Source organism: Oryzias latipes, chromosome 8 (genome assembly GCF_002234675.1).
Source record: "Oryzias latipes chromosome 8, ASM223467v1".
Lineage (NCBI taxonomy): Eukaryota > Metazoa > Chordata > Actinopteri > Beloniformes > Adrianichthyidae > Oryzias > Oryzias latipes.
In genome coordinates, this window is record NC_019866.2 from 21,734,559 (window position 1) to 21,849,133 (window position 114,575).

General features: G+C 42.7%; 7 protein-coding genes across 11 annotated transcripts; 6 read left to right on the plus strand and 1 right to left on the minus strand.

Annotated features, from left to right (window-relative positions):
• Positions 1 to 1,340: 1,340 nt before the first annotated feature.
• On the plus strand, positions 1,341 to 21,373 carry hook2 (hook microtubule tethering protein 2). 2 transcript variants are annotated; one of them, XM_004071971.4, is made up of 23 exons: positions 1,341 to 1,553; positions 4,833 to 4,915; positions 5,225 to 5,297; positions 5,440 to 5,490; positions 5,573 to 5,705; positions 5,846 to 5,913; positions 6,458 to 6,523; positions 6,662 to 6,742; positions 11,019 to 11,185; positions 11,886 to 12,026; positions 13,349 to 13,550; positions 13,625 to 13,735; positions 14,098 to 14,185; positions 14,344 to 14,404; positions 14,639 to 14,776; positions 17,654 to 17,741; positions 18,023 to 18,028; positions 18,172 to 18,206; positions 18,285 to 18,367; positions 18,440 to 18,543; positions 19,780 to 19,881; positions 19,965 to 20,036; positions 20,112 to 21,373. In XM_004071971.4, the coding sequence occupies exons 1-23, from the start codon at positions 1,509 to 1,511 to the stop codon at positions 20,250 to 20,252; spliced, it is 2,139 nt and encodes a 712-aa protein (XP_004072019.1). In that variant the 5' UTR covers positions 1,341 to 1,508; the 3' UTR covers positions 20,253 to 21,373. The 2 variants fall into 2 exon arrangements, with proteins under 2 accessions (XP_004072019.1, XP_011476879.1); XM_011478577.3 differs by lacking the exon at positions 18,023 to 18,028.
• A 6,895-nt stretch (positions 21,374 to 28,268) lies between these two features.
• Positions 28,269 to 33,690, plus strand: LOC101168128 (ATP-dependent RNA helicase DDX39A). The gene is made up of 10 exons (XM_020706801.2): positions 28,269 to 28,458; positions 29,421 to 29,660; positions 30,021 to 30,148; positions 31,025 to 31,301; positions 31,388 to 31,506; positions 31,597 to 31,728; positions 31,834 to 31,943; positions 32,037 to 32,181; positions 32,256 to 32,403; positions 33,461 to 33,690. The coding sequence occupies exons 2-10, from the start codon at positions 29,453 to 29,455 to the stop codon at positions 33,475 to 33,477; spliced, it is 1,284 nt and encodes a 427-aa protein (XP_020562460.1). The 5' UTR covers positions 28,269 to 28,458; positions 29,421 to 29,452; the 3' UTR covers positions 33,478 to 33,690.
• A 1,644-nt stretch (positions 33,691 to 35,334) lies between these two features.
• Positions 35,335 to 48,126, minus strand: LOC111947818 (protein CYR61-like). Its single transcript, XM_023958034.1, has 5 exons — positions 47,932 to 48,126; positions 46,387 to 46,600; positions 41,099 to 41,539; positions 40,527 to 40,705; positions 35,335 to 37,198 (listed from the first exon to the last, which is right to left on the minus strand). The coding sequence occupies exons 1-5, from the start codon at positions 48,052 to 48,054 to the stop codon at positions 36,893 to 36,895; spliced, it is 1,263 nt and encodes a 420-aa protein (XP_023813802.1). The 5' UTR covers positions 48,055 to 48,126; the 3' UTR covers positions 35,335 to 36,892.
• Positions 48,127 to 58,302: 10,176 nt separating this feature from the next.
• txn2 (thioredoxin 2) lies at positions 58,303 to 62,679 on the plus strand. Of its 2 annotated transcripts, none has more exons than XM_004071834.3 (4): positions 58,303 to 58,410; positions 59,827 to 60,104; positions 61,722 to 61,845; positions 61,927 to 62,679. In XM_004071834.3, the coding sequence occupies exons 2-4, from the start codon at positions 59,827 to 59,829 to the stop codon at positions 62,041 to 62,043; spliced, it is 519 nt and encodes a 172-aa protein (XP_004071882.1). In that variant the 5' UTR covers positions 58,303 to 58,410; the 3' UTR covers positions 62,044 to 62,679. The 2 variants fall into 2 exon arrangements, with proteins under 2 accessions (XP_004071882.1, XP_011476881.1); XM_011478579.3 differs by lacking the exon at positions 58,303 to 58,410 and adding an exon at positions 58,626 to 58,742.
• Positions 62,680 to 72,068: 9,389 nt separating this feature from the next.
• myh9 (myosin heavy chain 9) lies at positions 72,069 to 105,757 on the plus strand. Of its 2 annotated transcripts, XM_004071835.4 has the most exons (41): positions 72,069 to 72,250; positions 83,616 to 83,947; positions 85,490 to 85,646; positions 86,337 to 86,364; positions 86,449 to 86,542; positions 86,915 to 86,935; positions 89,294 to 89,386; positions 89,481 to 89,544; positions 90,529 to 90,627; positions 90,706 to 90,849; positions 90,934 to 91,029; positions 91,109 to 91,380; positions 91,459 to 91,632; positions 91,716 to 91,889; positions 91,969 to 92,083; positions 93,048 to 93,235; positions 95,041 to 95,162; positions 95,240 to 95,309; positions 95,383 to 95,543; positions 95,632 to 95,740; positions 95,829 to 95,960; positions 96,044 to 96,250; positions 96,328 to 96,465; positions 96,554 to 96,677; positions 96,754 to 96,925; positions 97,038 to 97,250; positions 97,899 to 98,043; positions 98,124 to 98,330; positions 98,451 to 98,555; positions 99,629 to 99,781; positions 99,863 to 100,111; positions 100,188 to 100,400; positions 100,478 to 100,690; positions 100,769 to 100,930; positions 101,015 to 101,143; positions 101,220 to 101,308; positions 101,382 to 101,505; positions 101,589 to 101,797; positions 102,369 to 102,477; positions 104,181 to 104,353; positions 104,439 to 105,757. In XM_004071835.4, exons 2-41 carry the CDS (start codon positions 83,621 to 83,623, stop codon positions 104,551 to 104,553), a joined length of 5,889 nt encoding a protein of 1,962 aa, XP_004071883.1. In that variant the 5' UTR covers positions 72,069 to 72,250; positions 83,616 to 83,620; the 3' UTR covers positions 104,554 to 105,757. The 2 variants fall into 2 exon arrangements, with proteins under 2 accessions (XP_004071883.1, XP_011476882.1); XM_011478580.3 differs by lacking the exon at positions 86,915 to 86,935.
• A 1,209-nt stretch (positions 105,758 to 106,966) lies between these two features.
• On the plus strand, positions 106,967 to 110,120 carry LOC101164809 (solute carrier family 25 member 38-A). 2 transcript variants are annotated; one of them, XM_004071836.4, is made up of 8 exons: positions 106,967 to 107,184; positions 107,685 to 107,840; positions 108,024 to 108,148; positions 108,489 to 108,573; positions 108,662 to 108,841; positions 108,924 to 109,092; positions 109,177 to 109,337; positions 109,427 to 110,120. In XM_004071836.4, the coding sequence occupies exons 2-8, from the start codon at positions 107,826 to 107,828 to the stop codon at positions 109,547 to 109,549; spliced, it is 858 nt and encodes a 285-aa protein (XP_004071884.1). In that variant the 5' UTR covers positions 106,967 to 107,184; positions 107,685 to 107,825; the 3' UTR covers positions 109,550 to 110,120. The 2 variants fall into 2 exon arrangements, with proteins under 2 accessions (XP_004071884.1, XP_020561150.1); XM_020705491.2 differs by having other exon boundaries at positions 106,974 to 107,234; positions 109,427 to 109,549.
• Positions 110,121 to 111,147: 1,027 nt separating this feature from the next.
• On the plus strand, positions 111,148 to 113,798 carry rpsa (ribosomal protein SA). The gene is made up of 8 exons (XM_004071837.4): positions 111,148 to 111,231; positions 111,787 to 111,957; positions 112,228 to 112,346; positions 112,599 to 112,844; positions 113,073 to 113,201; positions 113,302 to 113,461; positions 113,549 to 113,569; positions 113,658 to 113,798. Exons 2-8 carry the CDS (start codon positions 111,825 to 111,827, stop codon positions 113,753 to 113,755), a joined length of 906 nt encoding a protein of 301 aa, XP_004071885.1. The 5' UTR covers positions 111,148 to 111,231; positions 111,787 to 111,824; the 3' UTR covers positions 113,756 to 113,798.
• Positions 113,799 to 114,575: the final 777 nt, after the last annotated feature.

The window sequence follows — 114,575 nt, forward strand, 5'->3', positions numbered from 1 at the left end:
CAAACAGAAAATCTTCTGGTGCAACTAGGTTGTTGGTGGTTTGAATTGTATTAGAAAGTGGGAAAGAGGCAATGGGTGATATGCAGATTACCAATGGAAAGGCGTACGTGTGAGACAGCATGTTGTTATTTCTGACTTCTGACAAAAACCTGGAAAATGATTTTGTAGCTAAGTGACAAACCAATGGAAAATCGCTGATAACCTCTGATGATGGTCCATGGTACTTTTACAAAACCTTTAAAAAAAAATTATTCGTATTGTGTCCTGGAAAATGTGATGTTCAAATCACCATAATGCTGTGGTTTTTGTGTTATGGCAGCCAGTTGTGCAATGCTCTGTCCCAAAGCTTTTTGTCAACTACAGCCATCCAGTGGTGCTTTCAGGTACTTTGAAGAAAGAACAACAAGACATCGAAACATCAAACAGCTTAATCTGACAAATAAAAATTAATGAAGTCAGCTTCTGAATTGTTTTCTGCTTATCCAACGACCTATTTGCAAGATTTTTAAATTGGCATTCAAGTGAATTATGGGACATGGCATGTAATGTTTATATACACTGAGACTTCCATTAAACAAAAAACTGGAGAAAAATTACTGTCATTTATGAGGAAGAAACCTTCAACACATGGAGACATTTGTTTAAAGAGAGAATCATGTACAGGCATGAACAATAAAGACTGAGAGAGACAGAGAATAAAGAGTGAGGAAAGGTTTCCAGGTGCAACATGGGGCAACTATCAGTATTGTGTGGTAATCACCATGACTCTTCTGGTGATTTACAAGAGGACTAGCTTCAACACTCATCCAAGAATTTTGACATTTATTATTTAAAACCCATTTAAAATCAGCAAAAAAAAAAAAAAACAGCACACACGCATTTCAAAAAACACATAATAATACATTTAAAAATATGTATGTATTTTTTTAATTAATAGTTTTTTGTAAAAAAATATACTTGAATGTTTTTATTTATACCATGTCAAAAAATTTAATAAAATCGTTATTCTAAAAAACTAAATTGACAACTGTAGGAAATTTATGCACAAATACTTTTTCTAAATCGTAGCTTAAACTTTTAAACACAATTTCACTTGAAGATAATTGCCATTATTCACAGAAACTGTTGAGCTAAAATCTATTTTAGAGCGTTTTAACGCGTTCAGTAACTTGTAAATAAACAACACTTTGAACTTGCCAGCATTTAATCAAGCGTTAAAAAAGAGCGTTAAAAGTAGTCCATAATTTCCATAATTGTTATTTTTCTCGTGACCAGACACGCTGACCCGTAACATTATCCGTTTCCATGGGGACCCGCGCTCCTACGGAGGCTCGCAAGGACAATAGGGCCCTGAAAAAGCGAAGCGGAGCCGGAGGACGCAGCAGGATCATGTCTGACGTGGAAAGGATCGCGGACTGAGTTATAAACTTCAGGGCGATACAAGTCTTAAGGGTAGAAAAGGGACATAAAGTCTTCGTCTGTCCGCTAGTGACGTCTTTGACAGCAGAATGAGTCTGGACAAAGCTAAACTGTGTGACTCACTGCTAACCTGGGTAAGTTTGAAACTAGCTGCTTAGAGACCAGTGGGGTTAGCTACCAATTGCTAACACAGGTGACAGCAGCAGGTGTTGGTCAATTATCCCAAATATGGAGGATGTTTGTTCGTGGACAACGACAACTTTGTTATTGTTAAGCTTTAAGCCCTCGTTAGCTATTAAAGCTAACTCTTTTTCATTTCTTGGAGTTTATTTCTGGTGGTTTACCCCCAGAGTGACTGATGTCACCACCGTTGTTGACTTATGCCATTATGCAACCAAACAATTCCAAAAAGACCCGAGAGACTCCAGGAACCGCGTAACTTAGACCAGCCCTACCGGTGACTTGTTTTTTTTTTTTTTAGGCTCAGTGGAAAATCCACTCGGGCTCACGTTTCCACGCAGCGTGAAGTCAAAATCTAAACGCCATCTGATCTAATAAGCGCGTTAAGAACTCCCACATAGAGATTTAGTGGATTTACATGCGCATGCGTGCAACTACTCGTGCAAATTGTCCCGACTCCATTCCAGACTGCAAAATTCAATAAATGTAGCAGCAACAAAAAAACCTCCCGCTTTGGCCAGTTTGCGGTGGTTTTAGCTACACATAGAGTGAGATCTAAACAAATGGAGTGAATGCTATCTTCACTTATAATATTTAGATCTGCTGACATCTTTTGGTGGCGGTAGTGTGATGGTAGGGGATCTCAGCATCTCCACAGTTTGTGATCAATCCCTCCAATATGACAGCCGCACATGGCGCCGAATACTTTCAGAATTTGGGAGTGGAGAGGATGGAACGACCTGACCTCAACCTTGAACATGTGTGGGATCAGCCTGGTCATAGCAGAGTGACCTGCGACAAATGCTTTCCAACAGTTACAGGCTTACAGCAGCACAAGATTTATTTCTCTAAACCGTCGTTTGATTCATCAAACATCCACAAAAACGGCCACGTCAGAGCTAACAAATCGACATCTATTTTGTCATCATAGAACTACAGGACAGCATTCATTTCATTCGTTTTGCATGACAGGAGTTAAATATGTCGTCGTTCACCTTTCAGCATATCCCTTCAGCGGTCGCCACAGCTTATCCGCTTTCATGGATTCACTTTGGTTGTTTGGCAGAGATTTTGACCCAACCCTGTATTTTATCCGGGCTGGGGGCCGCCATAGGGAGACTCCCCCCTGTTATTTATTATCTGTTCTTTTATTTTTTTATGTTATTTTATTTTAGCTATCTAACAAACCATTTTCCCTGTTGTGGGATCAAAAATAAGTTATATTCTTATTCTTGCATTTGTTAAAGTATAAAATTGGAAGAATACAATAAAACAACAAGTAAATGTGATTGGTGACTGAATTGTTTCTCTCAAAATGGAGAGATACTAGAGAGACAGTTAAAATGGAAAAAGTCAATGATTAAAGATTTTGACATTTAGGTCATCTTTCTGACAAAATTAGTAAGCGGTTATTTAAAAGAGAATAAAATTTGTGTCTTTCCAACATTGGAAAAGGGAATCTGTTTTAGAAAACTCTTTTTATTCAAAGGATTCCTTGGTCAGACACAATGAAAGCCATGTTCAATCATGAGGTATCCACATCCAGGTATCTCTGTCACACAAACTGCTGCTTTTTTGGTTTATTTGGTTCCTTTAGAGGCGAGAGTGTTTAAAGAAACTCCTCTGCCTTGTAACAGCTATGAAGTTTGGCGGCAGATGCATCATCATACGGGCTGGAGCCACTGCTGCAAAGGTTCTGTCACCTCTAGTTTTAACCGGGTTCTCTGAACAACCAGCAGACCCTGGTCACATGACCTCAGTGACCTGCTGGGAGTGTTTGACTGCACAAGGTATTTTATGTAGACCGGTGGTTGGGTATTAAGAGCTGTGTTTGTTAAAACCAGGATTTTAAAATGTACTCGGAAACAGATGGGGAGCCAGTGCAGCTGGATTAACAACAGGGTGACGTGTGAAAACTTGGATGAATTAGATGAAAGCCTTGCAGCAGCGTTCTGGACAACCTGGAGATGTTCTAAAGATGTTTTGCTTAAACATGTGAAGGTGGAGTTCCAGTAATCAAGGCGAGAAGATATAAAAGCGTGGATGAGCATCTCCATCTCAGAACGCGACACAATTAAAATCAGTTTTGCAATATTTTTAAGAAGATAAAAACAAGAACGAGCAAGTGACCCGACATGAGAGTCGAGGGATAAAACCGGGAGTCGAGAGTCACCCCAAGGATCCTGACAGAGGGCTTGATAAAAGAAGCAAGTGGACCAAGCAGCTGGACTATCTGGGGGAGGCAACTGTCAGGAGCACAGACTAGGACCTCAGTTTTGGCTTCATTAAGTTGGAGAAAGTTGTTGTTCATTCAACTCTTGACCGAATCCAGACAAAAAGCTGAAAGTCATCAGCATACAAATTATAGGAAATATCATTAAAATAGCTTAAAATATTCTTCAAAGGCAGCAGATACAAAATTAACAATAAAGGTCCCAAAATTGAGCCTTGTGGCACACCATAAGTGAGGGATTCAGAGGAGGATTTAAACTTGGAAAATAAAACAGAAAATGATCCACCAGTCAGACAAGTTCAAAGCAAATCCGGATACCCTAACCCAGTTTTTCCATGACACTTTGACAAGAATTACTTTTAATTGTTATTTCCTTTTTTATTAACTATTTTCGGTTGGTGCTGTGGTTTTTATCAAGGAGAAAGTGGACCCTGGCTAAAAAGAAAAAAAAAGGTTGAAAAACACGGACTTGGAGGAGGCTGATTTTATTTCCTGATGTCTTTTTAATGGAAAAAAAGGTTTTCTAATCCTCATCCTGGTTACACAAACCAGGTTTTAGATTTCCACAGAATTCGAGTTAAACTCACCGCTTTCTAAAACCTTTTTGTTGAAGGTTAAACTTAAAAATGTTTTTCCAGCACGTGAAGGTAAATATTTTTCACAAATCCTTATTATGCATTTATGCTTAGTAAAAATAAATAAATATAGACATTTATCTTTTATTTTTTGCCTCTGGGATTAGAAAAAATACATGTTAACGAAAAAAGTTAGAAGTTGAAATATTAATCCTAAATTTGGTATAAAAAAAAATCCAAATGGGTACAAAAACCTGAAATCTTTCTGTAAATTTAAGTCCGATCGTGTTTTTACACTTACGTCGTATTTGTGTTACATTATTTTTTCTGGATAAAAAACGAGGACTCTGTCACGTCTGCCTGTCAATAAGCCTCCGTGTGTTCTGTAAATGTGTGTCGTAATGAAATTCATTTGTTGTTCGCAGTTGCAGACGTTTCAGGTCCCATCATGCAGCAGTAAATCTGACCTGACAAGCGGAGTGGCCATCGCACATGTGCTGCACAGAATGTAAGAATGTGCTTTTCATGTCGAAAACCTGGTTGGAAAAAGGATTTCCTGAACATTTATTCTAATACAGTTAACTAGTAAAGTTTAAACATGAATTTTTTTGTACAAAGCTGCTAAAGCTGGATGAATAACTGCCTTCATTGGTTTGCATGTTTTTGCTTTATTTTCTGTAACTTAAAGAAACGACTTTAACCAAATGTGGTGTTAGAGTGCCGGCGTGGGCCGCTTTGCCCCCTGGCCTCTTTCTGAATCTCGTACATCCAAATATACATCGCCGCCGCTGCGGCTCTTCTCGTCTCTCATTAACAGAGACCCCTCTTGGTTTAATGAGACGTGGTTAGGCCGGATCAAGGAGGAGAGCGGGGCCAACTGGCGCCTGAAGGTAATTGGTGAAACAGCAGGACATGACAGGATAGCCTGTAGCTACCTGGAATGATAAGGATGTGAAGGATTTTTTTGACTTCCTTTTACTTTATTTTAAAATTAGTACAAAGCCTCTAACTCTATGGTTTTGTTTTTTTCAGGTCAGCAACTTGAAAAAGATTCTTAAAAGCATGATGGAATATTATCAAGATGTGAGGGGATTTATTTTATTTTTTATTTCATGGTCGCTGTTTTGTTGAAGAAAGAAGTCTCACCTTTCTCTCCTGTCGTCAGGTGCTCAGCCACCAGGTATCTGATGAGCATTTGCCCGACGTGAGCTTAATAGGAGAAATGGAAGACGTCACTGAGATGGGGAAGCTGGTGCAGCTTGTGTTGGGTTGTGCTGTCAGCTGTGAGAAGAAGCAAGGTAAGGAAAACAAACACACTCTCTCTAGCTGCAAAAACTAAGCTACTCTGCTCCTCAAACCCAGAACAAACATGGATCTTTTCAAGCCAGCCCGGAAACTTTGAGCAGGATTATTTGGACTTGACTGATTTTTTTTACAGAGCAAATCCAGCAGATTATGACACTTGAGGAGTCTGTGCAGCACGTGGTGATGACAGCCATCCAAGAGGTGAGCAAACATCATCACAGACAGACCAAGGTTGTGTCCGAATTCCCACCCTAACCCCTACTAGAGAACTATATAGTGCAGCATTATATAGCGCCCTGAATTTTAAAAGCAATTCGAACACCGTGCTCACTACTTTGTTTTTGTTTTTTTTTAAACGGCGGAGATGACGTCATGGATTTCACAGAGTTAAAATCTAGTTGATATGATTGTTTTGCAACGATTTATTTTTGAGTCCACTGTCTTCTGAAGATAAAAACGTTGAGGATTCATTAAAAATAATACATTTAAATAGATTTTTTGGCAAAAATTGTTCAGAAGCAACGCATCGTGGTCTACATTCGCCGAACTAGTGAGCATTGATGCACACTGGTTTTTCGCAGAGACTTCTGGGGAATTTCTAGGGCAGCACTACAAAATGGCGAACGCACTATAAAGTGCACTATGTAGGGGTTAGGGCGGGAACATAGCCCAAGTCTCAACAAAAATACCCAGAAAAAGTCCCAAGAGTTGAATTTCTTCATCCACCTTTGTGGTTTTGTCTCAGCTCTTAGCAAAGGAGCCTTCATCAGAACCAGGGAGCCCAGAGATGTACGGAGACTTTGACTTCCAGGTGAAACACGCAGCAATAATCCTCCTCTTTATTCCACCTTGTGAAGGCTCCGCCTGTCTTTTTTGCCCTCTTTTCTTCAAAAATATTCCCTCTCCATGGCATTAGACAATCAGATTCTCATGCAGCCTGTCTTTGCAGTCCAGGAAGTATTATTTCCTGAGCGAGGAACCAGAAGAGAAGGAGAATCTGAGCCAGCGCTGCAGAGATCTTCAACATCAGGTGTGTTGGTTAACATCCTGCCTGGAGCATATTTTCCAAGTTTTTGCCCTCTACTCCAAATCCAATGAAGTTAGGTTTATTTTTGGAAATTTATTAAATAACTGGAAACCTATAGATTTATATATTTTTTTATTGATATACTTATACATATTTTATATAAATAAAAGAACAACAGCCGCATGGATTCTGTCAGGCCGCTGATCCATCCTGTACCCCCTAATAATTAACAGTAGAAGCAACAACTATTTATAAATTGTCCGTTGTTTCATACTTTCATAAATCGGGTTTGTTATACCTTGTGCCAACTTATGGGATCCAGATGACTCTCCACCCCACAAGACAGTGCGCTGAACCTCTTTTCTTCAAGAATTTTTTAACTTCACTGGTTTCCATGGATTACATGAAATTCCCTCCACCTTTGTCATGGTAGGGATAACACGTCAATGTAAGGGTGGGGTCATCTGGAACCCACAAGATAGCACAAGGGGTAATTCTAAATTAGCCAAACAAGTCTTTTTTTCTTTTTTTTTTTTCTTTTTACTCAAAAAGCTGTCGTTGTTTTACGTAGAATATGTGGAAAACAATGCAAATGGGACGATAAACTCCCAAAAGCCGCAGAATAAAGTAGATCATAAACATTCATCTTTTTACCCTTTTTGAAGCAAAATATGAGCGCTACGAAACAAACCAACGACGTCAGACACAAATTCTGGCAGGGGACGCATGTCTTGGCACAACACCGGCGTTAGAGCGTGAGAGCGCTGCATCTTTTCTGTCAATGGCAAGAATCCAGAACATGATCAGGTTTTCAGGCTGTTTTTGTTATGATTTCATGGCAAAAAGAATCAACTGGAGGCAGAATTAGGAGAAAAGAGTGGAGTTTTTTTCTGTCAATCAGCTCCCCTTTAGTATATCTGTTCTTGTTTGCTCAGCAGGTTTGAATTTGACTTTCCAGTTGGTTCAGACCACAGGTGACTGACTGAAGCCCCTTTTCGCGTGGAGGGGGTTTTCAATAGGATAACACAAACGACTCCTGTAGCCTGGGGAAACTCGCAGCCCAAATCCAGAGCGCATTTCTTCAAAGGGTCGTTAATCCCCTTAGGATATCGACAGATTTCTGTCCCTTAAGTTTTGTGGATGGTGACGTTAGCCCCCCTGTCAGCACCTTTTAAACCCAAACAATCCAGAATGGGGGTCAGCTTTCTGTCACATAGTTATATCCCAACACAGGTTTGTGTTACAAGTACAAGTATGTGACAGGAAGCTGACCCCATTTTGGGTTATTTTGGATTTTTAAAATATGTCCCCTGGGCAGCCCCTGCCTCACTCACTCCTGGACCTTCTGTGGCCTGGGTGGGTGGCTGCCTGGAGCGTGGGGCGGGTCTCCCTTAGGGGACCCTGGCTCATGCATGGGGGTTGGGGAGGGGGGATGCTCGTCTGGGGCTGGACCTCTGGGCGCGACGGGGGGGCCATTCTTCTGGTCGGGCTGGAGCTTGCACTCTCTTTTTCCCCCATGCCTCTCTGGTCTCTCTGGCATTGGGGGCCCCTGTGGTGGTCCTGCTGGCTCTGGCCTGGGTGGCGGATATGATTGACAGGTGGGCGGTTTTCCTCTATCTGCTGTACTGTGCAGGTGTTGGGGGTCCTGGCCACCACTACTGCTTCGGAGGGGTCTTGGTGTGGGGATGACTGGGCACTCTCCCCCTTTTATTTATTTATTTATTTATTTTTACATTCTATCACCCACCCCAGAAGAACATAAACACTCACTCGAGCACAGGTGTTAGCTCACCTTTGCACAAATAGTTCGCTTGACTGAATGAAATGTCTCTGTATCTGTTGGTCTGAATGCATAAGTATGTGCGTGTGAACCGTAATTGCATAGTGTACATGTTGACATGTTTGTATGTGAACATTTTTGAAGCCAACAGGTATGTTTGTAACATTTGAGTCTGTGTGCAGACAGGCCCCGCCCCTTTTAGATTTATTATACATCTAAACCTGACCATAATGACTATAAACTTCCAGCAACTTGCTTTATGATTTTACCCCCCCCCCCCCCCTCACTATAATCATCCTCCTACACCCCCTCCTCACCAACAAAAAAAGGCTAAAAAATAAAATTACTATGAATAAAGTTTAGTATAAATTACAAAAGGGGGTTTATTCAAATATACACCCTGTGTGTCAGAAGATTCACCCCCCCGTTGTAACAGTAAAATATGTCCAACACAAGAGGCTTTCACTTCTTGCTCAGTTGTTGGATAGGACAAGTTAAAGCAAAAAAAAACACACATTTTTATGTTTTGTTTCTGCTTAAATCAAGGCTGTACATTGTAATAAAGTGCAGTTAGTCTGACTTGGTGTTGTTGGATTGTTGCTGCTGCGTGTTTGAACCTCCTCCTGTTTATCGATCTGCCTGCAGGAAGCCGCGTTTCACACCGCTGAGCAAGGAGGGACTGATTTAGTTAAGAGACATTCTGGTCGATGGTTGCATAACATCAAGATAAAACTGACATGTTGCCTTGGGACGCAGCAATAATTTGTGCTGCGCTGAGCCCACCTGTTTGTTTACTTGCTCAGCCCACACGTTGGAGATTAGTCACTGGTGTTGTTTTAGGAGCTATTTACTCTTGATGGTGCAAAGCAACAGCATGAAATCTGTACTCAAAGTTCAGCGATGGGTTTTTCTGGCTTCCAAGCCTCCTGATGAACCAAAAAGTCCAGTTTTTGTTTTTTAAACTGAACTGCAAGTTTGTGTAACTTTACTTGTAACTGTAACTTTTTTTGATGCATCTTTTAAGGATGGGTCTTTCTTTTCTCCGCAAAACCTAAAGCTACGTTCACACCAGTGCAGGTCTTTCAAGGTACTTTTAGCATATGGTGTTCACACAGGTCTGTCGCTACCCGATATTAGCGCATGTATTTAGGAGAAAATTAGGAAAGGATTGGTGCAAAATGTCTAAGCAGTGCTCCAGGTTTTTTCTTTCACAGCTCTATTCTGATACACCAAAGACTTGGTGTCATATCATTCTGGTGGCACAAACCCCTATTAATACTTTCTCCTTTGCGTCTAATTGTCAAACTGTTGACACTTCCGTGAATTATTATCTATACCTTACCAAGTTCAACTTTTAACCTTCAGCATGCATTTCATTGCAGCAGGTTTTGCATGTAGAGCCTACAAACGGCCTTCACAACCTGCATAGTGACCATTGACTGTAAATCAGAACTGGACTGAGCAACCCCTCCCCCTTCCAGTCCAATTGGGAGGACCCACTGGTCCCCGAAAGCCAAAATCCTATAGATTTCTATTGAGAAATGCACAGCTGTGACTCAGTCATTATGTCTTTCAGGATAACCATTCTTTCTCTTCTACCTTTTATTAATATGTTCTTGCTAATCCTAATTTTTTTTCATTATAATGTTGCTATAGCGCAAGTTATAAACTGACCAATCAGATGCCTCAATAACAGTAGGTGGCCTCGCATCAAACTTTCAAAGCGTTTGAGAGATTCTTCTGAGCCCGCTTTCAATAGAAGGGGTGTGGCCTTCTAACATGCTCACTCCTGATTGGACAGAGTGGTTGCCATATAAATGTGCACTCAGACCGTCACAAACCAATCACGGCTTACTCAGGACGTTTGGTTCCAACGTGGCAACGGACATATCACGGAAAAATGGCGACTGAATTGACTTCATTTGGTTTGAACTGGAAACGAGGCATTTTCTATTGGTGACATCACATGTAATCAGTCCGGTTATACATTATACAGTCAGTGACGTAAGAACACACAACAGAAGCCCAAAACATGTATATGTGCATTTAGAATAGACTTTTCATTGAAAGCGGTCCCTTGAACGTGCGTTTCTGAGTCTACTGTAAATGAAGCTCAACTTTTGAGGCTTATTTTTTCCTCACCTTTTGAAACTTTGAAGGATTTATTTAGCAGTTCGGTGATGACTTTTGACCTGTTTTAGGCCCAAAATAGACACTAAATAATCCAGTTTCTTTTTGTAAATCCTGTTGTGAGTTTATAGCTTCAAGGCTGCAGATAAACTCACACTGAGAAAAGTTCTGTTTAGTCAGAAAAGCTGCACATCAGCTGACCGCTGATAGCATGTGAATGAAGAACAAAGCATGTGTTGAAAGTCCTCTTTGCACTTCCAGTTGTTTGTTTTCTCCCACATTCTCCGGAGCCTCCTGCTTTTGAAACCACTGCTTTTTCTCCGTTGTCTTGTTTTGTGAGGGTTCTGTGTTTCTGCCCCCCTCCGGCAGCTGTCGCTGAGTTTGGAGGAGAAGGCGTCCATGCAGGCAGAGATCTGCTCCCTGAAGGAGAGGCTGAGCTGCTGCGACTCCCTGGACGCCTCCGCCTCCGCCATCACTGGCAAGAAGCTGCTGCTGCTGCAAAGCCAGATGGAGCAGCTTCAGGAGGAGAATTACAGGTATTTTTCGGACTATAAGTCGCTCCGGAGTACAAGTTGTAGCAGCAACAAAAAAAAAAATGCAACAAAAATCATATATTAGTCGCTCTTTTGGGAGAATTTTAACAAAATATGGAAACTAGAATGGATATTTCTTAGACCTATTTTAACTTTCAATACATGTTCTATGGCTGTACGTAGAGCCAGAAAAATGTCGTAGAAATGTGCATAGCTACGTGTGCACGGGAGAGTTTTGAACAAGGAAGTCCAAAATGCTCATTTACGCGTTTAAATAGACTTTTCATTGGAAGTGGCTGCTTGAAAGCGCGTCATTGATGGTGGTGAGACGGTAGCTTGAGCGGCTGTTTCTCTGCGCTGCCGTCAGTAGCAGATACATCTACACACACCTGCAGTGCCCTCGAGCGGTTGTTGCTACTTATTTTTAAAAAACACATAAAACTCGCATCCGAGTCAAAGACGCAACCCTGACCAAACTATGCAAAAGAAATGCGACTTATAGTCCTGACTGGAGGCTTCTCTCACCCCACATGTACAAGTTCCTCAGGGATCGAAGAGAGGCGGATTTTCAAAGGCATAAAATCAATTTTCTAATAACTCAGTGGGTGTATTTACACCAGAATCAGATGCTTTTGACTCATCTTGTTTCCTTCAGTGTCTCTGCAATGACTCTCCCACTAATGTAAACCCCTGTGCGCGTCAGGCTGGAGAGCAGCAGAGATGACATTCGAGTGCGAGCAGAGAGGCTGGAGCGGGAAGCGGCCGACCTGCAGCAGCGCAACGACGAGCTGACCAGCCTGGCTGAGGAGGCCCAAGCCCTCAAAGATGAGATGGACATTCTCAGGTGAGAGGGGCTCCGACTCCCTGATCCATCCGAGCTTCAGAGTTGATCATCCTAGTGAACAAAATGCAGATTTTCACTCAAATTTATGCTGTTCTTTTTTATTCAGTCAGCGGTTGTTTTTCTTTTTTTCTGTATCGGGCTTTAGCCCTGAGTCCAGAAATGACGTTTTGTTTTTTAAAAAAAGACTCAAATCCTAAAAAGCTTGAAATCAAAATTCATAAACAGTATGTTAAACTTATTGGAAAATGTAAAAAACTAAAAAAAAAATGTATTTGCTTTTTTATTTAAGTCCTGAAAGAGCGAAAACAAGTTGTATCTTTGAGCAGAATCCTGTGTTGTTTAAATTGTTTTAAGCCTTTAATTTCACCAAGTTTGACTCCAAACGACAAATTCACATCTGTGGAATGCCAGTAAATCCTGAAGGACAAATTGCAAACATCCAGATGATCAAGGAGACTCTTAGTTCCTGTTCAGGATGAGCCTCTAGATCAGTGGGTCTCCAACCTTTTGCAGACGGATTTAATGTCAGACAATTTTTGTTCACGGACCGAAGTTTGCGTTCCATAACTTTAGGCTTCAAGGTTCTGGGGAGGAAAAAAAATCCATTTAAAATGTAGTTTAAAATCTGTAGACATTAGTAGCTTTTTTTGTTTGTTTGTTGGTTTTTACAGATGATCATTAAATGAAACAAAGGTGTTATGTAAAAAAAATAAAAAATAAAAGCAGCATTAGAGTTTTTTCATAGAACATCTTTATAACACTGAGAACTCAACCCAGTCTTGGATCATCTTTCAGGGCAAAAAGGTTGATTATGTTTTTACATAAATCCTAATTGTATATTTTTTAACACAGGAATATTTTCTGTGCTAAAGTTTCCTAACAGATGCCTGACTAATGCCCCCTTGGTGTTAGAAAATGTACAAATGTCCTTATAATCTGAAGGGAGCTCTTGTTTAAATATTTTTCTCTGAATCTTATCTAAAAAAAGTCTTTGGAATAGGGAGTTTGAGATTTTTTCTCTATAAGCGATGTATAAACAGAGCGTTAGTTTTATTCAACTCTTCACAAGTAGCTGTTTATTTTTTAGTGTTATTATTTCTATTTTTAAACTTGTACTTAGAATCCATTCTTTGTTTTCCTCGTCTGAGCTGGATGGTTGTGCACCAGAAACTATGTCCTCAAAAACAACACAGGATTTTTGGCTAAAGACGGCATAATCATAATTAAAAGACCACTGGGAACACTTTGAAAATTGCTCAAAGGATGATTGGACCGAGTCTTTAAAGTGACCAAAATGTCTGCTGCTCACAATCTTCATTCAGGCATTCATCCGACCGGGTAAACCAGCTGGAAGCCACGGTGGAGACGTACAAGAGGAAGCTGGAAGATCTGGGTGACCTACGCAGGCAGGTGCGCCTCCTTGAGGAGCGCAACACCGTGTACATGCAGCGCACCTGCGAGCTGGAGGAGGAGCTCCGCAGGGCGAACGCCGTCCGTGGGCAGCTGGACACCTACAAGAGACAGGCGAGCAGCGGGCTGAAGGGAGATGTTTACCTGCTTCAATCTCTGCTGAGGTCGAAACGTTCTCTGATCTCCAGGCTCACGAGCTTCACACCAAGCACTCAGCGGAGGCCATGAAAGCTGAGAAGTGGCAGTTTGAGTACCAAAACCTTCACGACAAGTATAATGCTCTTCTGAAGGAGAAAGAGGTGATTTTTCCATGTCGTAGGTTTTTTTTCTTTTTAATTTTCCTGACAGCAGTTGTGTAGATCTGCAGGAGGGTTTGTTGCATCACAGATATCGTACCATTCTTCCACCAACTCCCACATCCTGCGTCAGTTCTCGCACCCACTGAAATGTGAAAGAAGTGATTGTCCTGGGTTACTGTGGGAGGACGTCAGTTACTAGCTTGCTCCCATCTTCTTTTAATTTAAACCAGACCTTAACATGGTGCAAGTCTAAACGTGGAAGCACCCTTACTTGAGTTTTAACGCCGTCTCTGCATGATTCCAACAAAACAAAAACAAAAACCGTAAGGTGTTTCATCTGAGTCCTGTGCTTTGCTCTGCAGCGCCTGATCTCTGAGAGGGACACGCTTCGGGAGACCAATGAGGAGCTCAGGTGTGCCCAGGTGCAGCAGAGGTTTCTGAGTGCAGCAGGTGAGTCAGGTGACCTCAGCGCAGAAGGAAAACTCTTCAACGCTGCTGCAAACCGATGTCAGCTCAGATGTTCTTGAATGTTACAAACTGTCATTTAAAAAAATCATTTAGGTAGTACTTGATTGTATAAAATGTGTCATCTGGTCTTTATATTACAGGAGGAGACCTGAGTGACGGCGTGGGGAACCTGGCTGCAGAGATCCTCCCCGCCGAGCTCAGGTATGTCCTCCATCGGGCCGTCTGGGTGCAATCGCAGCAGCTCTTCTGAACGCGCTGTAACCATCACTATGCCACTCCTGCTGTTGATGCATCTCACAGACGCGCGTTTATTTTTGGAGGCTGGAGGTGCAGCTGGCTTGGGAATGGCGACACATGGCATGTTTGGCTTTAAAGGTCTCCATCTTCTCCTGCCTATCCCCCTTTTTTTTTTGGTTTGTTTTGTTGTTTCTTCAGGGAGACTGTGGTCCGTCTTCAAAGTGAAAACAAGATGTTGTGCGTTCAAGAGGAGAACTACAGACAGAAACTTGTGGAAGTCCAGGCCCAGCTGGAGGGGGCTCAGCGGAGCAGGAACACCCTGGAGACCCAGGACAGGTAGGACAGTGGGAAGTCCACATGCAGAACCACTTCTCAGTCTCTGAGCACTCGGGCCACCATATTGTGTGTTCCTGGATGTGAAGCTGGTGGTTTGGCTGAGGAAAGGAGTGATATCTGCCTAAATGTCAACTCACCCTCTGGACTGTGTGCTCAGCGGAGCTGTGTGGGCGGGGCTGGAGGACAGACAGCAGAAAGCCAGATTGTCCCTCGACTGTGTGTGTGCGGTTGTGTGTTTACGTGCCTGTGGGCATGTGGACATGTGGGTGGACCGTGTTGTCTTTGTGTGTGTCCATTACCACACCAGGCCGAGGGTGTGGGAAGCCTCCTCGGTAACAGGAGGAGGAGAGGAGTGGAGGGAGCATGCTCAGTAGAGCAGAGCAGAGAATGACCAGGTGGCACCGTTGCTCTAGTGGATGAAGCTTCGAGAAGAACCCGGACCCATAAAGGTTTACTGGGAATCAGCAGATGGTAGCTGCAGGTGGTGTGACTCCTGGCTTCTCTTTGTAAATTGCTTCTCCTCCTGTGGAATAAATAGCTGAAAAACAACACGTCCTTTAAGTGGAAGGCATCACATATATTCCAGTTGGGACCGTTCAGGAGAGAACTGATGGGATCTATTCCGAATATTCCAGCATGAAGACACAGGAGCCTCTACTGTTCATTAAGGAGGATGTCTTCAGGCTGTGGAGGGATTGAGAGCAAATCAATAATCAACTGTATATGAGAACCGGACTGAGTGACCCCTGCCTCTAGCACTCCAAACAGGAAGTTCCCACTAGTTCAGGGGTCGGGAACCTTTTTGGCCAAGAGAGCCATAAATGCCACATATTTTGAAATGTAATTTCGAAAGAGCCATACAATAATGTAGTGTCCCTTTCCCACACTGAGGCACGGAGACTTAACCTCTTTTAAGGTTCTTTATTCGGGTTACTGCAGACCGCGACAAACGCCGAACAATTAATTCAGCAACTCCTGAATCTCTCCCGCCGAGACGAGAGCGCGTCTCCCAACTTTATATTCCCCTGCTCCCGCTGCAGCCCTCCCCTTTCCCTTATTCGGCCCATAGCTGAACCCCATTGGTCCAAACTACCTAACAACAGGCTGAGCGACAGAACTGAGAGCCAATCAGCTCTCTGCTTGATGCGGTCAATGAACTCCAGAACTTTTAACGCGGCCCAACAGCCATCCAACTCAGTCCGCGACAATATGTTTAAAACTAAAATACAAGTGAATGTGTGCATTTGATGTAATTTCAACCTTTTTAAAGTACAATAAGTCTGTGGATTCTTTTTAATAACATTGTTATTCTGTTGCTAATAAATGATGAGTATTTCTCGTGGTAGTTTTGCTGATGGTCTAGTCTGGTTTACGTGGTGAGTTTCTGCTTCATGCAGGCGTTGAGACTTTAAACGTGATCTTAGGTTGGTATGAATGTTTTGTAGATGTGAGACAGACTGCTCACATGCGGACCTGGAGCCAAACACACATTCACACGCTGCAGTGAGTGACAGGCAGTGGGTTTTACCTATTTACAATCCCTGCGCGATTCACCTGCTGCCTGTCCCCACAACACCTCAGCCCCACCCTCTGCTTTCTCCCTCACACATCCCGTCCCCGCAACTGCGCGCTCTTTCTCAGAGACGGGAGCGCGCAGTTTTAGGCACGGCAATTCACAGGTTTCCGGGTGGTACAAACTCTGTGAATTAATAGACAATTTTAAACTTATACTAGTGCTGGCGCAGATTTGTCTCTCTAAGCACCGCTACTACTGCGCGCCTCTGCCATCGCATCGCGCACGAGAAGGACTGGTCTAATGAAGAAAAAAAATTTGAATTAAAGATTTGTCTGCGAGCCACATGTGACCATCAAAAGAGCCATATATGGCTCGCGAGCCTTAGGTTCCCGACCCCTGCACTAGTTCCAAGAAGACTTCTATTGAGTAATAAACAGCTAAATAACCATTCCTGCTTCCTCAAATACCTTTTAACATGTTGATCATCTTAATTTTTTTCATGACATTTCTTATTCATTCCTAGTTAGTCGAGTCATAAACTGGCCAATGAGCAGAGAGGCGTGATGTTTCTTACCAAAACGTCCTATTTTGGTTTCATCAGAGGAAATTACCGGCCTCTCTCATATTGAAGTGGCAAATACCTTTTTGCTCCACTGTATATAAAGAAAATTAAGCTTATTATTGCATTTCTTAGAATTTTTTTATTTAAATTGCTGTGAATTAGTGATAGACGATAATTTGCAGTTTAAAATAGATTGTAGTTGTGACATAGAAGCTACGATGGGCGGGCTGTAAGCTCCCTACTCTGCTCCATTCTGATGCCGACAAACGGATCCATGAACGTCTGAGGTGGAATCTGGATCCAGCTGTACGGTTGGATAGCTCCAAAATCGCTCGCCATTATAGCTGCACCGGTAATGTTAAGTTGGGGATGTGAGAGGCTGTCAGCTAGTGGGGGAGAGTGTAAACAGAGAACTCTCAGAAATGGGGAGGGGTTGCTCCGCACCAAAAACTCAGGGATGAATTTCTGATGAACTTCTGCTGAATCTCTGTCTTCTAAAATGATGCAGGTTCTTTGATTTTATGAAAAGAAAATGCATATTTATTTTATAATAAATTAAAATATGATTGAAAGTGTACTTTAATTCAAAAAAACTATTTTCTGGGATGAAATGTTTTGGTGAAACGGTGAACTACTGAGAATTTGCCTGGAAGAAGCTGGCTGGATGAGAAAACTTTGCCAAGTACATGTAGAACAAACATGAGGTGAAGCCGGACCAGCTCCTGGAGAACACAGAGGTCGTGTTCTCCATGGGGGTCCATCACACCGGGGTTTTCATTTGGTCCATTTGTCTCTGCAGGCTGAACCAGCAGCAGATCTCAGATCTCCGCTGTCAGGTGGAGGAGCTGCAGAGAGCTCTGCATGAGCAGGACAGCAAGAACGAAGATGTGAGTTGAAGAGCTGCGTCTCCTCCTGAGGAGACGCAGGGGATGTGTTTTGCTGTGAAGTGTAGTGGGCAGAATGCTGTGCAGATGTCTGCGTGGCGCTCTTCCTTCCCTGAAAGGAGGAGGGCGGAGACACTTTGAGGACTGCCGTGTTGTTCCTCCTCCTCCTCCTCGGGTCCGGATGACTTTAACCCGTGTTTGTTGTGGTGACTCGCCGCTAACGCCTGCCCCTCTCTGTCTGCCTCTCTCCGCCTGCCCCCAACCGTCAACTCTGCCAAAATCAGGCCATCGTAAGTACCCCCCCTCCCCACCACCGTCCGACTGGCCCTTCATTTGACTCCCATAGCTTGATTCCACTGCTTCTCCTGTGTACACAATTGAATGTGTGGTGAAGTAAAAATTAACATTTTCCTTTTTTATTTATTCTATCAAGTCCTCTTTACTAAAGAAGAAGCTGGAGGAGCATCTGTAAGTGTTCTCTCCTGTTGTTACCTGTATCAGGAGGACGTCACCCAGGACTCACTTTTTGATGCTCTCCTGTTTCAGGGAGAAGCTCCACGAAGCCCACTCAGACCTCCAAAAGAAAAAAGAAGTCATCGATGACCTGGAGCCCAAAGCCGACGGCAGCAGTAAGCCGTTTCCGCCTCTCTCTGCAACACTTTGGGTTTCTGTTTATAACCGTGGATTTCTTCATGTCTCAGTGGCGAAGAAGATCGATGAACTCCAGGAGATCCTGCGGAAGAAGGATGAGGACATGAAGCAGATGGAGGAGAGATACAAACGCTACATGGAGAAAGCCAGAACAGTCAGTCCTCAGTGTTGCTCGTTCATGCTTGTATCATTTTAAGGTGTCACTCCCATCCTCTCTTAAACTATTCTAAAAGCATTCCCAGTGGTCTTTAAATTATGAGGATGACATTATTAATCACAATTTTATTAAAAAAAAAACCTGTTGTTTTCTTGGACACAGTTTCTGCAGAGCGGCAGGAGTTCAACCCCTACCCCACTTTCCCTCCCTGTTGCCGAGGAGGGAGCTTTTGGCCCGCCCTGGTTTTTTTTTACGTTGTTGGTCCCCAACCCGCAGACCGGTATCAGTCTGTGGGACAAAAAAAACAACCATAACCTTCATAATTTATTTCTGAAGGAAGTTTTATTTTTAAAAACAACTGGATTCTCTCCACAACATTCCACTCATTCTTGACACACGTGAAGTCACTCAGTCACGTGTCAAAAATACAACTGGTAGTTTCTTAAAGCAGCTGCACAGACAGCTAAATAGAATCCCCCAAGCTAACAAAATGAACAAAGAACAAACGTGTGGAAAGTTTCTTTTTACAGAAAAGAACCAATGAGGAAGCAGAAGAAACTTTAAAGTGAAATAAACCAAAGCTCCATTTAACAGACAAAAGACTTTACTCCAAATATGGATTTAATGCAACAATTATTCCCATCGACTATAATATTCAGGAACCAGCTGTTTAAAGTTGCAAGTATACCGCTAATAAAGTTATTATTATTTTGAGAAAATATCATCTTTAGTGACTTTTTTTTTTGTTGCACCTTAAAAGGCTGAGGTGATTTTCTTGGCAGTTATGGGTTAAAAGAAAGTGTAGATCGCATTTTAAAGGGTTAATAATGCACCAGGCCAATCCAATAAATCTACTCTAAAACGTCAAATCGGGTGATAACTGAACTTGAATTTTCTCCGCTTTACCCCCAGGAGCTTTTGGAGACCAAATTGAGATGAAAAATTTGAGATTTTAATTTGTTTCCTTTTAAAAATGACAAACCTGAATCTGAGGCCAAAAAACAAAAAGTCTTGGAAGTTCTCCTGATTTAATGTAGATGAAATTTGCTTAGCTGATCCCGCCCACATGCCTGACACAGAAAAAAAGGGTTAGTTGAGCCGGGTTACATCCCATCAACTCTGGGAGCAGCAGATCATACAAAGGACGAGACAACATGCTTTCTTCATGCGTGTCATTTCTCTCAAAACTCTTTTGGTCCAGTGTTATTGAAGGATTGTAACGTTTGTTTGCAGGTGATTAAAACTCTGGATCCCAAGCAGCAGCCGGTGACTCCTGACATCCAGGCTCTGAAAAATCAGCTGACGGAGAAGGAGAGGAAGATCCAGCATCTCGAGGTGTCGCACAATCGCTCAAAAACACGCAGATCCTCCAGCCGACACCAACCTCACTTTGATGCGTCTTCATGTTTTTGGCACAGCATGACCACGAGAAGTCCAGGACGAGGCACGAACAGGAGGAGAAGCTCATCATCTCCGCTTGGTACAACATGGTAGGTATATGGATAAAAACACGGTTGCTCAGCTCCTCCCCCAACAATTCAAAAGCGTCTCACCATCCACTTCAGGGCATGGCTTTGCATCAGAAAGTCACAGGCGAGCGCCAGGGTCCCTCCAACCAGGCCATGTCCTTCCTCGCCCAGCAGAGGCAGTACACCAACGCCCGGAAAGGCCTGACCCGACTCCAGCCAAGAGGAAACTTCAGCTAGGACGCGTCTTCCAAGGTGGAAGGATGAGAGCTCCCTGCCTCTATGCCTTCTCTGAACAGATGCACCTCACAAGTTAGATTTTCTCATGCTGCCCCCTGCTGGTGAATTTGTGTCGTCTCAGTGGAGGATCAGGGCTGGAAAAGGTGGAACTATGAAGGTGATTTTTATTTCCTATGTAGCCTTTTTTCTCCTCTGTCCTTAAGTCTGCTGTTTGTTGTTGCTTGTTTTTTATGTTTTAATTTTTTTAAAGTGACACTGTGGAAAAGTGAGGCCTTTTTCCAGCTTTTGCTATTCTGATGGTACATCACTGCACTACTGACTCTTGTTGTTGTCTAATTTTGCTTTTTTTGTTTTGAAAAATGTCAAACTGTATGAAGATCGTGATTCACTTGAACATTAGACACTAAACCCAGCGATTCTTATTAGACTTTTTCTAGACACACCAAAGCACTTTGTTGATGAAAGCTGTGTTTCCTCAGTGCCTCACAAATGGACTCTATTGTGCACTAAGCTGTTTTTAAATTATGATTGACTGTGGAATATCCCTACTGTTTCATCATTTGTCTTTCTGGTCTTCATCTGTATTTTTGTGTCTCCCCATCAAAGTTTGAACAGGGTTTTCTGACTGTGGGTGAAACGTTTTCTCCACTTCAGGCAGCTGGAAGACATGAATGCTTGTCTTTAAAAAGGTGACAAATGTCCTTCACAGACTGTAAAGTGTTTGCTGCTAAAGTTTAAAGGAAATGTCAAAACTGGATTATTATTATTTTTTTTTTTTTGCTGACAGAAAGTAAGGCAAAAATTGATCAAACACTTTTTTGTTTTAGTTTTTATCTTCCTCTTTTGGTGTATCCCATATCAGAACTGTACATCCCTGAAACTGTGCTGTAACCTGCGCAGACCAGAATCCTGCTGTATTTTATGAGCACGGTTTTCTACTGAGCTTTAATTCTTATTTATGGTGATGAGTTGTAATGACTGGCGTCTGCATGGTGTGAAGGTTTTCACGTTAGGAGATGAAGATGGTCGAGTAGATGATGGCACGCTGCTGTTAAACGCAGGGATGGGGCACGAGCTAGTTCTGATTTTCAACAACAAATAAATGGGATCTTAACCTAAAATCTGCTGTTTTGGCTTCACTTTCACTCTCTGTAGTTCAGTCAAATGTTTGGGAGGATCTCTGGGTGAGTTTCATCTAAATCCATCACAAACGAAAGGCCAAGACGATTAGTCAAACTTCCCACATCCTTTGTGCTTCTGTCAAAACAGCCGAGAGGAGTGAGGAAGGCATTGTTTATGTTTCACACCAGCCGACGTCAGCGGAACAAAGGAACATGAAACCACATCTGCACCAAAAGACCATGTGGGAGGCCGCTGCAGGTCATGACCTCTACTGTCAAGTCGGCGTGTGAAGCTGCCGAAAAAGCGACTTAGAATCTAATAACTGGATCAGATTGTTTTTTTGTTTTTTTATTAAACCGCACTTCAAAGAGGTCGGCACTTCATTTTTATTTAACTGTTTTATATTTACCAGGAAAATTCTCAATGAGATCCACCGATTTCTTTTTCGCAGGAGTCCCGGCCAAGAGGCAAACCACAACACAACCCAAGATATTTAAAATGTAAAAAATATATGTAAGTGTTAATGATTTAAATGGTTTCTGTACTAAAGACTAATGTAACTTATTTTAAAATTTAGGGCAAAGTTCAGGAATTCCAGATTACTTCTGGTTTCTGTTTCCCTTATTTCATAAAAGAATTTTAAGGATCCAATCCAATGAAAATCATGATTTTTTTTTTTTGTCTTTTTTAATAATTTGCTTTAAATTAAAATTTGATTTATATTGTTTTTTATAGAGAAAGAAAAAGAAAAACCACAGGAGAAAAAAGGTAAACTCTGATAGAATTTATGTCAAAAAATTTCATATTTACAACAAAAAGTGAAAAAGCCTTAAACTACTGAAGAAATACTGGAATAATAGAAAAAGAAAAACACATCTTAAAAAGCATTGTTCTTAACTGAAAAAAATGTAACTAAACTTTTGAAAGTATTTAGCAGAAACCAAGGGAATCTAGGGCTAATGTCTCTGGGGGATTCAAGTTCTTTCATTTGGTTCCCTTTTTTGTCTTCTTTTTTGAAGATTTTCTCAGACCCAGAAAGTGTCTAAGTCTTTTCCAGAAGGATGGATTCATTTTGGGTTTTTCTGAGAGATTTTCAGGGGCCTCCTCCATGTCCTGAAGAGCCTCCCGGGGTCCACAGGGGTCTCTGGTCTCTGTGATGGTCTCTGAAGCTCGAGTCTCCATCAGGGTGGGGTTGACAGAGATTACAGGCAAAAGCATCTGCTGCTGGTCTGGATCAACTTCTAGCACCAGATCAACCAGAGAAATGTTCTCCTGCAGTTGAGTTTCTAAACTCTCCATCTGAAAATCCAGGTCATTCTGAGATGTCGCTATTGTCATAGAGTCCATCTGCCTGCCTGACGTCTGGAAGAGAACGTCCTGCTCAACTTTGAGGCTGGTAGCAAGTTCCACAGTTTTCAAATCTTCTCCTGAGGGAACTTTTGTTTCCTGATCCAGCTCTTTTCTGGGCGTCTCTTCTTCTCTGGCAGCAGAAATGTCGGCTTCATATTTGCAGCTGAGCTCTTCATAAGACACCTTAAGGTCCTCCAGCTCTTTCTGAAGCAGTGTCTCGTTTTCTGTGAGGTGCTGAACTGAAGCTCTCAAACTTTCTGCTTCTTCTCTGGCAGCAGAAATGTCGGCTTCATATTTGCAGCTGAGCTCTTCATAAGACACCTTTAGGTCCTCCAGCTCTTTCTGAAGAAGTGCCTCATTATTGCTGCTGTGCTGCAGAGTGGCCATCTGCAGGCGGAGAACATCCAGTTCTTCTGCTAAAAGATGGCTCTTTTCTCTCTCTGCCTGGAGATCTTTGGAAAGTTTTTCCTCGCTGACAGCAAAAGCCACCTTCAGCTCTTCGTAATCCCTGTGCAGATCTTTTTTCTTCTTCTGCTTCAGAGTACTCTGCATCATGGAAGCTATTTTAGCTTTGTCCAGAGTCTCAGGTTCAGCATATCTTTGGATCCTCTCCAGTTCTCGTTTTGTTTCTTTGGCTTCATTGATAAATCTCTCCTTCAGCTTCTTCTGATACTCCAGAGTCTCTCTGGTTTGCTGTAATTCCACATGAAGGTGAGCTGCTCTGGCGTTTTCATGCATGAATCTGGATTTCTCCATTGTCAGCAGATTCTGCAAACGGTCAATTTCCTGCAGAAGGTGGGCGGGGTGGGGAAGCATGTTCCCTCTGTGGTTCTGCCCCCTGTGGTCCTGCCTTCTGGAAAAAGAACCTGGACCTTGATACGCCATGGTAGAGAGGAGGATTTATTTCTGGTAAAAGGTTGATCTCCAAAATGTGTTAGGAGCACAGTCTGAGCGTCTCAACACATGCAGGTCAAGCAGAGATTTGAACCGGCAGTTAGGAATTGTTTTGAACCGTTCTCATGGTTACGCACATGGGTAAGTTCTTTGAGCTTTGTGACGTCACTTTAGGACGACTTTGACTTGATGCTCCCTAAACTCCGCTTCCTTTGTTTGTACGTGTTGTTTACATTTTTCTATACTTGTCATAATTGTATACAACTGTCACAAATTGTAAACCTCAAGTGCCTTTTCAGTAAAAAAAAGAAAAACTCCGTTTCCTCATGTTTAGTCACTGCGTCCTTAATGTTCATCCTGACTCAAACTTTACTCAATAAATTAATATGATGGAAAAAAAAGTATACGCTATCAACGTGTCTCATTCTCATTCATATGTAAAATGAATGTATGTCAGACCCCCCCCCCCCTCCCCCGCCCAAAAACATAAAAAACAAAAACTGTTTCTTGGAGCGCGCAGCGTCTCACACGTGACCGCGCACGCGCCGCTCAATCGGAAAATCTCTAAAGTTCAAATAACATTTAGGACCAGTATTTAAACAAAAATCACAGCTGAACAGAGACTTTTCTAAGTAAAGGCTTCAGTTCATATACAAAAGAATCGGAGTTATGAGTCCCCCCCACCACCACCACCACCACTACCACCACCAGCAACTACCCCCAACTACCCCTGGCTGCAGCCTGGGGGTAACCCACCCAGCGCCCCCCACCCGCCTCACACACAATGTGACTACACTTTTTTTGTTTCCTGTATTTATTTGCCCATTTTACACAAAAAAGCATGAATTTTGTAAACTGGTTTTACAGGGGGGTCAAACTCAGTCGCACAGGGGGCCTAAATCCAAAACACGCTTTGGGTTTTGGGCCAAAAAAAGATAAACATTTACTGAAGACACTAACGCTAAACTTTTAAACTTTTTAAACCTTTAAAACTTTTTGAACATGAATATGAATAAAAACAGAAATATGAATCCAGAATGAATCAAGTTAAACCTAAAATAACGTAAAATATTTTGCTCTCCATAAAAATATATTCTGTCAATATTATACAATTATGAACATGCTGCAGAGCAAAAACAAATAATACCTGGAAATATTACTAAGAAGAAATAACAAATCATATCATTCTGTTTTCTTTGCTCTTTTGTTTTGTTTTTTTAGAGCTGGACTCCTGACATCATTTCAAGCAATAAGCTCATTTCTTGGTGTGTGACATCCTGTGTGTGTCTTTGTGAAACGTATCAGAGGGATTTGATTTTTTAAAAACCTGTTATTGTGAATATCATTTTTAGGTATTATATAACATCAAAAACTAAATCATAAAAATCATGGGTTACCCCAACATATTTGGCATTTTCCTAATTTTGTGCAACACCAACAGTAGAAATCCTCCAAAAAAGAAAAAGCAGTCCGCCAAACCTCTTTTTCTTCTTCAACACCCCTCATTCTGTCACTTAATTAATATGATAAAGAAAATGGTATTTGACATTTCATTTTCAAAAAGAATTCTGGTAAATGTGTAGCAATTATCAATTAGAAATATCGAATTTGACAATTACTATGGATTAACAGAAATGCTTTTTCATTTCACAATGTAACTGCATTAAATGACTCAAAAGTGATTCACGCAGAGCAGCCGGACGGACTTCGGTCTGAAGCGCACGCCGTAACAAAGCCCCCTTTCCCTGACTGCAAACACAAAGCTATGAGTCCGGCTGCTCTGCGCAGAGACCTCTACCGCTCGTTGTTGTCCAGATAATGAAGCAAAGTTTGTGTAGAAACAAAATACAGTAGTTTTCAAGATTTTATTGCAATAAATCTCCACCAATAAATCTGAACATTAACAAGAAAAAACTATTTTTATTAATTAATAAGAAAAGTATTTAACATCTAGCCTATTACCTTTGTATCGAGCAAAAAAGTCAGCTTCAGAGAGACAGAAATATTTATTTAAAATTCAATTCAACATTACAATTAATTGTAAAATTTGAAAGAGATGCGGACATGTTCAGAGATTTAGCTTTTGTGGATCCTGACCACTGCTGGTTGCGACGTTGCAGGACGACAAAACTTTTTCATCTTTCCTGGAGTGATGGAGCTCAGTGAGCCTGCAGGCTGCTTTCACAGCGGCGCCCCGTCACACGTTTGGGTTAAAGGAAATATTTGTTTCAGAAACTAGCTTAATGTTTAACTGAAATTTCACCAAAGAAAAAACATTTAAAATCAGTGAGAGCAAACATGCTTTAAGAACTAATAAATACAATATTATCAGAATAAATCTACATTTAATTAAAAGAAATGTGACCAAAAACATTAAACAAACTTGCTTTAAAAAAACAGTGAGACCTTACCTGATGGGAAAGAATAGTTTTATTGCATTTCTGTTTTTCACTTTCTATTTAAATGCATGAAAGATTCCCTTTTACTCAAAACATTTCCAGGACATTTCACTGAAAAACATCACATTTTCTATGATGAACACACATGTGGAATGCTAGAACCACATCTTTCCTCTGCAACTGATCCCTATTGTTTTTTTTTTTCTTCTAATACTCGTCTCCTTCATCATCTTCCTCATCCTCAACGGAGTCGACTTCAACCTCCTCAGTCCTTTTCCAGAGCTGCCATGTCCTCTCTCCCTCCTCCATCCCCCCGCCCACATACCAGTGAACAAATGCATGAGGTCAAAAGCGGAAATCACAAATAAACTAAAGTCTCAAAAAGTATTTCAATCATAAATAAATCTAAACATATTAGAATACGACAATTAATATTTATTGTACTGCTCCTTAATATTACCATATAGTGACCTATAGAAATTTGGGGGAATAATTATAAGGGTTCACTAAATCCCCTCTTTTTACTTCAAAAATGAGCCATAAGAATTGTACACAAAGCCGGATATCTTGATCATTCAATTTATTTTATCAATTCTGACTTTTAAAACTGTACCTTGTGGGTTTTACACCAACAACTTTTATACAGAGCCAGTGGGAAATCGTTACCATTCAACATCCAAAAACAGTTCTTAGAAAATGAAGGAGGCTACAGACTGAGAGGATGTAGGAACTTCACGATCAAACTGATAAGAACCAAAAAGAAAAGTTTCTGTGTCGGTGTTTGGCTCTTAACTTTGGAACGGGTTAAGTAATGAGCTCAAAAAAGTTCCAAATGTCCAAATATTCAAGAAAATGTAGAAAGAAACTCTGATTTCAGGATGTGAAGATACGAGGAGTCGAGTATCAACTGGTGCTTTAATAATTCCAAATACATGTATGAATTTGATTGTGGTGAAATAATCAAAGCTCTTTTAATGACAACCAATGAGTATTACATTGTAATGTGCAACAATGATTACTGAAAGGTTTGAATAACAATTAATAAGCTATGGATTTTCTTTGCTTGGCCTGTAATGTATAGCAACAATCACTGGTTTAATATGATCATGTGTTCTAATAATGATCAATGAATATTACATGTCGGTTACCGTTACTGTTTACTGAAATCATGAATGAATGTTTTCTGAAGATAATCAATCATCAATAAGCACTTGATGTTGTAACTTGAAAAGAATCTACCTGATCAGAACTGGATTACAAAAACTGTAAAACTATCAAAAAATGAACTCAGTCTCGCTTCTTCCCACTCCTTTTCAAGCAATAAATCAACCTCTTTAGTTAACGATCACTATCACAACCCAAAACGTCTATCAGTTTTCTCTGTCATGGACTTTGTCTAAATCAGGGGGTTTCAAACTCCAGGCCTCGAGGACCCTCTGGTTTTAAAGTCCTGCCTTATCTGCTGTTGATTACCTGGATCAGGTGTGTTTAGCCTGTAAGGGGCTTCTGTGGCAGGTCCTCACTGTTCTTCTCCAGGAGCGTCTTCAAAGCTAGTGTTTCATCTGTGGTTCTCTTTCTCTGCATGAAACTGTATGTATGTTTGACTCTGTAAGTCAACCAAGCAACTGTTGTCATTTACCTGTACAACCGAATCAACATGAAGGTTGTGTTTGTGCTCCACAACATAGAAAAAATAAATTCCAGTGTTTTTTTTCTCCAAGTTAACTCGGACTTGGGACTGGCACATTTTAAATTATTCCCCCTTGTGGTTGCATGAAAATGATTATTATTTATCCTCAATACATACCTAAACTAAACGTTGTGATTTGTATGCAGTGAGATGTTTACTTCCACCTTAAAAAATTGTTCTTTAGGAGGGTTTATTTTACCCTTCAGTTAAATTTCTGCAAAAAGCCAAACATCTGTTAAGTGTAAATGGAACACAACGCAGACATTTATTTTTAAACAAAATTATATGTAAAAAGGTGCTGCTAGTACCTAAATGACATTATTTTCAATTTACTTTAAAAGAACTGCAAGACAACTGGTGTTTCTAAGAAACTTCTCACAGTTACTATTTTGTTTTGTTTTTAATACACGTAAATTTTGTTTTATTGTATTTCTTATTAAAGTAAGTAAATAAGATTCCAAAACGTAAATTCATTTAATTTTCCGCAATAAATTGTTTTTTCCTTGTCCCTCGTGGGTTTCCATACTTCATGGCAGTTCTATTCTCTCAAGTCCCGCTTCTGTCTGTCACAAGCAACTGCGGCAACATTTCTAGCCAATCGCCAATCGCTGTTCTCATCAGGTGACAAAGATTCACCAATCACAGGAAGGTTTTTGAGAATGCGACGCAGCATTTCCGGTTAATCCTGGAAAACAACTGAGGCCTCTCCATGCGGTACTGATCCGGTGGACCTGCAGCTAAATTCACAAAGGTAGAAGTGTAATACTATTTTTAAACGGATAAACTTTTGTTGTTGTAAATCACTAATGTGATTATGAGTGAATTACAAATTTTAGTTACCCATATAAATGTACTTAAGCAGTAATTTTTGCTTAAATGCATTGTTAGCTTTAGCATTTATCTTTAGCCTAGCATTTCATAGAACCGACGATCATCATTTTAACCCATTTTTATATGAAAAGGCGAAGGTTATCTCTGACTTTAAAGTTCTATCAATAAAAGCAATGTATTCCATAAATCTAGTTACTATAGTTTTGTGATAGCCGTGATTTGAGCGTGCTCTTTCGCCACGCTAGCATCGGTGATGCAGTACAATGGGTATAATTAGCATCATGGCTAACAACAGGTAATCGGTATTCGGTTTGACCAAAAAATGACCATTTCGGTCCATATCTTGACTTGTTTATGTTTGTGCGCGACTCACCAAGCCAGAATTTAATTATTTAAATTTATTTGAAATGTTTGAGTACTTTGGTGCCTCTAATGAAGGTCGATCATGGAAACTATAGAAAAATCACTAACTAAGCTAACATGGTTATTCGATAACCAAAACTATTAAAACAAAACGCTGCATTTATAACTTAAAAAAAAACTCTCATGCCCAGTTTAAATCCATTGTGTGTTAATATTTGCCGTGTTCCTTGTTGTATTTTTAATTACAAATTTGCCAGTGAAATTTCTTCTCTTGAGGGTTTATTTTATCCTTCAGCCTCTTCAATTGTTTTTATTAATCCTAATAAATGTTAAGCATAAATGGTACACGACGTACACGGTTGTTTTCAAACTAAATTATGTGTAAAAAGGTGCTGCTAGTACCTAAATGACTGCAGGACAACTGGTGTTAAATAACAATGTTCTTTTCTGGCTTAAAGTCAGTCACAAATCTCTCGGACTTTAACAACAAAACTCTAAAATAATTTGTTTGTTTTGCAGAAGAGAAACAAAAAGAAAAAACCTCACACAAAATGGCTGAGAATGACGTTGATAACGAGCTGCTTGATTATGAAGATGACGATGAGCCTCAGGGAGCCCCAGAGAGCGCAGCCCCCACGGGAAAGAAGGAGGTGAAAGGCTCCTACGTCTCCATCCACAGCTCGGGCTTCAGAGATTTCCTCCTGAAGCCCGAGCTGCTCCGTGCCATCATCGACTGCGGTTTTGAACATCCATCTGAAGGTAAGGCCGCATGTGACTACCTGATGGAAGGTCCCATAATGCAATTCATTAACGTTTCACTGTTTCTGTTCTATTTCATTACTTGGTATTAAAAAAGAGTTGTCCATCGGCTTTTATTTGAACACACAAAAAATTGTAGTTTATCTTTATTTGAATCCTTTGCCCCAGTATTAAAGTGATAACTGGACTCTGCTGATGGTTTGTAAGCTTTGATATAAGCTGTAAAAGAGCAAACTTAAATGAAAGATAACATAAAAAGATAACATTTGTAAATCTGCCCCCACCACCCAAAAAAAAAAGGTTGGTGCTGGTGTTTTATTGTGAAGTGACAGTGATGTCTTCTTCCTGTCCTGTCTTCAGTCCAGCATGAGTGCATTCCACAGGCCATTCTGGGCATGGACATTCTGTGCCAGGCCAAGTCCGGTATGGGCAAGACTGCTGTGTTCGTACTGGCCACCCTGCAACAGATTGAGCCCGTCGATGGGCAGGTATGTTGGTTTCTTTCAGAAGATGCAGAACCCGCGTTGAGTCACAGTTAGGAATGTCTTGTACTTAACAAGCCAGTGTTGAATATTTAAAGAAGAATTCACCGTAATGCTGCTAAACATCAATTGCGCTTCGTACTGCAAATTCCCACTCGCCGTCTTTGTTTTCACGCATGCTCGTCAAGAATGTGTCACGCCTTCCACCATGCAGAGGAGCTATTGTCAAAAGTTTTAGGCTCGTCGCTACATGAAAATGCCCTGTAATCTGTATATCTCATATAAAGTCAATGCAGGAAATAAGAAAAATATAAAGTTCAGGAGGAGGTTGATCTGATTCTCCTCCATGCTTGTTTTGGACTCCACCCACTGACATGTCAGCCAAAGGAGAGCTCTTGATTGGTTGACGCAGTGCAACTTCTTTGTCAGAGTCTAGGTATTTGAGCTCTGGAAACATTACGTGACGTACTGCGCGATCTGCTCACCACGCATGAATGAGCCATATATCACTTCCGCTAAAACAGATCGATACCTATGATTGTGTCTGTTACGTATTAGTGACAGCAAAGTTTAAAATAATAAATATCTTTTGAAATTTGTTTTGTGCATGTTCAAATGTTTTCTTCTTCTTTTGTTGCGTTTAACTGCGGTTTACTCCCCGTCGTACTAAGATCCCACCGTCTGCCGATTGAACGAAATGGCTCTGTTGTAAAATGTTCATAAATCATTACAGTATAGTTTGCTTTGATTTATTCAAAAGTTAAAGTCTGGATGTGTTTGGAAGCTTTTTCTTCTATTTCGACTAACCCAGCGGCACCTGCCTATCCTCATCTCACATTTGGACGGATCAGCTGTTTATTTTTCGGGTGTGTTCCTCCCCAGGTGACTGTGTTAGTCATGTGCCACACCAGAGAGCTGGCCTTCCAGATCAGTAAAGAGTACGAGCGTTTCTCCAAGTACATGCCCACCGTGAAAGCGGCGGTGTTCTTCGGCGGCATGGCCATCAAGAACGACGAAGATGTGCTGAAGAAGAACTGCCCCCACATCGTGGTGGGAACGCCCGGCCGGATCCTCGCCCTTATCCGTAACAAGACCCTGAACCTGAAAAACATCAAGCATTTTGTCCTAGACGAGTGTGATAAAATGCTGGAGCAGCTCGGTGAGTTTCTGCCTCCTGAACCCAAACGGGCTTCTGAGAAGGAAGGGCTTCACGAGACAACGGTTTGTGTTTTTCTTGTGTTGCAGACATGAGGCGTGACGTTCAGGACATCTTCAGGATCACGCCTCACGAGAAGCAGGTCATGATGTTCAGCGCAACGCTGAGCAAGGAGATCCGACCCGTCTGCCGCAAGTTCATGCAGGATGTGAGTGACCCGGGTGACTGCTGTGTGAAAGAAAATTCCAGCTGAGCTTTTCTTTCTTTTTTAAATAAACATTTGTGGTCTCACCTGCAGCCTATGGAGGTGTTTGTCGACGATGAGACCAAACTCACCCTCCATGGTTTGCAACAGTACTACTGCAAGCTGAAGGACAGCGAGAAAAACCGCAAGCTCTTTGATCTTCTTGATGTCTTGGAGTTTAACCAGGTGAGTGGGTTGGTGTGGAACTAACTACCACACGTCTAGAACTTAGAGCTTATCCAGGATGTCCATTGGAGGATGTTGATGTGCAGTGTCTTGTTTTGCCTCTAGGTGGTGATCTTTGTCAAGTCTGTCCAGCGCTGTATTGCTCTGTCACAGCTTCTGGTGGAGCAGAACTTCCCTGCCATCGCCATCCACAGAGGGATGGCTCAGGAGGAGCGGTGGGACTTTGGTTTCCAGAGATCTAAACAAATGTAACATGCTGGGGGGAAAAGCGGCCTCGTGGTTGAGCACAGCTCTCTTTCTTCTCTCAGGCTGTCTCGCTATCAGCAGTTCAAGGACTTCCAGAGGCGGATCCTGGTGGCCACCAACCTGTTTGGGCGAGGGATGGACATCGAGAGGGTGAACATCGTTTTCAACTACGACATGCCGGAAGATTCCGACACATATTTGCACAGGGTGAGCGCTCGAAGCTCCATTTAGGCTTTGCTTTTGGCGTCTTTGGAATTAACCGCACCTCCTGCGCTCATCAGGTTGCCCGTGCCGGTAGATTTGGAACCAAAGGACTGGCTGTAACCTTTGTGTCCGATGAGACCGACGCCAAGACTCTGAACGATGTGCAGGACCGCTTTGAGGTCAACGTGGCCGAGCTGCCGGAGGAGATTGACATATCCTCTTACAGTGAGTCCTCGCCGACACCGAATGCATCTCTGGGAAGTTGCACTGATAATGTGCAACATTCAAAATGTTTCTACGAGTAACCACTGACTGGGACAGAGTGACCCCCTCCTACCAGGCATTTACAAACAGAAAGTACTAATTCAAGCTCTGCTGCCTTTTTTTATTTAATTTTTTATTTTTTCATATTTCTTTCTTTAATCCAAGTTATTCGAGTTATAAACTGACCAACCAATAAAAGTAGATGGTCTTCCTGATGAGCGTTCAAAATGCTTGACAGATTATCCTGAGCCCACCTTCAGGCGGCGGGGGTGTGGCCTTCCAACAAGCTCACTCCTGATTGGTGAGAGTGGTTGCCATAGAAACATTGACTCAGACCAATTTGTACCAATCACTGCTAACTAAAGTTGTCTGGCTCCAAACATTGACAGCAAATAGAGATGGACAAAGGCCTTTCAAAAATGTCATTCTGTCCACATCAACGTCCATAAGCAGTGATCGGTCTGAGTCAGCGTTTCCATGGCAACCACTTTCACCAATCAGGAGTGAGCCTGTTGGAAAACCGCACCCCTTCCACTAAAAGGGGATACTGTTAAATGTCTTGAACGTTTGAGGTGGGGGCCAGCAGGCACCACATCGAGGCATCTGATTGGTAAGTTTAGAACTTGAAGTTGCAATAAAGTAAAAAATCTGGAAGAAAAAATTAGGATTAGCAAAAACATGTTTAAAAAAAGGTATCAGAGGAGGGTTGAGTAGAAGCTGTTAATTTCTCTATAGAAGTCTATGGGGTTTCGGCTTTCTGGGACCAGCGGGTACTTCCTGTTTGGACGGCCAATAGCTCCAACTTGTGTCGTAGTGCAAAAACACGGCGGCTGAATTGACTTCATTTCATTTTAGCCGGAGGTTAAGTGTTTTCCGTGGTCTGTCTGGGTCTCTTGTACAGTCAGTGGATGTGTGGCAGCTGGAGCTTTGGTCAAACGTTTAACCGGCTGCTGAAAAGCTTCTGTGTTCGGCCGTTGCTCATGGAGCGAAGGCTAACTGCTCTCCTCTTCCTCCACAGTCGAGCAGTCCAGATGAGTCCTCCAGCCAAACAAGTGTCCTCGACGCCCTTCCTGACCTGTACCCGGAAGTTCATTTACTTCACCGTTGATTTAAAAGCGCGGCACGTTTGTTCACCAAACTTTTTTTTATTGTCAGGTTTTTTGTGGAAAGAAGGGTTTTAATGAGTCTTTTATGGTTTGTTTGGTTGTTTTTTTGTGCTTGATTAAAATTTTCTATAAGTGGTCTCAACTGTTTTCATTTATTTCAATGTCGGGGGAGACTTTAAAAGAACCGTTTGGGATGTTTTTTTTTATTTAAAAGTGGATTTGTTTTCTGTTGGGGAACTTTGAAAAATTGGCAGCTTTTTTTTATTATTCAAATAAAGCAACTGTACCACACAAAGTTGGAGTTCACGTCACAAAAACATACATTTTTACCGCGGCAAGTCCCTCAAAATGACTTTTTTTTTTAATTCAGATTTTGTCGTAAGCGGAAAATGACATTTCTTTTACAGAGTTGCCTCAGATGGCAGCACGGTGGTGCAGTTGTTAGCAGTCTCGGCTCATCGCTCAAAGGATGTGGTTCGATTCTCAGCTGAGACCTTCCTGTATGGAGTTTGCATGTTCACCTCGTGCATCCAGAGGTTTCCTCCAGCTGCCTCCCACAGTCATACAGCATCCCTCATGTTAATTGGTGCGTCTAAGTTGCCCCAAGGTGTGCAATTCACACCGGGCACGTGACTGGTGCTTAAAGAGCTATTTATGCAAAATCAGCTTTTTTCAAACACCCAAAGGTGGCGTTTTAATCCGCTCGCGAATTCCTCTTTGAGCAGCTGCCCACGAAAACAAGCGGGTTCTAGGTTGGCACACACAAGGCGGAGCCTCGGAGATCAAGCTGTCTTAGAAAATGAACTGCAAAAATAACTATTCCATTTTAAAAAATGGCCTTAAGTGTGCCAAATGTAATGTATGGTGTTCACACTGGTCAAGCAGGGAGGGGCTTCTTCTTTGTCTACTGTGTACTAGCATATGTCCATCACCTACAGTTGGAAGAGGCTTGGTGCAGATCTGGTAAATCTTGCTCCAGGCTGTTTCTTTCACAGCTTTATTCTGATATGACTTTCTGTTGTATAATTCCATCTGGGCACAAACTACAATATCTCCTTAGAAATTAATTTCGGTGATCTATAAGGGACGCCATCCATACATTACCAAATCCAAGACCCTGATTGGTCAGTTTGACCTGCTTTAACTTGCACTTGTCTTTTGGGTGTGCGTTCTTTGCGTAAAGCCCAAAACGGGCATAAAATCCTATTGCAACGCGTGACAGAGTTTTAAATGCATGAAACAGTCATATGTGCGTTTACATGAACTTTCCATTGAAAGTGGTCACTTGAACGCAACATAGCCTGAAAATGTCTGATCCTGCAACAAACTAGCAACCTGTTCAGTGTTGTCCGCCCAACAGTAGCTGGGTTGGCTCTAGAATCCCATCCCGAAATGGATCCAACGGGTTCTGAAGATGAAAGGCCGGACTTACCTCTGACGCCTGAAATCCTGAAAGGTGAGACGGCCAAACAGGCTGACGTTGGCTCCACTCAATTCAGCAATGTCCTTAGAATGTGGAACTGGCGTGCCTTAAGGGAGTTTTGTTGGGTCTACTGTTGAGTTCTAATCACTAAAAGTGCTCATAAGTGGTCATAGTCAGGAAACACCTCTAAATGGTTTTGTTTTCTGGCTGTAAAAAGGACAATATTTGCTGCAAACTAACTTTTTTATTATTGAAGTTGATGTATAACTAGTTCCTTTTGACGCCAGCCTCAAGTGGTCATTTGAGGAACTGCAACACACCAAGAATTTGATCGTTTTTATGGCGAAAAAGGCATTTTTAAGGTAAATTTAAAAAAAAATCTTTATTCAGAAATATAAAACCAGTTTCAGGTTAACCAGCGTCTTAGAGAAACGACAGGAGAAAATGACAATTTAATCAACCTCACAAGTTTTTACAGGACAACTTCTCGTCTTGACTAACATGCTGTCAACACAGGTGGGATTGACATAAACCACCAGTCTTACAATCATCATGTTCTCAACAATTAACGCTTAGATCTGAACCCTGATTTGTTCCTCGCTAATCTAACACTACAGCTTAAGAAACGGCCTTTAAACAGCAGGTAGAACTACAACAAACTGAAACTGCATCTGTACATAGCTGCTCTATCATGTCCCTGTTTAACAAAACAAAAATACAGTAACTAAACCAATTCCTCTACATAGACAAACATGCTTCATTTAAAATCTACAAGATCTTCTTTTTTTTTCACAAAGCTGCGAAAACAAAGGATAAATCAGTCAAAATAAATGGACTTTGTATATTAGAACCACCAATGCAAGGTAGTTTACTCAAACTCACACAATCAGGTCGTTACTCATATCCGTCTTAAGGTGCACAAAGTAATCCAAGCACCCATTCAGAAAGATGCTCGGCGTCCTCTCATAACACTAGACCTCAGCCGCAGAATCTACTTTTTATAGTATTTGGGCTTCTGGTTGCGTTTAGGATAAAGCTCTTTGGCTTTACAGGGAAGCCAGGCCTGAGTTTGAGTTTTGCGTCAGTGACATGTCATGCTGCTTAATTACAGGCACCCGAGCGGTTCCACCCGCAGGTTACAAATTACATGTTTACCTTTTTTCTTTTTAGATTTTACTTTTACAGCAAACCCAACAAAGGGGCTGATTTTTCTCTCTCCTGCTTGCCCCTTCGTGGAGTGTAATTTGTGCAGAATTAGGTGGTCGACTTGTCGACGCTGGCGTGTTACTCTGGAGCCTGCTGAATGTCTCAGTTTGCTGAGAAAACCAGGCAGCAGACGGGTCCATCTGTGTAAACAGGTCCATCTGTCTTTCCGCTTCTACTCATCCATCACTGGAAATGGTTTTCTGGGGGTCAGGTCACCCCCACCTCCTCTCCAAGTGACTGACAGCTCTCAGCTGTTTTGTCCCCGTCACACCGATGCTCCAAACATAGCGGCGTCACCTCCCCTGATGACAGGCCGCTGCGTCACCACGTCAATAAATACCGTGAAGAAATACCTCGGAAAGACAAAACCCCGCTCCCCTCAGAAGTTGTGAGGCGTTCCTCCCTTCTTCTGTCCTCCCAACGACTCCTCATGTGTTCCTTCAGCCACTTTTAAACTCTGTCTTTGTCAGGAAAAGTCTTTAAGAGTTCAGGACACATTTGGAGCCTCGTGGCCATATTTCTTTCTCAAATGTTCGCATTTTGAAGGACCGCTCCTCAAATAATCCACAAGAGATGTTCTAACAACAACATGGCTTGTTTCAGACAGATACACTACAGACAGCTACTCTATGACAGGTGGAGATGTGTGTGGGGGGGTTAAATGTCTGCCTTTACAGAGGAATGTAGGAGGAGGGGCGGGTGGGGGCGAGCACCACTAGTCCTTGAACTTGTGGGTGTCCCCGTAGAGCCACTGTTGTGGGGGCAGCGCGGCCTCGTTCAGCTGGTTGCACTCGTCGCTGCACTTGCAGGACTGGATGAACATCATGGATCTGTTGAAGCGCCGGCCGTCGGGGCAGGCGAAGGTCACGGTGGCCGTGCGGGTGCGGCGGGGGGAGCAGCAGCGGCCGTCCCGGCACACGCCGCAGTAGTTGGGCCGGTACAGGCGGGGGCTCCTGCAGCCAGCGTAGGACAGGCGGTGCGGCTCCGGGGCCTTGTGGGTACGGGAACACTTCCGTCCTTTCTGTGGACACAGGAGGAGAGAAGGTAGAGAGCGGCCGATCGGATGCCATCAGGAACGTTCTCCTGCTGTCGGAAAGTTTTCTTTAAATTATGATTATGACGTTTTCTAAGACATAGTTTCTGCAGAGCGGCAGAAAGTATGGAAGCATATGGGTTTCTAAGGAAGGGGTTTATTAGAAATTTAACTCTAAGTTGTGGGATATAAATTTAGATTTTCAAGAAAATAATTGTTCTTTCTTTTATATAAATATGGAAACACTTGATCATCTGTTTTTTGAATGTATGCTGTATATGTTAACAGCTTTTTTTTCTTGGTGCTGTTCAAAGTTTCCTTTTCCTATTCCCATTCAGTTACAAAAACACAAAGTATTATTTGGAGTTGTTTCTGGTGATAATTTATATGATTTGGCATTTAATATTCTATAAATATCTGGAACTTTTTTCATTCATAACAGGAGATATTTAAAAACCAAACCATTATTTAATACATTTCAGAAAGAGATCTGTTTATATTTTAAATCACTGAAATTTATGAAAAACAAAAATGCCAAAAAACTGTCCATTTTCATTGAAGATCACATGTTATATGACAATCCCTAGTATTATAGACTACAATTCTATTTTTTTTTATCGTATTTTATTATTTTATTAATTTCTTATTTCTTTCTGTTCTATTTATGTGAATATGTATGTTATTTTTTGAAGTTGTAATAAAATAAAAAATAAAAAACAATTTTAAGCTTTTTTATTTTCAATATAAGTCCTCTGTCATCAGAAAAATCACCTTAGCAACACCAAAAACACACATTTTTTCGTCCGAATTTGTCTTTAACTGTTCTAAAGTTCACTCATAAAATGTACTGTTGTCTGCTTTGAACTTCTTTTTTTAAACTATGTCTCCAAAAATATGTTAAAAATAACTCACAGCTGTTGCCACTTTGCCACAGAGATGAAACCTAATAAATATTTCCGTCAATGTTACTCTAAGTAAAAAAAAATTTTGAATGTAATTGTTATTATTGTATATACTGTATTAAAACGTACCTATTCATGCTGTAGTATATTCTATATCAAAAAGTAATGTGTACAGGGCAACGTTTTATTATTTTAGATATTTAAAAAATATCCGATAATTGTTTTAATTTTTTTCATTTTATTTTTTTTATCTTGCATTTGTCTATTTAATGTTTACCTTGTAAAGGCATCATCATTCTGTGTGGAATTTCATTTAAATTTAAAACACTATACTCCCAAATTATTTACTTTTTAAGATTAGTTTAGAAAATAATCTTTAAAAAAAACAATATTTATTTTATTGGGAAAACACTATTTACTTGTGTACAATTTTAAGTATTTATTGTTTCTTTGAGTTTTTTGATTATACAGATCTTTTATAATTTTGTTTTGTTTTTTCTCCATATCCAGTGTATGACATTTAATTTTTATATATCAATTTTACTTCTATCAACTGCGGCTTAATTATAAATTATTCTTTGCCTAAAAATAAAGGACCTTAATGGGAAACAGCCTATTATAAAAGTCATATATTTTCCCCTTATAACTGTTATTTTAGGTAATTAGTGATGATCTGAAGCCAGTCAGGATTAAGAAAGTGTAAAATATGATGTGAAAAAAGCTTTTTTTAATCTAAACCTAATGAATCTGAGAGCCAAAAGATGAAAAAACAGGGAGTTTTTCTGTGTAAAGTCAGCAGCACCACATCTGAAATTAAAAAATATACATTTTTATGCTGCTATAATTAAAAAGAAGCCAAATCTTGATTGAAAAACATTTTTACTTCAAATGTAAAGAGAACATCCGGCAAAAAGGAAACAGGCTAAAAGCTGGAAACTCACAAAATGAGCTAAATCCAATAGACGTTAGGATGTCTTACATCCCCACAGCCGTGACTCATGTGGAAAACAGAGTTCACTACAGAGACACCCCACAACCAAACAAAGGTCAGGACAACAGACGAGCACCAAAGCCAGACGCCTGCCAGCGTAGGATTGACACGTGTTTCGGTTTTAAAACCCGAGGCAGCTCTGCAAACGCTCAAAGGATCCCTGTGAAGACAGGTGCGTGGAAACCCATCAGGCTCACGCCAGGAGGAGGAAATACGAGAACCCAGCAGAGCGGGTCGATCAAGCAGCTGCCACCCACGGTGTGGGAGTCTGGACAGATCCTAATGCAGCTAAGAAGAAGGAAACTTGGAAATGATCCGGAATTGCGAGTTTCTCCTAAAGACAACTGCTGCGATGATTCATTTTAGAACATTGGTAAATACGCCCCGAGCATTAAAAATCTTAAACTCTTCCAAATACAGACAAACATCAAAAATCGTCTTTTGATCTGTTGTGAAAGCATTCCTAGTGGACTTTTAGGTATGATTATGATGTCCTTAACCAAAATCCAAAATACAGTGTCGTTTTCGATGATATAATTTCTGCAGAGCGGCAGGAGTTTGCTGGAAATTCATCTGAGTTGTGGATGTTCCCCCTACCCATTATCCATCTGTTTATGTGCTCTCCCACTAGCTTACTGCCCCTCACACTCCAAACCTGTGCAACAAAAAGGACTAGCAAAATCAGAGCTATCTGAGCCAGATTCCAGCTCAGACGAGGAAAACAAGGACTTTCATGGATCTATTTGTCTGCAGGTGGCTGCATCAGAAAGGAGCGGAGCAGGGAGTTTGTGGCTTGCTGTAGTAACTTGGACATCACACCTACACGCTTTTTTGTCTGCTCACAAGGTCACAACGATTTGAATAAAGAAATACTCAGAAAGGCAAATTAAATTGTTTTCCTTTCTATGACATGTTAAAAACCTCAAAAACACAACTTTCATCAGAGCCACTGGCTGAACTTCAGCTCATCTTTGCTTTTCTAAATCCCAGTGGAGAAAATTCTTGATTCTCTTCATGTGGCTCCAGAGAAGCTCTCCCTTCCTTCACTTTGGGTAATGACTGTGTGTTTAAATATGTCCGGGATGGGAAAAGGTTCAACTATGATGTCGACTCAGACCAAGTGGTGCAGTCATGAACAGGGTGAAACCAGCTTGAATACGGCCCCACATTCACCCTGTGGGGGACATTTCCCACACAGCAACAGGACTGTGAATAGACAGGCTGGAGCACAAAGGGGCTCCAGCTACAGGGAGATGGAGCGAGTGGACCATACACATGCCGTGATATTAATACCAACGACCCCATGAGAGCAATTCTTTCCTGAATATATTTTGCGCCGTGCCAGGACTCCGTGGTTGTTGGCAGAGAGGTCTATAAAATGTCCCTTCGTAAGAATGTTAAAAGCATGAAAGGCATTCCTCACCTTGACTGGAATGGACATGGAGCTGCAGGGCCGGATGTTGCACAGGCGCGTTTCCTTGATCAGCTTGCACCGAGCGTTGTCATTGGTAACCCTAGAGGAAACGCCCATCCCACAGCTGCGGGAGCACTGGGACCAGGACGTAGTCTGGACCACACAGTGGTCTCCCATCTGACTCCAGGCTGGGAAGATTTAAAAAAAAGAGAGGATGAGCTGCAAAGATACAGAATGAGTGGATCGGGAGAAGTTGAAGTGGGAGAGAAGTGGGCGTCAGGAGCAGGAGGTACGGGATGCAAAGCACAGTGGCCTTATTCACGGAGCAGTCAACACTGACACATAGAGAGGGTGATTACAGAGAGGGGAGAGCTGGGTGACGGAGGTGTGTGCTCAGAGGGGGCAGAGCACCTCTGGTGTGCAAGGAGGCAGTGGAAAACAAGCGTAAAGCTAACACGGCTCTTGGAAAAAGCTCACATTGAGGCTGTTTGTGCGTCGAGAGGCTAAAATAGCTAAAACATAAACATGATGCTTTGCTGTGTGGAGGAAACAGAAGGCGCTCTGAGGCTCAGCTCCCTTACCCTTCGGTTGCTTGATTCCACGTGGCTTCTCCCACCTTTGCTCCACCTCCAGAAGCTCGTTCCCCAAGGTGGCCTTCTCCTTTCTGGGTTTGTGAGGGTACAGCTTCTGGTAGGGTTTCGGGTAAGGCTTGGAGTAGGGGTATGCTGGGTAAGGGACAAACGGGTACGGAGGCAAAGGTGGAAGGGAGGGTTTTTGGTGGCTTGGCGACACAATGGTGGCTCCCTTGTGGCAGCCGATGCTGAAGCAGCACTGGCCGGGAACCTTCACCAAGTGTGGAGCAGGGCAGGAAGGGGAGGGCATGGGTATGCTGCTGGGGCAGAGGGGCACGCACCCTACCGCCCCATCTATGCACGTGCACTGGTACTTGCAACCAGCTGGGAAATTCTCCCCGTTTTGGTAAATTCGTCCGTTGTATTCGCAGGAACGACCCTCTGCTTTTGCTGCAGTGATGAGAAAAGAGAAGTTTGTCACAAAGGAAACAGAAAAGACACCAAAACTGTCTTAATGATCCCCCTTTTCAATCATATCTCAATCTTTTTAGGGAAAAACTTTTGTCTCAAGTCTCCAGACTGGCCGGATGTTGTCCTATGTGAGGAACTTGACTTGTTGGGACTTAAAGGGGGAGGTGGAGCTTTAAGTGAACATGTAACTACATCTGCTGTCAGTCTGTCGGTATCGTCTTGCAACACAACTGTTGACTTACTGGTACGAAATGATAATTTTTTTTGACTTAATCCATTTGAAGGTTAAATATATTATAGTTTTATGGGCATAAAACTACAGAGTGTAGCAGTCATATCTGCAAGTTGGCCTCTTTTCTACAATTCAGAAAGGATTTTGCTTCTCAGTTAACCCTTGTGCTAAGTTAGATGACCCCACCCTTACATTGACGTGTTCTCCCTACCATGACAAAGGTGGATAAACGTGGAAAGATTTCATGTAATCCATGGACACCAGTGAAGATCACAAATCATTGAAGAAAAAAGGTTGAACGCACTGTCTAGACTCTAGTGGGTCTAGATCAGTGTTTTTCAACCAGTGTGCCGCGGCACACTAGTGTGCCGTGGGAGGTGGTCAAGTGTGCCGTGGGAAATTGTCCTCATTACCTGATTTAACAACATTTTCCATCTCCAGGATTTCAGCTCTGTGTTCATCCAAACAGGTCCTGATAAAACACTGAGTAGTTAGGAAAATGAAAGATCATAAAATATTTTTTCTTTGCGTTTATTTGATTCTATTAAAAACATTTTGATAAGAATGACGGTACCGCGATTTAGCAGCAACTAAAGCCGTTTTCTGAAAAGTCCCGCCCCTTTAACTGTCTCCACCAATCATTCTTGGAGTCTTAATCACATGTCATCAGTCTGACCAATCAGAAGTGGTTAAAGTCTTCACTTCCTTGCTCTGAATTCTGCTGATAAAGTCGCTCAGTTCTAACAAAAATACCAGCTAAAGCTCGTCTTTAGCGGTGTAGCTTTCCACAGAATCCGGTATCAGACCGTGGAACAAGTGAACAAAACAATGAAGCTCAGAGACGCTAGTCTTTCTGCGTTCAGCGGATTATAGAACTACATCTCCCATGATGCATTGGGTTAAAAGTGACAGCGTGAGCGTCTCGGCGCACAACGAGTCTTTCCTCTTAACGTCTTGAAACAACAGCGAACACAAATCAAAAAGTTTTTAAATCTTCTAACTTAGCTTTTATTACATCTATTAGAAAAAACAGCTGCAACTTCCAGCTTTTACTGCCACAATTATCACAAAAATGCATGTGAGATCAGATCTTTATTTTTTTTTTGGAATGCTGGTGTGCCGCAGGATTTTTGTCAAGGTTAGAGTGTGCCGTGGCTCAAAAAAGGTTGAAAAACACTGGTCTAGATGACCCAACTCCCAATGTTAAAGTGCCTAGGATAGCACAAGGGTTACACCGTTGCCTAACCAGGGGCGTCCAAAGGTTTTGCAAAGAGTGTGGTGAAAGTATTGAGGGCCAACCAATTGGCTTTAAACTTTTATAAACCCATTCAATGCAAATTAACTGTTTAATGAAAATTTTATTGCAATGGCATACATTTTATTCCTTCACATAGAACCGAAATGCATCACAATATATATATATTTTATCAAATTTTCTGAGAATTTCCTACTTTAAAGACCAGAAATAAAATAAAGAAAAAGTCACAGAAGGGTCCTGCAACAGGTTCACAATGGCTCATAACGTAATTTAACCAATCACAATCAACAAATTCAAAGTGCTGAGTGCTGCAAATTACTGATTACTTATGACAGGACTCTGCAGACTGGCAGAAGTTTGAATGCATTTGGCCCACGGGCCACACTTTGGACATGCCTGCTGTAAACTGCTGAATGTACTTTTGCCATTTTCTGCTATAGTTATTTGTGGAATGGAAGCAACAAAACTGAAAATAAGTGGTAAGGCAGAGAAAACGACCTGCGTTTGGAGATCTCACAACCCCCAAACCAAACGTTCCTATATTTGGTTTTAAATCCAAATCGACCAGTGACCACGTTAGCATATGAGCATTTCTGCAGGAACACTGCAAAAACGGAAAATTGGGAAAGTAAAAAGTCACCTTTTTCAAGAAAAAATGTCTTATTTTTTGTGTTGCAAGAAAAATAATCGTATCAAGAAAGTTTTTCAATAGCAAAATAATCTTCGTTTCAGAAAACATGTTTTATTTAAGAATTCTGGGTAAGACCACTTTTCTTACCCTATTGTTAGATTTATTAATTTTTTTCATTAAAAGAAAATTTTCTAGTGGGGTAAGAATTTTCTACTTCGTTTGAAAAAAATCTACAAATACAATGTAATGTCAATCCAGTTTTGGACGAGAGAGTGCAACATATGCAAAAAGATGCATGCAGGCCCTTTCCTCCCAGCATGCCGTACTGACACAACCCTCTGCAGAAGTTGATTGCCACTGCGGGCGACATGATAAAAGGCGTTTACTTATATATAGCCTTAATACCTTCTTAAAAGGCCCACAACACTTTACAGTCACAGTTCCATTCACTCTGCTGGCGCCACCCTATAACCACCAGGAGCAATGTCAGGTTTAATGTCTTGCCCAAGGACACTTCGACACATGGGCGGGCAGGACGGGGACCAAACCTTTGAACCATTGATCATTCTACCTCTGCACCAGCTGTCTCAATGAAGCACACATGTTATAAGTGGTGGTGCTGCCATGTTAGTGGTGCATTCACATTTGCAGATTAGACTCTGATTTTTTGCTTTGTGTGGCACATTTGAAAGCCCACCTGAACTCTGGTGTGGATCAGGTTGTTTGGTCCACTGATTAACCTTTGTCCACTTGAGAGTGAACCAGAAATGAACCCAAAAGGAGTTCATTTCTGAACTAATAGAATAATTATCTGGACTGGACAGCTTTTGGTCCTCATCTTTTTCAGGCCAAACTGCTCCCAAGTGAGGAACTGTTGAAACAGCAAGTCTGAGTTAAAGCTTCAGTGTTTGGTTTAACTCTATCAGTCCAGCGTCTGAAAGCAAACCGAACCAAAGTGAGGAATTTATTTACACACTCCACCCATCTGAAGTGACAATCCCTGCATGGACACAGCTCTGTTGACAGTTTCCATATGAAAAAAAATCAACAGAATCCCATACTGACATGTTGGTATGAAAGGGGAGTTGCAGCTAAATTAATTTTCCTCAATTTGATGCACAGCGTTTATTGCGGGCGGTGGTGCTATTATGATAGGGGCTTTATGTAGTGGTAAAATGAATTTATAAAAACACCTCCAAGTGTACAAAATCATGTGCAATATTTGGTAGCCCAAAATTGCAGAACTGCAATAATGTTTATGGGCAATACATGTATAATTTTTACTTTACATGCCATTTTCATCCTTAGGTTTTGTTTCTAACGATCTTTTAATTTGACTCTATTTTATCTTGACACAATAATAAGTGTTTAAACAGCTGGACAGCACCAGGGTTTTTGTTACAAGATTCTTGTTCAACAATGACAATTAAAGGATTTCTTATTCTTATTTACTTTAGAAAAATGTACATTTTAGCAAAAAATGTACAAACATCTCAAAATTTAGTCTCTGATTATTTCTTTATTCAAATTGTGGTGAAAAAAATCCGTTTGAAAAAGAGTTTATTTGCAACATAGAAAAAAGATTCTCACCATTTTTTGTTGCACTGCTAATGTTAGGTTGGAGTTGTGAGGGGATGTAAGCTAGCGGGAGAGCATGTAAACAGAGAGCTCTCAGTAATGGGGAGGGGGGCAGGTTGGCTAACAGTCCCACCCACAACTCAGAGGGAAATTTCTAATGAACTCCTATTGGTCTGCAGAAATTAAGTCCTAGAAAAGGATACAGTAGATGATGGAATAAATTAGGTATAAAGCAGATGCGACATGATGCGTATTTGCATAAATCGGCTTGAAAGGACTAAAAAACATTTAAAAACAGCCAAAAAGCGATGTAACTACTGTTAGTTATGTAACTTAGATTAGTAATGCATTGATAGTTAACCAGTAGCGATCAATATTATTGATCTAAGGATGTTTTTTGTATATTTAGCCAATAATGGTGTTTGGTAATAAACTTTTTTTATATATATTTCTGAACCTATTTCTGTTCTTTATATTTCTATATTCCTAGAGGGGTTTTTTTGGCTAGAAACTGCATAATCATAACTAAAGGACCACTGGTAGCTTTGACAATAGTTTAAAAGACCAAATGTATTCTTGTAAACCATCATTAAATGAAAGTGACACCAACAGAAGTGGTGGGAGGTGAGAGGAGCAGCAGCAGAGACACAGTATCTTCCCAGAAATAAGCCAAGCGCTATTCTTGTATTTGAGAGGGAGTTTTGACTTGTTTACACTGTGTTGCCCCTTTTAACCTTTCAGCGGGGCAACTACAACACCCCTGATACCCCCTCCCTCTCCTTTATATAGAAACGGCCCTTAATGAACACACATAAAAATTCCACTGTGTGTGCATGTGCTTGTTTGTGTGTGTTGTGTGGGGCTGTTTGTGTACACAGTGAAGCACTTGTGTAAAACCTCCGTCGGCCTGCTCCCCCCACAGTGAAGGTGCTGGCTTTTTGAAGTGTGGCGCGGACTTCAAACCGCAAGCCCCTATCAAAGAGAAATCCAGCCGCTTGGCTCAGAAGTCAGATTCCCCCACCCTGAAGTTACACACTCAACCCCAACTCGAGCTGAGCGGGGGCCAAAGCGGCCTTTCCCCCCACTGCTTTGGTCTGAGGCGCCCCCGCCACCTCTGATCCACGTACCCCTGCAGATGCCGTGGGTGCGGCCCACGTCGTTGCCGTAGTTGCACTCCAGCCCTTTATGGTGGTCACAGGGACGCCCTTCGTGGCAGTCCTGGTTCAGCTGGGCGGCGCACACCTTGCAGCAGCCGCAGCCGTCCGGGATGGAGCTCACGCCTGGGGGGCAGGCCGGGGGCACCGCCGGGCACTCACACACCACGGGGCAGTCGGCGGTCACCTGCGACCCCCAAACAGAGGACACGCTTGATCAAAACAAAAAACTGGCCTTGGCAAAAGCAGGCGAGGCGAAGTCACACTGGAAGCAAGCGGGACAAAAGCTTGACTCATGTTGCTCAGATCACAGGAATTCCTGAAGGTGTGGGTGTGTGTGCACAGCTTAAACACCGCCTGAATACGCAGCACTGTCGCAAGCCCCACAAGGGTAACTGTAACCCTCAGTCGCCTTCCGCTTGGCATTCGCCTGGCATTTAGGGATGAAAGGGATGTTCTGGGACCCCCCCCCAGCCTCACGGCTCCCACATCTTTAGTTTCTCATCTGTATCAACAGACACAAACCCCCCAACAGAACCTCCCAAAGGGGATGGAGATCACAGGGAGACGTTAGTCTGTCTGACCACGGACACCTCAGGGCTCTGACTCTGATGCAGCTGATGCAAGCAGAGAGCTCCAACAGCTCCAGACAAACGCTCACGACGTCATTCATGAGGTCCAGAGAGGCAAATTTGGCCTATTCCGTTTTTATTTCATACAATACAGGACAAAGGGGCAAGTTGGTTTGCAGACCAAACTCTGCAGAAAGTTGGGTTCCTTTTGGGAGCATTTCAAAGTTCCTTTTTGGTCTTTTAACCTGAATTTTTTCAAATTATGAAAATACGCTCACGCATGGCTTTGCTTTAGTTGATGGAGTAAATTAGGTTTAAAGCAGATGCGACATGATCCGTATTTGCATAAATCGGCTGGAAAGGGATAAAAAATCTTTAAAAATAGCCAAAAAGTAATGGAACTACTGTTAGTGATGTAACTTAGATTAGTGATGCATTGATAGTGAACCAGCAGTAATCAATATTATTGATCTAAAGATGTTTATTGTATATGTAGTCTATTTATGGTGTTTGGTAATAAACTTATTACATTTAAACCTTTATTTTAAAACGTCTCACTTACCAAACTTTCAATTGATCAAAACTTGAAAGTCTATTTCTCAATTTTTTTATGTATTTCTGAACGTATATTAGTTTTTTATATATTTTATATTCTTTTACGTTTTATATTGTTTCTATATTTCTATAGCAGGAAATATTCACAACTTCATCCAGAAATAACTCAGGAAATTGAGTTTGAGCAAAACAAAAGTGACTTTTATTAAGTTTAAGAGAACCTCATTAATTGTAGCTCAACTAAATTCTCAATTATAGAATAAACACAAAGAATAATATGGTTTAGAATGCACTTCAGCAATAGTTTAATGTATTTATTTTGATTAAAAATAGAACAGGGGAGTCTCCTTCAGGGTTCGCACAGAGCAGTAAATGACACCCACTGACTCACCAAACCGACTGTCGCCAGGACCGAGACAGCAAATATGATCTTCACCCTCATGCTGTCAGAGGACTCACATGGAAGAGGAAGGTTTAGGATTAAAAAAGAAAAGTAATCATCCAGAAAGCTCATAAAGATATTTTCTCTTCCAACTTTTAATCCAGTTTCGTGTATTATCCTGCCGCTTCCTCCATCACTTGTACGCTTTCATCGATTAACGTTCGGCTCTCCTTTTTATAATGCGCTCCCAGCTCTCCCACCCCATCCCGGCGTCGTCCAATCAGCACGCAGGGCGCGCCGGTAGGGAGGCCGAAAAGGAAACAGGGGGCGGGGCTTCGTAGCAAGGAGCTGGGATGAAAGCGGGGGTGGGGGCGTGGCCAAGCATGAATGCAGTCATTCATAAAAATTCAGAATTACTACATTCCGAAGCGGCCCGGCGTTTCTCTGGAGTGTTTATTTATTTAAGTATGAGCGAAAATAATATTTTTGATGCTTTAATGTTGTCTTGACACGCAGGCCTTTCTGTCAATCTGCTGCTTTGTCAAAATGAAACACATGGACTGTTGGCATGAGGTGTATTCATTCTGGGGGGGGGGGCGGAAAACAGACAGGAATTTCTCCAACTCCACTTTATGAAAACAAAAACTGGACAGACGAAATATCAACACCAAACCGAAGCACACAACTCAATAATACTTACAATCATTTTCAGTGGAATTTTTGTTGTTATTGTTGTTTTTTTGTGGACTCAGCATTGCCCGATGTGCAGTTTTAATCACAAATATTTCAAATTCATCATCTCACAAACATGCACACAGGAAACTGGCTATTTACTGTACCCGAGCTGCTGTTTGACGGACGTTTATGATGTGGCAGGAAGTAAAAAACCCTTCTGTGACATGTTACAGTAGGTGAAACTGGAGTTTCTTTTACTTTTATCCTTATTTTCCATATGTATCATAAACTGAAACCCCTGGCTGGATATACAGAACCTGGAAAAACAACAAGCAACTGCAACGAAAAAGGGGAACGTTTAAACAGACAAAAATATCAAGTTAAAATACTAAATCTAATTGAATTAAATAAATATTTACATCTCATGCAAAATTAAAAACTAAAATAAAAAAAGTATTAATGTGAGATTAGTTTAAGAATGAGCCTAAACAGACCAGAAAGATAATAATTGTTTTGTACATTTTTATTATATAATAGTTTCATTCTTTAAAACAAGATTTTGAAACACAAAGTTAGAGATAATGCTTTTTTCTTTTAAAAGCGTGTTTCAGTTTACATTTGTCCAGCCTTTGTTGTGGAGAATATTGCTATACTGATAAATATTGAATATGTAAAAACTATATTATCCACCTAATACAATCTAATACTTTTTAACATTCACTGCAAAACCATAGGAATAATTAAAAAATTCTGCAGCCAAACGATTATTTTTAATTCAGAATGACAATAATGCATAAAAAGATATGTTCATTTAGCAAAGCTAATACAGCTGTAGCAAGTGGTAAAAACGTAAATAGAACTTTTCTACAGTCATTAAGCCCTGTGAGTTTATGTTGTCGTATGAGACATCTTATTTGATCTAAAAGTACTACTTCCTAAACCAAGGAAGTCATAAAAAAATAAATATCATAGATTTATACTGACAAGAATTCAGCAGCAGCCTCCAGAGTTCTCTTTCCCTCCTTTGGTTGAGCTTCAAAGCTGCAAAAACAAACAGCCTCTTTTAGCTTTACGCTGATTGCCTTTGCTTGCTTACCCTAAATCAACAGTCGCTGTTCCAACAAGTGATGATGGCCATTTTAATATGCTGAGCGGAAAGCTAACCTTTCAAAACTGGTTATGTTTAGTGTTTACTGTACAGTCATTGATGCTTCACAAGTGTGGCTTTAAAAAAAATAAGTGATACTTCACAGAATGCAACAAACAAATATTTTATTTACTCATTTTTTCATTCCCCGTTTTAAATAAAAGAACAATGCTCGACTAAAATTGTTTCAAGGAGTCTTGTTGATCAATCAATTCAGATTTCTTTTAAAAAATTCTACCCGCTTTGCAAATTCGTAGCCAAAGTTTGACATTTTTTAAGAAGCTTCTTGTTTTGAAGATACTCTGTTGTGTAGAGCAGACTGGATTGATCAAAAACAACACACAACAGACTGGTTAATGACAAATTGGGACCAGGGCTGAGCATTTGGAACCAGGGCTGAGAGCTCGGACCTGGCACTCTCCTGCTAACTTACAACCCCCCACGCCCCTGCCTATCACTGATGCAATAAAAATGGCGAGCAATATTGGAGTTAAACAGCCGTGCAGATTTGAGCCAGATACCAGCTGAGACGTGGAAAACCAAGACATACGTGTATCTCTATCAATGCAAGTGAATGCATCAGAATTGAGTGGAGCAGGGATCTTGTGACTCGCCCAGCGAGTTTTCCATGTCACAAATACAATCTTTTTCAATCGGCGTTTTCTCGTCTGCTTTGTCCGATAGTAAAGAAATATGCAGAAATGCAATTTTAAGTTTTATCACTTCACACAGTATGTGTCTTTCCTCATCAGAAAAAGTTTCCCAAGAACATGTTAAGAACACAATTTCAATTAGAGGGTAAATAAAATGAAATCTTTTTTGGAATATGACGAGATGAAACAGCATCAAACTGAATATTATTTCAAAAGGGATTAGATAAACCGCAAACACCCTCCTGTGCAAGCCCACTGGCAGCACCTCACTCTACATGGCAGGTTTCCACAGAACGTCCCACACAGCAGGGCCTGCACAGAACCATATATTATGCATTCACCAAACCACATCCTATTGCCCCACAATCCATCTTTCTCTGTCAGATGTATGGAAGTGATGTAACAGTGGCGAGTAAAAAAAACCCAACATGAGGCGTGCGCGCCAACAGGGCCAGAAATCCTCAGTTTTTTTGTTTGCTGAAGAACATAACTTCCATCAAATCATCAAAAAAGGTTTGTCCAGCCGAGCTGTCAAACACACGCGCCAAAGAGGAGCTTTTCATTAGCTGCTGGTGACACAAATGACTGTGCCGGGAAGCTGCCCTGTGCTCTGACCTTTTTATTCCATCTGACAATAAATACCTATGAAGGCAACACCAAGAGTTCACTGCAAAACCAACTTCTGCTAAAATGGTTTGGAGGCTCAAAAGGGTGGTAAATGGCAAACCATGGTGAGCAAGAATAAGCAAATGGCAAAACAGGCAGACGTTAAGAGAAAATGTATCTAAATAAAACTTTAACGAGCTAAATTGTGCTGGAAACATGCCAGTGTCAAGAGGAGTTGATGCTGGTTGTTGATTCTCTGTGTATCTGTGAGAAAAAGCGTGTTTGTGCTGAGAGCGGGGAGGAAGGCAGGCGTGGACTGTTTGTGCAGCTCCTGTCACACCTGTTGCTACACTGCGGCTCCTCACAGCGACACAAAAACAAGAGCGACCACCAGGATAATAACACTGTACAATCATGGCGGCTTAAAGGTGAAGCTGATCCAGAATCCGTCTCAAACAAACGCCGCTGGGACAGGCTTACATCTGTAGAGAGAAAAGATTTATGCCGCTTGAGGAAATCCTCGCGCCTCAGAAAGATTTGACTTTAGATTTGTGAAATAAAGGTCTACCTTACTGTTTAAGGCAAGCAGTTTTTAACTGAGGATAATAGTTCACTCAGCAAGGACAAGCTGTCACTACAAAGACACAAAATTGTGAGAATGAAACAAATTTCACTTGATTAATGCTGTAAGACTTTTTTAGTTGAACTGAGAAAAATAAATGATGTATTTTAAGATTCACTTTTACTAAAATTGTGTTTTTGGTGTTCTTAATGTCCTTGTGGTATTTTTCTCATGATGGAGGACATATACATATATTTAAAAAAAAGAAGTTTAAGAGTATTTATTCTTTTAAATAGTTGTGAAGACAAAAAAATTGCCCTTGGAAAAGGGGATTTTTTGTGACCTAGAAGCACGTCTGTGTGAGGGGCTGTAAGCTAGTGGGAAATAAAAACATAGTTACCCGCCAACAGTACCACCCACAACTCAGAGGTAAATTTCTAATAAACTTCTGTCGCTCTGCAGGAACTCTTTCCAAGAAAACTAAAGTTTTCCAGGAAATAATTATCATTAAATGGCTACTGGGAGCACTTTTATAATAGATCAAAAGACGATCACACTTTAAAACTCAAAAAACACAGGTTTAGCAAATTATTCCGAAAATTCTTGAACAAAATTAGGTGTGGATTGCCTAACTGATAAAAAAAAGTCATGTCAACATTTTTCATTTCATTTTTTAACCAAAGTTAGACATTGACAACTGAACATAATAAATAGTTCTGTTGAAGGTGAATATTATTTTTGACATTTGTTTTCCATACTTGCAGGATGTTTCTTCTGGGGCTGAAAGTCTGTTGTCTGGTGACCACATTGACTGAGAACTAGTCTGAGTGACCCCTCCCTCCTGGTGTTCTAAACAGGAAGTATCTGCTGGCTCCAAGAAGCCAAAATCCCTTAGATGTCTGTAGAGAAATAAGCAGCTGTTGCTCTGTGATTCTATTTGTCAGCACAGTCCTTCATGCACTGATACCTTTAATAACTTCTTCTTGCTAAACTTTTTTTTTTCATATATTTTATTTACGTTTTTTACGTTACTCAACTGACCAATCAGGTGCCTCAATTCATGCGGCCTCACGTCGAACGTTCAAAACGCTTGATTGACAGGTTTTGTGTAGCCTGTTTTCAAGTGGTAGGATTGTGGACTTCCAGCAAGCTCATTCCAGAGTGGTAGCCACGGAAAAGTCGACTCAAACCGACTCCAACCAATCACTGCTTACTGACGTCATCTGGTTCCAACATGGCAGCGTCTGTATAGCGAAGAACATGGCTATTGAATTTATTTCATTTGGCTGGAGCTGGAAGTAAACCATTTTCAATGGGTGACGTCACACTTCATCAGTCCAGTTCTCATATGCAGACATTGGGCGTCCATCAGGGTCCTGTGTTAGGTCCGATTTTCTTCTCCTACTGGTTTGAACCTGTCTGAGATAAATTGGTAACATAATAGATGTATTCATGTAAAGAAAGACAAAGACCAAGTCTGTACAAGAGACAATTATTTAAGCTTTATATTTAGGTATTAGTTTTCATAAAAACACCTGTAAACATGCTGATGGGGGCTAAAAACTGCAGTTGACGCGCTTTCTACCATTCCTTTAGCTCAAACAGGATTTCTTACCGAGACTTTGGTTTGTTGCTGTTGTTTTATTCATAAATGTATTTATTTTATTTTTCTTGTGATGTGTTTTGTGATTTTTAAAGGTGGATTCTGATAAACTTTTATATTTTGGTGTTTAGGGTCACTGGAAGAAGCTGTAGCTGTCATCAGGTGAGAGTTTAAAAGACTTACGCTCAAATGTTTTTAGACTAAAGCAGGAAGGTGAAGACGACGAAGACAACTCATTCAAGGTTTGAGCAAAACATGAACCGAATTTGAACCAGAACTTTTCTTGTTGAACCTGAAATACGTGTGGAGACTGAGGGCACAGACTGTTGAAAAACAAAAAGAAAGAGGAAGAAGTAGATGGGTTAGAAAAGCACCAAATAGAAAAGGGTGGTGGACAGAGAGGGGGGAATGGGGGGATGAGGAATTTAAGTCCCAAAGTTATTTTTAAACCAAGAACAGGAACTCTACTGTTGACTTCCCAAACACTGAAACACAGACTGGTAGAAGAAGTTTGGGAAAAGGAGAGCTGGAACGGGAGGTTGCACGCATGCTGCCTCATTTCCGTTGTCAGGTGTCTGATCCCCAACACGTGCGGCTTTTCCTCCAAAAACAACATTTGCTGCGTTTCCCAGCCTCCTAGGCGCATTCTCATCAGGATGTGTGGTCGCTCAGCTCGTAAACACGCCGTCGCTGGGTTTGCAGACATGCATGTCCTCCAGCTTTCCATGAAAAATGAAAACACCAGAGTGCAAAACCCTCATTGGTATGAATCTGATTTTTCCCATCCACTATGGGACTGCAGGGTTTTCCCAAACTGTCTGTAATCAAGTGGCGGCATACTGAAGGGACAGCATGAGTAATTACAACCTAACGGTGAGCAGATTTAAAGACCCACTCCAATGAAAATTGTGTTTTTGGTGTCTTTAACATGTTCTTGTAGCATTTTGCCCCATTGTAGCATTGCATTTCTGAGTATTTCTTTATTTAAATTTTGTGAATAAGTAGCAGATGAAAAAATGCTGCTGTAAGAGGCTGTAATCGCTCCTCTCTGATGCATGCGCTTGTAAACGACCAGACCCATGTACGCCTTTGTTTTCCTCATCTGATCTGGCATCTGGCTCAAACTTGAATAGCTCAGACTTTGCTGCACCAGTAGTGTTTGGTTGGGGTTGTGAGGTGCTGTAAGTTAGCTGGAGAGTATTAACAAAGGGATCATGGGAAATGAGGGTGCGATCCCGGTCCCACCCAAAACAACACAGGTTTCTTGATTTTGGCTAAAAATGTCATCACCATAGTTAAAAGACCATTGGGAACGCTTTTGAACAGATCAAAAGATGATTGGTGTGGGTCTTTAATGTGTAACAGATCATTAGTGGGGATGGGGTCGCACAGACAGAACAGGCCCCGTGCTTTGCCACCAGACTGTTGTTATCATGGAAAGACGGTGGCTTCGTGAGCAGGGATAAAACAAACATAAAAACGTGGGAGTGCTCCAAAACACCTTAGCAAATGCAAAGCAGATTAGCGATGAAACCAAAGACTTAGTTCCTCTTTCTTCGAAGGACATCCACCATCCTGTGCGATCCAGGACTGATGGGGGTCAGCGGAAACTGGGTCAGCCATACTAGTACATCGTGGAGATGCATCCTGGCGACGGTGCCCCCCCCCCCCCCCCCCCAACCATCACCACCACCCTTCTTGCTCGTATGCCTCCCCTCACCTCCAAGGTGTGACAGAGAGACTCCTTGTTCTCGCCCTCTCTTCCTTTCCAGCAGGAGCCCTCAAAAATCCCAGAAATCCCTGCAATTTCCGGTGCAATGTTTATTTGGCAGAGAGAAGACTTGCTGGGGGAAAGAGAGGACGCAAATGAAAAAAAGAAAAAAAGCTGAAGGGGAGGAGCGCTCTTTCAGAAACAGTTTGGACGTTTGCGCTCAAGAGTAAATATGTGCCTGGAGCCATGAGAAGGACTGAGACCCGTGTGTTCTGGTCCAGGGACAGAGCAGGCCACTGTTCGACCTCAACTGCCACAACCTGAAAAACACCCTCAGTCCTTACCTATGCTGTGCAGCGCCCTCTGCTGGAGAAAGGGCTATGAGGGTTAGAAAAATAGCCAAATGGAGTAGTTAAGATTAATCTTCTATCAATTTTCTATCCATAACTCTTCGCTGCACAGGTATGGTTGTCACAGGTACCGCCCTCACAGAACCATCTGAAAATGAACGGGACGAAGGAGGGGGGAGGTCTCAGGACTCAGAAGGAGCGCGTGCCAGAGGGAGTCCCCTTGATTGATGGGAGGTAGGAAATGAGGCCTCCTGTTTCTCTGGTGACCTGCCAATCTGCCTGGATTTCAGTGAAGTGGCTGTTTCTGGTTGTCATCAACGCCCAGACTTAGCATTGCTGCGTACTGCTGCTTGACTGCACAGCCCACCCTGTGGCTCCTCTTCCCTTTCTGAGTCTGTTGCTTGTCTTGGATGACAGCATCCTCTGACGTCAATAGTAGAGTTTGCAGTCTTCTCCGCCTTCCTTTGTGTTTCCCTGCAGATGCACTGAGAGGAGAAAGCACCTCTGAGTCCTCCTGTTTCATGAGAGTCTGGGGGGATTACAAGGGCAAAGAGCATGCATGTGCACCAGCCTTCTGATGTGGATCAAAGTCTCTTTCAGGGTTCACTAAAATCCACTCATCGCTGTCCACTCCTGGCGTCTCTGTATGAGCGTGAGCTTCAACAGCGAATGCATCTGCTGTTTTTGTTGGGTGTGCGTTTGCAGGAAGAACAGCTCTGGATTTGTAAATCTGAAAGGAGAGTCGTCGGTAAGGAGACAAACTGGCCAAATCCCCAGGCAGTCCAATTTTACGAGACAAGGGTGAAGGTCCGAGAGTGGAAGAGGGTCTCTGAAATCCAACTTTGTTTTGTTCTCTAAATTCCTCTTGGAGACCAAAAGCATGCAGCAAAGGTTAACTAGTTCCTCTAAAGTGTGCCTCTGTGGGTGTGTGTAAAATATTGTGTGCCTTGCGATAGAGTGTCCACCTGACAGGATGTCCACCTGATGACTACACTCTGATTGTCTAATTTCCTGAAATCTATCAGTCAGGGTGCATCCACGGAACGCACACTTACCACATGAACAGCCCTACCATGACCTTTGAGCACAGAATTAGGGGATTGAACAAAATCAAAAAATCAAAATCCTTACGGGGGTGGGTAAGGTCCGCTCTGAGTACCTGTAGTCTCTGGAAGCTGTGTGGCTGTCTGAGGGGACACACCTTTCAGACATTACGTGGTGGTCGACGATGGTGCCTTTGGCATGACAGACTGGGGTGGAGGGTCACTCTTTGCAAAAACGGGTACTGAAGATTGTGTTTGAACTACAGAAGGATCCCTCTTTCCAGAGTCCCTGGGAAAGTTTTCTCCAGGAAAAGGAGAGGAGAAATTGGTCGAGTTAAACCTCTGATTCAGGAGGAACAGGGGAGTATTCAGCCCGGTTGTGGAACAGCAAATCAGCTTTGATTAATGGTTCAGGGTTCATGAGTTGTTCCTCATGGTGTTCTATGGGAGACACTGCAGGAATATACGGTCCTGGACCTTCTACTAATGGCCGTCTCTGTACAACCAGAGCAGGAGTTTGGTTCCCAGCTGGCATTGAGTCAATCTTGTTTCCGGTGCATGTTGGAGTCCAGCAAGGATGCCCTGCCTTTGTCAGGGGTCCAGTTTACAGACCCCGAGATTTCATCTCAGCGTTTTGCTGAATTAGACCCTTCAAAATCGAGACCATGGTTCTCACTCATTGACTGTATATTGAAATTATACCCGGGGTGGGCAAAGTACAGCCATGTACGGCCTGTCAAGCTATTTAATATGGCGCTGGAATAAATTATATTGATAGTTATCAATGTTTTATTTCCCATGTATTGGTAATTACAGGGAATTGGTAATTGGTGTCTACCAATGGTGTACAGGAAAAACTAATTGACCTTTGTGTGGGTGCAGAAAGATATTCACCATTCATGTGGTGTTGGAAGATTTGTTGTTTTCGATGTTCATGTGCATATTCCGAGTTGGACAATAATTTTTTTAGCCACACGACCGCTGCATTTCTAAGTTTGCATTATTTCCAGATGGACATAGACCTATTGGTGCAATTGGCAATAAAATGGAACAAAAGCCGAGGTTTTGAAATGAAAACTCCAAAATGCGTGGTTCGGACCTTGTCGCAAATTTTAGCACCCTTTGTGGGCCACGAGTCGAAAAGTTTGCCCACCCCTGCTCCATACAGTCAATATTCTCTCTAGAAAAAGGGGGGGGGGGGGGCTCTCTGGGTGGGTGGAGAGCTCCTGCCCCAATGGGAGGAGTTCAAGTATCTTGGGGTATTTTAAGTTTGGGTCACATAAATTATGTTGGGACTATGTGTCTCAGCTGGCCTGAGAGCACCTCCAGGTTCCTTCGGCAGAAATCCAAAAGTAGAAAAGAAGGTTTGCTTAGACTGACCCAGGTAAACGGAGGAGGATGGATGGATGGATGGATGGATGGATGGATGGATGGATGGATGGATGGATGGATGGATGGATGGATGGATGGATGGATGGATGGATGGACTTATTCTTGCTGAAGAAGGAAACAGACCTTTCACTATAATTTCCTGGCAGTTTACAAACCCCATCTTATGATATATCCAAACAGAAGGGTCGTTTCTGGTTAAACTAACTTAAATATTTACCTCTACTTACACTTGTAGAGATTTTTTGGGGCCTCTGTTACAGAGAATGAGAAGCATAACTTTACTGTCATCAGTTTGAGAGAATGTTTTGCTGTATTATGATTTTTTAATAACAAATGGGGCAAAATTAAATATCCAAGGAGTAATATCTTATGGGTATTTTTTAAAGCCACACACCACGTTTTGCTTCTAGCTTTGAATTTGTGCATGATTCATGTTGTTTTATGAATATTGGGTAAACAAAAATGTTCCTGTTTGGAATTCTGTAAAAGACTTTATACTTCCCTAATTTTAAACGGTGTTGTTTAGAGATTTTGAGTGAATGTTTGGACGCTGTAAAGATCAATTAATGGACTGAGCTAACGTTGTTGCACCACAGCCCTAAAATAAAATAAAAAATGTTTGAAGTTTTCACAATGACCAGGCGGGGGCGCCACTTGAAAAGCTGAAATGTTTATCTGAGAGAAAAAAAACGGAAGCACTTCATTGGTCGGGGAGGCCAAGTTCACGCGAACTACAGCACGAAAAGGTAAGAACAAGAAAATGTGCGGAGATGCTTTAAAACTGCGTGCGACACTTCCAAGACGAAGCCAAGCTCCACGTTTAGAGACCGGCTCGCGACAGATAGGAGACACAGCAGCGCGCGAGCTCAGGGGAGGAGGACGTAGAGGGCAAAGTCATACGTAACGAAGATTATGGAGGCAGAGAGCAGGAGGAAGGGGGAGCGTGAGAAAACCTTCACGATAAAAGTTGTGAAAAGAGATTAGCGACGTTGTACTGGATTTGTCCTGATTTTAAATGTTTGAGCGCGCTAAAATCGCACGAGACAGGAAAAATCCTGAAAATCGAACTGACTTGTGGGTAATTACACATGTACTTCCTAAACATTCCATTGATTGAAGTCACAAAATATTTTGGGTCTTCATACAATACTCCTAGTTAAAGGCAGGATCTCGGAAGCATTTTTGAAAATAATCTGTAAAGAAAAACGTAAATGAAAAGAGCTAATTATTTTCTACCAATAAATCAAGCATTTTTTATGATTGAAATAGTTCCTAATAAGACTGATGGCAGCCCTTGTAGTTGTACACATGTTCAGAAATTCAAATTTCAATTCTTTTTTTTTCCCCGTAAGTACAAATGAATTTCATGTAACTTTATTAAAACAGTTCAACTTTTTGTTTTTTTTTATCTCTGTTTTGTATTACTTTTTTTAAATTAAAAACATAGATGTCATACAGTAAATAATAAAAAACATTAGCTGTACATCAATTGTTCAAAGTACATACACAAAAATAAAATGATATTAAATTATAAAGCTGAACAAAACGACGTGTTTTAATTGCTTTTTTGTTTGTACTGGGAGAATGGAACGTGAGTAACACCTTAGTTGGGCCAATAATTTAAAAAAAATCCACAGCTCTTCAAGGATTAGCTTTACCATGTCGGCCTAATTTTGAAGCTAAGATGTTAAAACCACAAAGAAATCTGATTTACGACCTGGACAATTCAAAGTTCTATTAATGCAGTTTTCATTTGATTAGAAAAGAACTTCACATTAAAAGCGTATCTCTCTGTTATGATGATGAAACAAAAGGAAAGCATAAAGTGTCATTATATATTCTTTTATATAGGTTTATATATGTATTCAAATGTTTTTAATCGTCTAAAAGTTCTTTTCCTTTCTGCTCCTTTTATTTATTTATTTTTTTGTGAACATCCATACACACAGCACATTTACCACTGTTTGCATCAGCTTTTAGTCCTCCAGTCGAACATCTGCTACAGGGAATAAACAGTTCAAAGTCATACTTGTGCTTGCACAGTTCCAAAACATGCCTGCTCTGCATGGGAGCCCCGGTCTGTTCCTCCGTTTGCCTGAAATAACCTGAACTTGACAGTGAATTGTCTTTATTATTGTCCGTGTTTTTTGTGTGTCGCACAGATGGCTCACAGGCTCCTGGTACGTAGGGTCTGGACGTTGTCTGTCCAAGATATCCGCCGCCTCCCGTCGTCCGCCGCCGCCATTTCCACATCCTCCTTCTCAACCTCTCTGCAATCCCCGCCAAGCCGGGTGTCCCTCCTCTCCCCGTCACGCACTCTTCCCCGCACCCTCCATCAGATCTCTCGCAGGGACGTCTCCTTCAATGTCCAGGACACCGAGGATTTCACAGAAAGGGTCGTCAACAGCCAATTGCCCGTGTTGGTGGACTTCCACGCTCAGTGAGTACTTAAGGATAGCTGCTGCTGACCTCCTAAATTACTCGCCCCCCGGTCGGGCATCACAAAAAAAGAAAATAAATGGAGACTTGTCTTCATATCTGTTGCTTTGTTTAAGATGTTGGCTTCATCAGGATCCAACCCACAGGCTCTTCACTAAGCTGACATGTTGATGTGTCACAATGGGCCGCTCTAAATTTACTATCGGGCAAAGCTCCCACAGCAATTATACAACACACACATTTCAGCTTTAAAAGCCTCCCTCCCCAGGGCTAAAGCGGGGTATTTTTGCCGCCCTACTTTTGCGTTTTCCTCTCATACGTCATGTGACGGTTCAGTCCACTTGAATGCGGTCAGAGGAACTTGAGCTGATTTTTCTTTGAAATACGGCTAAAATACTAAAACAAGCTGTGATCAAAGATGGAATATTGGCAGACTTGTAGATTATCTGTTTCAGGATCAAATCACATTTAAATTAAGGAGCTTTGAATCCAAAAAATGATTTTAGACTATTATCACTTTCATACGTATGAATGTGAGAACCCGCTCGTTTTTGTGGGAGGGGCTTGTGCTCAGAGTTCAGGTTTTTAGACGAATACTCAGAAATGTGTGACTGAAGCAAAATATCGCTTTGGGGTTGTTGTTTTTGTGAGGAATGACCATTATAATGCATAATATAGGCCCTTTAACAGAGTTGTAACCAACTAACGTGTCTGTTGCTGTAAAAACCACAGTTTGAGCTTATTTATTTTTTTTCCTGTTGATTAAGCAAACATCTACCAAAACGTCCAAAGTGATTGGATTTTGATTCCCAAAAGTGGAACTTTCATCAAAGTCCCACTCCGATCATCTTTTGATGTATTTTCAAAGCCTCCCAGTGATCTTTTAATTATGATTATGCCATTTTATTTTGGCCAAAATGAATAAACCTGTGTCGTTTCCTAGGATATCATTTTCACAGAGCGGCAGGAGTTCATCAGAAATGTTGGCGCAGAGTAAGCCTGTCCCCTCTTTCTCTGAGAGCTCTTTGTTTACACTCTCTCCCGCTGGCTTACAGCCCCGTAAACCCCCAACGTAACATTACTGACTCAACATAGAGGTGAGCAATGTTGGAGCGATCCAGCCGTACAGTTTGGATCCAGATTCCAGCTCAGACGAGGAAAACAAAGACAAACATGGATCACATGCATCGGAATGGAGCAGTGAGACTGTGGCCCAGCCAGCATTCTCTCCATAACACGGATACAAACTTTTTCAAACATGTTTTGACTACGATTTGAATAAAAAAAGCAACAACTCAGAAATGCAAATTTAAGCTGTATTTTCTTTATGCATGTCCTCCATCATCAGAAAAATGCCACAAGAACATTTTCTTTGGAGTGAGTCTTTAAAGAAATGATGCATTTGAAGATTTTAGCTTTACCAACATGGTGTGGGTTTGATGAATCTATGTAGTATTTTCTAAATTAAAGATGGATTTCGTTTTATTTTATTTGTGAAGTCCAGCCTGAACTACAGCGGGCCTGTGAATGTGTAAAATGCCCCAGGGGGAACTCCGTCAAGCGTGTGCGGGCGCCGTGTCTGCGGGGCCGAGTGCACTGACTGCTGGTGTGGTTTCAGGTGGTGTGGCCCCTGTAAAATCCTTGGACCCAGGTTGGAAAAGGCCGTTGCCAAACAGAAAGGCCGCGTTGCCATGGCGAAAGTCGACATCGACGAGCACACAGACTTGGCCATCGAATATGGAGTGAGATTGAACTTTCTTGTCTGTCTTGTCTAAATAAGGAATTGCAGGAGGGAAAGCTGTGATGTGATGATGTGTCTGCAGGTTTCCGCTGTTCCAACCGTCATCGCCATGCGAGGAGGCGACGTCGTCGATCATTTTGTTGGGATCAAAGATGACGATGAACTGGACTCTTTTGTCAGCAAAGTCATTGGACAATAAACTGTGCAGCTGGCTTCATTATTTGTTCTTCTGGTCCCCCCCCTCCCCATCTACATTTAAGTCTGTTTAGCCACTGCCAGTGAAGGAAGTGTTGCTTCAGCCCCAGCGGGTTCACACCCATCCCTGGACCAGCTGCTTCAGTCCAGGTTGTGTCTCTCCTCTCCTTTGTCCGGTGATGGGTGTGAGCCTCCGGCTGCGTTTTACTTTAGGCTTTTGCTGCATTCAGCAGCCGTTTGTTTTCTCAAACAACGTTGACAGCTCTGTGAATCAGTAACAAATGTGAACGTGAGAAATGTGTGCTAAAGCCTGCAGACAGGAAAACAAAAGCTGCTGTGTGTACCGGGAGGAAAAACCCCCTTTATAGTTTCAGCAGAGGAGCTTGTGGGAAACGTTACTGAATGACGCTTTTGTCCACACGATGGCGTGGCGTCTGTCAAACACGGCCGGGCCACACGGGGTCACTTTTACACCATTTATGCCTAACAATGTGAGGAGGATGTGTGTGTGTGTGAGCGTGTTTTTCTGGGAAACTGAGGTCTGTTGGGAATTATGTGAGTTTGATTTCAGTTTATTACTTAAGAGATCTGTGTACCGGAATCATGACCAGATGAAGTAATAAAGACGTCAAAATGTTCACCCTTTGAGTTTTTGTGCTTCACAAATCATCTTTTTCTAAACTCTGAACAGCCCTTAACTGCTGTATTTTCTCTCAGTTTCACATAACTTGGTAACAATTCAAATATCTTTATCCCTAAAAATACTAAAAATTAGAGTTTTGAAGGTTTGGGAGCAGTTACCTGTTTTTTAGTGGATGCCACAGACATTTTAGGAATATAGATATTTAGAAAACAGGAGGTTCAGTCTTTTCTAAATATTTATTCAAATTATTTGTGTGGTTTGTAAACTCAACTGGTGTAAAACCCATTTTTAATTAAATACAATGTAACAAAGCAACAGGATCCTTTTTAGTTTGAGAAGTGGTGATTGTGAAGATTGTTTATTATTTAGAAGTAATTACATTTTACTAGAGTTGAACAGAAAACCTTACTCAGTTTTATCTTAATCTTAACTTAATGGCATATTGGAAAATTTGTTTTTTCTTTTCTTATTTTTTTTTGGAAATTTTCTTTATTTAAATTTTGTTTTACTTTTTTCAATGTTTCCTGATGTTAAACTTATGGCATACTGGTGTGAACCTGTAATAACCTTATCCAAACTATCAATTATGAATAGGAATTTGTGCTATATTTTTATTAGGGATTAGCATATATACCTGCATGAACTTCCCAGCACATGGGTTCTGCAGGCCAAATATGGGAACATTCATGTTGTGCAAATGATTAATTTTAGAGGTGCTTGAAAATCTCTTTTTGAAAGCTTATGGAGAAAATGACCAATGTTTGTCACAAAACTGACCACTGTCCCCTGAGCGGGAGCGTCGGCCTCTGAGGGGAAATCAGGTGGAGGTTAAACCCCTCGGTCGAACCTTATTCCACTTAAAAAGCTGAGTTTTACATTTTTGTGAGAGACAGAATGTAAGGAAAGAATGCAGCAGATCATATAGTTTGATCTTTCAAAAAATTTATTTATATAATGGTGCAAAAAAAGTATTTGATCAATAGCAAAAGTTTACCTCAATACTTCGTAATGTAACCCTGGTTGTGAAACAAAGGCGAAAGGTTTCTTGTAGGTCTTCAGACACTGTAGCTGTTATTTTGGTCCATCCCTCCATGCAGATCTCCTCAATAGCTGTGATGTTTCGAGGCTGTTGCTTGGAAACACTGACTTTCTCTATTGGGTTAAGATCCAGAAACTGACTCGAGCACTCCAGAACCTTAGAATGCTTTTTCTGTAGCCAGTCTTTTGTTATCAGGCGATGTGTTTGGGATCATTGTCATGCTGGAAGATCCAGCCACATTTCATCCTCAATGCTTTCACTGATGGCAAGAGAGATTTTTGCCCCAAATCTCACCATTCATGCCCCACGTTCATCCTTTCCTTCATACAGATCAGTCGTCATGTTCCCTTTACAGAAAAGCAACACCAAAGCATGATGCTTCCACCACCGTGCTTCCACCACCATGCTTCACTGTGGTGCTCTTAGGATGCTACTCAGCATTCTTCCCCCTTCAAAGAAGTCAAGTGACATTCAAACCTAAAAGAGTTTGGTCTTGGGCATCTGGTCTGGACGCCTCCTCGGGGAGGTGTTCCCGGCATGTCAGCGTGGGGGGAAGACCCAGGACACGCTGGAGAGACTACGTCTCTTGGCTGGCCTGGAAACATCTCGGGGGTCTCCCAAGAGGAGCTGGAGGATGTGGGCGGGGAGAAGGAAGTCTGGACATCTTTGTTTAGACTGATGCCTCCACCCGGTCTCGGATGAGTGGAAGATGGATGGATGGATGGAGTTTGGTCTCATATTCACTGAAAAACTTTGGACTGACCTTTGACCTTTGGAGGACCATTACGATGTTGTGTGTTACTATAGTAACCATTGTTACCCAGCTCTCTTCAGGCCGTTGGCCAGTTCCTCTGTGTAGTTGTTGGCTGTTTCCTCTTCGTTCTCATTTTTAGTTCACCAGATGAGATCTGGGGCGACGTGTTTGGGATTATTGTCATTTTGTCCTCAATGTCTATTGTCAGTGATTTTGTATTTCCTCCATTCTCTAGTAATCACTCCAACAGTTGATCTCTTCTCATTAACCTGCTTGTTTATTGGATATTGGTTCATCCCATTCTTGTTCGGGTCTACAATCTTGTCCCTGGTGTCCTTTGACAGCTCTTTGGTCTCTGCCATGATGGAGAGGTTGCAGTCTGACTGTTTCAGGGTGTGGACAGGTGTCTTTATACAGATATTCAGTTCAAACAAGTGACAATGATACAGCAGAGGTTAGAAGAGCTTTTCAAAGAAGAAGCAACAGTCTGTTAGGAACAGAACTCGTGCTCCTTTGTAGGAAATTAACACTTTTCCTGCACAGAGTATATAAATTATAAGTATATAAAACTCAAACAGTGTGATTTCCTGGATTTTCTTTTACATTCTGTATGTCACAGTTGGAATTGTTGCTATGATGAACATTTTAGACCTCTGATCTTTTTAAGTGGAACAACTTAAGGAAACTGGGACTGTCAAATGCTGTTTTGCTCCAATCCATGACAAGTCTGACTCTATGTCTTTATTTCCACAATAGTAGGAACCCAGGGAATTTCAAACAAAATTTACCATGCACTCCAGTTCTTTTAATTTCAAACTCTAAATTTCAGCTGCTGGATATTTCAGATTGATACAACTAACTAAGCAAGCACACGGTTGATCATTCTGAGCGCTCCAAAACAAGTTTCATAACTCCTCAGCATTGACTGGTGGTTCCTTGTCTTTGTTTACAAGAGTCATCACTAACGTCTAAAGACACAGGAGCAATTATCTGCTGGCTCCTCCATGAAAGCTCGTGTTTGTGCAGGTGCTCCATCATCTCTCTTTCAGTGTGGCAGTGAATCATCTGCGGTCAAAGTGGGGATTAAATGTTCCTTTACTTTTGGAAAAGCTCCTCTGATTTGCAGAGTTACTTGTGACTTCTTTATTTCAAATTTGATAAATTACTAAGACTGGGACTTTTCATATACTACATTTAAAAGAAAATACAATCTTATGGTGTCTTTAGATCAAAAGTGTTAAAATCTCTCATAACATTCTGCTTCTGAATTATAGAATCATGATACAGTTATGAAGGACAACAGGAGGGGGACAATCCAGGAGGCATCTCCCACAATCCAGGCCCAGGCATTCTAAGATGTGTGCATGTGTGTGTGTGTGTGGGTGTGGGTCCATTCTTTGGTTTGTTTGTTTGTCTTCGTTCACTGTCTTTGTCTCTGCATTTGTGTTCTTGCTGTTCTAACAACGTTGGACCTACAGTACATTCATCCACCCATCCATCCATCTTCTGAATCCCCTGTATCACTTTTGGGGTCACAGGGTTGTTGGAGCCTATCCTAGCTACTGTTGAGCAAAGCCACACAAAGTGTGTGAGCAAGGCCACACACACCTAGGAACAAATTAGCCACACCAATTATCCCATAAAGCGTGTTTTTGGACTGTTGGAGGAAACTGGAGAAAACCCACACACACACTAGGAGAACATGCAAACTCCCCATGGAAAGGTCCCAGCTGGGATTCAAACCAGGGCCTTCTTGCTGTGAGGCAAGAGCGCTAACCACTGCTCTCCTGTGCAGCACCTATAATAGATCAAAAAAGGGAAAATCATTAGCACAGTTTTCTGGATTTTTGACAAAGCAAAGTTTTTGGACCAAAATTGATGCACGTTTGTCGTAAAATTGGGTGGTGGTGGTTGTGGTGGGGTCATAGGTATGTTGTACTTGTATCACAAGCTACTTAGTGGTTACTTCCTGAACTGATCATTTGATTGTCAGACAAGCCATGAAAAGTATAAAAGACAAAAATCGTGATCCCCTTCCTGCCCATTCAAACACCCAGGAGTGATTGAAGGAGGACGTAGACTGCCGCAGCACACTACTAATGCTGTTGCCCTGCCAGAAGATGCACAGATTGGAAGGAGAGCTCCTAAGGGCTCGTCCACTGCTCCACTTCCATCCAACTGAGTGGCCTCTTCCCCAAATGAGTGCAAGTGGAAATGGAGGATTGAGCTATTCCAAGTCTCTTAAATGAGAAAACAGTGAAGATGAAAAACAAAAATCCCTTTCCATTCTAATTTGCTTTTGGGCTGAAACTGTCACAAACCTCACGCCTGACTGATCCGCCCCACTCGAACAGTATCTTTACTTTCTAAATGATCCTTTGTCTGTCCTGCTGTGTTACAAAGGCCAGTCCCACTATCTTCTCGTGAAGATGAAGCTGCCGGACCACTTTTCTGCAGAGATCTGGTATGAAAACATGCAGCGGTCTCTCCTCTTCAACCTTTTATCTTTAGCCAATCGCTCACCTCTTGTCCCTCCAGGCTGCTTTTGTCAAATACTGCATGAGTGAAGACATGTAAAGATTGTTAAAAATCTAGAAAACTGCCTGGAAGGAATGTGGAACCAAGAAAACTCTTTTTTAAAACCAGATGAGTCTGAAGTGGACAACAGGATATTCCCTCACTTTTTTTTTTACTCTAAAACATTCCCTCCTCTCCTGTGATTTCTATCCAGACATCCCATTCCAGACGCTGCGGCTGATACTCATGACAAAGCCCTGAGCACCAACCCTGTCATCTGAACTTTTTGGTGGTGTAAATGAGATCATCTGGTGAGGGAAATTCCAGCCGCATTACAACAGCAGGTGTGTCGTAATCTGAAGGCACAGATTAACAGGAGAGCTCTTTTGAGTCGGATCAAAGGTTTCCCTGCACAGTTTATGATCCATCACCTAGACTGCTTTCACTTGACCTCATTCCATGCTTCACAAGGCCGTAACATTCCTTCTCGGGAATCGACCCACCCTCCTGCACACTCTGAACCCCCCCCCCTTCGTTGTCCTCTTCTTTTACAGAGGTGACAGAAGAGATGACGACAAGCACTAAAGGTTCTAAAGCAACCCTACCCTCCTTCCGCCAAAAACAATAGACCACACCTCCACCCTAACTCCTGCTCTCTCGCGCTCTCTTCCTCTCTTGCACAACCTCTCTTGTGACCATATAAGGCAACAAAAAAAGGACAGGGGAAGCCAGCGGCAGCTGCTGCTGAGCAAACGGCAAGAGGCAGAGCTGCCAGGACTCCTCCAGTCTGCCCGAAGCTCCAAATGTTTGATGGGACATTCTTCGAGTCAAACCGTCAGATGATGCGGCAGCGATGAGGGGAGGTCCTGAGAGGCAGCCTGTGTTGATAGTAAATATGTAGTGGTATTTGTAGTTGAAACACACACCGCCCTCCACCTCTTTAGGTCTCCTCTCTGTTCCAGACGACTGCCACGGACAAAGCAGCCACTGTTGCTGCTCCCGTGTAACACACACATGTTTTACAATATCATAGAGATGTGTGTTTTTCCCCTTTATGCCACATTCCTCTCTGTTGTGAGTCAACATGCTTCTTATCGCCACTTCCTGTCTACTGATTGCAAAGGAAGCGGGTGAGGATGGAGAGGCTGGGAGAAGAATTAGAGGCGTCTTACTAACGTGACATGTCCTTGAAGCAGTGAAGTTCACAATTACAGTTTTGAACTTTTAGATGGACTTTTGACGGGGAAAAAAAAGGAAATGAAGGTAGGTTGTAGGGTAAACAGCAACACCTATCTGGGTCGACCCACTTCTTCTCAGATTAGGCTCACATCCCTTCGCATGCATGCATTCTCACTGAAATGCTCATGCGTGAATGTTCACACACATGAATTCACTCCAGTAATTGCTGGAGTGGCTGGTGATTTGGTGTGCCACCGGTTAACAGACTGTCACTGAATGGGTTTCTGTCTTGCGGAGCGGATGATATAATGGTTTTACACACCCATGGTTGGAGACACACCCTGAAGGAGGACGGCAGACGGGAGGGACGTGGTGAGGGCTCCATATTTGGTCGTCCATGCCCACAGTTTTGGGTCCGGCATCTCACATAATTTTTCACCACAAAAACTGCTTATTTTGCCCCAAATTCTCCTTTTGTTCCCCACCGCTTCTCTCTTTCGGCATCTGGACTCACTCGAGCAATGCCTGACCTTTGACCCCAGTTGATATTTCGGCTATTTCCCATCCATCCCGGGGAGCAGGAGACTGTGAGAGTTATTGATTTTTCCAGGCGCTGAACTGCCAAGGCTCTGCTCTTCATAAAAATGAAGACAAACACTGAAGCATTCCTCTCAGAACGACATGCAGAGGACATCAATCACACATTGCACTGAAGTTTTCCATGGCACGCTTTGAGGTGAACACTCCGACGTTTGCCTTTTGTGGGGATTGGGCCGCATTCAGCAAGCCCACCTCTGCTGTTTGTGTGATGTCCTGCTGAAAGCCCGCTGTCCCTCGGCCCCCATCGGCTGCTTTGAATTCCTTTCTCTTATCAGGCATCTGTCGCTAAGTACGGGGCAAAGACCAAACAAAATAAAAGCGGTCAAGCTTCTGCATGCCTGAATTGACAAACCGGTTTCAAAAAAAGAAATGACTCAAACACTTCAATCTGCAGCTCAATCAGATTATCTCAAGTGTCTGCAGATTTACGCAAAGACAAGTGAGATTGATTCACTGATAGCAGTTTTGGAAGCAGAGTTCTTCAAAAGAGCTTGTTTTTTTTCAACATCACCTTTTGGAGGGGGGGACCCATCCCACCCAGTTACTTTAGAAAATCCAACATGACTGAAATTGTGTTTTGGGTATTTTTAGCAAGTTCTTGTAGCATTTTTCACATAATGGAGAACGCAGTTAAAAAAAATTAAGATTGAAACTGTGTTTCTGAGTATTAAATTAGATTTATATTAAATCTATGTAAAAGTTGTTTTGAATCAGGAGCAGACAAAAATTGCTGTTGGGAAAAACCCGTAGCGATGACACTACTGCTACAACAGGCAGGCCACAAGCTCCCTGCTCCGCTCCATTCCAATGCATCCACTTGTAGAGAAATAGATTCGTCCACATCTTTGTTTTCCTTGTCTGAGCTGGCATTTGGCTCCAAACTTTTTGTCTGACAGCGCAGAGTCCTCTGATTAGAACAAGTCATACCTGGACACCCAAACTAACTCCTTTAGTTAATCACTAATAAACCAGGCAAGCGTTTTTCAGGAGGAGAAATACAGGAGACAGAGAAAAACACTTACATTTGAAAAAGAAACTACAAGAATCAGTTAAGAAACCTACCAATGTTAAAGGTTGACAGCTAGCTGCCACACCCTGATGCTACCTGATGTTGAAACCCCGGGAATGAGGTTTTATTTACATTGCATGTAGTTCGTCCCCCTATGATTTCAGAGATTAGCTTGAACAAATAGTTACAGATTTGAATCTGTTCAGTTGCTCTTCTGCTTTTGTGCTCTTTCAGCTTTGCAAAGGGGTTGATGATGGTAAAAAAAAAAAAAACACACTATAATTTTTGGCAGAAATAAAAAAGCACAAGTTCATTATTTTCCTCTCTGCACTGCTGCAAATTTTGAAACAGATGTTATTAATCTTATGCATGACTTTACAGGTTTTATAAAGCGACTTTAGTATTGAAATGAATCCAAAAAATGATGTTCCCTAACCAGCATGTTCTGGCTGGTGTTAGTTGGCTCTGTGCCTTCACTTCTACTTCACAAATGAGGCTAAGACTACCAACGCAGAATCTCAGTTAAGTATTTAGGCTAAAAATAATATTTTCCTTGTGTTGCACTGTTCTGAGTACACAGTGGCTGTCATGCATTTTTCTGTTGTGGCTTTGATTCTGATTTTGCATACTTGTATTTGCTCATAGTACCTTCCCTTTGCAAATTCCAAGAGCACATTCACTGTGAAGAAAGTTGCAGAATTATTTGCTGGCTGCTTTCTTCTTTCTCATGAATCTGTTTTGCACCTGCGGCGATTCCCATGCTCCGCTGACATGTCTGATCGTGAATGCCGACTCACCGGTTTGGGTGACAAGGGTAAATCACGTAACTGTTTTGCTCTTTTTGCTCCAGGGGCAACCGTTTGAAAATGTAGGGAAAAGTTGTTTAAGAGGTAAATTATACCCTGTTCAGAGGAGGGAAACACAGGTGACAAGCTTAAATAACAAAAAGTGGCGTTGTTTAATCTCAAATTCCATTGCATTTGGCAATAACATGTTCAGCTTAAACATTAAATTAACTTTTAAATATGTGTGGAGTTGCTTTTGTGCCAAAAATATTACAATTTTATCAGTTATAATAATCCTTTTAGCAGTCCCACTCCAATTGAGTTATTGTAAAAGTGTTCCCAAGGCTCTTTTAGGATTATGCAGTTTTCAGCTAAAATCAAAACACCTGTGTCGTTTTTTATGACGTAGTTTCTGCAGAGCAACAGTTCATTAGAAAATTGGACTCCGAGGTTATGGGTGGGACTTTGCTGCAAAGTGAGTCGTCCCCACTTCCTATCATCCCTCTACTTACACTCTCTCCCCCTCACATCCCCAACACAACATTAGTGGTGCAACAAAAATGGCGAGCCACACTGGTCAAGCCTTACAATTCCGATCCAGATGTCAGCTCGGACGAGGAAAATAAAGACGTGCATAGATCTATTCAGCAGAAAAGAGCGGAGCAGGGAGCTTTTCTGCATCTCAACTACAAAATTTTCTAACAACATTTCATCGTCTGCCTCTGATTCACATTGTTTCATACATATAACTACTCAGAAACGTAATTTTGAACTTAATTGTCTCTATAAATGTCATCCATCAGGAGAAAAATGCTACAAGAACATGTTAAAAACACCAACAAACTCAAGTTTTAGTGGTTCCTTAAGTTAAAAACTATATTTTAAATCTGCTTTGGCCCTCTGGCCTTCTTTTCCCTTATATTTTTTTTGCTTTTTTAGACATGTGGTCCAAGTTAAAGTTATGATAAACACTGTTCTAACCCTTGTAAAATTGCTACCCCCTGCAAAACAGATTAGGGAAACGAGGAGGCATTGTGTGTGGAATTAAGTGTATCTTCTTGGCAGCCTTACAGCAGAAACAGGATCGAACAGCTGCTTGTTTTCAAAGCTCACAAAGGTCAGGCAAAACCATGCTGATGACACATGAAGGGAGACCCTGGAAAGTGCAGCCCATCCTGAGAGCGTCTGGTACTTATATGGTCATAAAAATCCCCAGCATGCACATACCACGCTCATTAAACACGGCTTTATCGGTATCCCTCCTCCACCCTCTCTCAGCGCTTTCTAGTTCGGTTTTTCTATTTGACCAATCACCGACGCGCTCACAAATCTGCAATTTGTAAACCCACACATGATTGGTTCAAAGTGAGTGGATAGATCTAGGGGCGATTCCTATTGGTGAGAATCGTGTGTGCGTGAAGGGCCGAACCCGCCTCGTTCAGGACCGCACCCGGGATCCTGCCTCCGGCTGAACGCGGACCAGTGAACAGTCAGCGGCAGAGGGAGGGCAAAAGGCACGGGGGGGAGAAAAAAAGAGAGGCTGACTGAAGCAGAGGGAGAGGAAGCGAGACCTGTACTTTAGCCTGAACACTGTGCAAAGCTGCTGTCGACAGAAGAAGTTTGACGAACGGCGCCGTTGACTTTTTAGCCTCCTTCCGAAAGGCCTTCTGCAACTAAAAAAGCAGGTAAGTCGAGCACTTTTTGAGCCACCCACGCTCAGCCCAACTCCCCTCCCGAGGGGGTCACGAAGAAGTCCGGTTGCCGCTTCGCTGCAGCAGAACCAGGAAGCGAAGCGGGGCTGCTAGTTACTCTGCTGCAACTTCAAGACCCGAGGGGGGAGGAGTGGGACCCAAACTGGTTTTACTCTGAATTCATTTCCATACTAACTACGTCAAAAATAAAGTGAGATGTTTTAAACACGGTGAGGAAACGTAAAACGTCGGCTTCTGTCGCGGCCGCTTAGCAGCTGGCGAGAAGCTAGAAAAGTGTCGTAGAGAGGCAGGAAGTGATTTGCCTGAATGAGCTGAAGGGAGGCCCGGGAAGAGTTTTCAGGGCAAATGCGCACGCGGAAGATTGAACCCGGACGGTCTGCGTCGACGGCGTGGTGTGTTTTAGCTCGCGGCTGAACTTTTTTCTGGCGTTTCGGCCGGAGACGGTCGCCGTGTGTGGCCGCTAAACATGTCTGACTGGCGGCAGCATGACGTCAGTGGTTTACCGGTGGACTTAGTGGTGGAGGGAGACAGCCGCCATCGGTGTTTTTCCACCTGTTCGTGATCACCACAACGTGTCATCTGCATATTTGCGCACCCTGACCAACATTAGAACCCGATCCACCAATCCTGAAGTCAAAGCAAAACATTGTATTACAAGTACAAGTCTTGACAGTGGATAAACTGTGATTTCTAAAATTTTAAGACACCCTTGAATCATTATTTTCCCCAAAAGAGGGTTACTTTTACACCTCTAAAAGTCTCTTCTAATTGATTGGGATCACCTGACAAAGGTAAAGCAGCAGTAAAATGACTGAAATAGTTACTTGAAAACAATCAAAGTACAAGTTAGATATCCAGTTTATTATTAAAGTATAAGTTTAAAAAATCAGTGGCCAATTGTAAGACTCTAAAACATCTCAATGATCTGAAATGATCATAAATCTTTTGTATGGTGGGCTGGGTAAGCACACAAAAGCTTAAACCACTCAAAAAGAAAAAAGCCTAATCCAATAAATACAAATAACTTAAAAAAACTTCATGCTAAGAAAAGTACCAAGTACTGTATTTTTATTTATTAGAAATTTACGTTAAAGCTATGATGCATTAAATGTACTTTTATGAGTAAACTTAATACAAATCAGTAACAAAAATAAAACTAAATGAATTTGACTCATCACTCACCTCATACATGCTGGACCTGAGGCCATGATAACGAAGCATCTATAATAGAAGCTGGCAGGAGCTCCAGCTGATAATTACAAGAATTTTTTCCCCTCCTAATTATAGTGCAGTTCACTGTTTCCACATGATCAAGACAACAGAAGCTGTCTGAGGCTTTTGATCCTTTCCAGGATCAACATCCAGCTAACTCCATTTAATAATGGGAGCCTAATCACACACCTTTTGATTTATAAGGGGTTTTATAGCCAGTCATGCTGATCCTGACCTATATTTTTGCAGAGCCGAAAATATTGGTTTTTGAGTTTAATTGCATTTCATTTTCTTTCTTTTTGTCAGTTAAGTTTTGCCTGGACAGGAAAAGCTAAATCGTTGCAGTTTCACCTTCTCATCATCGCTAATTGCTTCGTTTTAAGTGCAATTCTTTATCTGTTCAATTAGAGGATGGAATGTTACTTCTTTTACTTTGGAGTTTTATCTAGATCTTCCCGTGGGCCAAATGATTAAGACAATTTCAGGTAAGAAAAAGAAGAAACAAAAAAAGCCATAGTTCAGCTTTTAAAGAGCCCCAAAGCTGGCGTTCTGTCAGTTAAACCTGTTGACTTTGTCCAGCTTGTAAGGCGCCTCCACTGGAATGGGGTGCACTCTAAAAAGCCATACAGTTAAATGTCTGTGTGCTGCCAAGAAGCAATAAAAACACAGCATGAGCTGAATAATTTAAGCTATAGTACAATTTTAAAATAAATTCCTCTTCTTCTCCAAGTTGCCTGTAAATCCCTAAAGTTGCGCTGGATGAGATGCAGGCGGCGACATCCTGTTATTGCTTTTGAGTCACGTTGGTGAAATGAAATCTTGACGATGTGTTGTGAAATCTCAGTCTCAACAGCCTTAGTTGTTTGTTTTTTTTGCCAGTTTTGGTGCTGTTGTGGAGCCCCCCTGCCGAGATCACTGCATTCCCCTTTCCCTGCGTCAGCAATGTCCATATATGAAAACCCGCCCTCTGGGAGTTGAATGTACCGAAGCCTCGACAAAATGAAATGCAGACACCTTAAAACACAAACGGGGCGATTGGCCTGTGGCCGGTCAATTGTCTGGGAGGCTAGTTGCCCAAAAGAGTTACTCTGTAGATGTTTGGATTTCATTGGGGAGTTTTCAGGGCAGCGTGACACGGCTTGGTACATCACAATCCAAAGCAAGTCTTCTTGTTCTTTAAACAGATGTAGGATTTTTATTTTTTTGTCTTAGTTACTGTTTCATTGCTTCTGAACTTGGAATATAAGTGGGGGGGGGTCGAGTCAAATAATAAATCTAGCCGGAAAATCCTAAAACTTCTAGAGTTCAGAGCTGAAATGATTGATTATAAGGAAAATGTTTCTTCTGTCTAAATATAATCTAAAAATCTACAGACTACAGGGATTTAGTCACTTGAAAAGCAAGTCTATAAAACATCCAATTCTAAATGGAGGAACTTTGTGTAAACTTTAAAAATAAATAAATTTTAAATACAGTTTTATTTTGTAACATAATAGCAGGAACATGGACAATCCTTTAAAGCATACTGATTGTGAATTACCCTCAGGTTTCCCTCAACACTGCAGGCCATTAACACCCATTAGTTTCTTTTTAACTGATAATCCAGAAACCAGGCACTTTAGGTTACTTGTCATTGGGCAGCATTAGTGTTGGTGCTAAATAGTCATATTCAAAATACATTTTGGGTGTGAACATTTTGTCTCAGGTTGTAGAAACGCGCCAGATAGGAGTACAAACACCCTTTTCACAAACCGTTGGCACAAAGGGCCGATATGCTATTCCTAAGCCGTTCAGAGTAAACTATTTCCAAATATATAATATATTACCTTTGGAAAACTAAAGAACAATAATTTTGTATCAAATGAGTGTTTTATGCAGCTTACTTTCCAACCCAGTAGTAAGACGAGTTGATCTCCGAGGCTCCGCCTCTCGCTCCTTGTTGCAGCCCATTTCATGAGATCAACCTAGAGCCGGCCTCGGGAGCAAGTCTGCGTTTTGCCCACAAAAACAACATTCAATATGTTGTGCACATAAAAAGGAAAGTATTTTGCTGTTCACCGCTAGCTCCGTGGAGAAAGTGTGTTGCCCTGGGGGCGGTGCTGGCAGTGCAGACTCTTCCTGGAAGGGGCTGTGCCCCACTTTGTGACATCACAATGTGAGAACCAGCTCGTTTTCGTGGGTTGAGAGGGGCTGGTTCTCAGAGCTCAGGTTTTTAGATGAATACCCAGAAATGTGTGAATGGAGCAAAATACCACTTTGGGGTTGTTTTATTGTGAGGAATGAACAATTATAATACATTTAAAAGCTCAATGTTGATTTAGCATGATCTAGGGCCTTTAAAATAAACTCTGTTTGTTTGCATCAGTCAACTCAGGACGGCCATGATGGATGTTGTGGTTTGTCATATTAATGCTGGCCAGGAAAAAGTCTAGTTCTGTCAGTATGACCCAAATCTTTAACGCTATATTTATGTCAGTGAGTGCAAGATAGACAAATGTAAATAAGTGTGTTTGTCTAAAAAGGTCATGCAGTTTTTGTGAAGTCGTAGGGGGTTTTGTCATCGATTGGGACCAAATGACTGAGCTGTGAGCCAAATCGCTGCATCCTTTTACTGCTTATACATTACTCTCAAAACTGTTTAGTTGTGTAGTCTTATGTTCAAAGTTTAGACTGAAAACCATTCAGGTGGAGTCCTAAATGGAGCAGAAAAGTACTATGCCGTACGCATCAGTGCATCACAGCTGGTTGTCCATTTCCGGTTAGCAGCTGAGCACTGGTGCATAATCGGTATCAGACTTTATTTTGAACTTCTATTATGACGGGATTAATAAATTCAAGCCAGACTGGATTTATTCCCTTCAAAACAGGGCTGTGGGGGCAGAGCCCCTCTGCTACTTGTCCGTTACCCCAGGAAGTGTGAGATTAAGGGGTTGAACCCATCTTTTCTTTTTCCTGTGTGACTTTCATTTCTACTTCATGTTTCATAATTACCTGCATCGAGTCCAACGCTGTTGATTTCCATCTACCTTTTCTCCATGCAACTGCAGCTTTAAAAGAAAAGTTGTTGGAAAATTGACCATTTCTTTTTATTTCAGAATCTATGGCGAAAATTAGGGCACGGTATGAGGAAAACCTGCGAAATGCGATATTAGAGATTAATATTGCGATAACGTTATAATTTGCGGTATATAAACAAATAGCAATATAACCAAAAACATCATTTCATTGCAACAGTTTAAAAATTATACTTCAAATGACCCTCGTCGACATAGATGACAAACATCTAACATAATAGGCCTCCACCTGATTGGTCAACAACGTGAAGGCGTCCATCCGATTGGTCAAATGCATAAAGGGATTTATTTGATTCGTTAAATGCCTCAAGCTTGCCATTAAATTGTTTGAACACATTTAAGGTTTACGATTTATTGCGATTTTTGCCATCCTTTGCGATATGGATATTGCAGAGCTGGATATTGCGATAACGATAAATTTGCGGTATATTGTGCAGGCCTAGCGAAAATGTTTGTTTCAATGAGGAGTTTATTTAGCTTGGTTATAGTATGTGGCAACTACTCTCAGCAGTAAGCTAATTGGAAGTCCACACCCTTTTTACCACTTGAAAGGGTGCTACACAAAATCTGTCAAACGTTCAACATCGGGGACAACAGGCACCACATACTTTTATTGACACATCTGATTGGTCAGTTTATAACTTGACTAACTTGCATAAAGAGAAAATATAATGGAAAAATGTTGGATTAGCAAGAGCATGTTAAAAAAAAAAAGGTAACAGAGCAAGATTCTGACAATCATTTCATCATGTGTGTCTTTTGTCTCTGATTGCTCTTGGGCTTTCATAGTTCCCTTAGCTATTGTCCTTACAGGTTTTTAGTCTACAGCCTTTCTTTATTTTTTTCTTTTGGGAGCACATGTAAGGTTTCATTAAAGTCCAACAATTCCAGGAAATGATTCCTCTTTGGAGAAGACCACACAAAGAAAGTCCTCGTTGAGATTTCTAATCTCAGTAGAGACTTTGACCAAATCTGTTTGATTGCATTGTTCCAGTTGAATTGCACCCCTATCTGTTTTTGAGGCAAGGAAGCTACTGATTCCAGAAAACGATCACAGAAGTCTCGGCTTATCTTGTCTGTCAGCAACTCTGAGCTAAGAAAAAGACCAATCAGCTGCAGGTTAGGAGATCACCAGTAATGCTGAACACATCAGGCATTAGACTTTGTCCATGATGGGGTGTGTATGATCCACCACGTGTGAATCACTGAGGTTAGCGTGTATTTTAGAGATGGCAAAGGTCTTTAGCCGCAAACTAAATTTCCACAAAGAACCGTGAAGAAAGAAAGCCATTTTGTCTGTGGAGCTTCTGACAGCTTTTGCACCGCGACTCCGGACTAATCTGAATCATACTGCATACCACAAACCCTGGTCTTCAGGCTGACGTGTAGCTCTCACTAAATAAAGTTTGATTAGATGGTTGTTAAGGTAGAGAAACATTGCTAGCTATGAGGGAGTGGCTCAAGTGGAGATGATAACTTGTCACCTTTTTTTTTTTTTTTTAAAACGTGGGGGAAACCTACAAAGTAAACTTAAATTATTAGGAGTCTGGAGGCAAACAAGAGAAGACTAGAACATTTTTGTCGAATAAATTCTTTTTCTTGCAGAAGCGTTTTGCAGTTTTTTTCCTCTTGCGCTAAAAAAGATCCTGCTGACAAACAAAAATGTTTATCCTAACTCCTCTCAGCATTCTTTCGTTATGACTTGTGTAGCTATGGACTATCTCATTGTCACAATTGTTTATGCAAAGGCCAAATGTGTCCAGTTACTGTTCATCATAAAGCTCACTAGATTGTTTGGACAATTTTTTTTTCCTTTTTTTTTAATAATTGACATGAAATTGATCTCATTGGCCTCTAAGATGTTGATCTGTCTCTGACCTGGAAACTTATCTGAAAGTCATCAAAGTTGCAAATACAAGGAAATGCTGTCATAGTTGTGCTTGAAATGGAGTTCAACATGAAGAAGACATGGACTGCTGAGCGTGTGACCGAGGGTGGTGTTTAGTTGGAAAACTTGTTGGGAAAAACCAATACTTTTAGACGGGGTAGGGTTGGTTTTATTACAGATATTTTTGATATAAACTTCTGGTGTGCATGCATTTTTATAGGGACAAGCGGAACATATTTTCGGTGCTCTCTCCTAATGGTGCAGTTGCTGTCAAGCACAAAATTATAGGAAGCACTAGTAGTGCGTGTTTATATAAAAAAGGAAGCCGTTTAAAATCCCAGAAGTTAATGCAGCTCAGCATAGGTCACAGAGAAAAAACGCCACCTTTTCTCTTCCTTGGGATTCAGTAAGTTCCTCAAATGGTAAAATAGTTTCCTCACTTTGTAATTTCCTGTTTCCTTTTTGCTCCTTTCTTCGCCCCACCCTCCCACATTGGGAGTGAAGGGTGGAGGAGGAGTTGTGCGAGCCTGATGCCACCACAGCCCGTCTCTTCAGTCGGAGGGTGAGGGTGAAGAAAGAGGCAGTGAACCCAGAGTTTGTTGGGAGTTGAGAAGCTAAAGGTGTCAGCAGAAGACGATCAGATGTGGGTCATGTGATGGAGTGTCTTGTTGGTGTTACCAATGAAACAGCGCAACACAGCAGCTGTCTGCGTTTCTGCAGCCAGAGCAGGGCCTGAGTGCTTGTGGTTAAACTGTTTGGTCACCGTTTCTGGTTGTGAATGTATTGCTGAGAGAGTCTGAGGTGGAAAAGGTTTGGGTGCCCGAGTACAGGAGAACCTTCAGAGGTTGACCCATAATTTTAAAAGACCTATACCACGCAAAATCCTTTTTTTTTTTTTTAAACTTTCACGAGTATTACATTAGTTCATTCCGTATAAAATGAAACGCCAAAGCTGTATTTTCATCCGTGTACGCATCTCTGAATATTCCTTAAAAAACCTGCACTCTGAGCATTAGCTCCTCCCAACCCACGAAAATGACGTAGATAAGAACAGCCCCTTCCAGGAAGAGACTGCGCTGCCAGCTCCACTCCCGGGCTAACACGCACAACCACTTTCTCCACTGAGCTAGCAGTGTTTTGCAAAACCTCTTTCCTTTTATATGCACAAAATGCACATACATCTTTACAACAGTTTGGATGTTGTATGTTTTCGTGGGCGAAACGCAGACACTCTGCAGAGGATGGCGCTAGGTTGGCGTCATGAAATGGGCGGCACAAACGAGAAGTGAAAGGTGGTACCTCCGGGTTGGGAAAAAAACTCAGGAAAATTACTTATATTTAATTTTTAAAAATCTTTTGCGTGCCAAGTGTAATATATTATTACTTACATATTGATAGTGTTTTCTCTAAAAGGCTTAAGGCATGGTAAAGGCCCTTTGAACCACATTTCTAAGGGTGTGAGACGCCGTTCCTAAACGTATTTTAAAGTCTCACCTCAATACCTCCGTTTGTATCCAAATTATGGACTGTGGGATCTTGGTTTACAAAACCAGCCTCTGTACTATTTCTTGTTACCCGTTTTCTTTTGATTTTCATTTTTGACTTTTGATTTTTTTTTTTCTGTTGGCACAATTTTAACAATGCATTTTAATTAACACATAAATGTATAGTTTTTGTGACAATTTGCCTGAGGAAAGTCAGTGTTTTCCGGATTACAGCGGAATTAGGACAGATTTGGCCAGCAAGAGCTGTAAGGTGTGTTCCGCGGAAGAAAATGTTTTTCCACTTCTATATTGGATTTGATTTTAAATCAGCTTAGTGCCGTACTTTTAATTTGGTCTCGCCCCACATTCAGGTTGTATGAGCTGTATTTCTTCTCCTTCATGTTGCACCCTGAACACAAGTTGAATATTTACCCTGCAAGTCTACATGGATACATTTGATGTTGGCCTCAATTTGAACCATCCCCATTTTACAGTATCGCAGAAAAACACCAATGGGGGCTGTGTTATGTCAGACTCTCTCTGGGGAAGATCCTTGTTTAAGCAGTAGTCACATGTACCTGTATGGGGGGTTGACCCATTCGGTTGCTACTGATTTTTGGGTTGTTTGGGCCCATGGATGGTCATAGACAGAAGTGTCTTGTGGTTCCCTTTGGGTTCGTACGTCCACCTTTAAGGAACGTCATGAAAATGGGGCGTACCATTGTTGTGCATGTTGTAAGTGTATCGTGAAGTATTTGTAAGGATAATGGTGTATTGAGACTGGAAAAATCCTTTGTTTATGACGTACTGGTGTTGTACAGTGTCCTTGCGCTGCACTCTGGTGATTAGCTAGGAGCACGTTTTGGCAACAAATGGCACATGGAATTGGGTGTACAGGTGGGTAAGTGCCCGTAGGTTGCCTGTGGGATCTCCAAACGAACTACGCTCTAAATGTCTATTTTCCAAATCTCTATTAGCTACACAAAAGGAGTTTGTACTCTTAGAACTTCAACAGCACTAACGGCCTTACACAGTCCGCATGATTTGAGGGGGTTGGACTTAATAAAAAATCCTACGACACGCCTTCATCTCACCCAATTACATACCCTTGTAGGTTGTTCAAGTGTTCCCTATGATCTGTCGCCCACCCCCTGTAGAAAAAAATACACATGAACATTTTTGCCTTCCGTACTCCGAGCGGTCTACAACCTTTATTTTGTGCAGGTCACCTGTGTGCCCTTTACAGGTTTTTCCATTTTTCTGCTTTAAACCATGCTTTAAACCAGGTTTGCGTACATGTGTGAGTCACATCTGCACATGCAGCTATATAGTGGGAGGTTGGACTGTTTTTGGTGGTAAAACAACCACTGGACTGGCACAGCAGCTGTTCATGGGTGGCCTGTCCAAGTGTGAACATCTTGTGGGAAGCCAGTGTTGTTGCAGAAGGTTTTATCTTAAAGTCAACATCCACGCTGCGCTTTCACTGTGCAGCTTGAAACAAAAAAGGGCTGGGTTCTAAATCTGGCAGTCCATGATGACTCCCTTGTCCCTTCTCTGCTTTCTATATAGAACAGGGCTCGACGACCCAAAATATCTGGATTATTTTAGTCCTCATCCTGCTCTGGAGACTAGCTTGAAGTGTGCCACTGGATCATCTGTGTCAAGTGACGTTTTTGCCTTCTCCTGCTTGGTTTAATGGTTTGTTTTCATTTGCAGACTTTCGCTGCAGTTTTTATACTGATATCTCCACAGTCGGATGTTTTTTAAGCTGCAGAAACATCTGCCTCCTCGGTTTTACTTTGTCTAAGTCTGGCTGGCATGAAGGCCTTCCTGCTGAAAAGTTACAAGCATGATGTCAAGCAATGCAGGTGAATGTCAGCCACTGCGAGAAGAGGCTGAAGCCGTCTGTAAGACCAGCATGCTGAAGGATGGAAGCGGGGGGGGGGGGGGGGGTAGGATGAGCAAAAAGTAGGTCTGAGAGAGGCTGGTGGACAGAAATGTGTGGAATGTGTTTGGTGGCTTTCTCCTCCTGATAAAGGGTGAGCAGGGGAGGAATGTGGCCCTGAATGTGCTGGATAAACATAAGGAGGAAGAGGCCCGTCAGGACGGCCAGCAGAGCACCCTGGGAGGATAAAGAGGAAGCTTGAGCCGACTCCATTCGCCCTCGGCGTACTGCGGGGCGGGGTCGGAGGTCAAGCGATGAGTTTGGCGTCGAGGTTGTCGGGCGTCAGCTGGAGTGCAGCCTATTAGTCATGAAGAAAGTGCTTTTCTTTCTGATTCTCTTATCAAGTCGTTTAGCACTGGCTGATCAATACTACAAACCGTTTGCTCTCATAATGATTTACGGTCCGTATTTTCCTGCTTCGCATTCAGTCAGTTTTTCATGACTTTCTCCAGCTGGACCACATTCCAAAGTGAGCTTTCTTCCAAATCATTTTTAAATAAACACCAGCTCATCCCAAAACTCACTGCTGCTTTTTTATTGTTTTTTTTTCCAAATGTCTGTCTATGGAGAGCTGCTTTCCACCAGAGGTACAAAGGGTGTCCGTTTGTGAATCCATGAAGCCTGCAGCTCTGAAGTTTCTTTTAGGTTGATGGACACATTCATTTCACTGAAGCTCACTTTTTGTTTTGTTTTTTACAGCTGGTTTTACTGGTCGAGTCACTTCCTCCCTGAGCAGAAATTGCCTTACCCTCTAATGTTTATCAGCATATGGGTGTTTTGGATCTGCCTGTTTCTCCTGCCGTTGGCACTATTTCTGCAAACCTTAGCTGTGATCCTCCAAACTTCCTCAAACTAAAAGATTTTACTATGTATGACTTTGTGTGAAATGTCACCAGCAGCTTTTAGCTGTGCTAATTGGGTTTTCCTCTCATTTTATTGCTTTTTATGAAATGTGAGCAGATTTTGACCTGAAGAGATTCACGTCTTCTTCCAGCTTTTTAATTTGACACATATTTTTATTCTTTTCAAACCAACGCTTTATGAATATCAGATTTTGTCAGAATCAGAGGTGCTCTGAAATTCTGGCCATTCCTGTTTTTCTTATCGTGTGTCGATTTGAAAACAAAAGAAGGGAAAGTGCTGATGGGAAGTTTAACCTGCTGGGGAACCACAATAAATCTGGATCTGTTGGCTTTTTCTAATAGCTTCCTGCTCCACTGGCACTTAATGATTGACAACACGATGATTATAGATCCAATATTACCATTAAGGCACCACATCAAAGCCATGTTCTTACGACACTTTTGTCTACATCTCAACAAAACCAGACTTTATTAGAGATGATGTGGAGTTGGGGAATAAAAGCTGAATGTCCATCATCTGTGGTCAGATGTAGTTTCACATTAGATGTGCCGTCACAAAAGGCACGTCTGTGTCCAAAGCTTGTTTAAAAGTAAACTCTAAAAGAATGTATTTCCTGGTTTTTGGGGACTTTTCTCAGAGGAACCCCGAAGAAGAAGTCCATCAAACCTGCACTTCCTGTAAAGGTGTCTGACCTTCAGGTAGACGACGTTTGGAGTTTGACACGGCTCTGTTTGCAGAAGCTTTAGTTTAACTGAATCTTTGAAGAAATGTATGGAGTTCAGTTGGAAAACAAAAGGAAACGTTACTTTCTCTGACGTGTCATGTCTGATCCCCCCCCACTAACCACAATCCCTCTCTCTGGTTCAAACAGCAACCATGTCAGACGTGGACAAGTTTCTCTACGTGGACCGGAACATGGTCAACAACCCTCTGGCACAGGCGGACTGGGCCACCAAGAAGCTGGTATGGGTGCCCTCGGAGCGCCTGGGCTTCGAGCCCGGCTCCGTGAAAGAGGAGCACGGCGACGAGTGCGTGGTGGAGCTGGCGGACTCCGGCAAGAAGGTCAAGGTGAACAAGGACGACATCCAGAAGATGAACCCGCCCAAGTTCAGCAAGGTGGAGGACATGGCCGAGCTCACCTGCCTGAACGAGGCGTCCGTCCTGCACAACCTGAAGGAGAGATACTACTCAGGCCTCATCTACGTGAGTGTCGACGCAAACCACATGTTCACGCTGAAGTATGACCCACTGATGCATTAACGTCTCCAACCTGATTACTCTGTTAGGCCCCATTGTTTTAGAACAAACCACAGCCACCAAACGTGGAGTTTATTAAACCACTCATGGCATAAAAATGTCCCCCCCACACACACACATTGACCACATGCTGCTGTACTTTTTTGTTTGTCTTCTGTCTTTCTGTTTGGAATTTTAAGGTAAACAGGAAGCTGCAGGGAACAATGCGGCCCAGATTCAGGGAGAAGCAGCAGAATGAGCTGCAGAAAGAGGCACCAGGGTCCGGTTTTTGCAGAAATAGGCATGGAATGTAAATGATGCTGTAACCTTCATTAGAGCCGCTATAATGAGTCGTATCTATCTCCATTTTGGGCCCTGGGAGTGATTCAGGCTCTTTGATTCTGGGGCTGTGACCTGGTCATGTCAACAAAAGCCTGCTTCCCTCCGGAGAACCGGGCTGTGGATCGTTTTAAGACCTCTATGTTCTGTAATCTCCAAATTGACCATCTCTGGAGGGGGGGGTTAGAGGGAGAGGCTGCCACAGATTTTAGGAGGGGAAAAAAAGTGCTTGAAGCCTGAATAAAGGGTTAAGTTTGCTTTACGCAAAGGCAGAACGTAAGAATTTGGATGTTGGTTTTAGAGGAGAGATAATTCATTGGGAGTCTGAGGCGTGACTCGATCAGCCCGGAGAGCATTTGTGCTTTTGTAATGTCAGTCAGTAATCAGTTTAAAGTAGAATTATGGGTGGGGCTGAATTGCATAACGCTAAGGAGAGGAGGCATTGGAAAAGTTACTTTACTGACTCCTAACAGGATCTTTATTTTATTATTATTATTTTTTATAAAAGCGCCACTCCGATCATCTGTAGGTCTATTTTCCAGTGGTCTTTTAATTATAATTTTGCTGTTTTTTAGCCTAAATAAAAAAAAACGTGTTGTTTTCTAGGATATAGTTTCTGCAGAGCAGCAGGAGTTCATTGGAATTTCACCTTTGAGTTTTGGGTGGGACAGTTGGCGCGGAGTAATCCTGCCCCCGCTTCCCGTTATCCACCTGTTAAAGTGCCTTCCCGTTATCTTACAGCCCCTCACACCCACAACCTAACGTTACTGGTGCAACAAAAATGGCGAGCAATAGTGGCGCTATCCTGCCGTACAGTTTAGATCCAGATTGCAGCTCTGACCTAGAAGACCTGGCTGCAGACATCAACGTTCAGAACCGGAAGTCCTTGACCGGTTCTGAACTTGGGAAGGTGGATTTGATCCGTTTTAAGCTTTAATAGAAGTTTTTCTAGAATTCTGAATGCTTTTGGGTTTGTTTAGGTTAAGTTGTATCATTTCCGCTTCTGGCCAGTGATGTCAGGCGCCATCTTGTCTGTAGCCAGGTCCCTCTCTGTCCCTCTCAAAAAATGCCACAAGAACATCTTAAAAACCTCATTCTCTTTGAACAGTTCTTTAGATAAATCCACTAAGGGAGTAAAGTGAACCTTTCAAACCGTCTCTTGCGTTGCAGACGTACTCTGGCCTCTTCTGTGTGGTCATCAACCCCTACAAGAACCTCCCCATCTACTCGGAGGAGATCGTTGAAATGTACAAGGGCAAGAAGAGACATGAAATGCCGCCTCACATCTACGCGATCACAGACACGGCCTACAGGAGCATGATGCAGGGTGAGTCCACCGCCGCTTGGAACGCCGGGGATCCTGCAGGAGCCACGTGAAAATATGAATTTAGTTCATTTTCGCATGCACGCCGAAGGAATTTAGGCCCCCCCTTACAGGGTAAAATACGAGTCCCTAGGAAGTTCTTTTATTAAAAGAAGAAGCAGCACAGAGATGTAAATATTACGGTTCTCAAGAGAAGAGCTGGAAGTTTCCATCATAGCTTTCTCAGAGGTGGATTCAATCTCACAAATTGGATGCATTTACCCTCAAGAGGCCTCTGAATTGTTGGTTTTTGTGTGGCTTTACATCGATAAATAAAAACACATCTAGACTAAAGTAAAGTTTTTGTGTTTTTAATTCCTTTTTATTTTGCTCTCTAATCACTTGATGAATTTGTTTTCTGAAAGTCTGTTGTAAATCTAAAAAAAGACACGAGGCATTAGCGGGAATTGTGCAGCCGCAGCTGCTTCCCTCATTGCTTTTCTTGCTGCTAAAAGGTTGAAGGAGGCAATGGGGTAATTAGCCATTTACTTAGCTGTAACTTTGTTACAGTCACAGGAAGGCGGGTGCTGATTTCCTGTCTGTGGCTGCTGTATTTCCTGCCTTAAAGGCGGCGGCTGCTTGATAACACACTTAACCTGCAGAAGAGTTTTAAGAAGTTTTATCATTTATGTTTTATTTATTTTTCTCTTTCAGATCGTGAAGACCAGTCCATTCTTTGCACGTGAGTTGCACAGAAGCGTCTTCCCTCCGCTGACCCCGTTTCCCCTCTTGTGGATTCATTCCTCACATGTGCTTTTTCACGCAGAGGTGAGTCTGGGGCTGGAAAGACCGAGAACACCAAGAAGGTCATCCAGTATCTGGCTCATGTGGCCTCTTCTCACAAGACCAAGAAAGATCAGGTCAGTCCTGCTTCTTATCTGCATTACTTTCACTTTTTATCATTCAAGCCCTGGATCACACTCCACTGTGCAACTTTTAAAAGTCTATTTTACTCCTTTCCTTAAAAGTGTAATTGTGAAAATGTATCCATGGACAAGGAAGGAACTTGATTTCCCTTAAGCAGCATGTTTTATTAATGTAAAAAAAGACTCTAGTAAAGAACTAGAGGAAAACGGAGCAGCCGTCAGGTGCTGAGAAGCGGCAGATTCCAGGTTGGAAGGCTTTTGTGCTGGTGTTCGCTGGTGCATCATGTCAGACGGTGCCGCAGAAACCCAAAGAACAACCCGCATCCCGTTTTTAAGGTTGTTGTATTCTCTCTTTCCCATCAACAGAGCAGCTCGATCCTGTCACATGTGAGTGCACCCTTCCCCTTCATCCCCTCCTCATCCCTCAGCTCTCTTGGCTTCCTTTCCCTCTTCTCCTCCTTCGCTCTAAAGCTCTGCTGTCGGAGGCGCTTTGTTTTCAGGGAGCAGAGGACTCGCCTTTGGGGAGCAGGGCGGATGTTTGCAGTCCAGCAGGGGCAGCCAGTTGTATTCCTGTTAAACATTTTTAAAAAAAATTCAGCCAGACAATAGTAGGAAAAGAGGGGCCAGCATTAAAGGTTGGGTTGGATGGGGGTTTCATTTTCATGAAAGTGGTTCTGTCTGGCTTAATTTTTCTTTCTGTTTACTGCGACTGTTGTGCGATCATTTCGGTCCAAACCTGCTTTTGGCTTGTTTATCGTGTAGCTTTCATGTCTAAGAACACGCCCCCCCCTGCTGCAGCTTTACACGCGTTTTTACTTTGGAAGAGGTCACGCAAGTTCAGACATGTATAGAGGGGGAAGTGGGGATGTCGTAACCTTGGGTTTCCGTGGAGCTTTTTCTCCTCCGGGTGACAGGCAGAAGGTTTTTGAGGGTTTCTGGGTATTTGTGGTCACTGTTTGGGCACTAACTTGAGGTTTCCGTTGGGTGTGTTGTGTGCGTTGCTTGTGTTTGTAAATGTGAGTGTTCTCTGTTTGTATCATCAACTGAAAATGCACCATGAGAAGATAAAACATAGATGCGTGTTTATGTCTTTTAAAGGTACCTTTAGCCACGTTCACACTGAACCCGATTCGCGCATCAGGGGCGTCCAATATTAAATTAATGTACAGACGCAACTGGAGGTCTTGCTGTTTTTAGCGTCGGGCGCGGCGTTCTAGCTGGGTGTCAAATATCAGAACTTTACTGCTGTCATGCAATTCAATTTTTTGTGCTGTTGTTTAATCATGACCAGCAATTAATTCATCTGTTTTTAATGAAACCTAATAATTGCTGCCTCATTTTGAGGTATTTTCATTTAAATTTGTGTCCTTGTGGCATAGTAAAAGATCACATTACAACTGAAAAAGTGGCTTTATTAATTTTTTTTTTTTACTAAAACAGACTTCCGATCTTTTCCTTTACACGAGCAAGGGGGATTTTTAGGGGAATTAAGGGAAAAACACAAGAACAGAACATCCAGAGGTCCAGAGTCTTTCATTTAACACATGAAAACAGTCGCTAATCCTTTCTGAGCGATCCTAAAAGTATTTACCAAAAACTACTTATTATACCATAATACATATTTGGACATACCACATTCCACAGTTTACCGCCCCCCCATTAATTTATGAAAACGAACAGCACGCCGGGCTTTATCCCTTACATAACAGTGAGTTGTGGCGTTGTTTTGTGTTGGTTCTACAAAGTCGCACATTGGCGACGTCACGGCAGTGATGCGCCGCGTGCCGCGTACATCGAGAGCTGCAGAGAGAGCGATGTAAGACGCTTTCAGCAGAGTTCAAATCAAACCCCTGTGCAGGTAAACGGTCGGACCTTTGTTTTTTAAATTTGACAATAGTCATGGATTAAAAATTAGATTAACGCGAATAAATACAAATAAGCTAAATTGTCTGTAAGTAATTAATTGTGATTAACTCGATTAGCTTGACACTCCCGCTGAACTTTGGCGAAGAATTCGTGTTACGTCCACCAATCATGAACGGGCAGTGGGTGTTGATGTTGCCGTCGGCGTAGGGAGTCTAAAACCAACACGGAAGAGAATCTGATCAAAGTCCTCCTGGACTTTGATATTTATATTTCTGATGAATAGAGACGATGGAACAAAGTTCCTCTAATTTGATTCTTATTCTTGTTTTTTCTTCTCCGGACTAATGCGGGACAGCAAGTCATCAAAGTGGCTCACAGAGATGGAAGTTCAGCTGAAAGCGTCCATTTTCAAATGCAGCTTCTGCAGTAGTTGGTGAAGCTCGCCGTACTTTGATAGTCTCTGATGTCATGAACCCAAACATGGAGACGGGAGAACAGATGTTGTTATAGAGCTCTTCTAAATAAATAATAAACCGGATCTCTCAACATCACCCGTGTCTTCCAGGCTTTGTAAATGAGATATACAGTCAATGCTTTAATAGAGCGATGAGGCTGAAAACCTTTAACATTAGCTCCGCCCACGTGCCTCTGGAGCGTCAGGTTTATGGACATTTTCGGACAAGCATCCAGCAATGTGACGCACGTCAAAAGAGAGGGGGGGGACCCGAGTTTGATGCGCTAATCGCGTTGGGTGTGATCGCAGCATTCAAGCTTTTATCTTTACACGGAACGAATCAGTAGAATGTAAACGTTTTTGCAGAGTTTCCTCTTCCTGTGGGCGCTTGACCTGCAAATGAAAATGTTTGTGGTTTTCAACAGGGGGAGTTGGAGAAGCAGCTGCTGCAGGCTAACCCCATCCTGGAAGCCTTCGGAAACGCCAAGACCATCAAGAACGACAACTCCTCCAGATTTGTACGAGTCGCTGCGACCGTCACACCCGCAGCCTTCTCTTTGTTTGATCAGAGCCTCCCTTTAAAGGCTCTCTTTGTTTTTCTTCTCTGTTTAGGGAAAGTTCATCAGAATCAACTTTGATGTCAACGGCTACATCGTTGGTGCCAACATTGAAACTTGTATCCTCACCACTGAGGGCTTCGTCATGTCCTGCAGTAGTCCAGATGGTTTTTTGCAATTCCTCTGTCCTGCTGCCAAACATTTCACCCTCGCCACAAACTCAAACCCGCCAAAATGTGCCCACGCCTCGTACCCGGCAAGAAGGACTTTTTGACATGGCGAACAAATCAACCCCCCTCCCCAAAAAAATAGATGACATCATAGCGAGAGAAACCGTCTAAAGAATCAAATCTCTCATGGGGTTCCACAGAAAACATTTCAAAACCCACTAATGAAACCTAGACTCATGGTCAGTGATATCCAAAGCAAGTTTTAAATTATTATGGGATGGCCACAGGATCTACGGCTTGGCGGCCATCCGGTTGCAAAGTAAGAATTTCCACAATTTTTATTTTTTTCCTGCAATAAAGAAAACTTTCGTTTGAGCGATCGTAACAAGAATTTCCCCCTTTAGGCCACCAGTTTAAGTCTGCAAAGTTTAGTTGACCTTTGACCTCGAGAAGAGGCAGCCATCTTAAACTTTTACAAAAATGTCACCTTTGAATTCCAACCCCTAACCACTAAAAAACGATATAGTGCAGCATTATAAAATATGATGACATCGATTTCACGTTTAGTGAAAGTTAAAATCTAATTGTTTTGTTGTTTGGGACGATTATTTATGAGTCCACTGTCTTCTGAAAATAAGAATGTTAATGATGTAATAAAAAATGCATTTAAAAACATATTTTTGGCAAAAATTGCTCTAACGCAATGCATTGTGGTCTATATTCACTGTCCTAGTGAGCATCGATGCACACTGGATTTTTACTGAGACTTCTAGGAAATTTCTAGGGCTCTGGTCAGGAGGGGTCAGCAGGGGCGGGGCAAGTAGTGCCGGCAGGCCTCAGAATGCCGCCTGTGGCTTTGATTGGGCTCCTTCCGAGGACGACTTCTTTCTGCTGCTCACAGAAAACCGTTTCCCTGACAGTCTTGACCTCCAGACTTGTTGGAGAAGTCTCGTGCCATCCGTCAGGCCAAAGAGGAGAGGACCTTCCACATTTTCTACTACCTGCTGACGGGAGCAGGAGACAAGCTGCGGAGTAAGCGGCCTGCTGACTGATCCACAGAGTTCCCCTGCGTCTTCCCTCTTAACATTTGACCTTTTCCACTCATTTTAGAGGAACTCCTCCTTGAGAACTACAACAACTACAGATTCCTCTCCAATGGGAACGTCACGATTCCAGGCCAGCAGGACAAGGATCTGTTCAATGAGACCATGGATGCCTTCAAGATCATGAGTATTCCAGAGGAGGAGCAGATCGGTGAGGGAACCCATGATCCGGCTTTCTGTGGCTGTGGTTTCTGTGGCGTAGCCTCAGAATGAGACTGGTGCTGTTCTTCCGCAGGCATGCTGAAGGTGGTGGCCTCCGTTCTGCAGCTGGGGAACATGAGCTTCAAAAAGGAGCGCCACACTGACCAGGCCTCCATGCCCGACAACACAGGTGCTCCGGGACGCCGCAGACATCTTTGCTTTTTGGTTATTGTTCTGCGAGGTTTTAACGTCTGGGTGTTTTTACACAGCTGCACAGAAGGTGTCCCACCTGATGGGCATGAACGTGACGGACTTCACCAGGGCCATCCTCTCCCCCAGGATCAAAGTGGGCAGAGACTACGTCCAGAAGGCTCAGACTCAGGAGCAGGCCGAGTTTGCAGTGGAAGCTCTGGCTAAAGCCACGTACGAGAGGATGTTCCGCTGGCTCGTCATGCGGATCAACAAAGCTCTCGACAAGACCAAAAGACAAGGAGCCTCCTTCATCGGCATCCTGGACATTGCTGGCTTTGAGATCTTTGAGGTAAACCTGGAACAAGCTCACAAACTATCAATCAGAACCTGCAGAAGTCTTGACTGCTTTCTTCTCTTCTCTCCTCAGCTGAACTCGTTCGAGCAGCTGTGCATCAACTACACCAACGAGAAGCTGCAGCAGCTCTTCAACCACACCATGTTCATCCTGGAGCAGGAGGAGTACCAGAGGGAGGGCATCGAGTGGAGCTTCATCGACTTCGGCCTGGACCTGCAGCCCTGCATCGAGCTCATCGAGAAGCCGGTGAGCTGGATCTCCTCCGCAAACTTCACCTGTTGCACTTGCTGACGGTTAATTGGTCAACCTCCAAAAACTGTCTTGTCCAGGCCAGTCCACCGGGTATCCTGGCTCTGCTGGATGAGGAGTGCTGGTTCCCAAAAGCAACAGACAAGAGCTTTGTGGAGAAAGTGTTCCAGGAGCAGGGCACACACCCCAAGTTCTTCAAACCCAAAAAGCTGAAGGATGACGCCGATTTCTCCATCTTTCATTATGCTGGGAAGGTAAACGCGGTCCGATCTGTCTCAAACGGTTCTGTCGTGAAGAAGTGGTGAACAGCCGTCTTAATGGCTCCTGCTTCAGGTGGACTACAAAGCCGACGAGTGGTTGATGAAGAACATGGACCCTCTGAACGACAACGTGACAACGCTGCTCAACCAGTCCACCGACAAGTTTGTGTCCGAGCTCTGGAAGGACGGTGAGTCCGGCAGTGGAGGCACGAGTCCCTGCCCCAATGTGTGTTTCTCGTTGACTCTTTGTTTCACGTTTCCTTCTCTTCTCTTTTACCGTCTGGTGTATTGCTCCTCCGTTTTTACCTTCTTTCAAACCCCAACTGCGGTCTGTCCCTGTCACGCCCCGTTTCTGTCTCCATGTTTGTCTCGCCGGCTCCCAGAGATACAGAGTTGTCAGAGAGCGTATTTTTATCAGCGTTTTCCTATTCTGCATTCAGATTCAGGTGAAAAGGTTTCTTTTTCTTTCTCCCGGTGACTTCCATCCACTTATTTCCATCTGTTATGTCTCCAACCCCAGATGTCTTGGATTTCTCTGAAACAAAAATGTAAACGTGCTTTAACCAGTCTTTAACCAGCCTTTTGAACCGTGAAAGCCTTCAGTCCTCCTTTCAGTTCTTTCATTAAACTCTCCTTTTCTCCCTCTGTGCGATAGTGTTGTTTGGGGCCCCCTGGTGTTGGTCATGGGTACTGCAACAATGCAGAAATGGGTATATACTGCATGGGTTTGGTTTGTTGTTGTCACTGCAAGCACCGAACTGTCACCTTGCTGGCACACATACATACCTGAGCCCATCATTGCACTTACGTTTCACTCCCAGCGACAGCTAAGGATGACAGGTGGCTCTCTTCACTGCATTGAAGACATACTTGTGTGTGTGTTTGGTTCTGGTGTGTTCTCTCTCCACATTTCACTAGCTTCTTGTGTTGCCCTTCACATTGGCTTAGTGATTTCTGTGGTGTTTCACTCAACCCCTTCCTCTGGCCTGGTGTGTCTTGATTTTGTATTTATTTATTTTTTTAACTAGGAGGTCTGGAGATGATCCTTCATCCTTACTTTTCTTGTGCATTGTGATCTGTGCTCGGCCAAATTCTCCTCGCTGTCAGATGAACCTCCTCTGACTTTGTTCCCCCCTCTCTCCTGCCGTCCAGTCGATCGCATCGTGGGCCTGGATAAGGTGTCCGGCATGTCCGAGATGCCCGGCGCCTTTAAGACCCGGAAGGGTATGTTCCGGACGGTGGGTCAGCTCTACAAGGAGCAGCTGTCCAAGCTGATGGCCACGCTGAGGAACACCAACCCCAACTTTGTCCGCTGCATCATCCCCAACCATGAAAAGAAGGTACATGCGAATTCTCTCCAGTCTGCAGGATTTGAAGATCGTTTTTAAACACTTTTCACCCTCTGCGACCCCCTCCAGCAGGGTGTCTACAGATCAGTCTTAAATTTAATTAAACTAAAACAAGGCCTTAAAAAGATTAGATTGTCTTAAATTCTGGTGAATTCATTTGATGTTCAACACATTCCTGTCACTGAAAAGAAAATGTTTCCAGGATGCACAGTGTCACAACGTTAGCCTCATTTAGCTAAAGATCGTGGGTGTGGGGTGTGCAAATTCATGGAGAAATGACTTTTAGTGGCTAAAACAGTCATTAGAAATCCTCTTGGAACAATCTAAACTTGTAACCATGTGGATCCCTGTGATCAAATTACTTTTGTAGAGAAAAAAGCGTCAGACTTTGTTTTGTTTCTGGTTTTTTTCTTTGTACAACCTTAAATTAGATGTTAAATGCTCTTAAAAATCCCCAAATAAACATCTGTAGGTCCGTAGAACCCTGTCTAGGCTTACATTTACTAAAACATTTATTTATGTCTCTCTATTTGCACAGATTTTGAGTAAAAATCCCATCTGAATTATAATCCAAACTGTGTGACCTCTGTGGATCTAATCTGGTGTTGCAGATTGAAAATAACCACGACTTGCTTCCCGAATGAGAAAACGTCGGTTGTAGTTTAGCCATTCCAACTATCTGGCAACCTTAGATTTGATTTTCCGAAAGTAAATGTTCATTTCTGTTGTATCAGTTCTGAAGATATTTTCTTAAGTTAGAGAAGATTTAAACTTTAAAAATGTATTAATTTCATGTCTTAGAAAAAAAAAAGATTTTTCAATCAATAGACTAATTTAGCAAATCCTAATGAGGTAAATTTTGCATTATATATTAGATAGTTCATATTTTCTTAAGGAGAAAACAGTGATTCACTACACAAACACACTCTCTACCCGGAAGTCACTTTTCAAATTCCACTATAAGCCGCTGAAAAACAGGGATTTCAGGATTGTTCAGTGTTGTTCTGCAAGTCGGTACAGCGACTGTCAACGCTATGAAGTCATTATAGTTACTTTTTCTCGATCAAAACCGTCTTTGACTTCATCAAAGTCTTTGAGGATCTATTTTGATCAAATGTAAATAAAAAATGTAAATGGATGTAAAATGTGTCCAAATGAACTGGAAATTACAAACGGAGGTTCTCATTCATGTGTCGTCGTCTTGAAGTTTAGTCATTTCAGCTGGACTTAAAATCTTCTTTGAAACTTTTTGCCGCTCAGCCGGTTACTCAACTTCTGGAAATTACCTGTTCAAATTTCTTTATGTAAAAAATAGAATTTCTTTCATTTTCGATTCATCCAAATGTTTAACCTGGAAAGACGTGACTACATTTCTGTAGAAGCAGATACATTTAGGATAGTTGTGTTTTTAAAAACTATTTCAATGCTAATATCGCTTGAAGTCTTTGCAGTCTTGCTAAATTTTTTCCACAGTGCAATTTGCGTGTTTTTTAAGCAGCGTTTGGCGTTCTGCCTCCTGATTGGCTAGAAACCTTGTCAATCAGTCTCCTCTGTACAGATTTGTGCATCTCTCCAGATCGACATAAATCTTCCATCTTTGAGCAGATTTTTTCTTTCTATATCAATGGACTAAGAAAAGGGCTCTAGATACTGGAGAGAGAAAAAACGTTTCCTTTTCTGTGAAGGTCACATGAGGTTAAATGGTTTAAGTAGTTCTCCGGATAAATTGGGCTTTTCTAATAACCTCTCATTGCTCCTGTTTAAGCTTCATATCTATGCGTTTTATGACTTTTCAGGCCGGCAAACTGGAACCACATCTGGTTCTGGACCAGCTGAGGTGTAACGGTGTTCTGGAGGGCATCCGTATCTGCAGACAGGGATTCCCCAACCGCATCGTCTTCCAGGAGTTCAGGCAGAGGTAACAGATGGGACAGAGTGGCTCTGCTCTCTGTTCCCCGTGCTGGATCTGACCCACCTTCCTGCCTTTCATCTTAGGTATGAAATCCTCACCCCCAACGCCATCCCCAAGGGATTCATGGACGGAAAGCAGGCCTGTGTGCTCATGGTGGGTCTGCTGCAGACGTTCTCTCCTGCATCTGCACTGACCGTCCGACTGAACTTCCCGTTTATCCTGCTAGATCAAAAGTCTGGAGCTGGATCCGAACCTGTACCGCATCGGGCAGAGCAAAGTCTTCTTCAGAGCTGGAGTTCTGGCTCATCTGGAAGAAGAGCGGGACATGAAGATCACAGACATCATCATCAGCTTCCAGGCTTGGTGCCGAGGCCACGTGGCCCGCAAGTAAGACCTTCATTCCATGTTGGGCACCATGTTTGTTTTTGTTTTTTTAGCAGAATGAAAAAAACAATCATCTGTCTTTGCTTGACAGGGCGTTTGCAAAGAGACAGCAGCAGCTGACTGCGATGAAGGTGATCCAGAGGAACTGTGCTGCTTACCTTAAACTCAGGAACTGGCAGTGGTGGAGGCTCTTCACTAAGGTGAGCATCTGCTGATCATCTTAACCTGCTGAGCTCTCGTTTCAAACCTGCCTTTCTAACTAAACCCTTGTACCGTCTCGGCTTTCAGGTGAAGCCTCTGCTGCAGGTCAGCAGACAGGAAGAGGAGATGCAGGCCAAGGATGAAGAGCTCAACAAGATTAAGGAGAAGCAGTTGTATGCTGAGGAGCAGCTGCTGGAAATGGAGCAAAAACACCAGCAGGTACAGATGTTCGGGGAGGGGATTCCAGGTGGGGTGCGGTCGATCGTGAGCACGCGCTCACCGCCAGGTGTGTTTGTTTCTAGCTGAATGCCGAGAAGATGGCTCTTCAGGAGCAGCTGCAGGCCGAGACGGAGCTCTGCGCTGAGGCGGAGGAGATGAGGGCTCGTTTGGCTGCCAAGAAGCAGGAGCTGGAGGAGATCCTTCACGACCTGGAGGCCCGCGTGGAGGAGGAAGAGGAGCGCGCTTCCCAACTGGCAACGGAAAGGAAGAAAATGCAGCAGAACATCACCGTAAGCAGAAAACCAGACGCCGTCCGCATGTCAAACATTTCTGCGCGTCTGAGCCCTGCACATCTGTCTCCACACAGGACCTGGAGCAGCAGCTGGACGAGGAAGAGGCGGCCAGGCAGAAGCTCCAGCTGGAGAAGGTCACTCTGGAAGCCAAGATGAAGAAGATTGAAGAGGAGGTCATGGTTTTAGATGACCAGAACAACAAACTCCTCAAGGTTAGGATCAATGGCCTCTAAGCTTCTGAAGAATTTGGATGTAAGTTAATTATTTATCAAAATCTTTTTATTTTTCTTGTAAATGCAGGAGAAGAAGTTGATGGAGGAGAGGATCTCTGAGTTCACCACCAACCTGGCAGAGGAGGAGGAGAAATCCAAGAGCTTGCAGAAACTCAAGACGAAGCACGAGGCCATGATCACAGACCTGGAAGGTCGGGAAGAAAAGCAAATCCAGAAGGTTCTGTCCTGTGGATTCCACTTCCTTCTTCATCGTTTTTCTCTTTTTAGACCGACTGCGCCGGGAGGAGAAGCAGAGGCAGGAGCTGGAGAAAAACCGCCGCAAGCTGGAGGGCGACTTCACTGAGACCCACGATCAGATCGCTGAGCTGCAGGCTCAGATCGCCGAGCTCCGCGCCCAGCTCGCCAAGAAGGAGGAGGAGCTCCAGGCAGCTCTGGCCAGGTGTGTCCGCGCTCCAAACATTCAGAGACGTCAACTCTGATAGGAGGCTCTTAAGTTGGAGCATTTGGAAAACATTTCGCATCAAATATGAAGAATCTGTCCTGTCCTAAAGGATCGAGGAGGAAGCCGCGCAGAAGAACATGGCTCAGAAGAAGATCCGGGAGTTGGAGGCCCAGCTCTCTGAACTGCAGGAGGATCTGGAGCTGGAGAAGCAGGCCCGCGCCAAAGCAGAGAAGCACCGCAGAGACCTGGGAGAGGAGCTGGAGGCCCTGAAGACCGAGCTGGAGGACACGCTGGACACAACCGCAGCTCAGCAGGAGCTCAGGTGAAGATCTGACTTGACTTGTATTAGGCGAACGGAACTAGGCGCATCAAACGAGACAATAGAGTCGGATACAAGTCCGTCGGTCAGACTTGAAGAACTGCTTTTGCAGTTACTCTAGAACCTGTTTGTAACGCGCTACACGTTAGCGTGTTCACCAAACCTGTAACTCTGCAACATGTAAAAAAAAAAAACAGACTGCTGCCGCTAAAACCAGTGTTACCGTGACGACGCTAACTCCACGTGTTGTCAAAGCGCCGTGCACCTCTGGAAAAACGCAACCAGAAATGAGCCACATGGAAGGCACTCCGGATCGTAAGACGCACTGGCATTGTTTGGAAAAAATGGAAAGCTTTTAGGTTCACCTCATAGTGTGGAAAATGCAGTAATTTAGGCTTTTGGACACAAATTTAAGACTCGATTCAGTTCATATTAAATTTAGGACTTTCTTTTGTTTTCCATTAAAAACTGGCTTTTCGTTCTTAAAGTAAATTTAACACATTTGTGTTGATTGAAATGAACAATTTTGTTCAGTTAGATTTTTCTTTTTCGGGAAATGTCTTCTCTTTTTGATCTAAACCTTTCTATGTGCATCATCACATTCTGTTCTCGTTGCTCATGCCACCGCGCTCTTCCTCATTGTTCCTCCAGGACCAAACGTGAAACCGAGGTGGCCCAGCTGAAGAAGACTCTGGAAGACGAAGCCAAGGTCCACGAGCAGCAGCTGGCAGAGCTGCGGCAGAAGCACGGTCAGGCCTTCGATGAGCTCAACGAGCAGCTGGAACAGGCCAAGAGGGTTCGACTCGCACAAACTCACGTTTACTCTATAAAAGTATACAAGAAGAAACGCAAACAACTTCACGTCTGCCCCTGCAGAACAAAGTGTCGATGGAGAAGGCCAAACAGGCCCTGGAGTCCGAGAAGAACGAGCTGAGCATCGAGGTGCAGACGCTGATGCAGGGCAAAGGAGAGTCCGAGCATCGCAGGAAGAAGGCCGAAGCTCAGGTCCAGGAGCTGCAGCTCAAATTCACGGAGAGCGAGCGCCAGAGGACGGAGATGACTGACAAGCTGACCAAAGTGCAGGTAAAACCTCGCAACAGGAAACTCTTTTTTTTTTTTAAAGATGCACGTTTCTACAGATCTGACAAGTCTGTCTCCTTTCAAACACTGTGGTGACGAGCTGCGTCTGTTGTTGACCCACAGGCGGAGCTGGAGAATGTCAACAGCCTTCTGAGTGAGGCGGAGGGCAAGTCCATAAAGGTTTCCAAGGACTACTTCTCTGTGGAGTCACAGCTGCAGGATGTTCAGGTATATTTCCATAGAGCCGAGGTCCAGCTGTGACCAAAAAGCCTTTCAGAGTAAACTATATCCACATATATGATGATATATCACCTTTGGCACCTTAAAGAACACATATTTATGAAATACAAGTCATTTTCCTTCCTGGAAGAAAGACGACTCGATCTCCAATCGATTAAAAATAATTAAATTAATCACACTTCTGGGTTTTTATTACTCACAATGTTTTTACTAAGTAACTTTTATGAAAATATGCAGCTTTTGAACAAAAATAGGCTGCAGAGAAAATGTTTCCTTCATTTTTACTGTCTGATATTTTAAAATGTGTTAAATTGTTGACCCAGATAGCATAGAAGTGTAATATTTTTGGTAAAGATTTATATGTCTGCATTAATACTCCAAGAAAACAAATGCTGATGTACAGCCATAAAAAAACCAAAAAACATTGTGTTTCTGCATTTTATACCGTGGTCCAGGTGAATGCTCGATTCTGATTGGCTGCCTGGTGTGGATGCACTGCCGGTCACATAGCTTAAATGTTTTGGATCACTTTAAAACAACCTTTAGCTTCATCATCTGAAAAAAAACGAGCGCTAGGAGGTGAATTTTCTCTCTGAACGGATGCTTTATTGAACACATCGTGACGACCAGCATATAGATGTCGCTTTCCTTTGCCGCTGCAGTCGAGATCGGAGGTCGGAACACTACGTATCAAATAGTCCGCTTTTTGTGAAAAAGCGATCTAAACTGGAAAAAAAAAGAATAAAGTACTAAAAATTGGCTGAATATTTATTTTCTTTTTAAGTGGTACAATTGGGGAAAAAGCCTGACAAAGTTTGCATCTTGAGAAATTGACACACACCGTGGAAGCCTGATAGTCCGACGCGAAGCGGAAGACTGTTACGTTTTCCGCCATTGACAGTCCTAATTAGTATAAACTTAGAAGCTCATAAAAGTTACTTTTGAATGAAACACGCCCTTCAGACTCCAGCGATGGGAAAAGAACTAAACATTTATTGACTAAAACTCCTTCAGGATCGTTTAAAATCGTGCTCAGAGCATGTCCTCCGTCTTTCGTACAGGAACTCCTTCAGGAAGAGACTCGCCAGAAACTGTCTCTGAACACACGTCTGCGGCAGCTGGAGGAGGAACAGAACAACCTGAAGGAGCAGCTGGAGGAGGAGGAGGGAGCCAAGAGGAACGTGGAGAAGCAGCTTCAGGCGGTGCAGGCTCAGGTAAAGCGCCGTTCTCCTCTGAACTGATCAGCGATGCCGCTTCTGTGACGCTTACCCCCCTGTGCGTTGACCTCCCAACAGCTCACCGAGATGAAGAAGAAGATAGACCAGGACTCCGGATGTTTGGAGTCAGCTGAGGAAGGAAAGAAGAAGCTTCAGAGGGATCTGGAGGCGACGGTCCAGCGCTTCGATGAGAAATGCGCAGCCTATGACAAGCTGGACAAAACAAAGACGCGCCTCCAGCAGGAGCTGGACGACCTGCTGGTGGACCAGGACCACCTCCGACAGATCGTCTCCAACCTGGAGAAGAAGCAGAAGAAATTTGACCAGGTCAGCCTGAGCCCTCGCAGGTTAGGTTAACGGGGAGCCGCTGAACGCGTGAACATCTGTTGCTCTGGTTCTGCAGATGCTGGCAGAAGAGAAGACCATCTCTGCTCGCTACGCAGAGGAGCGTGACCGCGCTGAGGCCGAGGCCCGTGAGAAGGAGACGCGGGCGCTGGCCTTGACCCGCGAGCTGGAGTCTCTGATGGACGCCAAGGAGGAGCTGGACCGCACCAACAAGGCACTGCGCGCCGAAATGGAAGACCTGATGTCATCGAAGGACGACGTCGGGAAGAACGTAAGTCTGGAGGAGCTTCTCTCTGAGCTCAGCTGGTTTTTACACTGCTCTAAATTCTTCTTCTAAACGGTCGTCAGGTCCACGAATTGGAGAAGGCTAAACGTACCATGGAGCAGCAGCTGGAGGAGATGAAGACTCAGCTGGAGGAGCTGGAGGACGAGCTGCAGGCCACAGAGGACGCCAAGCTGCGCCTGGAGGTCAATATGCAGGCCATGAAGGCTCAGCACGAGAGGGACCTGGCAGGGCGAGACGAGATGGGCGAGGAGAAGAAGAGGGCTCTGATCAAACAGGTGAGGAACCGCGGCCGTCACGCTGGAGTGGACGATTCTTTAGGATCTGGTGGAAAAGCTGGTTATGTGCGTCCTCAGGTGCGTGAGATGGAGATGGAGCTGGAGGATGAGAGGAAGCAGCGCTCTGCCGCGCTTGCCGCTCGGAAGAAACTGGAGCTGGACCTGAAGGAGCTGGAGTCGGGCATCGACATGGCCAACAAGAGCCGGGACGATGCTCTGAAACAGCTCAAGAAGATTCAAGTGAGAACGACACAAAGGATTTATTTGAAGTAGCCCAGTTTGTGTTTCAAAGATAAGAATCCTTTCTAAACCTCTTGCTTTTAGGGTCAGATGAAGGACCTTGTGAGGGAGCTGGATGAAACCCGCATGTCCAGGGAGGAGATCCTGGCCCTGAGCAAGGAGACGGAGAAGAAGCTGAAAGCCATGGAGGCTGAAATGATCCAGATCCAAGAGGTCTGCAGGCGGGCTTTGCTTTGTGTCCTTTCCCTCGGCATAATTCCCTAAAAGTATTTTCTCTGCATCCGAGCAGGAGTTGGCCTCTGCAGAGCGGCTAAAGAGACAGGCCCAGCAGGAGAGAGACGAGCTGCAGGATGAGATCAACAACCAGGGCGGAAAGAGGTGAGAGCCCGCTGAAGAATCGGTCTGCATCGCTGTCTGTGTCTGCAAAGCTCACGCTCCGTTTGCCTTCAAGCGCCCTGGCTGCAGAGGAGAGGAGGCGCCTGGAGGCACGCATCGCTCAGCTGGAGGAGGAGCTGGAGGAGGAGCAGTGCAACACCGAGCTGATGAATGACCGCATGAAGAAGGCCATGCTGCAGGTGGGTTGGACCAGGCCTTCACGTCTGGTCTTTGGGTGAGGGTTAGACAAACAGACTCACTCTGAAACGTTGGTCTCCTTCAGACGGATCAGGTCAACCTGGAGCTGACCGCCGAGCGCAGCAACTCTCAGAGGGTGGAGGGGGCCCGAGCCCAGCTGGAGCGCCAGAACAAGGAGCTGAAACTGAAGCTGCAGGACCTGGAGGGAACCGTCAAGTCCAAGTACAAGGCCAACATGGCTGCCCTGGAGGCGAAGGTCGCTCAGCTGGAGGAACAGCTGGAGATGGAGTCCAAGTAAAGACTGAACCCTTCCTAGCTTTTTTTTTACCTATTTTTTTTATTACCAAATGTATACTTTCACATGAATCCTAATGCACAATCAGGCAACCACTTCCAATGAAAGGTCTCCGTAAACACAGATGTGTGTTTTGGGCTTCCACAGTTTTTTTAAAGACAGTTTTCAGGCTCTACGAAAAAACACAACTGAACGCGCGTTGAAATTTAACCCAGGTTGAGCTTTGACCAATCGGGGACTTGGATTTATTTGCACCGCTTCGACATTTCACACCAAGCCTCCCCCCGCGCTAGTAAACAGCAGAAGAAGAAGCCCCTCCCCGCTTGACCAGTGTGAACAACGTATGCTAAATGCACGTCACATGCCTGATGGGAACGTAGCTTAAATAACTTCACTTTCTAAACTAGTACACACATTTATATGACAATATTCCATCATCATTCACACCATATTCATACACTAACATGATTTCCTCCCAAAATAGTTTGATCACGTTTTTACTAAATCTGTCCTTTCAAACCTTCTGCGTCTCACAAAGCGAGAGTCCTATTAACCCGTGTCTTTATTCAGGGAGAGGCAGGCGGCCACCAAGCTGGTGAGACGCACCGAGAAGAAGCTGAAGGAGGTCATCCTGCAGGTGGATGACGAGAGGCGCAGCGCAGAGCAGCACAAAGACCAGGTGAGTCGAGACCTTTCGAGTCCTCCTTTGATCTGTCCTTCCTAGTGCTCTCTTAGCTATGTTTAGGATGTTTTAGCTCAAATCGAAAAACCTGAGGACATAGTTTCCGCAGAGCGGCAGTATTTCATTGGAAATATGCCTACGCGGTACCGCTGCTGCGGAGCAACCCCACCCACTCTCCCCGTCTCTAGCTGAGCTAACGTTAGCAATGCAACAAAACCAAAAATATCAGAACCATCCAGCCGGACAGTTTAGATCCAGATTCCAGCTCAGACGACGAAAACAAAGACATTCATGGATCTGTTGGTCCGCTAGTGGATGCATCAGAATGGAGCGGAGCAGGGAGCTTGTAGCCCATCCGGTGTGATTTTTCTACAATCTTTTTCAAACTGCAGACGAATAGTCTGCTCCTGATTAACGATTTGAATAAAGAAATACTCAGAAATGCAATTTTAAGCTTGATTTTCTCAAGGTAAGTCCTCTATCGTCAGAAAAAGAACATGTTAAAAACACAGAGTGGGTCTTTGTAACTCCTCAAACATTTACACGCTCAACTGTTCAAGGAAGTAAATGAAATAAAGCCGCTTCACGCTGACATGCAACACTTTTCCTGCAGTGAGGTGTTTACACAATCAACGTCATTCCGATGAACACTGAAGCTGAGAAAAGTTGCTTTCCACAAGCTTCAGTGTCTATTACGCCGCATTTACACTGCATGGTTCAAGTGACCCGATTCAGATTTTTATTTTTCTTCCTCTCATGTGGCACAGATCGGAAATGACCGGTGAACGTGTATGCAGGACAAAAGCGCATGGATTCCGTTTTTCTCAGATCGGATTCAGGCCTCATTCATATGTGGAAATAAATCGGATACGAATCGGATACGTGCCTTTGCGTGTGCCATTTAAGCAGACAAATCGGATATTCCCCAGTAAATGCGAGTCGTACGTCAGTGACATCGACTCAGGAGACCACCAACTGAGATCAGATGACTTATTAAGGTGCTTTTGTGCGCTGATTTTGCTGTCAGAGTGTTACATTTCAGCCTCAGGCTTCAGACCGTAGTCGGAAACCGCTGTTATTCCCGGTCCGGTCCCGGTCGGGAGGCAAACGGTAACTAATGAAGCGGAACACCGTTGCTCTGGAACAGGCTAGAAGCCGTTTATTTCTTTGCTTTGATCAAACTGTTAGTACAGCACAACGTCTGCAAACACTTCCTCGTTCAAAACTCAGAGAGAGCACATAAACTGGCAGAGCAGCCCTCCTTTTTCCTGTCCCGCACATCCCCTCAGGAGCGCCAAAGGCAACGTCACCTTACGTCGCTGCGTTGCTTCCATGACAACCGCAATCACAAAAGTCCGATAGAGGTCCACGGAAGGCGCAAATGCTGCTACGTTACGTAGTCCTCAGAACGTCTACGTTTGATAGTTTCAGCATTGTATAGTGTAAATGCAAAAATCGGATGCGGGTCACTTTTAAAAGATGATGTAAGCGGGTCGTCAAAAAAATCGGATATAGTCAGAAAATCGGATTTGGGCATCAAGACCTGCAGTGTAAATGCAGCCTTAGAAACCGTCATCATGAGTCTTCAGGGCATCAATTTCTGTTGTCAACTGTTTTTAAAATCTTTCAGATAGTTTTGGTAACCCATACTTTAGCCGTAAATCGCGTTCTGATCGTCAGCATTTCATGCATCGTTTCAGAGTGACAAGCTGAACATGAGAATGAAGCAGCTGAAGCGTCAGCTGGAGGAGGCCGAGGACGAAGCTCAGAGAGCCAAGGCCACCCAACGGAAGCTGCAGCGCGAGCTGGACGACGCCACGGAGTCCGCCGAGTCAATGAACCGAGAGGTCACCTCCCTGAAGAACAAGCTCAGGTGAGCAGAAGCCGCAGGGAAGCTCTTCTGACCTGCAGAAACCAGCAGGACCTGAACTCTTGATGGGTGTTTCTGTTCCTTTAAGACGCGGGGACCTGCCTTTCCCGATGCGCCGCGCCGTCTCCCGCAACAACCCCGCCGTCGAAAGCGACGAGGAGGGGGAGCCAAAGGCGGAGACGCCCGAGCCCAAGCCTGAATGAGCAGCCGGCGGCCTCGGAAGCTGAACCGACGGACCCAAACCCACCACACGAATCCATCTATGCACCCACACATTTACAGCCACACAGACGACGGGGAAGTCCGACAATCATCTTAACGTTTGGGTCATTTTTTTTTGTTTCCTTTGCTTCTTTTTTCATTCTCTGGGAAAAGTAGACTAGAAAATGATATTTTTATAAGGAAAATTTTCACTAATAATAGTCCTGATTTAGGATCTATTTTTCTAATTGATGAAGACAAAAGACGTGTTTAAATGAAGAGGATTACTGGAAGGGGACCAAAGTACTATCTCAATCTATAGAGGTGTATCTTACGCAGATGTTTTTATAAAAAAGTATGGAAGTTTGCGCTTCAGGTTAGCTTTGTTCTTTGACTTCTGCATCCTGACATCAGCCTGTTTAGCTGCAGTCAATGCTACAATTTATGGCTTTTTTTAAATCAGATTTCACTTTAAAAAAAGGCAGTTTAGCTGAAACATTATTGGATTTTGTGCTTAAAAATGGTTTATTTTTGCACTGAGAGGGAAAAAAAACACAGATGGCCGTAAACCACTGAATTTTCCTTCAAATATCGAAAGAGACGTTTTGAAGGACCGCGCTCGTATCGTCAGTGCCAACACACTAAAAGCCTTAAATGCAGCTACTGGGCAGGTTTCTTTTGTATTTTTCTGGTTGTGTATTGATTTCTATGTGTATCACTGTCAGTGTTTGTGTCCGGGGTAAATGGTGGGGTAGTTTTTGGGTTGTTGTCCTCACGGCACACACTGTATTCTCAGGGCACAGCTTGTTGACGGGAGACCCAGAGGCTGGTTGGGGAGTAAGGGACGCTCTTCCTCACTGTAACCCGTCCACCTTTGGCCGACCAATAGGACCCCGTCGGCTCGTGGCGTCTGTGTTGGCGGCCGGGTTTTGAACAGTTTGTAGAAGCGGTTCAGGATGAGATGACCCTCTCGCAGGCTGTGCCCAGGGCTCAGCTTTTGGCTCACACTGCTGGAAAGTGGGAGGATGTTGTTGTTACTCAGCAATGCCCGCTCACATCAAGATTCACATCTTTCGCACTTATTAAACAATGGAAATCTATAAAAAAACAAATAAAAAAAAACGATCTGTTATTTTGTAATGTTTGTCTGCATTTCTGAAATCATGTTGTAAGGTGTGGTAATAAATATGCTTTTAAAACTGAAAACAACGACATTGTTTTTATTTATTTGTATCTTTTTATCTAAGACGTTTTAAGGCATTAAAACTTTTTTTTTCCTGCAACACTGTGGTATCACCAGCAGGGGGCAGTGTGTCCCACTTAAAATAACTAAACCAGCTTGAGCTGGATTGAATCGGATCACTTCTATTTGAAATGAAATGGGGAATTTTCTTTATTTTACCCCGAAACAAAATTGTGCGCATACATAAGTATTGCATCAGTATTCAAATGTGTGTATGGAAACGGGGATATGGGCAGATGGATAAAAAGATGCAAATTTGTCTGTTTAAAGAGTCTAAAAAAATACTTTCTAGTTTTGTTTCCAAACTATAAGTCAAGTTAAGAACTAATTTCACAAACTAACTAAACTACTGGGGTACTTTCGCAAAGTTCGATTTAAAATGGTTCTTTCTCACAAATTAAATTACATATTTTCCTGGACTATTATTCAATAATGCCTTCACTTGGTATTGTATCATTTCATCGATTTGGTTTCACTTTGAAAAGAATTTAAATATAAATGTAAACAATTAACATTAAATTCAAAGAAGTTGATCAAAAATTATTAAAATTGGCCAAAGGTTTACCTGAAAGTTTTTTTCTTCTTCCATTTTAAATTCCAGTTATTTAAACTCGAGTAGGAATAAAAAATAGTGGAAAAAAAACTTAACAAGCATTTAGTTTGATAATTAAGATAACAAAGAATTATATAAGTTTTCTTGTAATTTCATGAAGTTAAATCCAGCCTTGAAAATTGTGCTTCTGTTTACCATCCTTCTGGTGATTTAACTTTTGTTTTATTTAAGTATTTGTGAAAGAAATTATATTATAATAAATGTACTCAAGCAAGATTACAAAAAGTATTTTAGTTACTTTTTAAATGTCCCTTTAATAAATACAACTCATTACTACACATTCATGCTAGAATAAAAACCTAAATAGCCAAAATCATGAATTTAAAGAACTTCTTTTAGCAAAGTTCCAAAAAGGTGAGATATTTACCTGCAAACACAGATCATATTCATTTGAATTCGCTTTAAATTATGACCGTTTTAAAATAATAGTTCCCACTGATGCTCAGTAATAAAAAAATATATATATTATCCGAATAACAATTGAGTTGTGTTCTATTCGATTCGATTACGTCACGTTCAGACGTCAGTGTTTCTGGTGTGGGCGGGGCTTAGCACACTCATTGACTACTACGTCCATCAAACCGGAACCGGCCGGTTTGTTATCGATGTGGGACAGCTGCCAGGCTTTAACCGGCAGTGGACGCTGCTGGTCCGGTGTTGACGCCGCCCTGGGCTTCATATTTGATGATAGGAAAGGTTTAAATTCGCCTACAGTGTCCGCGGTATCATTTTACGAAGCCTCGGAGGAAGACAAAACGGTACTGCGCCGGAAAAAGGGTTCGTCAGAGCGGAACTACTTTTTTAACCGCAGCACAACCTTTCCCTATGTATTTACTTTTTCATTATTATTATTATTTTTTTAAATTACTTTTATTATTATTAATATTGGTGTCGATAAAAATACAGAAAAACTTCAAGCAAAATCAGTGATATATATATATATATATATATATATATATATATATATATATATAAAATATACACACACACACACACTGACTTACCCTATCTTTACCAACGTTTATTATATATTTGAATGTTCTATTGCAATTTTTTTTTACATGTAAAATGTTTAACATTTTTTTAAAATGTATTTATGTGAAGTCATTGAGTTTATTCATGTAAAGACCAGCAGCAGCACCATCCTCGTGCAGTGACCACCATCCATTAGTCGGTTAATCAGTAGCTGTGTGTTGCGTGGTCCCAAACAGAGAACACAGCGTTGATCATGTGACTTTTTTTTACGTTTAATGAGCTGCGTGTGTTTTTTAATCCAGTAGGCAGAGCTGTGCACCACACACATCATCTGCAGCCGGACCGGACAGCTCCAAGCAGCCCCGTGACTCCTCATCCTTCTCTGCTGGGGATTCTGCTAAAAGAAGTGGAAATCTATACAAAGAGAAGAATCTTTACCTACTATGGAGCTGTCTGTGGTGAGCTTCACAAAATAGTCTTTGCTCTTTTACATTTGGATGAATTTACCGCTTTTTTTTATTATTATGGCGGCAACTTTACAAGCTGATCCTTAGAGTTAAAGATGAAAGTGGAGATAATTTTGCTTTTTTGAGAAAAGTTGCACTGACTTCTTTTAACATTTTGCCCCCTTAAACCTGCAGGCACACCCAGCAGTTAAAGCCTTCATGTGTGGCTCCTTCAGTGGGACCTGCTCCACCCTGCTGTTCCAGCCTCTGGACCTGGTCAAAACCCGCCTGCAGACGCTGCAGAGCACCGTGCAGCCGGGGTGAGTGTGCGCAGCCGCGCTTTTAACCCCCGAAGAACCCAAAAGCAGTTTTCTTCAGGGCTTTTAATCCCTTGACGGCTGAATTTATTTCCAGCTAAAAAAAAAAATCGCTTTTGCTTTTAAGTAAATTAAGGTTATTTTGGAGCAGAAGTGCATATTTGGATCAATAGGCATCTATGGAGTTTCAGTTCATTTTTACTTTTGTTTTTTATTCCTTTTGGGTATTAGTACCTAACAACAGCAACAACAAAAGCATTTGAAGCAAAGAAATAAAACGAAAAGGCCAAATTTGACCCTGTGGACTTAAACTGATTACAAAAACCTTCCTGTTCCCCGTCAGGTCGGGCAGAGTGGGCATGATGACGGTGCTCCTCAGCGTGGTGCGGACGGAGCGCCTCCTCGGGCTGTGGAAGGGCGTTTCACCGGTACAGAGGCTTTGAAAAAGGTTTTGCACATGTGGTGATTGTAGAACAAAAAGCTGACGGGGCGTTACGCTGTCCTCTGGTTCTCCAGTCCTTTGCTCGGACCATCCCAGGAGTGGGGATCTACTTCAGCACCTACTACTCTCTGAAGCAGCACTTTTACCAGGACGACAGGCCGGGGCCCCTGCCGGCTGTGCTGCTGGGGGGAGGAGCCCGGACCGTGGCGGGGGTCCTAATGCTGCCAGTTACTGTCATAAAAACACGTTTTGAGGTAAGCAAATCCCGACGGTTGAAGCTAAATGTCATTATTGGAAGTTGGTGTGGAGCTGTGCTGAGCGTGTCGTCTGCTGCAGTGTGGCAGGTACAGCTATGTGAGCGTGAGCGGCGCTCTGCGCAGCGTCTGTCAGACTGAAGGTCCCGCCGCTCTGTACTCTGGCCTCATGCCCACTCTCCTCAGAGACGTCCCTTTCTCCGCCATCTACGTCATGTTTTACAGCCAGACCAAAGCCGCTTTGCCCTCAGGTAGGAAAGAACCGTCTCCTCTGTGGAACATTTGCTCATATGTTTGATTTGACTGTTCACTTGTGTGTCGCGTGTTCCTCGTAGAGGTCGGCGCGTCTCCCTCCGCACCCCTTGCGAACTTCAGCTGCGGCATCCTGGCCGGAGTTCTGGCCTCTCTGATCACGCAGCCTGCAGACGTCGTCAAAACGCACGTCCAGGTCAATCCCCAGCTGAGGACGGCGGAAGCCATCCGATACATCTACACGGTAGCACCTTCAGCCTCCCTTTCTCCTCACTCCTGCACGTAAGAGGCGTCATGACCGTAACTGATGTTTGCCCCCGTCTTCTCCATCAGGAACACGGAGCTCAGGGCTTCTTCAGAGGAGCCCTTCCTCGCTCTCTGAGGAGGACCATGATGGCGGCCATGGCCTGGACGGTGTACGAGCAGATGATGGCGCACATTGGGCTCAAGTCCTGAAGGAGGACGATGATGAGAAGAGAGCCAGAGAGGAACGACAGTGACTTTTTCTTTCACTGTACCGTTGAGACCGATGAGTGGGAGCAGAGAGCTGGTCTCGCTTCACGTCACGGGAAAAAGTGGAAGGTTTGATGAATGAGACGCATTCCTGTGGGTGACGGCAGACACCGCCAGTGTGGACTGTGGAGCAGAAAGCTTCCAGATTGTGCAGGCACAGAGTTTCTGCTGCGCGGTGAGTTTAGATGGGAAACCTGCTGCAGAGGCTGAAGGTTATTTCCAGCATGTCGGAAACTCAAAAGTACCTCTGGGGGGAAAACTGTTGTGACTCCACTTCATGATGGCTTTGCACCTTAAGCTCCTCAGCAGGAGAAGCTGAGCTGAATGTTTCCTTGAATTAAGCGGACAAAAAAAGTGATTTTGAAAAATGTGCACGACTGTTTTATTGTTTACCGTCACTGGGCCAATACTCTTTTTTTTAAATCAATGTTTAGGAGGATAAAACACTGTTGTGATCTAAACATTTGTTTGTATGTACACAAACTCTTTCAAAAATAAATGATTCTGCACCTCATTTTTTTGACCTCTGAGCTTCTGTTATGAGATTTCATGACACCAAACCCGATTAGGGTTTAAAAAAAAAAAAAGAAACTTGATTGGATATCTACCCCGCTCTGAGCCATGCCCGGACTCAAACATGTATTTATCAAAACCGTAAACCAATAAATGATGTAAAAGATGCGATAGCTGTGCTGTGTGGGAACATTGGGGCCAAAGACTTATCACGCTGCAGACAGAGATAAGCGCCGGGGGTGTGGTGACCTGACATCAAATAGGAAAAAAGGACAGAAGGAAATGGATATGTCTGCTGAAACTCAAAGTGAATTATTATTTAGAGATAACACAAGGTTCGATTGAGATCAACACACAGAATAAGCTGCACACGCTTCATTTTGGATCAATAAAGCATTTCTATATATTAAATGCCAATTATCCAAATAAATAAAAAATGTAATATAAAGTTTGGACTCCTATATGCGTTTTTAGATCATCAGTTTTTACTCTGAATAGCCCCCAAGGGTCCTACGTCCTGCTATGACACATGCGTGTTTCGTTTGTATTTGTTTGATGTCCCATTTTTTAATGTCCTTGACATTTATCCAAACCTAAACATCAGGTACCCTGATCAGTAACACCTCCATTACTATGCTGTGGTAAAGGCCCATTCTGTTGTAACCACCTATGTAGGCCTTTATTGTGCAAAGCAAACTTTTACCCGTTTAACAAGCTTTATTAATTTATTTCTCAACGTGTGTTGTTGCGTACACACTATGATCCCGTTTACTGGAACATTTTATCTCCGGCAAACACAGTGTTACAACACAGGTCAGTCTTTCACCGAGAAGTCAACGTCTCAGCATTGTCTTAATATGGTCTTTCCATCTCCATTGTCTTAATATGGGATCTTCATCCGACCCGCCACACAAACTCTGGTAACCTCTCCCACCTTGTTACAACGTGCGCCACAATACACCGCCTAGCGGTCAAAAGCTGGTACAACCACATCCTGTTCACACAAGTCGACCAATCACACGCTTCGAAATGCAGTATAAATTTTACGTCATTTCCGCTAGGCTCCCTCTTTTTCACCGTGTGGCCAGATTTCCATACGGCGTTGTTTCGTGGTAAGCCAAACCACGTCTAATTTAACAAAAATGACAGTATTAATGACACTGCTTATACAGAAATGTTAAATATTGTTGTACAGTGTTCATGTTAAAAGTCAAGAAATGAATTATCCCGTTAAATACGTCTGTATTTCTTTTTTTTGCTGCAAATGCTAATGTTCCTAGCTAGCTAGCTCGTCCGCTTCGACCACGCGCTTCTTTTAACGTTCCATAACCTCTTCTCATTAATGTTGATCTAAGGGTCATATCACAGTTTTTACAACTTCATAAACGTTTTTATGTGAAATATATATTTTTAGCTTGGAATAAAAATGAAATGTCTTATGGCTTACACTTATTACAAGAATTAGCCTTATGGCTAATTTTTGTATAAGCTTGATCTATGTAAAGGAAACGCGAGACATTAAGCATTTCTGCTGTTAAATTTCGCAATTAAAATACGCTTGCCTCACATGCTTAAACAATATTTCTGTATGATTGATTGAATCCCACTAAAGCAGTAACATTACCGTGTGTGGAGTAAAGGTTTGCTTCTGTGTCACTTTGTCCCAGCTCTCCCATAAACTCGTTACTCGGGGAAAGCGGTCACGATGTCCGGAGGTCTGGATGTCCTTCAAATGAAGGAGGAGGATGTGCTCAAGTTCCTGGCAGCAGGAACTCATCTGGGAGGCACCAACCTGGACTTCCAGATGGAGCAGTATGTCTACAAGAGAAAAAGTGATGGTAAGAGGCCAAAAAAAGGGGCTGCTTCATATCGTTTTTACCTTGCAGTGAATAAAGGAATAAGCACAGTTTGTATGCTATATCAAATCTCTAAAAATTGAGGAAAAGTATGAGATGCGCATCGTGACAAATGTAGGTAATCAACTTAAATATGTTCCTGGAGAGAAGTTGTGTGAATCGATTGGAGAATATAAAACTGTTAAACCTACAACAGCTCATATTCCCAGAGATTTTAAGCACGAACATTTTGATCCTTGCTTGTGCTCTTAGGTGTGTACATCATTAACCTGAAGAAGACCTGGGAGAAGCTGTTGCTGGCAGCCAGGGCAATTGTTGCCATTGAGAACCCAGCTGATGTGTGCGTCATCTCTTCCAGAAACACTGGACAGGTAAATGAGTGAACTGAACCCAAACCTGAAGGGTTTGAAGCACACCGTTAAAGCCGGGCACTGATGTGAGTGTTTCGGTGTCGGAAGTGTGCGAAAGCAAGCAGGCCGGGGTTTCGCTAACACCATGAGGGCGGCTGTCCTATGACTGGGGTTTGATAGTGACCTGAGCCACAGTTCTGTCATGAAAATATTGATTGTCGTTGATGATTTGTTTGTTTAAGGTCTTGATGAAGTGTTTTCTGCCCAATCTAGAGAGCTGTGCTAAAGTTTGCCTCCGCCACTGGAGCTACCACCTTCCACGGTCGCTTCACCCCTGGTACTTTCACCAATCAGATCCAGGCTGCTTTCAGGGAGCCCCGCCTCCTGATTGTGACCGATCCTCGTGCTGACCATCAGCCACTGACTGAGGCTTCCTATGTCAACATCCCCACCATTGCTCTGTGCAACACAGACTCTCCCTTGCGTTATGTGGATATTTCGATCCCCTGCAACAACAAGGTCTGAAACCCTGCCAGAAAACCTGATGCAGCGTTGAATATGCACACTGTTAGAGCCCGGCGCTGTTATGTCAGTGCAGTGCGGGGTGTAGGATGTGTGCTATATGCAAAGGCACAGTTTTTAACATGCTCTTTCTGTACCACTCAGGGGGTGCAGGTTAAGGTTGTGCAACATATGGCATGAGTGGTTGTGAACTTTGTGTATTCATGTTTGGGTTTTGTCTTTCAGGGTCATCACTCCGTAGGTCTCATGTGGTGGATGCTCGCCAGGGAGGTTCTCAGGATGAGGGGAACCATCTCCAGGGAGCACCCATGGGAGGTCATGCCTGATTTGTACTTCTACAGGGATCCTGAGGAGGTGAGTCGTGCGCCCTGTTGACAAATCCTTGTTAGAATTATCTTAACGCTGGCGTTAATTGTAAAGCGCTATAATGCTTATCATTTGGTTTTTATTTTAGATTGAGAAGGAGGAGCAGGCCGCCGCTGAGAAGGCTGTTGTGAAGGAGGAGTTCCAGGGTGAATGGACCGCTCCTGCAGCGGAGTTCACACAGCCAGAGGTCGCCGACTGGTCTGAGGGCGTCGCTGTGCCATCTGTGCCCATTCAGCAATTCCCTGCTGGTCAGACTTTGTTCCATTTTCCTTTTTTTCTCTCTTGAATACCTTCATTTTTGTCACGTTCTCACATTCAAAATGTTTCTATTACAGCTGCTGGAACTGTCAAGCCAGGTGAGATTTACTCCGTATATAATAAAACAGATATGCAGATATTCACTGAATCTTCTTGAATTAACTATAATCTTCTTTTCTTTTGCAGCCGAGGACTGGAGCACTCAGCCTGCCACAGATGACTGGTCCACTGCTCCCACTGCCCAAGCTTCTGACTGGGGTGGCGCCACTGCCGACTGGTCTTAGATCAATCTCCATGGCAACAATAAAAGTGTTTTGTACACTTCTACATCTGTTATTTCTGTCTACATGGTCATTGCTCTTAAGGCAGCGAAGACATATAAAATGTATCAAGGCTCAAGACTGAAAGATTATGAAATTCGATTTTAACTAGTGAAGTTGGTTTAAAACCTTTCCTTGAGTGGAAAAAAATGAAACCCTAACCTTCTGTAATAAAAGTGAACTTCCAATAGCGACATCACAGTTAAATGTCAGATTGGTGACCTCGAGGGCAGCATTCCTCCATGTTTTTGACCATTCCTCACTCAGGTGTGGTCCGATCGACCATACAAATGTGATCCAGGGAATCAGCTGTGAGTCAAATATCCAGAGACTTGAGGCCTGCAGCTCCTTGGCCCCACAAAAATAGGAGGTAAGGCTGAAGGGGGAATAGAGTGAAATAATTTTTAAAACTGAAATCGCAAAGATGAAAATGCAGCCTAATTCAAATTTAGCGAAGAGCTACAGAAAAGTTCTGTTAATGTAGTTTTTACTTTTTAAGCTGTGACCTGTCAGGTTGCTGCTTTGAGTATAAAATGTTTCAGTTTAGGTTTTAGAGAACAGCTTTTCTTAAACTTTCAGCCTAATTTTGTACCAGGTGCATAAGCAGACCATGAATTTGAAGTGAAAACATGCAGTTTAGCAGGATAAAATACCGTAAATACAATTTGTTAAATATAACACTACTTAAACATTTTACACCTAAAGCTGAGATAAAATTAATTGGCTGAAATTTGAATTAGGTTTGTCTTAAATATGCCAGTGTAGGCTCTTGGTCTACTTTCCT

Bases quoted from the DNA above. Each gene is read 5' to 3' on its own strand.
- LOC101168128 (XM_020706801.2), top strand. From the start codon at position 29,453: ATGGCTGAGAATGACGTTGATAACGAGCTGCTTGATTATGAAGATGAC. The intron at 30,149-31,024 runs GTATGTTGGTTT...GTTCCTCCCCAG, and splicing joins TTGAGCCCGTCGATGGGCAG to GTGACTGTGTTAGTCATGTG. The intron at 31,944-32,036 runs GTGGGACTTTGG...TTCTTCTCTCAG, and splicing joins GGGATGGCTCAGGAGGAGCG to GCTGTCTCGCTATCAGCAGT.
- LOC111947818 (XM_023958034.1), bottom strand. From the start codon at position 48,054: ATGAGCTTTCTGGATGATTACTTTTCTTTTTTAATCCTAAACCTTCCT. The intron at 46,601-47,931 runs GTGAGTCAGTGG...TGGGGGTCGCAG, and splicing joins TCCTGGCGACAGTCGGTTTG to GTGACCGCCGACTGCCCCGT. The intron at 37,199-40,526 runs GTGAGGAATGCC...CTGTGTCCACAG, and splicing joins CCATGTCCATTCCAGTCAAG to AAAGGACGGAAGTGTTCCCG.
- myh9 (XM_004071835.4), top strand. From the start codon at position 83,621: ATGTCAGACGTGGACAAGTTTCTCTACGTGGACCGGAACATGGTCAAC. The intron at 89,545-90,528 runs GTATCCTCACCA...CTTGACCTCCAG, and splicing joins TGGTGCCAACATTGAAACTT to ACTTGTTGGAGAAGTCTCGT. The intron at 91,381-91,458 runs GTAAACCTGGAA...TTCTCTCCTCAG, and splicing joins CTGGCTTTGAGATCTTTGAG to CTGAACTCGTTCGAGCAGCT.
- rpsa (XM_004071837.4), top strand. From the start codon at position 111,825: ATGTCCGGAGGTCTGGATGTCCTTCAAATGAAGGAGGAGGATGTGCTC. The intron at 112,845-113,072 runs GTCTGAAACCCT...TTTGTCTTTCAG, and splicing joins CGATCCCCTGCAACAACAAG to GGTCATCACTCCGTAGGTCT. The intron at 113,570-113,657 runs GTGAGATTTACT...TTTCTTTTGCAG, and splicing joins TGCTGGAACTGTCAAGCCAG to CCGAGGACTGGAGCACTCAG.
- txn2 (XM_011478579.3), top strand. From the start codon at position 58,680: ATGTTTGAGCGCGCTAAAATCGCACGAGACAGGAAAAATCCTGAAAAT. The intron at 58,743-59,826 runs GTAATTACACAT...TGTGTCGCACAG, and splicing joins AAAATCGAACTGACTTGTGG to ATGGCTCACAGGCTCCTGGT. The intron at 61,846-61,926 runs GTGAGATTGAAC...ATGTGTCTGCAG, and splicing joins ACTTGGCCATCGAATATGGA to GTTTCCGCTGTTCCAACCGT.
- LOC101164809 (XM_004071836.4), top strand. The intron at 108,149-108,488 runs GTGAGTGTGCGC...GTTCCCCGTCAG, and splicing joins CAGAGCACCGTGCAGCCGGG to GTCGGGCAGAGTGGGCATGA. The intron at 108,842-108,923 runs GTAAGCAAATCC...CGTCTGCTGCAG, and splicing joins TCATAAAAACACGTTTTGAG to TGTGGCAGGTACAGCTATGT.
- hook2 (XM_004071971.4), top strand. From the start codon at position 1,509: ATGAGTCTGGACAAAGCTAAACTGTGTGACTCACTGCTAACCTGG. The intron at 5,298-5,439 runs GTAATTGGTGAA...TGTTTTTTTCAG, and splicing joins GGGCCAACTGGCGCCTGAAG to GTCAGCAACTTGAAAAAGAT. The intron at 14,186-14,343 runs GTGAGTCAGGTG...TTTATATTACAG, and splicing joins GAGGTTTCTGAGTGCAGCAG to GAGGAGACCTGAGTGACGGC.